Source organism: Sorex araneus, chromosome 2 (assembly GCF_027595985.1).
Source record: "Sorex araneus isolate mSorAra2 chromosome 2, mSorAra2.pri, whole genome shotgun sequence".
NCBI classification, from domain to species: domain Eukaryota; kingdom Metazoa; phylum Chordata; class Mammalia; order Eulipotyphla; family Soricidae; genus Sorex; species Sorex araneus.
Genome location: NC_073303.1, coordinates 331,815,532 through 331,937,427, shown reverse-complemented (window position 1 = coordinate 331,937,427; position 121,896 = coordinate 331,815,532). Strand labels below are relative to the sequence as shown.

Sequence of the window (121,896 nt, the reverse complement as noted above, 5' to 3'; positions counted from 1 at the left end):
GTCATGTGGGGGAAGGATGATGCAGGCCGAATATAGACTAGAGACTGAACACAATGGCCACTCAACACCTTTACTGCAAACCACAACACCTAATCAGAGAGAGAGAACAAAGGGAATACCCTGCCATAGTGGCAGTGTGGGGTGGGGGGAGACGGGACTGGGGAGGGGTGGAGGGATGTTGGGTTTACGGGTGGTGGAGAATGGGCACTGGTGAAGGGATGTGTTATCGAACTTTGTATGGGGGAAACATGAGCACAAAAATGTATAAATCTGTAACTGTACCCTCACTAATTAAAAATAAACTATTAATAAAAAAAGTTTGATTCTTTAAAGAATGAAACTGGGGCTGCAGCAATAGTACAATGGGTAGGGCGTGTGCCCTACACGAGGCCAACCTGGGTTCAATCCCCAGCAACCCATATGGTCCCCTGAGCACTTCCAGGAGTAATTCCTGAGTGCAAAGCCAGGAGTAATCCCTGTGTATCTGCTGTGTGTGACCCAAAAAGCCAAAAAAAAAAAAAAGAATAAACGGATTTTTCCACTCTTTGTGAACAGTTTGGAATGTCTGACTTAAAATGTTACTTTGGGGCTTTTTTTTTTTTTAAATAAATCTTGTTTTACAAATTGTAGATTTCTTTCATTGATTCTTCCTCTTCATTCCTTTTCTGGAACTTAGTTTACTGAACTTCTGAATCAGTCATTCATGCTTTAACTTAAAATTATCTTCTGCTCTCTTCATTTTTGGATCCCATTTGGTAGTGCTCAGGACTTAGGCCTGGCTCTAGTGTACAGGGAACCACATGTGGTGCTGGGGATCAAACTGGGGTTGGTCACGTGCAAGGAAGCAGCTTAACTGCTGTACTGGATCTTGGGTTCTATTTTGTGCTAAACTGTGGGCATATTCTTTGAGCTAATCTCACTAATTTGCTTTTTGGTGGTGTTTTTTTCTACATCTATCTAAATTGATTAAATTTTTGTTGCTGTTAATTTCTAGGGATGGAGCAATAGCACAGTGGGTAGGGCGTTTGCCTTGGCTCTCTTGGAGAGCCTGGCAAGCTACCAAGAGTATCTCACCCCCACGGCAGAGTCTGGCAAGCTACCTGTGGCACATTCGATATGCTAAAAAGTCTCACAATGGAGACATTACTGGCGCCCGCTCAAGCAAATCGAATGGGATGACAGTGCTACAGTGCTTTTCAAAAAAAAAAAAAAACCCAAACAACCCAAAAGCCAGACTGAAAGGCCAGTGAGATAACTCAAGAGTCTGGGGCATGTGTTTTGCTTACGCTGGGTACAGCTGCCCCTCACCAGCACTGCTGCATCTGAACTTGTTGGTTCTCAACACAGCAGAGCTCAAACAGCAACTTCCAGGAGTTGAGTATTGAAACTTCAAGCCCATTTGGCCAAATATAGAAGTCTTGGATATAAGACCTTAAATTTTACAACATAAAGAAGAAAATGTTATATGCTTCTTGATATCAACCTCAGAAATGTCTCTGGGGACATATCAAAGGGCGGGCAAGGGAAATATAAGCAAAAATAAGCAAATGGGATTCCCATCAAACTACAAAGCTTTGGTACATCAAAAGAAACAATAAAGAAAAAAAATCCTATCTTTTAGGAGAAACACACATCTAATACAAGAATAATATCCAAAACATATTAAAAATTTAGAAAAAAAATCTAAACCAAAAAAAAAAAACTCAGTTCAATAGCAAAAACAAGAGAAACAAACAAACAAACAAAAAACCCAAACAGCAAATAGGCAGAATATCTGAACAGGTAATTCTCCAAAGATAGATAGCCACTGGGCACATGTTCGACATTCCTATTAGGGAAATGCAAATCCACACCAGGATATCATCTCACACCTGTGATAATGGCTACTTATTATCAAAGCTTATAGGGCAAAAGAAATGATGAAGGTATGGAGAAAAAGAACCTGTATACTGTTACTGGGAACATAAACCAGTGCAACTGCTATGGAAAACATGGAAACTCTTTAAAAATGAAAACTTAGGGGCCAGATAAATATAGCAGGCAGGCCACTTGTCCTGCATATGTGACTAACCCAAATTGGATCCCTGGCACCCCATGTGGTCCTGAGCCAACCAGGAGGGATCCCTGAGCTCAGAGGCAGGAGTTAGCCCTGAGCACAGCTAGGTGTCGTCCAAACACAAATAAAAACAGACAAAAAAAAAGTAAAAATGGGTTGATGGGATGAGTGTGTACCCCAAGTTGTCAAGCACATACCTTGTTTGCATAGCCTGCAGGACTCCCATCCCAGCACTGCTGGAACAAGACCCTAGAATAGGCAGAAAAATGGTAATTCCTCAAAAATATAGTTTTATAGTATAGTTTAGTTTTTTTTGTACCTGCTGTATAGCTCCTGCCCTCTAGAGCTATTTTTCTCTTACTAGTGCCCATCTGTCTGCTCCAATTTCTTGCTTACGTCCTGTCTTGATGGCTGGGGAGGAGCAGGTGGGACATGTGACTGCACATGTATTCAGGGATTTTTCATTTTGGAAAGATGCTTTTGTGTACTTTGTTCATTTCAGGGTAATAAGGGCTAGATCCTCAGGGGAAAATGACTCCCTGGTTAAATTCTGGTTTTTGTTTTTCTTGTGATAGGACTTTTCTCCCATCATCAGTCCTTTGATTCCTTCTAAGCATCTCCCAAATAAGCTACAAACTTAATTCAGAAAATTGTTTTGTTATTAGCTTATTGCAACTTTTCCCTTTAATAATCCTAAAAATTTATGTGATAGCTGTTACTTCTGACGAGGGTGATAGTACAGTGGGTAAGGCATTTGCCTTGCACGTGGCCAACCCGGGCTCGATTCCTCCGCCCCTCTCGGAGAGCCCGGAAAGCTATCTAGAGTATCTCGCCCGCACGGCAGAGCCTGGCAAGCTACCCGTGGCGTATTCAATATGCAAAAAACAGTAACAAGTCTCACAATGCAGATGTTACTGGTGCCTGCTCGAACAAATCGATGAGCAACGGGATGACAGTGACAGTGACAGCTGTTACTTCTAGGAAAAATAGAAGAACAGGGGTAAGGCGAGCATCCAGCAACGCATTGGCTCCGTGCAGAGGCTGTTTGCAGACCACAGTGCAGAGAGGAGGCAACAGAGCCGACAGTCCTCCTGGGCTGGCAGACAAACAGGAACACTTGAGAATGGGACTCAGGTTTGAAAGAAAAGATGAGTCTCTTTTGATCCGTGCCTGAATACTCAGGCTCATGAGTAAGAGAACACAAGAGATATCCGAAAGGAACAGGCATCATAATGGTGGCTCTAACACTGGGCTGGGAATAGTACCCATTGCTGTCATCCAGAGTGAAAGGATCTGAAAATACATGGGACTTTGGGTTGAATCCTCAGCCTTTTAAATGGAGATAGATTCTTAAGTGAAAGGTTGTTTTTCAGCCTGACAGCTCTTGGAAGTAAACAAAGAAAGATTCAACTATTTCCAAAATAGGGAGCCGTGGGGCTGGAGGGAGAGTGTAGCAGTTAAGGTGCTTTGCTTTGCACATTGCTGTCCTGGATTGATCTCCAGCATCAAATGTGGCCCCCTGAATCCAGAGCCAGGGGTAAGCCCTGAACATTGCTGGGTGCTGGCTTCCCATCAAAGAATAATAAGCAATCTGATCTCCAGAAGTTGTATGGGCTTAGAAAAGTTCCCATCTGCAATAATCGAAGTAAAACATGTACATTAAATTATTAATTATTAAATTTAAAAATTCAACATTATTTAAAAGAATATTAAAAAATTCCAGCAACCCCAAACTATAACTTTGAATCCAAGTAATTTATACCAGGCATACAAAAAAGCAGAAACAAAAAGCTTACAAATAGAAGGTCAATAGAAATTAAAAAATAAACCTAATAGTCCTTATATCCAAATAGGACTTTCCAAAACATAGAGGGAACTGTTGTAATCATTATAAAAATGTTGGAAAGAGTAAAAACAAAGTAAAAGAATATGAATGAAGAATATACAGTCTATGGGATTTAAAGTAAAATAGGTGTTACAAAGGAGTCAAAGAAATGATCTCCAAATGTCTCCAGCAGGGGCAGGCCACGTCTCTGCCTGCCCTCACACTCACGCTCCCACATACTGCTGCCAGGCCAATGGCCCCACTAGCTGCCTCATGGACCAATGTCTGCAGAGAGGCCAAACTGCTGAAAATTCCATGTATGTCAGCTTCCAGGCTGAGCACTCTGGAGTTTTATCAGAGTCGGAGAGGGCAGTCTCCCTCCCCTGCCTCTAGAAGCCCTAACAGCCACGCCACATGCCACAACCACAGCCATGTAAACTCACCACCCAATTAGATATCCTGGAGTTTCAGGACCGTGCAGCCGTATTCACAGCCATGTGACACCTCCAAATTCAAACAATACTGACATCCCGGTAGGAGCACACCAGATTTAGTGGGAAATAACACAGAAGCCAACAAAGCTCAATAAAAACAATAACACAGAAGGTTCAACTAGCAATGAACAGCTTAATAAACCCTCAGACAAGGACTTAATGACCCATAGTGAGATATAATACTTTTTCACAAAACTTTTCACTGAAGAATTTTTTGATACTTCAATTAACCATTTAGTTCTATCAAGCAAGGTAAAATAAGTTATTCTGTGCCTGCTATGGGGGATGGTTGAGAAAACGGGGACAGTGGTGGGGGAAAGGTGACAATGGTGGTGGGACTGATGTTGGAATATTGAATGCCTATAACAAATGTGTCATGAAGAACTTTGTAAACCATGGCGTTTATTTTTATTTTTGGGTCATCCACAGCGATGCTCAGGGGCTACTCCTGGCTCTGTGCTCAGAAATTACTCCTGGTGGTGCTCAGGAAACCCTATGGGATACCAGGGATTGAAACCAGGTGAGCTGCAAGCAAGGCATGCACCCTACCTTCGTACTATTGCTCCAGCCCAAACCATGGTGTTTAAGTAAAGGGAAAAAAGAAATTGTCAAATGAAACAGAATTACATAGAAAATAAAAGAACAAAGCATCAGTGATACAGTATTGAATAATTCAACATAACTGAAGTTCCTAAAAAAGTGAATATAGAAAAAAACAAGCTGAAAAATGATAGACACAAATTTTCACATTTGGTGTAACCATAAGTCCATTAATTCAAGAATTTTAACGAACCTCAAGCAGAATTACCTTTAAGAAAATCATGCAAATGCAGATCATAAACAAACTGCAGAAAACAAGGAATAAGGAGACAACATTTTAAAATCCAGTAAAAAGAAAACATTTCCATAAAACGGAAATAAGTTCTGGACAACAGAAATAGTATATGATCCAGTGGCACCACTTTTGGGCTTCTCCCTGAAGAACAAAAACCCATTACATTGAAAGGATGCATGCAAACTTATATTCACCTCAACAGTGTCACAATAGCCCAGCTCTGGAAACAACTCAAATGCCCAATGACAGATGAACTGACAAAAATGGATATATATATATATATATGTATGTACGCATATACATATATACACACATTCATCTATGAATATTTGTGTATATGTATATACAATGTATACACACAAAACAGAACACCATTTGGGCATACAAAAAGCGAAATCTGCCTTTTGTTAGGACATGGATGAAGCAGAAGGGGTCATGTTAAGTGAAATAAGTGAAGGACAAATGCCAGATGTCACTCATTTGTAGTATATTGACAAACAAAAAAAATGGTCCAGTGAAAACAAACACCTCGTCCGATACTTAAAATAGAGCTGAAGGTACCAAGTGGAGTTTAGAAGCAAGGGAGGGGGAGAGATGGGGTGATCAAAAGGAACCCAATATCTGAGGTGGCACTGTTGGTACACTTGTGGTGGTGCAGTGACTTTGTACACCAAAAGCACAAACATTAACGCTATTCTAAACCATGTTGCCTCAACTAAGAATAATAAAATATTTACTATAAAAATGACCCTAACCCAGCCAATATGATACTGGTGTATTGGTATACTGTTGGTTAATAAAAAAAGAAGAGCTCTAGCATAGACCTACATACAGTCAACTGAGTTTTGAGAAAGGAAACCAACATTTACAAGAGTCTTTTTGACAAATGATGCTGAAACAATTAACAATCGTTTGAAAAAATTAACAACTGCTGATACTTTTACTTACTTTATTTGTAAAAACTCCAAAACATCTCATGCCTCAAAATGAAACATAGATCCAAATATAAGAACTAAAATTCTAAATTTAGAGAAAGCAGGAAAAAATCTTTCTGAAATGTGAGACAGATTTTCTTGGGACACAAAAAGCACGAATTATATTCTGATTGTGGAAATGGTGCGTTAGTATACTTTGAAGAAGTATGAAACTGTACCCCTAAAATCTATACAATTCTTTAATATATTTTTTTAATCACTGAGATAACCCATTACAAAGCTGCTCATGATTTTCAGTCATATAGTGTTTCAACACCCATCCCTCTACCAGTGTACATTTCCCAACACCAGTGTCCCCAGTATCCCTCCACGCCCAACTCCTCCTCCCCTTGGCTCTATGGCAGGCACTTTTTTCCTATACAATCTTATAGTGAACATTCCTCAACAAAGTTTTAAAAGCATTATGTTGTAAAAGGAGAAAAAACATAAACCTGACTTTATCAAGATTAAAACTACTTTCTTTCTGGCAGGCACCAATAAGAAAATAAAAAAAGCAAGCTTTGTACTGGGAGAAAATATTTGCAAAATATTGTTTCAACAAGGTACTGGTATATGAATAACTGAAGGAATTACAACTCAGTAAGAAAATAAGTGAGTTGATACAATGAAAGCAGGCAAAGTGAAAGTAGGCACTCTCCCAGAGAAGACAGGAATCTGAAATAAACTTAGGAAGATTCTGAACACTGTAGTTATCAAGAAAATGAGTACTAAAATCTCAACATCCACCAGAATGGCTACATTAAAGGGAAAATATGATGTTTTGGCAGGAAGGTGAAACAGCTGGAGCTCCCATACATTGCTACGGAACAGGGCAACTTCTTTGGGAAAATTTGAGTTTCTTAGACAATACATGTACTGCAGCACTCCGTAATTCTAATCCTAGGTAATTATTCCTAGAAAATTAACACCTTTGTTCCCACTAAAAGCCTGCAGTGAAAGTTCATACCAGCTTTATAGCCTCAAACTAAAAACTACCCAAATATCTATCAACTGGCAAATAAATGAACAATCAATTGTAGTTATTCATTCAAAAGTATTTCTGAGTTATCTAAAGATTCGCAAAAGTGTGACTGGAAAGACAGACAGGTGTTAAGACACTTGGCCTTGTATGCAGCCAAATACATTGCTGTAACCCTGGTTCAAATCTCCTGAACACTGCTGAAGCATCTGAGCAGAGTAGAGAACCACGTGACTCCTGAGCAACATCAGGTATGGCCCAACCTTCCCGTCTTCCCTATCAATAAGTACAACTTTTTTTCTATTGTGAACTACTTTTATGAAAAAAAAAAAAAAAAGTAAAACTTTAAAAGAATCATAAAACTATTGTGCTAAGTGGGGCTGGAGTAATAGGGCTGAGCAAGGGTGTTTGCCTTGCACGCGGCTGACCTGGGTTCAACCCCCAGTACCCTATAGGGTCTCCCACGCACCACCAGGAGTGATTCTTGAGTATTGAGCCAGGAGTAACCCTTGAGCATTGCCGGCTGTGATCAAAAAGAAAAAAAAAAAGGGGGGAAAAAAAACAAACAAACCTTGTTGTGCTAAGTGAAATAAGGCACAGATTCTAGGAACACAAGCTGATTCCATTGATAGGAAATTCTAGTAAGGTGCAACAACTTCTATGAGTGTCAGGGTTAGCAGGGGAGAACTTACCGGCTGTACAAAAGCAGGAGGACTCCTTGGAAGTGATGGGAATGTTTGTATCACGATTTGGGTGATGGTTCATGATACATATGCTGGATTCTACATAATTGTACTAAAAACATCCTTTTGTGACTTGTTTGCATTTGATGACTTCTGGCTTCAGTTTCTCAAAATTTCAGCTAGATTAATAACACCTTTTCTAATTTTCTAGCAATAGTAAACATTATATAAAAAAACAAATAATATACAACAAGAAAAAACAAAATAACAAAACAAATAAGAAACATCCAGATCTTGGAGCTCTTCAAGGGGTTTGACATACAAAAGTTCAGTGTTTAGTTTACTACCTCATTCTGCAGCATACTGTGTTGAGACCAAGGCTTTCCTTGAAAATTGTGCAGTTGTAAGAGTGGAAAAGAAACGAAAATTTTTTTTTTTGGTTTTTGTTTTTTTGCTTTTTGAGTCACATCTGGCAATGCACAGGGGTTACTCCTGGCTTTGCACTCAGGAATTACCCCTGGTCATGCTCAGGGGACCATATGGGATGCTGGGATTTGAACCCGGGTCGGCCGCGTGCAAGGCAAACACCCTACCCGCTGTGCTATCACTCCAGCCCCAGAAACGAAAATTTTTACTTTACCTTTAGAAGGAAGTGAAGCTGAATTTTCTACCCTTCTTAAAAAATTTTTTATTGAATCACCATGTGGAAAGTTACAAAGTTCTCAGGTTTATGTCTCCGTTATGTAATATTCAAACACCCATCCCTTCACCAGTGCCCATATTCCACCACCAAAATCCCCAGTATACCCCCCGCCCCCCCACCCCCAACTGTTTAACTGATGAATTTCACTTCATTTTCTCTTTACCTTGATTACGTTCCATATTTCAACACAAAACTCACTATTGTTGTTGGAGTTTCCCGCCCCCCCAAGAAAGACAGCCCTACTACCAAGGAAGCATTTGATAATTAGTTTTCCATTGCTGAGAATGAAGAGATATGTAGCCCCACTGCTCCAAGTACATAACCTTTTTTTTTTTCTTTTCCTTTTCCCCCCCCCCCCTCATCCCCCTTCCCGCGCCTCATAGTATGGTGGACGCCACGCCGCGTTTCTCCCTGAAAATGGGAAACAACCGGGAAAGAGGGATATTTCCTCTCCTCGGCCGGCATGGGGCTGTTGCTTAGTTTACAGTCCAGAGAAATGGCTGCTACTTTAATAACCTTCAATATTTCAACAAAAACTCATTGTTATTATTTGGAGTTTCCCCCCCAAGTCAGACCTGTTAAGGAACCGTTTCACATCGCTGACAATTATAGATGTTAAGTCTCGTGGACGCAGCAGCGTCCGCGCGGTTTTGGATTTCTGTATGAAGTCCAGGGAAAATTCTGCCAGAAATTGCATAGCCCAGCTCACAGTCCCAGTGCATTGCTGTCAGAAGTCTCTGGAATCAAAGTCTTTAGGCACAGAGGGTCTGTTTCACTCTCAGCAGCTCCGAATTTATCTGGGCCGAGGGTGTGCCGGTTACACCCACTTCCCATGATTCCCTAGGAGCCCCAAGTGTAAAAATCGTATACCTCTGGGTTAGGAGTCTTAGAAGATGGCTCCTGCCATGTGGATGATGCTGCTGCCGCCATTTTCCGTGCAGGGAGACAGGGTGGGGAGGAAAGATCCACCCCCAGGCAGCAAGGTGTTGTAGCCCAGTTCACAGTCCCAGTGCATTGCTATAAGAAGCTGTGCTGGATGCCTGAATGTGTTAGGTCTCTGGAATCAAAGTCTTTAGGCACAGAGGGTCTTTTCTACGCTTTTTATGTGGAAAAAATTCTGTGTACTTCCAGAAACTCTATACTACTTAACTTAATTTTCCCTCATTTACCCAATTCAGCTTCTGTATTTGTTAATTCTTTATTTCTTCATATTTAAATTGTGAAAACACTTCTCCCTTTTGTACCTTGTCAACTTTTTCAAATCCCTTCGTTCCTTTGCTTCCCAAATGCCATGATCCAGGCTGTGTAGATTTAAGGTGTAACTGTTGAGCACCCATCTTAAAATCAATTACTAGAACTCTACTTCCTAAACTGGGTGATTCCTGCTTTTGAGTCATCTTCAGTGTCATTTAGTTTCTATCATTTCATTGATTTTCTGAAATATTTTTCTTTTACTGTTACTGGGTAGTGGAGGTCGGCTGGGTCCCTTGGGGCGGGGAGGGTTCTCATCCACCCCCTTCTGGGGCCTCCTGAGTGAAAACAGCCTGGCGAGGAGTAAAACAGCAATGATAGGTCTCATTCCCCTGACCCTGAAAGAGCCTCCAATCACTGGAAATGATGAGTACAGAGGTTACTAAAATCTCAGGGCTGGGAAGAATAGAGGCGTTACTGGTGCCCGCTCAAGTAAATCGACAGTGACAGTGATTTTTCTTTTCTTCTATTTCACTCAGTGCTCCCATGCCACTGTCATTTCTACTCAGTTTTCATTCCTGAATCAAGTGATTTTTCTTTTCAGTACTAGGAAAGAACCTACCTCACACACACAAGACGTGCACTACCACTGAGCCATGTCCCTGCCCAATTCACTGATTCTTGAGTTGGAGTGCTATAATGAATCAAATTTTGTATAACATAGTTTTACCACCCATTTTATTGTTTTGAAAAACAGCAATTGAATGAAAAAACTTTAAAATTCCAGTTGTCTACATAGTTAACATTAAGCTTTATGATAATTTTACCTTTAATACATTTTGTTTCAGTTGCATCAAAATTTTTTTTTGTTTTTTTAAATAAACAGGTTTTACTAGAACCAGAGTGATAGTACAGGGTTAAGATGTTTGCCTTCCATATGGCTGAACTGGGTGGATCCCCAGAACCTCATATGGTACCTCAAAACCACCAGGAGTGATCCTGGAGCTCAGGGCCAGGCATAAGTCCTAACCACCACCAGGCGTACCACCCCCCCCAATAAAACAAAAATTGTTTTATTTTATACCATCCCGCATTCCTTCCCTTTGTTGTTGAAATAACCAGGGTTGGGGAGGGTCCATACACACTTGTTTGTGGTGCTTGCTGGGGGGGGTGATACCTGTACCCACTGCCCACAGTGCTCACTGGGGTTTGAGGTGTATGCACACAAACTTAGTTGAGACAAATGAGTTATGGTCGTGGTGCTTGCTGGGGTTTGCTGTGGTGCTCACACATGTATGCCTCAAGGGTCATACTTCCTGCTGTGGCACTCGCACATCTTTTTAATTGCAGAGATCACCAGGGGGCTGAACCCCTCTTCATGGTGTAAACAGAAATTGCAGTGCCAGGGGGCCAGGAGTAATAGTGCAGCGGGTAGGGCATTTGCCTTGCATGTGGTCGACACTGGTTTGAGCCTCAGCCTCCCATATGGTTCACTGAGCACAGCAAGTAACCCTTAGCATCTCTGGGTTGCTTCACCCCCACCCTGAGAGAGAGGGAGGAGGGAGGAGAGAGGAGAGAGGAGAGAGAGAGAGAGAGAGAGAGAGAGAGAGAGAGAGAGAGAGAGAGAGAGAGAGAGAGAGAGAGAGAGAGAGAGAGAGAGAGAGAGAGAGAGAGAGAGAGAGAGAGAGAGAGAGAGAGAGAGAGAGAGAGAGAGAGAGAGAGAGAGAGAGAGAGAGAGACACTGTGGTTGGGATCACAAGCAGCAGAGCTGTGTGGAAAACACCTAACACTCAAATCCCTGAACAACAGGGATTTGAACTTGAGACTATATGCTCATGGCCAGGCCCTCGAAGCCCCTGGGCCATTAGTTTGTAAAAAACATCACTTAAATATAATAGTGTTATTTTTAAGTTAAAAGTACAGATTTAAATGTTCTTTAAAACTGGATACATATTATTTCATAGTATAGATGTATTTTATTCATTTATTTATTTATCTGGAATTTCAAAAGACAATTTTATCCCAATTGGAACCTCTTCAACATAGCAATTAGGCCACAGTCATTAAGATGACATTCTTTGCCAAAGGTTTCCTGCTGTGCCAGGAGCAGGACCCACTCCCGTACCTGCTCCCCGAGGGTCATGCCCATGTACCCACCTCCCCCAGCCCTGTGAGGTGCTCGGGAGGCCAAGTCTGTGCCTCCCGAGGGCCTGGAAGTAGAAAATCACGTGGGCAGGCGACTCTAGGGGTTGGCCCAAGTCCTTTGGTCAGCTCAGTGCCCAGAGAAAAGGCAGCAAGAAGGTGAGTCTGTCGGGCGGACAAGTCCTCCAAGTATTTTATTCATTTATTTTAATGGCAGTGTAGCTAGTTTTTCAGCAAAAACAATGAGTTAATGTTTCACAAGATTTAAATACAGTCCTTGGCACTGTGTATCCCCCACCCTCAATCATGGAGTCAAGAGCAGTCTCTGAGCACCAGTGTGCATATCTCACCATCCCACTCCGCTACTCCCCAAACAAAACAGCATTAAATACACGTGAACTAAAGTTTTGCATTTATTTATTTCTTTTTGGGGTCACATTTGGCAATGATCAGGGTTTACTCCTGGCTCTGCACTCAGAAATTACTCCTGGTGGTGCTCAGGGGACAATCTGGGATGCTGGGAATCAAACCTGGGTCAGCCACATACAAGGCAAACACCCTACCCGCTGTGCTAACTCTCTAGCCCCAAGTTTTGCATTTATGATACACCTAAGTAGATTTCTTTGAGAAAAAAAATTATAGTTTTTTTTTTTTTTTTGCTTTTTGGGTCACATCTGGTGATGCACAGGGGTCACTCCTAGCTCTGCACTCAGGAACTACTCCTGGCGGTGCTCAGGGGACCATATGGGATATTGGGAATCAAACCTGGGTTGGCTGCGTGCAAGGCAAAAAGTCCTACCCGCTGTGCTATCGCTCCAGCTCACCAAAATTGTAGTTCTTCTTAGGGCCATTCTGGCAGTGCTGGGGGTCTAGAACCATTCCTACTGTTGTCTGTGGGCCAGCAGGACCATAATCCAGCAGTGTTGGTTGTGGGAGATAAGTTGCAGAAAGGTTGTCGTAAGGTATCTTGAGATTGAATCTAGGTTGTCAATACATGCATGTATGTGCTCTTTCTACCCCTTAAGCTACATCCCCAGCTCTTAAGCTAAGAAGATTTTTTTTTTAAAGATTTCTTGATCAAAGTTTGTTTCAGACTTTAAAAATGTTTTAAAATGTATCCACTATTTCCTTCAAATAAGGCAATGAAGACTCCCTCAGAGTATTGAAATGCCTACCAAATTTTCCAAGTGATTTCAACATTTCAAAACTAATCATATGTACCTGTATAATTTTATTTGGGAAGCTGTGATATATGAAGAATATTCAGTTTTATTTTTCCTATCAGTGATTAGTGTTTAATATGTGTATTAATAATTTTAATACATATATTGATCTGGAGACTCCGTGCCAGGCTGTTTTCACTCGGGGCGCCCCAGAGGGGGGCGGGTGAGAACCCTCCCTACCCCAAGGAACCCAGCAATGGCAGCTGACTTCCACTACCCAACCACTGCCACGCGACACATTATAAGACACTTCCTACCCATTTTCCATAATTACCACGCCATATTTGATGGAGTTCAGACAGTAGGCAACAAATCATAGAGTAATATATATGTGTATATAAGAGCCCAGCAAGCTACCGAGAGTATCCCATCTGCACGAGCAGAGCCTGGCAAGTTATCCGTGGCGTATTCGATATGCCAAAAACAGTAACGATAGGTCTCATTCCCCTGACCCTGAAAGAGCCTCCAATTGTTGGGAAAGACAAGTAAGGAGAGGTTGCTAAAATCTCAGGGCTGGGATGAATGGAGACATTACTGGTGCCCGCTTAAGTAAATCGATGAACAACGGGATGACAGTGACAGTGATTTTTCTACCAATATAGCTTTTGGCAGTATGGCAAATAGGAATTAAGAATTAAAGACCCAACAGCAAAGGACATACTAAAAGATAAATCAAGAATATTTACAAATAAGCAGGAGAGGGGAACCACAAAGATTAATGCAGGAACAATTAAGGCAGAAAAGGTAAGGTATAGGGGCTGAAGCAATAGCACAGCAGGCAGGGTGTTTGTCTTGCATGCGGCCGACCTGGGTTCGATTCCCAGCATCCCATATCGTCCCTTGAGCACCGCCAGAAGTTAATTCCTGAATGCATGAGTCAGGAGTAATCCCTGTGCATTGCCGGGTGTGACCCAAAAAGCAAAAAAAAAAAAAAAAAAAAAGAGAGAAAAGGTAAGGTATAGAGACTATGCCCAGGACTAGGAGAGGAGACCACACTGAAAGGAATTTTTAGTTGATGGACATACGCAGCCCTGCCTCACAGGAAGGGAACCGGGGGACACATTCCTCATCCTCTGAGCCAGCATGCCTGTGAGCTGCAGACCTGGCACTGCACGGATGCCTGAGCACCACCACGAGTGATCTTTGAGCCTGACACTGGGAACAGCCTGAAACTCTGGCAGATGTGCCAAAAATCAAAAAGAAAAACCCAAACACCAAAACCTAATCTTCTGCTGATAGGCAAATAACCCTTTGAATGAAATGTGGAAGTCAAACAGCTGGTCTGAATATATGCTATTTATTTTAGTTAATTCCTTTCTGTAAAATAATAGTAATAATGTTAATCAGGGCACTGAAGGTAACAGACATTCAATCTGATGTAATTTAAATGAGAAGTTAGAGGAAGGTAGGGGGAAGCTGCTATTAGGGCAATAAATGTTACCAAGGCAAACACATTCTGTTCCTCACCAGCACTCTGGTTTCTAGTTGAACAAAGTGGGAACTTGAACAATCAGATGAAAGATCATCCTCTTCTAACTCTAAAAAGTCTCGGAGAACTTTACTGAGATGTAAATGAAGATTTGTATAAATAGACTGATCTGAAAGATTGAATTCTTAACCAAAATAATGTATAATTATAACATAATCCTAAACAAAAGTCATACTTGATTCTTTTGAAAATATGAAAAATAAAGTCTAAACTTCAAGAATTTGCTGGAACACCAAGACTAAGATAGCAAAGGTAGCCTAATTTGTTATTTTGGCGCCACACCCACAGGCGCTCAGGGCTTACTCTTGGCTCTATACTCAGAGATCACTCACGATGGAGCTTGGGGGGCAATATGAGATGCCAAGGATGGAACCTGGGTCAGCACTATGTAAGGCCAATGCTCTACCCCCCAGGGCCAGGGAGAGAGCACAGGGGTTAGGAACCCACTCATTCTCTGCATGACCCCAATTTTGTCTTCAGCTCAGCATGGGCCTGTGCACTGCAGATTGTAGTCCTGGAGACCTGCAAACACTGCTGTGGTGGACCTGGTGGGCCCCAGCACTGCAGGGTCAGGGTAACACCATTTCCTCAGGCCCCAGCATGAACCTCCTGCTCAGGGGTAGGGCTCAAAGAGTAGGGCAGGAATGGCCTCTAGGCTCACCGAACACAGTTAAGGAGTCCCCCTGCCCCATATCAAATAATTAGTAATTATTATGTTCATAGAAGAAGGGAAAATTATTTGGGAAAACTGAAGTTTCTAGATATAGGAAAGACCTCAGACTAATGGGGTGAGATAACCATGGATCATCCAATAAATAGTGAGAAAATAAATTCTTTGGGGGAAAGTTATACTAAGCCTATGTTATATTTTATACCCAAATTAATTTGCAAATAAATTCAAGGGAAATGTGAAGGAGAAAAAGCATAAAATGTAACAGATGAGATGAATATTTAATTTGGGGGTGCAAAGGACTTTTTAAGCATAAAAAAGATCACATCATACAAATGTATAACTTAAATGTCAAAAAATTACATGTAAAAACCAAAGACAAACAGTAAATTAAGAAAACACTCTTATATTAAGAAACTATTATTATAATGTATAAAAATAGTTAAGGGTTTACTAGTAAATGATGTTGATTCAAATCACTTTTCAAAAATCATTATACAACCTAACTTTAAATAACAAAAGGCAACATTACCTTACTGAAAATAAATGCTTTGATCAGTCATTTTAAATTTAATTTTACTTTCACTATACCTAGAACAAAAGTATAAAACACATAAAAATAAGGTTCATATATTATTCACTTTTAGAAAATTAAATCAATATCGTCAAATGTGTATAATCTATTTTCTATCTTTCTTACAGAGTGTCTGAGTAGCATCACTCCAATCATTTAGGTTACTGTGTATAAGTCACTAAATGTAGTTGCTAGTATAATTAAAAAACAAAACTTAGAAAAATGTCACTGACTTCAAATGGAAAATTAACCACACCAAATGTTCTAAAATGTTTTGAATTTAATAAAAAGTTGACTCAATTCTGCTCTGGTTAAAATTAACCATTTATCCCTTTTTTCTTTTTTTAAACACTGGGAGAACAAATTCAGGATATAATTTGCCTTAATACAAATTTTAAAAACTGATGAAAAAGTATGAGTAGCTGCCAAAAAGATAAATAGATGCATTCAATGAGAATTTTATTTCAATTCAACAAAGCGAAATAATAATACTTATAAAAATATTAAGTTTTAGGCTATCATTATTCATTTAAGAAAGTGTTCTAGATGATTGTTTATGCCAACTTCCTTTTTTGGTAAGGACTAAGTTCCACATTTAGATATTAAAAATGAGAGCTGTTGGAAAAAATCTTCAAATGTACAAAGATGTTTATTTTTTTTGGCAATTAAAAAATACATAACCAGTTAAAATGAATACACATTAAGTTAGTGTTTTATTTCCTTATTATATAAATGATATGAGGAACTGGTCTATTCTGTTAAAACTTCATGAATACCATTAACTTTCCCTGGCTCTTTTTTCTGAACAGAATTAGAATATAAACAAAATTTTGTTATCCTTTCTAAAATGTTTAGAAAAATGGTATTATCAAAGTTCATGGAAAGCCCTTTTAAAATATGATGCCACGAGTTACAGACATTAAGGATAAAATGATAATGGCAGTCTCCTTGGGAAAATCCTCTTGGAAGAAGTCAGCTTTACATAAGCTGGTTACGTAAACATAAGAAACCACCACAATGTTTAGTACCAGACTGTTGCCAACTTGCATGAAGTTCATCTGTCACATTAAAAATTTTGAACTGCAAAATAGATACCATGACCCAGAAATTATAATCTAATGATTAAATCAGATAAATGATGGTAGTTACAAATTATATTCTTAAAATATGGGGACCTGGTACATTAATTTACTTAACGTGTGACAAGAGAAAGAGGTTTTAACATATTAATACCAGAGTTGTCAGATTCAGTTTTTTGTTGGATACAAAGTATTAACACTGCTATTCAAATTCATATTTTGAAATTTCTTAGTCATAAATTTTTTTCTCCAAAATCTTTATTTTCAAATGGGGTAAGCTACACCCTCTGTTAATTCTGAATACATCTTTCCACAAATTCCACAAATCAACTAAATTCTAAATGGAAAACAATGATGAACATTTTGTGACTTAAAAAAGTGAATGGAGAGTCAAATCTGGATTTGAAAATTGCAACGCTAAAATCGCTTTGCATAAAATGTATCACTAAAATTAGTAGGAAGTCTTATTAGAGTTTTTCTGAGATTGAGGTTTTAACACTCTTTTTAGTATTTATGTTAAAGAAAGATTAGTTTTGCGGTCATACCTTATATCTCTTAGTATTTCAGAAAATAGATAAGTGAAGAGCTTTGAGTGCCAGCAAAGCCATTTTTGTCACTTCAATATTAAACATAACATTTCATCCTTCTGTTAAACTTTCACATTTTCTTTTCTCATATTTTAAATATTTTTGTTATTCTATATTCAATATGAGCAAAAGTGCATTCAAGTCCCTGATCCAGTGGTATTTAGTATTTGTGGCACCCATCACCATAAGTACATATTAGAAATATATCACAGTACCAGTCTTTTTTAAGGACTGCTTAAATGATGGGCCTTGTAGTTTCATGCTACCTAAAAGATAAAAGATTTCCCCTTGGACTGGATGTTACAACTTTAATTACACATCACCTTTAAAAAAAAAATTAATGAAACCTTACAAAAGATCAACTTACTTTCTACTTACCTTATTTTAAACTGAGCTATTTAGAAAAGATCGAAATGAAAATTTTTTATACTTTTCTGTCCCATGAGTTTCAATTCCATTGCAGTAACCTAAGATCAAATTACATTTTAGATATTTCTTTTCTTTTTTTGATTCTAAAAACAGAGCCCATTTCCATGCAAAAGGAGGTATTTATTAAGATTGCATATTTCAACTTAGAAAAAACTTGAGAATGAATGTAAAAAGTTTTAAAAACTGGAATGGAATTGTTTGGTCCCATGAAGCGCCTTAATTTTAGATATATTCTTATTATATTATATTTTATATCCCAGGTTTTATTTATAATATTTTACTAATAATACGTCTAGATTCGAGGGGTAAAAGTGATTTATAAACAGTTGCCTTGTCTTTCTTCATTGTTTTGCTTTCACTTCCACTATCATCCACTTCATAGCTACACTTTCTTTGGACCCTGAAATAAGAAAATTAATCACGGTGCTTTAGTTTAACTATTGGGGGTGGAGGGGGGGTAGTTTTGTGCAATCAATCTGGAACTCCAGTTTACCATTAAAAACATGCAGAATGAAGATTTTCTTCTTTTGATTCCTGGATGTAAATGAAGAAGTCTACACAAGGATTTTACAGATTGGCAGATCTGTGCATAGAAAATAGGCTAGTTGGTCTATAAATTTTCTCCTGGCTGGTACTGTGGCTCTGTGGCTGTGAAGTAGTCTTCCAAGAAGGACTGGATATATTCAAATGTTGGTCTTTCATCAGGATCCTTCTTCCAGCAAAGATTCATCAATTCATGTAGGGATTCTGGACAACCTTGAGGGCAAGGCATCCTGTATCCTCGTTCTACCTGTTCCAGCACTTCACGGTTGACCATACCTAACATACAAGATTCAATGTGTTTTTTTAAATCATGCCAAACACATAACCAAAGCAGAACAAACTGCCTATATACTAAGTGAAATGAAACAGAGTAGTTCGTGAAATGAATCAAAGTAATTTTTTTTCAAATTAATTTAAATGCCAAAATATTTCCACAAGAACACTGGAAAATTCTACCAACTATATAACTTTCTAATCCCATTTAAAATCCTACTTTTAAGACAAATGCTTTCATAAGCTAATCTCACTTAATTTATGAGATTTTGTGAGATTTTAGGGTGCCATAGTCCAGCAATAGAGCAACCATGGCAAGACAGGATCTAAAAGAACTTTCTAAAATGAGTTCAGAAGAAAAGGTCCTAATCATTTCTGCCCAATACAATAGAAATGTACCTGTAGCACTTCAATTCCCTGAGTTTCCTTATCTGATACTGTTATACAGTTCCTTCTTGTAGTCTTTGGTGATGCCTGCTCCTCACCAGTGGCTCCCCCTCAGTTACCCTACTTGGGGTAGGGTAGGCTGGGGATGATGAGAGGGATGATCCAGGATATTTAAGATATTCTTATTATCTGACAGAAGATACAGATTAAAGGCTCTTTGGGAAAAGGCCTACGGTAGAAAGTGGCGGTGGCTGTGTGGCCACCACACATATATCTTCCCCATAACTTAAGGACTGTGATTCTCGTAGGCTGCTGTCCACCCAATGCAAAATTAAGAAGAGGAAAGGAAAAAGAGAAGGATGGAGAGATAGAAGAAATAAAGTACACTCCCTCACTCCTCTCACATTTTGTCTCCTATTAAATTTCAGTGAGAAAGTTACTGAGGGGTCAGTCAGGAGTTATCCAAATGCACGCTTACCTGGATATGGCACTCTGCCCTTGGTTACCAGTTCTGTCTGTAGAATTCCAAAAGACCATACATCAGACTTGATTGTAAATCGACCATACAGTGCGGCCTCAGGAGCTGTCCATTTAATTGGAAATTTTGCACCTAAAATAGCACCGACAATTTTGTACTAAGAAAACTGCTTTTAAAAAATCTATTTATGAAAAAAATAGCATTAAACTTTTGTTAATATTGCTATTGTATGTATGATGTAACATTTTTCAAAAGTGTAAGATACATGCAGAAAATTCATGCAGAAAATTCTTTATTATTTAAAATTGTGTTACAATAAATTTATTCTTCCTAAGAAGATATTCAACAACTTAGAAAATAATTGGTGAGAACAAAAGATGCTCAAGAGAATATAAGAGGGGGTGCTGGAGCAATAGTACAATGGAGAGGGCTTTTGCCTTGCACAGATGCCATATTCGACTCCTTGCAACCCATATGACCCCTCTGAGCCGCCTGGAGTGATCCCTGAGGGCAGAGTCAGGAGTCAACTCTGAGGACTGTTGGGTGTGGCCCAAAAACCAAAGAAAAAAGGAAATACAGGATGCAACTCTTATTAGCAACCAAAATGTGGTCTTTTTAAACAATCTACCCTTTTTCTTTTGCTTTTTTTGCGGGGAGTCACATTCGGCGATGCTCAGGGGTTACTCCTGGCTCTGCTCAGGAATCACTCCTGGCGGTGCTCAGGGGACCATATGGGATGCTGGGAATTGAACCCGGGTTGGCCTCGTGCAAGGCAAACGCCCTATCCACTGTGCTACCGTCCTGCCCCACACAATCTATACTTTTGAGGTGAGTATCCAACCAGAGTTTAGTGACTGTATCTGTTGATGACGGCATGTTCTGTTGTGTTCTATCTATTGGTTGGTCATACTCTTTTTTTCTATTTAATGGCATCTCTCTGGAAAATTTTATTATAACTACTGTACTTTTAAAAGCTTTGCACTATTTTATTCAAATATTAAGTATATGTATGCTTTTTTTATATATATTTTTTATTCTTTTGCTTTTTGGGTCACACCCAGCGATGCTCAGGGGTTACTCCTGGCTTTGCACTCAGGAATTACTCCTGGCGGTGCTTGGGGGACCATATGGGATGCCGGGGATCGAACCCAGGTCGGCTGCATACAAGGCGAATGACCTACCCGCTGTGCTATCGCTCCGGCCCCATATGTATGCTTTTTAATGCAGAAGATATTGTTTTTATTTTGTGTGTGTGTGCTGGGGGTAAGCCACACCTGGTGGGTCTGAGGAGTTACTCCCAGCTCTTTGTCCAGGGGTCCCTCTGATGGTGCTCAACATTATGGTGCTGGGGACTGAACCCAGACCTCCTGCATGCAAACATATGTTCAGCCAAACAACACAGCCTCTTACAGTGGGGTCCTCAGACCTAGCACTCAAGGGACTGCAATGACTGTCTGAGGTGAAGCAGGGCCCAAGAGGTAGCTGAGAGTGCAGAATGCTGAATGCCAAGGCAGCTGTACCAGCACTGCAGGGTTCAAGCCACTAGGGCTGTGGCCAATGGGACTCAGGGGGTCATACAGTATCAGGGACTGAACTGATGGTGTCAAAATTGCTGTGACACTTCAGCCATCACTCACTCCAACTTAACTGTTTTGGCAGATGTGTTGGTTCACTGTAGTTGCCATGCAGGATGGACAATCTATGAGGTGATCTGTATTAACCACTACTCAATCTGTAAAAGTTATACTTCATTCAAAGTTCTATTCTTGAACCACTGCCTCTCTGTAACACTTTGGTACTTTCCAGATACTCTTTTGTCAAAACATAATAGGCTGCTGTTTACAATTATTTATACAGTTACCTCCCTTCCCATTAAAATGTAAGTTCAACTATTTACTAGGCAACTTCTAGATAATGCCAGGCAACCCATATTAATTCAAGCTTCACAATACTCTTGAAAAGTAGAAGTAATAGTTATTAGATGTTTAGTAAGAAGACAAGTGCAATCTAAAAGAGAGCATTTGATTGATTCTCTGGTTCAATAAGGAATCAGTATTTAAAAATCTATACTTTGGGGGCTGGGAATCTAGTAGAGTACGTAGGGATTAAACCTCTGGCAGCCCATATGATTTTGATACATATTATTATTGTATTAATATATAGTATTTATTACTATATATTAATATATGAATACTACATAATATATAGTATTTATTAATAATTCCTGAGTCCAGAGCCAAAAACTAAATAACTTCTGAACAGCACTGGATGTGGCCCCAAAACCAAACCAAACAAACAAAAAAAGGGTGTGGTGCAGGGAAAGTTTACAGCCTCAGGACTAAAGTGATCATACAGTCCAGTGTTTGCCTAGCATGCTGTTGACCTAGGTTTAATCCCCAACACCTCATAAGATCCCTTGAGCTCTACTAGAAGTGATCCCTGAGCTCAGAGCCAGGTGTAAACCCTATGCACCTCTAGGTTGTACACTCCCCCCAAAATACTTACATTTTAAAAAAACCTACTTTTCCCATATGCATATACTATGTATGTGTTATCTATTAAGTGTAGAGTGAGTAAAGGCTGGAAGGATAGTGCTTTGAATATGACAACTGCTTTGCATGCAGCCATCCCAAGTTCAATACGCAGCAGCCCATATGATCCCCCAAGTCTTGCCAGGAGTGATACCTGAGTGTAGAGTCAAGAATAAGCCCTGAGTACTGCCAAGTGTGGTCAAAAAAACAAACATGAAGTGAAAGAGTTTAGAGACAAATGCCAAACAGAATCAATCTTCATTCATTTGTACAGGCTCTTTCCCCCATTTTTTTCTTTTTTTTTTTTGCTTTTTGAGTCACACCTGGTGATGCACCAGGATTACACCTGGCTCTGCACTCATGAATTACTCCTGGAGTTGCTCAGGGGACATATGGGATGCTGGGAATCAAACCCAGGTCAGCTGTGTGCAAGGCAAACGTCCTACCCACTGTGCTATCACTCCAGCCTCTACCCCCAATTTTTTACCACCTCAATTTTCCAAGTGTTTTTACTATGATTTTAGTTAGCTATTGTAGAATGTCTAAGGAATATCATAGGAATATAATATGGAATTATTATTTGGTCCTGTTCTTTAATATCTAAATATTTATAGCTATATAATGTATAAACTATACTTAGAATGGGCTGGAGTGATAGTCTTGCACATGGCCAACCCGGGTTCAATTCCTCCGCCCCTCTTGGAGAGCCCGGCAAGCTACTGAGAGTATCCCATCGCACAGCAGAGCCTGGCAAGCTACCCGTGGCGTACTCGATATGCCAAAAACAGTAACAAGTCTCACAATGGAGACGTTACTGGTGCCTGCTTGAGCAAATCGGTGACGGTGACAATAATACTTAGAACATAAAATGTATTTATTTTATATTATATGAAATATACTAGCGTTACATATACACTTTTTCTGGTACTTAGTGGAATAAAATCTTCATAGTTCTAAGTACTATGACAAATTTTTTTGAGGCATGGGATTTGTGGCCACATCTGGTGATGCTCAGAGCTTACTCCTGTCTCTAAGCTCAGGGATCACTCCTGGCAGGGTTTGGGGACATATGGAGTGTCAGGGATGAAAAACCAAGTTGGCCACATGCAAGACAAACACACTACCCATTTGTACTTTAGCTCCAGTCCCACAAACTTTTTCTGAGGGCAAGTCTTTTACTTTCTTTTTCTTGTTTTGAACTTTGGGCCACACCTGCAAGTGCTCAGGTGCTACTCCCAACTCTGCTTGGGTTCTATGGTGCCAGGGATCTAACTTGGGCCTCCTACACACAAAGCATTTACTCCTGCACAAAAAGGCTTCTGATCTTTTGTCATATAAAAAAAATTTGAGGAAGTGTGCTGCTTGCTATAATTATAGTGTAAAAATACCTAGGCAAATTCTTTGTAGGAAATATCAGAAAGCCATGGTATTTTGTATTATGCCTGTTTATTAAGAAAATCAATGTTCCTATGATTCTTTTAAGTGAGCTTAACGTTGTTTTAGTTTGTAAACCCTATATCCAAAAGAATGCTAAAGTCTATTGAACATTAGATTATTTATTTTTTAATTATATTTATTAAAAATTAATTTTACCTTGTCTTGCTGTATATTCATTGTCTTCAATTAACCTTGCCAAACCAAAATCTGCTATTTTGCACACAAGATTTTCTCCTACAAGAATATTAGCAGCTCGAAGATCTCGATGAATATAATTCATTCTTTCAATATATGCCATACCATCAGCAATCTTGGAAGGAAGAGACATAGGAAGAAGAGAATTTAGGTTAGTACTCCATCAGATCAATGAAAAATCATGCATCTTGGGCCAAGGACGAGGCCTGAGGCCCTGGGTTTGTCTGCTTACACTGTGCGACATATCTCCCTTCTCAGCAACATTGCACATGGCCCTGCCAGCTTCTAAGTACCACCAGGAAAGGCCCTGAGCAATCCAAAAAAAAAAAAAAAAAAGCGGGGGGGGGGGGAGATATATAAAATCATTGGAAAAGATAATGGTAACAAGGCACTGTCTGACAGATACAGAAAAATTAAGCATTGAAATGGAGGAGTGAGGTAATAGGGAATAAGCAAGAGAGATGTTTATGGTCCACAAAGCCACAATGTGGATCTATCCCTTTACCCAAAAAAGCAGTTTGTGAACTATTACCATGGAGTATTTAAGAGTCTTGAAGTAGGAGCATGTGCTAGGTTGGCACAGCTCCTAAAAAGTACAGTTTCTTGGTATACAGTTTTGCACAGCAAGGTTCCACAATCATCTGGCTGTTTACCAAGAAAGCAATCTTAAGACCAACACATTAACAAAAGCCAAAAAAAAAAAAAAAAAAAGTCCCTTGAATAAATAGAAACAGTACTTAGAACACATACCTAAATAGAAACTTTTAAGTTTCTCTTGATGAAAATTCAACATTTAAAAACATCTGGTCTTAAACTAAATACTGCATCTTAAATCTTATTTAAGAATATATTTAAAAATACAGCATATATTTATAATATTTTCTCTGCACGGCAATCATTCATTGTCTTATTTATCAGTACAGTGGGTAGGACACTTGCCTAGCATGCAGGTGACCCAGGCTTGATCCTTGGTATCCCATATGGTTCCCTGAGCACCGTCAGGAGTAATTCCTGAGTGCAGAGCCAGGAGTAACCCCTGAGCATTGCTGGGTGAGTGATCCAAAAACCCAAAATAAATTAATAAATAAATCTAAATCTGTATGTATTTAATACTGCTAGATGGATTGTTACTGAAATGCCATATACTAAAAATAGAGCACTGAAGTGTGCTACCCACCTGATTTTAGTATTAATAAACTATATGAACTTTAGATACCTCTGGTCTTTAAATACTAAATTATCTATAACAGGAGATTATATTATCCCTAATTTCCCTTTTAGCTCTAAAATTCATTGACTGGTAGAATATTCTATTAAGATGACGATAATTGGTTTTTGGGCCACACCTGGTGGTACTTATGGGATGCACCTAGCTTGGTACTCAGAGCTCACTCCTAGCTGTGTCTGGGGTACCATGTGGTGCCAGGGAGCGAACATGGGTCTCCTGAATGCAAACCAAGAGCTCAGCCATGGAGCTCTCTCTCCATTCCTATCTTATAATTTTAATATCCACTTTCAATTCATATTACTCTATAGTCACAGAAGTACCTGAGCAGCCATATCAACCAACTGTGGGAGCTTCAAATATTTTCCATCGCCTTCCTTCAGGAAATCTAACAAACTCCCTAAAACACAGAAGAAAACATTCATGAAAAATCAGAAAAACCTTAAAATCGTATTAAAACAAACATTCACCTACCTCCAAACATATCACTATACCACAATTCAAAACAAAACAGATTTATTATTTTTGTAGCTTTGAAGATTCTTAGAAGACTCTAATTTGAAATTTAAAAAACTTCAAGTAGCTTTTGAAAAAGGGGGAAATGAAACAATAATCTCACCAGAATATACTATTTCTTCCTTGCTTTGATCAAAATCAGTTTTGAGAAAAGATCCATCTTTTAACATTTATTTTTGGATACTGGAAGTACATCTGGCATGCTCCTGGCTATGCTCCTGGCCAGAGAGTCATCCCTGGCAATGCTTGAGGGACCGTATGTGATATCATGCATCAAACTGGGTGGTCCACACTCATAAAAATAAATTTTGATTAAAAACAAAACAGTATTTGAAGCCTGGGAAGATTAACCAACAGAGGCTGGAACACATGTTCTATGCAAGGGAGCCCCAGATTTGATCACTAGTACCAAATGTCCATCCCCAAACACCACTGGAAGCGACCTAGTATGGTCACTTACCTAGTACAGTGACCTAGCTTCTGAATAACACAGGGTGTGGCCCCTCAGAAAAAAAATCTAGCTTGATTTTTAATTTCTGGAGATTTTTTTGCCACATCCAGCAATGCTCAGGGGTTACTCCCTGCCAATGTTCAGGAGACCATCTGGGATGCCCAAGATTGAAGCCAGCCAGGTTGGCAACATGCAGGACAAGTACCCTACTGGCTATATTCCCTCCAGTCCCTAATTTCTAATTTAAATCAACCTATATCAAAAGCTCAGATAACCGGGAGTACCATGAGGTACTAGATAGCTAAATAAGTGGATCTGGAAGTGTTAGTTGAACCATCTTTTCATAATTTTAAAAGAAATTTTGTTAACTGTCATAATTTTAAAAGTATTTTATAACAAAGAACTAGCATAAAGGCAGAAAAGCTAGAAAGTAAAAGGTTAGTTGTTAAGCTAGACTACTGTAGCACTGTCATCCTGTTGCTCATTGATTTGCTTGAGCGGGCACTAGTAACATCTCCATTATGAGATTTGTTACTGTTTTTGGCATATCGAATATGCCACAGGTAACTTGCCAGGCTCTGCCAGCCGGGTGGGATACTCTCAGTAGCTTGCCAGGCTCTCCAAGAGGGATGGAGGAATCGAACCCAGGTTGGCCAAGTGCAAGGCAAATGCCCTACCCGCTGTGCTATCGCTCCAGTCCAACAAGACTATTATTCTCTATTATTTAAAACTTAGGTCCCTCAATTTAATCAAGGTAAAACAATCAAACCAGATTGACACATTTTATAAAACTGCACTCTTCACTTCAAAATAATACCATTAATACCATTAAATACTAGAGGAGGGGCAGACTACTTCACATAAGGGAAACTAAAGAGAAATGACAATGAAAAGAAATGCATGACCAAGGAGTGGCTGCGGAAACCAAAAAACTGCTATGATTAAGAACATCACTGGGGCTAGAGAGATGAGACAGGATGCGGGTAAGATACTTGCTTCGGAGGACTCCAATCCAGGTTCCAACCCAGTATGTTCCTTTAAGGCCTGCTGTAAGTGATCCTTGAGTGCAGAGTCAAGATCAACTCTGAACACTGCTAGGAATGGGGTCTCCCCAAAGAAGAAACAATGAAAAGGTATAGAGGATAGGAACTTAAATAAATCACGGTATCTTACTTAAAAAAAAATCTTGATCTTCAGGGCTAGAGATGTAACAGAGTACATGCCTTCAATGTGGCGGACTCCAGTTTGATGCCACACATCAGATGGTCCCCTGGGAGAGGTGGACTATATATACAGTCCCCATATAGTCCCCAGTACCACAGGTACCTGGGAGTATGGTGCTGCCAGCAGGTCAACCTGTACCTGTGGGGCGAGTGCATCAGCAGCCTGATGGTGCCCTCAGACTTCCAGATACTCCAAAATTGCTGCTGTGCCTTTGGCCAGACCCCAGCAACCTGGGGCCAACTTAACCAAGAAATTAAATGGTCAAAAGTTAGGTATGTGGGAGACATACCCACAAACCACCTCCACATCAGCTAATATAAGCTCAAAGCCTCCACCCCTCTCGGAGAGCCTGGCAAGCTACGGAGGATATCCTGCCTGTACGGCAGAGCCTGGCAAGCTACCCGTGACATATTCGATATGCCGAGAACAGTACAACAACTTGCTCTTCATGTTCCTGTAGCAAGCAGACTCCATTGGGCTATACTAGCATGTGACAGGGACGGATGGAGATGTTACTGGCGCCCACTTGAGCAATTGGTGAGCAACAGGATGACAGTGATACACTGATACCACAGGTACCTACAATGAAATAGGCCCGGCTGGCCATCAACCACTGGGAGTGGCTCTCAGGCCACTCTGCGACCCCTCAAAGATTTTGTTCTAGTATTAAAGTCTATACAGATCTATAAACTATAGATTACATGCAGACAGGTACTATACAGGGTGTTTGGAAAGTTACTGTAAAAACTATAGTGGAGACATAATGGTAGGGGTATTTCTATGGAGAAATCAGTCAAGGTTTTACAGAGGAAATGCATCTAAAGAAAGAATGGGAGCTAGAGAGATAAGTATAGGTATTAAAGTACTTGCATTACACTCAGATGACCCTGGTTCAATCCCTGGCACCACAAATCCACACATGCTTCCTTGAACACCAGCAGGAGTGGCCCCTAAGCACAGAGCCAGAAATAACCCAGAAGTTCACAATTTGGACACTACAGTGGGTAAGGCTCTTCCCTTCCAATGGCTAATCTAAATTCAATCCCTGGCACCATATATATGGTCCCCAAAGCACTGCCAGGGGTGATCCCTGAGCACAGAACCAAGAACAAGCCCTGGACACTGATGGTATAGCCCAAAAACCAAAAGGAAAAGTGAAGGGAAAGAAGAGGGCAGGTGGGGGATTATAGGAAGTAAAAAGGTAGTAATGCTTGAACAGCACTCTAAGTTCATGAATAATCCTCCCAATGCAATAATGCAGATGAAAATGATGAGAGAGGTAGAACAAGAGAGCCAGGAGGACATAGGAGGCACTGCATAAGGAGATGCACATAATCCTTTTCACACAGAGCTTCATGCTTAGAAGGAATATAATCCACTTTGTGTTGAAGAAGCAACTACTCCAATAGTAGTAGTAATAGTAGCAGTGTGAAAAATATACTTGGGTCAAAACTGCATATAATTGGGGCTGGAGCGATAGCACAGCGGGTAGGGCATTTGCCTTGCACTCGGTCGACCTGGGTTCGATTCCCAGCATCCCATATGGTCCCCTGAGCACCGCCAGGGGTAATTCCTGAGTGCAGAGCCGGGAGTAACCCTTGTGCATCATCAGGTGTGACCCAAAAAGAAAAACAAACAAACAAACTGCATATAAAGGACTGAAAACATAGCTCAGGGGGTAAGGCTCTTAAGTTGCATGTGACCGACTCCAGTTTGATCCCTGGTACTGCATACAGTATACTGAGCACAAAACTAGGAGCAAGCCCTGAACACATGTGACCCAAACCCCCCAAAATGTACAAAATAAGTTTTCTAAAAAAAGTTCCTACTGCATTCTAGAAACAAGAGGTTATTAAGTTAAAGCCCAGCCATGTGGAGGAAAGGCAGGAAGGGAAAAACTTCTTTTTTTTTTTTTTTTTTGCTTTTTGGGTCACACCCGGCGATGCACAGGGGTCACTCCTGGCTCATGCACTCAGGAATCACCCCTGGCGGCGCTCAGGGGACCATATGGGATGCTGGGATTCGAACCCGGGTCGGCCGCGTGCAAGGCAAACGCCCTACCCGCTGTGCTATCGCTCCAGCCCCAGGAAGGGAAAAACTTCTGAGAGAGGCAGTACGTGTCAGCCACACTTAAAGGACTTCCGTTACAGATGGGAATAGGAAAGTGACTACTACCAGACTTCATCCCCAAAGTCTTGTGTCCCTAACACATTTTCAGGTGATGCTAATAGTATAGCTGTCATCCAATGTACTGGAGACTTTCATGTATCACAGGAGTATTCACTGCAGCATTTTCTGTAGCAGTGAGGGACAAACTAAACAGTTAAATGTTCACTAGGAATGGAATGAATATGGAATACCCAAAGAGATTCTCTCTTTTTTTTTGCTTTTTGGGTCACACCCAGTGATGCTTAGGAGTTACTCCTGGCTCTTCACTTAGGAATTACTCCTGGCGGTGCTGGGGGACCATATGGGATGCCGGGGATCAAACCCGGGTTGGACGTGTGCAAGGCAAACGCTCTACCTGCTGTGCTATCGCTCCGGCCCCAAAATAGATTCTTATCTAACAGTCATAAGTATACAAACTCATCATTTACCCTCAAGAGCATAATGTTGAATAAAAATAAAATTATACTTATTAATATCAATAGGTATATACTAATAAAGTATATAATGTGAAAAAAGTATCAAGAACACCTACTTCAAAACTAAGGTCACCTCTGAAGGGCAATGGGCCCACTGAAGCAGAAGGAAGAGAAAAAAGTAGAATGGGCTCAAAAGGTGCAAAAGAAGAACCCAATTTAAATTCTTAATGTTTTGCTTCCTTAGTAAAAAGATCTGAAGCAAATATAGTAAAACATCAGTTAACCGTTAGATGGGACGAGCGTGTGTACACTATTTCTAGTAGGTCTGAAATATTTCACAACTTAACATAATATTACATGAAAATAGCTGCAATTAAACTTGAATGACAGAAAAAAATGAGTGAATGGATGAAGGAAGTGGAAACAGAAGTACTAGCTAGTCTTTCAATTTTCTACATTGTGAAAGAAAGCAAAAAGGTAGAATAGAGGGAAAAACAGATGCTGAGATGAAGGGATGGTTTATTTTAAATACAGGGGTCAAAAATGCAGATGAAAGAATTGTCTTTAAACAGAATTATACTTTGTTTTTTAAGCTTGCAGCTCTTGATATCAGTAAGATATAAGCTTACTGATATCAATAATGCCTACATGACAATGCAGAATATATAGAAATAGTGAAAGATTCTGTCCTTTGGGGATATGGAATAATCTTAGATGAGGTACCATGGTCAGTACATTAATGAGAACAATAGGTAACTGATAAAGTGCAAAAGCTGGAGTTCTGAGATAGCTTAGTAGAGAAAGAGCTTCCTTGCAAGCATGAAGTTATTTTTGTTTGGTTTGTTGGTTTTCTTTTTTTTGGGGGAAGGGGTTGAGTCACACCTAGCTTAGGGCTTACTCCTGAGTCAGTGCTCGGGGGTCATTCCTGGTGGTGCTGGAAGACCACATGTGCATCTTGGGAGTAAATCCAAGTTATTACAATAAGACAAGCACCTTACTGTACGATTTACCTAGACCCCCCAAAGCTAGGAATTTTATCCCCAGCATCACCCCACATGTGATGTGAATTACAGGATTTTCTTTTTTAAAAAACTAAACTAGTTTTAAAAACAGAACAGTCATCTATGATTGTGTATTCTAAATTTCCCACCTAAAAATAATCCTAATCCTGGGGCTGGAGTGATAGCACAATGGGTAGGGTGTTTGTCTTGCACATGGCTGACCCAGGTTCGATTCCCAGCATCCCATATGGTCCCCCAGCACTGCCAGAAGTAATTCCTGAGTGCATGAGCCAGGAGTAACCCCTGTGTATCACCGGGTGTGACCCAAAAAGCAAAAATTAAAAGTCGGGCAATATAATCCATAAATTAAAATAATAATAATAACCCAGTAATTTGACTAAAGACTTCCTCCATATTCTCCCAATGAAATAATTATTGAAATCAATATACAAAGCCAAACAAACCATTAACTTTACTTCCATTATGTTGTTATGTTATCAATATCTTGATTTACGCTTCCTTCTAGTTGTGCCTTTTCTTTTTTCTCTTTATATTTCATCTAAAACACTCTGAAAGGGATATGTGGCAATGTGTTTTAGGGAATTACTACATTTTGACCATCAATACGTAAGCTGTCAGTTATCAATTTTTGGTTGGGGGGTGGGGAATTTCCTTTAGTAAATGTTGCACTGTAGTTGGTCCTATTAACCACTAGGTGGAACTACACCGTTGGCTGCGCAGGACTACTAGAGAGAGCCATAATTATCCCTTTATCTCCAGAGGAGTGACTCACTGAGAGTTAAGAAGAGTAGATAAGGGGGCCACCCAGGATAGTTCAGCTGCAGACTGCCTGCTCTGTGGGGTGAGGCGAGTGAGTTTGATTTCTGCTACTGCCTCACATACCCAGCTTGATTGTTGCAGCTTTGCTATTTGAGATCCCCAAATACTTCAACCAAATTTACACAACTACAGTGTGCCATTCCTAGCACCACACTCAGGTGTGCAAGCACTGCAAGAGTGTGTAAACCCCCATCAATGCAGAAACAACCAATAGAAGGGAACAGAGAAAATTTGTTTTTAAGAATCCTTGTCAAAACAGTTGATGGCTCACTGGTTCCTCTTCTAAAGCAGTTTTCTCCTCTTTTCCTGCCTTTTCTCCTCTTTATCCTGGCTCTAACCAACCCTGTTACCACAAACTCCATACCCTGAGATCTGAGGTTCAGAAGAATCAAAAAATTCCAACCGATAGTAGTAGAATAAAGTTTCTAGAAGTCCTGAGTATTAACTATTTATATCAAAACGAGATTAAAGTTAATTTCCTTAAATTTACACAATCTCTTTCCTTACCAACTGTATCATCTTAATGACATCGTACAAATACTTTATTAACGGGGGGTGGGTAACTTGGGCAACACCTGGCAATGCTCACGGGTGATCTCTTGCTATGACTGTATGTGGTGCTGGGGATTAAACCAGGGTTGACTGGAAAAGCCACAAGCAAGGCAAGTGCCTAACTGCTGATGTTATCTCTCCAGCCCTGGTATTTTATTTCTCTTAGTCAATGGAATAAAGAATTATTTACTTTTTTTTTCTTTTTTTTCTTTTTGGGTCACACCCAGCGATGCACAGGGGTTACTCCTGGCTCTGCACTCAGGAATTACTCCTGGCGGTGCTTAGGGGACCATATGGGATGCTGGGATTCGAACCCGGGTTGGCCGCGTGCAAGGCAAACGCCCTACCCACTGTGCTATCACTCCAGCCCCAAGAATTATTTACTTTTAAAATTACTTAAACTTGCCCAGCCCAAGTCCCCTTTAAAATTCTGAATAATTCTTTAGAATAACTGGAATAACACTACGAGTCACTATTCCATTAAACAAAATGTCAGTTTTTCATATGTGTACAAGAAAAATCATGAATTAGAAAGCAATAAAAATCTGCATGTATAAAGTAGAAATGAAAACTTGTTTCCCCCCAAATTTATCAAGAATATGAAAAAATACACATACCTTTTGACATAAATTCAGTGACTATATAAATTGGCTCTTCAGAAACAACAGCATACAGGGGAACAAGTTTATCATGTCTTAACTTTTTCATTATCTGAGCCTCTTGAAGAAAAGCTTCTGGCATCATGGTACCTGGCTTTAGTGTTTTGATTGCTACCTTTGTGGTTCCATTCCATGTTCCTGGAGAAAGGAGAAACACATTTATTATTTTTTCAAGTTTTTATTCTGATTCAATGAGCTGAAATTACCTTAAGAATTTCAACATATTTTATCATAAACTGTGGTACATAACTTGTAACTAAATAACAGCAGCAGAAACAAAATTTAGTGTTCTTACCCATCCATACTTCACCGAAACATCCTTGTCCTAGTTTGACCTCTAGTCGCAAAGATTCTCGAGGAATTTCCCAAGCATCTTTCGCTAGACCCTGAGTCTGAGGTTTCACAGTTGGACACACAGTTGTTAACTTATGACATAAGCCATCAGCATGTTCTAGATAAAGGAATAAGTGCACTGTAAAATTACTTAAAAACTATGGTACATCTACAGACAATGAATACTATGCAGGAGTTAGGAAAAATGAAGTCATGAAATTTGCTTAAAAACGTAACAGATATGGAAAATATCATGCTGAGTAAAATGAGTGAGAAGGAAAGAAACTCATTTAGAATAAATACATTCATTTGTGGGATAAAAAAAAACAAAAAAAAACAAGCAGAAAAAAAAACACATCAATATGAGACTAATATCCAAGGACAAGAAAAAAACGGGTCAGGAGGACTGGTCAATGGTCGGGAGCTACACAAGTGTGCGGGTGGCAGAGAGCATTAGGATAGAGATGGGGCAGAGGGCAGCTAGAATAGAGAAGGGACATGACAATATCCCTTATGACAATAACAGTTAGAAATGATCACTCTGGACAAGAACTGAGTGCTGAAAACAGGTAAAGGGATATACACGGTAACCTTTCAGTGCCTGTATTGCAAATCATAATGCCCCAAAAGTGCCTGCCATGGGGGGAGGGGGGAGGTGAGAGAGCAACCATGGACACTGATGATGGGCAATGTATGCTGCTGAAGGGATGGGTACTGGAACATGATATGACTGAAATCCAACCATGAACTACTTTGTAAATGTGTATCTCACCGTGATTTAATTAAAAATAAATAAAATTTTAAAATTACTTATAAAACAAAAGGACAAGCAAATGATCTATTAATGTTTTAAAAACATATAAAGGACACAAAAACAAAACATTGTAGAAAGCAAGAAAAAAAAAAGCAAGAAAAAAGTTATCACTTTTACTCAAAAGAAGAAACCAAAAAAGGAGGGAAGAAACTTTGTATAAGAAACAAAACACACAGTAAGTGAAACGTTGCATTAATACATTTTAAAAGCTTTTTAAAATGTTCGAGCTTTTATGATAACTCAGCCCATTATCTAGTATCATACATAAATGAGTGCTAGAAAACTAAGTCAACTTTCTCAAGTCTACACAGTTAGTAAATTATGGAGATGAAACTCAGCGTGAATTGACTCTCTAGAGTCCTGCTTTGGAGGCTGGTGGTAAGTACAGGGGTTAAGGCACTGCCTTGGATGTGGCCGACCTTGGTACGAACACCACGTGTGATCCCCCAGCACACCAGGAGTGATCTCAAGCACGAAGCTAATAGTAGCCTCTGAGCACTACCAGGTGTACCTTCTTGTCACACCCTCAATAAAACTATTTTAAAAAAATATTTTACTTTTAAGCACTATGCTGCATTTCTTTCCCCAAAAAATGTTACCACTGGCCACTATTTCTAATACACACTAATATAAAAAGTGTTTAAAACAACAACAACAACAACAACAAACGAAACCCCAAATTTAAAATCACTTAACTTGTGAATCCTGCTTACATAATCTTTCTTACTGAAAACAGGACAAATTCCTTCCCATTTTTAACAAGTGACCACACTTAACATTCTAAAAAGTGCAATTACAACTGATGCTAATATCTTTACACACAGTATGATAAATCTTAAGAGATATGAAGACATAGATTCTGTGATAAAGAGTAAATAAATAAATAAATAAAAACCAAAATTTTAAATAAAGAGTAAATTACCTTCATCTTTGAAATATTCACATACCTGTGTAGTGTTTTACCAGTTTCTGCAGGGTTTCAAATTGTGCTCTGGTTGTGATATAGTATCCACCATTGTCAAGTTTCCTAATTTTGTAGTGTTTCACATTGTCACCCTTTACTTCATCCCAGTCACGAATAGAGAGGGAAAAAGCACCTGGGGAAAGGGGGATATTACGACTTTTACTGTCTAAGTCCCAAAATAGTACCCAAGGGAAATTTTAAACTTCTATCAATTAAACAGTATCAATACCTTTAGTAGTTTCACTCTCTCTCACTAAGAAAATGCCTCGTTGATTCCCGGGATTTAAAAGTAATCTTTCAGCATCTTTTCTCCCCATTTTGCCAAAATACCATCTGGGGAAAAAATGAAGAGCATTCTGAGTTAAAATTGTGTCATGAAAGTCACACATTAATATTAATAAGAATAGTGAGTGAAAGAAGATGACAAAAATAGCTATAGATTAAAAACATCATAAAATAATGAATTTGGCTTATAAAACAGGAATGCTATAAATATTACTATCAAAATATCTTTATAACAGTAGATCCACACACTGGCTACTCAACATGTCTCTTTAACTCCACCTGGCAGTCACAAAAACAAATGGAGAGAGAAAGGCAATGATGAAAGGAGTCTTTCAGCAGCACACAGCGACACTGAAACCCAAGTAGGAAGAACAGAAGGGGCAGAAGTTCTGTGGCAACAGTGTGATCATCTGTGTTCAGTAAGATGCAAATAAACTCGAGCACATTGTTGGAAACTCTAAATCAGGGTGAGTTTGACGCAACAGAGTTATCTGAATACGACTGACAGTCTTTGCTCTGGAGGAGCTGCCTGAACACTAAAGCAAGGCAGAATAAGGAAAAGCAGTAAGCGCCAAAGCAGAACAAATTACATATTATGAATAAAGGCTAACACTCACTGAACATACCTACTATGTGCTAGGCACTCTGTTAAGTGTTATGATAGAAAAATGTAGTACATATAGATCTATACCTACAGAAACTTAGAACTAACATAATGTGACTGAAGGTGAACCTTATCTTTGTAAAAGTCAAAAGAATGATATACTTCTTAAAAGAGAACACTCCTCAACAAAAGTACAGATCAAGCACCTAAATCAAGAAATTAATATTGGGGTCAGGAGCTAGGCTAAATGGCAGAACACGTGCCTCCATGTACAAGGCTCCGAGTTTAAGCCCCGGGATGGCATGGCTGCTCCAGCACCACCAGGTCGACTTGGCAGACCCTAGAACACACAGATGTGGCCTTGCTGGCCTCCAGGACTAATGGGCCCAAGCGCTGAACTAAGGTCTAAACTGCCCATAATCAAGCATCACCAAGAGTGGTCTCAGGGGACCCCAGCACTATTAGTACTGGCACCCCCCCCATGTATACATATATATACACACACACACACACACACACACACACACACACACACACACACACACACACACACACTTATATTACTATTAACTAAGAGTGAATTTCTGAAGAGAAGCTGCATAATATAAAATGTTAATAAAAATATTAAAATAGATTAGGTATAATGCAGTATTATTAATGCAGACTCGTTTCTAATCATACTATAAGTGAATATAATAGCATCTATTATTAATTTTCAAGTAACAACTATTAATACATTAGCTATATTAAGGCTGGTATGTAATAGTGTGTACATAAAAGTTGTGGTTATGTACGATGTACATCAGAATGCTTTTAAAATCAAGATCATTAATAAAATATGAAGTCGTGCCATACTCTTCAGCCTGAATGGAATCTGCAGGGGCTACATAATTGCTAGGGATATAGCCATTCTTTCCTGTGGCGATTGATCTTGCTTCCCACCAGTCTCCTTCCCTGCAACACATAAAACAACAATTACTACAGGTAGACTTCAGCTCAAGATATCATCTATTACAGTGTTATTTTGTATCTTAAGTAGTTAATAAGTTTTACTTCCATTTTTTATTTATGTATTCATATGTTCATAAATCAAAGATAATTTTTAAAATAGGTTATATCAATTAAAGTAATAAGGCTAAGCAAAAGTAATATTTCTCCTCCAAACAAAAAAATTAATTTAAATTCTAGTTATAAGGCTTTTTAAATATGTAACTGTTTCAACCTAAGGCAATAAATGATAATAAATAAAACAACCAGAGGTAAGTCTTTCAAATTATTCAGACTCAAGTGAGTATTTTTTTAAAAAACACTGAGACAATTTGCATACTCAAAACTCCTCACAATTTGCATACCCAAAACTCCTCCCATTTAAGATACACAATTTAGAGGTCAGTAAGGTGCTTGCCTTGCACGCAGCTGACCTGAGTTCAATCCTTGGAGTGGCTTCTGGTCCCCACTAAGCACCAGTAAGAGTGATCCTGAGCAGAGAGCCAGGAGTAATGCCTGAGTACTGCCAGGTGCGTTTCTGGCTTCCTTTCCTAAGCATAAAATTTTCAAAATTATGCTGCAGCATAGATCAGCAGGCCACCCAAATTGTTTTTTTTAAACTGCCAAATGCTTTTTTCTCTTTAACAGTGTATCCAGTATAGGTAGGTGGAAAGTGAATGAGAAATTGGAAGAAACTCAATGAACAATTCATATGTTTTCCTATTATGTTTGCTTTTATCTTGGTGGCAACTAGAAGCTGTTAGAGGATTTTAAAGCCAAGAAACATGTTCATCTCTTAAATTCTGGAAAAATTATAGCAAAATAAAATTAGGAAACATCACTGGCCGCTAAGAGACCATTCATTAAACACATGATGAGAAGTTACAAGTGGGTATTACACCTGCTAACAAAATTATGATTAATATCTCCAAGACAAGCACTGAATTTTTCATAGTTGGCCAATAAATGATCAAAAGTTAGAGTCTTAATGGTTGGACAGCATCCTTGGCCTTCCTGACCTGTGGGTTTCCAGGCAGGAAGGCAGCTAACTTCAGGGGTTCAGTTGGGGTCCAGTTTACAACCTTCCCTTCGAGCTGAGCCAGGCTTCACCTTCAGCCTTGTTCCTTTCTTTAAACCCTCTTCAGTGTCTTCAGAAAGGCTTCCCCAAGGATCAGATCTCTGCACATTGCTTTTGCTTTCTTCCACTCTAAAAATCACCTCCAGAAGCTTCGAGCTTCTGGAGGTGAGGGTGAGGGTGCACGTGGGCTGGTGAGGTGCGTGGCCGCACCTGTTTCTGGCCCCCCCCCCCCCCCGCCGCTTGCACTCCAGCCCTGGTTTGCCTGCATGTGCAGTTAGGGACTAACTCAAAATCCTCATTTGGTAGAGGATTCCCCCCACCCCTACAGCGTCCACATCCTAATAAGGCTCATTTAACCCCTCAAAAAATGAGGGAAAAAGCTAAAGAGTCTCATAAAAAAAAAAAAAAAAAAGCAACTTCACTTGGCCAGTTTGAGATTGCTCTTCTCTTTTTTGTTTAGGAGAAAGACAAAAGGTCTTTAAATTATCTGGTTACTTAAATAAGTAGGAAGTCAGAATTCACTTTATAATGATTCTTTTTTTAATGATGTACTTACTCGTATATATCCACTTAATATGAATTCTTTGATCTCTACATTTATTGCAGGCCCATACCAGCACAATCTGTATAATACTTAGAGCTATAGTAGAATTATGCCACATGTTTAAAGAAACCAAATGCATAACTGAACCTAGTGTGCAGAAACACATACCCACCAATCTGAACTCTGAATGCATCATCAATTAGTCCAATGGTTTCAGTACAAAGACTTGGTTTCTTCCAATATTTCCCCTTCATAAAATATCCGCAATACTTACGTATTGTTAATTATTTGAAATCTTTCACCCTTCTTGAATGAAAGGTCCTCTGTAGTTCTAGCTTCATAATCATATAAGGCCACAAATATAGTAACACCACCTATTGTAAGGGAAAAGAAGAAGAAGATAAACTGTAAATTAACAAAAGAGAAATAAATATTACCAGCAAAGTTCAGGCATAACTTTCTTCCTACTCTCCAGAATCTATTTTTAATTGTTAGCTTTGAACAGTTGGCATTTTTAAACTATTAAGATACATTAAGACCTAACACTAGGGGCCAAAGAGATTGGTGGGTAAGGTACCTGATTTCAATCCCGATATCCCAAATGGTCTTCACTAGGAGTGATCCCTGAGCTCAGAGCCAGTAGTAATGAGCACTGCTAGGTGTGGCCCCAAAATCAAACCCAAAAGAACCTTGTATTATATTCTATAAATTCTAAATTCTAGAGGTCCAGTGAAGCAAACTTAAGTTTGATTCATAGTAGGAACATCTCAGACTTGAAAAGTCAGTTCAAACCAATTCCTTGCCAGAAAAAGCATAAACTACTGGCACTGATCATCATTTTTGCACAAATAGTGAACTTTTTAATAATGGACTTTACCTTAAAATTTTACTTTATTTAAAAAAGTAACACATTTTTCTTAGAAATTAAGTGGTATGTGGGGCTGGAGCAATAGCACTGCGGGTAGGGCGTTTGCCTTGCATGTGGCCGACCCGGATTCGATTCCCAGCATCCCATATGGACCCCCGAGCACTGCCAGTAGTAACCCCTGTGCATCGCTGGGTGTGACCCAAAAAGCAAAAAAGAAAAAAGAAAAAAAAGAAATTAAGTGGTATAGCTGATATGAATTTAAGTTCCAAAAATAACTCATATATGGTATTACATCTGAAAGCTTAGGTGATTAGAACACTAAATAAACTTACCTGCAAACAAAGGAATAAAACATCCCATTTATCAAGCTTCCCCCCCGAGTTCTAGTCATTTATTTATGATCTACTTGACATCTTCATTTGAATGTCTAATTTGACACTAATTGTCTACTTTAAAACTTAGGTACAAAACAAAAGCAAAAAAAAAATAGATTTCTTTTATTCTGATAACCTGTATGACATCCAGGTCTTTCCTTTGCACATGACACTCTTAGCCAATCAAGTATTCAAGTCAAGTCTCTTACTAGTGCTCTCACCAAAATGTTATTTTTTTACATCAGTCAGCCTAATAAGTCCTTGTTTCTTAGGAATAAGAGCCTCCTAATTAACATCTTTATCTGCTTCCCTACAGCCAGATCCATTTCCCACAAAACTGCTAGAGTATAGTTTTTGTTTGTTTTGGGTCACATCCAGGGGTGCTCAGAGGCTAGCCCCAGCTCAGTGCCTGAGGATCACTCCAGGAGTGCTCAGGAGACCATGTGGTGCCAAGTATCGAATGTGTCTTTTCTGCATGCAGACCATGCGGTTGATCTGTTAAGCTAGCTTTCTGCTCCCTGGGGTTTTTTAAAAAGGAAACTCAACCACACAAATCCTATATAGCTCTTCAATAATTTACTGCTCTTGGGTCAGAGAGAAAGCGCAAGTGGCAGAACCCATGCCTGTCATGTGAAAAGTCCTGGGTCTGATTCCAGGATTTGCACCACTGAGGGCAGAACCCCCTCCCCCGCAACAATTTTAATAAGAAAACAAATAGTTTCTTTCTGGCTTTAATAAACTGAGACTTCTTAGTACAAGTCTCCCAGGTTCTGAGTATTCTGATTTCAATTTCATACCATACATAACATCTCTGCCTATACTAGACTCCTGTATAGTCATCAGTGCACCAATACCTCCAAACCTTAACATGTCTTATTTTCTTTGCTCAGAAATCTCTTTTTAGCTCTGTTCATACTTAAGTCATTCTTAATCAGACTGCAGCCCAAATCATTTCTTCTCAAGATAATTTTCCTTGATCATTTTTTTCCCCTTTTGGTATTTTTGGTCCCGCCTGGTGATAGTCAGTTTACTCCTGGCTTAGCACTCAGGAATTACTCCTGGCGGTGCTCAGGGGACCATATGGGATGCCAAGGATTGAATTCGGTTGGGCCACATGCAAGACAAATACCCTACTTGCTGTACTATCACTCTGGCCCCTTCCTTGATCATCCAAAGCAGCGTTCCTCACCTCAAAGCCATGTGGCATGTGAGTCTCCAGGATATTCCAAGGGGCCTATAGATGGAAATCAAATAAACAGGGTGCAAGGGAAGAGCACACAGCATAAGACTAGCTGGCCAGTTGGTAGGACAGGGGAGCCACAGAAGGGAAACTGGGTCAAAGGGGCAATCACTGTCACTGTCATCCCATTGCTCACCAATCTGTTCGAGCAGGCACCAGTAACATCTCTCATTGAGAGACTTATTGTTACTGTTTTTGGCATATCCAATACGCACGGGTAGCTTGCCAGGCTCTGCTGTGCGGGCTCGATACTCTCGGTAGCTTGCTGGGCTCTCCAAGAGGGGCGGAGGAATCGAACTCGGGTTGGCCGTGTGAAAGGCGAATGCCCAACCACTGTGCTCCAGCCCCAAATGAGCCATAGTCGGAAAAAAGTGATGACCTTAAGAACCTTCTTCAATCATTCTGACTAGGTTCTTCATAATATTTCAAGAGTACTATGTTAACCTGTTTGGCTGTTTATTCACTACTGTTGTCCAACCTTCATTATTATGTAACTCCACTGGGACAGTAATTAACTTTTTACCGTTCACAGTTCTATACCTGACGTACAGAAACTGCATATTTGTTAGTGAACACCCATGAACAAGTTATTTCATATAAGCAATCTGCTTTAAGTAATTAAAAATACATCTTAAAGTATGATGATTTACTTGATTTCAGATGACTATCTTGCCCAGCTACACAATCCTGAAAATAAACTTTTGTTGATGATTACAATGGCCATCTAATTTCCTATGTATTTAAGGTTAGGGGGTGGAATTAGAATTGTAATTGACTCTTTGAGGCCCATACCTCCCCAAATGAACAATCTCATAGAATGAGATTATATAATTTCTCTGGTCAGGTCATAACTACTGTAAATAAAACAAATTTTATAGTTCGTGCCTATAGAACAGATTCCTATTTGCCCCAACTTGTTTTAAGGACACATCATGTTGCCCAATATAATACTGCCAAGACTGAGGATGAAGTGGACACTACAGAGACTGCAGAATAGAAATAAAAGAAACACAAAACGAACGACTTCAAGAAACTATTACATTGGGGCCGGAGAGATAGCACAGCAGGTAGGGCAACCCCTGGAATTCCATATGGTCCCCAGTCCTGTCAGGAGTGATCCTGAAGCACAGGGCCAGGAGCAAGCCCTGAGCATCACGAGATGTGGCCCCAAACAAAAACAAATGAAAAAAAAGAAACCATTATATCAATGAATCCTAAAACAAACACTTCCAACTTTTTAATTTTTTTCATTTTTGTATTTTGAGGTATACCTGGTAGTGCTCAGAAGACCACGTGTGATACCAGGTATTCAAACCTGGGTCGGCTATATATAAAGTGCCCTACTTGGTGTACTATTTTTCTGACCTCTTCCTAATTATTTCACATTATCTACTTTTGTGTTTCTGGCCACACCCAGCTGGGTTCAGGGCTTACTCCTGGCAATGTGTTCAGGGATGACTTCTGGCAGGGTTTGGGAAACCATATGTAGTGATAATGATCAAAGCTGGGTCAGCCACATGTAGGCGAGTGCCCTACCAGTTGTACTATCTCTCATTCCTGATTACTTATTTTGTTTTGGGGTCAGAGTTAGGGCTTACTCCTCCCCTATTCTCACGGATCCCTCCTGGCACGGCTCTAAGGAGACCATACATGGTACCTGGTACCAGTGACTGAACCTGGGTTGGGCATGTGCAAGGTAAATGCCCTACCCACTATCTTTCCAGCCCCTTCCTACCTGATTATTTTAAAGCACTTCTGGCTCCACAAAAAATTGTTGACTATCACTTCTTACTGTTCTCTTAAAGAATATCATAATATAATAAAGAGGTTTCTTGAGTAGGTGACTATATAAGGTGACTAAATAAGGTCTGTCTTATTATCTGTGACTGAAAAAAACAAAACAAAATTTAGGACCAAGGATGTAGCTCAGTGGTTGAGCAAATCTGCTTCACATATGTTGGTTTGATCCTCAACAATGAAAATATAATCACTTGAACTCTGAGTCTCATAATTTTTTTTAAAAAAATCTGAAGTAGGGGCTGGAGCAACAGCACAATGGGTAGGGCGTTTGCCTTGCATGAGGCTGACCCTGGTTCATTCCCAGCATCTCATATGGTCCCCTGAGCACCACCAGGAGTAGTTCCTGAGTGCACGAGCCAGGAGTAACCCCTGTACATTGCTGAGTGTGACCCAAAGAGAAACAAACAAACAAACAAAAAAAAAAATCTGAAGTATCTGATAGTATCTGTTATATCTTTATATCCCCAGTATCTGCCAGACATTCGATATTAAAAAAATAAATTAACAAAAAATTAAGGGTGTTACCCCAGTATATGCTCATCATCATATTGCCAATTTCCTAGAGTAGTATGTGTACATAATCACTTAATTTTTATATTATAGACTTTAATTTTTATATAAAATTGTTCTTACAAGTCCCTGACACTTTTCTTACAGCAGGTAAATCTTATGTATGCAATGCCCTAAGTGATATTTACAAAATGACAGCAGAATTGAACATTTCAATCTCACCTGTTAAGCCAGTAGGATATGAACTTGGCACCACTGAGAATGAGGAAGATGCTCCTCCAAAAGGTGTCATCCCTGAGGATCCTCCAAATGGTGACATGGAAATACTGCTGAAGTTTACAGATGTTCCCTTTACTGAAGAAGACGGTGTCACTGCTGTGTGTTCTGCTCCATACTGGTTGATGCTTGGACTGACAGGTTCTGGAGTGTTTTCAGTTCTATATTTAATGGAAGGACTTTTGTTCTCTTTACTTTTTATGCAGCCCATTATCAAATCTGCAAAGGTGATAAAACAATTTTGAAAACCAGTTAATATAAGAGACACTTTCAAAAGATACAATTCAAAATTTAACTTTAAACGAGGCATAAACTGCCAGTAAGGTCTCAAACAATAGGAAGGAGGAAGAAGACTTCAGAAAATTGAAGAAATGCTAAAGAACACCAGACTTGATTAGAAAAGTTAAGTATCGAAATAATGATAATAACTTCAGAAGGTGAACAAGTAAAGACCATAGTCAAAGAAAGAATAGCTGACAACTTCCCAAATTCACTAAAGAACTAAGCAAAGGTGTCCAAGAGACTAAAAAAAAAAAAAAAAACCACCCAAATTTCTGAGTCCAAAACAAAGCTTTGGTCAAGTCTTATCACCGTTAAATTACCAGAAGTCACCGATGAAGCAGTGAGGAAGCCAGCGAGAGTTTAGAATGCTGCCTCGCCTGGACCTGCACTGGGCTGGATCTGCCGCACTGCACGTTCCCCTGAACACTGCTAGGTATAGCTCTGGGGCACGGCTGCTCCCTGCACTGAAAACAATCCCTTCGAGACTGCCTGAATTTTGCTGGGCGTGGGCTCAAGCTCTGTTTGGGAGGCCTCCGCCCAGGATTCTGTGTGGGAGACTCTCATCCCCAACACAGACAAAAGAAAGAAAAATCAGTAAATATTGAATGGCAAGACAAGGAAATGGTGTGCTTCGGGCAGGTTCAATTCTCAGCACCACGTCTCCGAGCCTCTCAGGAAACACCAGATGTGGGCCTGGAGGCTCCTGCTGGCGTGGCCCTGATCATCCCTGACACTGCAGGGTCCAAGCGGCACAGCCACATGGCATTCTCAGGCTCTTGCACTGGGCCCATTGGTACTGCTGGCTGAGAACTGCTGGTAAAACTTTTGGGGCACCACTTAGGTGTTGCCCCACTTGTGGTCAACTCCACTTTGATTCCTGGCTTCATATATGGTCCCCTGGGAAGTGCAGGGGCCTGCTCCTGAACAGAGAACTGGAAAGAGACCCCAAGCACCACAGAGTGTGGCCAAACCCCTCCACTGTACTTCCTACCCCCAAAGAAGTATCAAAGGTGGTGAGAGAAAAAAGCATCAATACATTATTTAAAATATTTTAAAAGGTGAATAAATGGGGGTGTTTTAGATTGGGTCAAAGTATTTATTATAGAATAAAAAATCATGTCAGTTTATCAAGTTATAAGATCATTAACATGACCTATGTGAGAAAGTACAAAAGCATAAACACTGCGGAATCACAGATGAAGGGCAAAGAGATATTACACAAAATAATCAGGTTTGGATGATCAGTAGGATATGGGTAAAAGTGACATGAAGAAGTTCTCTCCCTGGTATTTACTGAACTCTCACACTACACTTATTATAGATAATAAAATTTACCCAAGGAAGAGATATAAAGAAGTGTGAAGAAGTAATACAGTTTAGTTATACGGTTTTGGTGTATCCCCATAAATACAAAAACATGGTTGGAAAAGAATCCTCAACTTCAGGATAAGAAAGAATTTAAACTATGCCTTTCTGTTTAAAATATTTTTAAACATAAAAGTATATAAAAATTTTATACTTTGATATAGTTTAGGTAGAGTAGAACAGATTCATATAGTGAGCACAGAGAACACAGGTGGCATTTAAATTGATTTTAAAAGGCAAGCGAATCAGTAATAGGAACTCATGGATAACTGAGCAAGAGCATTTTATTTTTTTAGCATCATGTAGATAAAAGCTAAAAGGCAGAAAGCTGAACAATAACTTAATGACAAGGACACAAAAGAATTTCCACAGTCCAACAAAAACTCAGAATGTACTTTTATCAGGACATTTATTATTTATCTAATTCACTGAACTCTATTAGTCCTTCGCGTAGACTAATACCATTGATTACTCAATAATCATTCTCCTGTTCAGATAAAGAACCCAGATTTTGTTTACCTGCCTCAGATTTGCCACGCCCTTCATCAGTCCAACCCTAGGTAAGAAGAAGATGGGTGGGTTTATACTCTTTGTTAATTCACTGTGCATTCTATGAGCATAAGCAGTTTTTCACACTTATGAAAAACTTCACTGGTGCCTAAATCTGAAGCAAACTTCCAGAGACTAGATCAGAGTAAGCAGCACTTGGATACGAGGAGCCGAAAGACTGAGAATGGTAGGGCAGAAAGAGAAAATAAACGGGTCCTGCTGCTCCTGCGGAGGGATTAAGTCACACAACATAACTGAATCATGAGATATAGCACTAAAACTGCAATATACTTTAGTTGCAGAAATTTTATTATGTGAGAGAACAATATATCTACGGCATAAGTCAGTTTTATTTTACTTCAGTGTTACTTGCAATTGTAAGGATCATAAAAACTACTCCAGTCATGAGAATTCCTTTTCAACAGCTTAAAAAATAATACATCCAAACTTTCCCTCAAAGTGTTTCTCTAAACATAAACTATCCTTTAAACTAAAGCACATGGGCTAGGATGAAATTAAAAACCTCAGCACATTCTTCATACTGGATCTAGATACAATGCAGTCACCTAGACAGGTTTTTTTTTCTTTTTCTTTTTTTTTTTTAACATTTTATTCTATCTATAAAGTTTGACAACTCAAAAGGTAATTGACAATATAAAACAAATACAAAATGAATTTGTTGTCCATACTTCAACATTAGAACTTGCGATTAATTACTAATTTCTTATTCGTTGATAGAAATAATGGTGAGAACCTACGTTTCTAACCATTACCACCATTCAATTTGCCAGAAGCTAGAAAAAGCATTTCAACCACAGTTATCTTCTTAGGTCCAATATTATTTCTATAGCAATCGTTATTTTCAATACCAGTTTAAGTAAAACTGCAGAGATACTAATAATTATCTCATATTAACACTTTAATAATTGTCTCATATCTGTAATACTTCAACCGGCCAGTTTCCTAATCTATTAAAATTCTACTATAAAGTAAAGCAATACATCTCACCCAGACAGAGTAGCAAATTGAAAAAGGAAATGTTTTGGGACATTGGGAGTTTGGGTCACACGTGGCAGTACTTATGGGCTACTCCTTACTCTGTGTTTGGTTGTTACAGTTTCATTAGTGTGTGAACAAATAAAAATGTATTCATACCAACTTGATGGTACAGTCACCTACAAAACTAGATTATACAGCATAGCATACTGAGATCACCACTGTGTATGCAGTATGATGCTAACTGAAACAAGTGATGATGACTCTAAGGACAAAAGAGCATCTATAGAGAAAACTTCTTATATAGCAGGAGGATCCCTTAAAAAATCTGCATAGTTACAACAGAAACTGCAGATTTAGAAGAGAGAAGCATGCCATAATCGAAAGTGCTGTAAGGGGGAAATTCTATACCTGATGAGCTTATCATTCAAAGAGTTGTCCAAACAGAGGTGAATGAAGATTGAAGCATCCTTATAAGAAATTTAAAGAAATTTTCTAAACTAAAAAAAGAAATAGCATTAACAAGAAAGACATACTGAAAAACATTTGTAAAGGCAATAAATCAACTACAAAGAGCAAGCATGAAGATTAAAAGACAAAAGGTGTAGTCAAGGGAAACATCAAATACAGACAGGGGCCAGAGCAGTACAGCAGTAGGGTGTTTGCTTTCCATGCGGCCGACCCGACTTCAATCCCTAGCATCCCATATAGTCCCCCAAGCACCGCCAGAAATAATTCCTGAGTACACAGCCAGGAGCAACTACTGAGGATCACAGGGTGTGACCCTAAAAGTTTAAATATATATATAATAAGACAAAGAATTAAATAAAAAAATATAAATCTGGGGAAATAAAAAACAAAAGTTTTGGTTGTTCTCATATCGTACTCAACACAGGCTGTCAGATCTTTAGATGTATAGTGCTACTGCAGTTTTAATATAGACTTCCCCAATGAATAAGCATCTCAACTAATCACAAATGTGTGGGCCTATTTCTATACTTCTTAATTCTACTATTCTTTGTCTATGTTTATGTCAATTATCACACTATCTTCATTACTATCACTTTATAGCAAGTCTGGAAATAAGATCATATAATTCCTTCAGATTTTTCATCTTTTTCAAAATTGCTCTGAGATACTCAGGATAGTAGTCAACAAATACCTGCAGAGGCAGAGAGTAATAAACATAGGTAAGGTGCTTGCTTACAATGCAGCACATCTGGTTTGAACACCAGGACTTTTGACTATGGTCCCCAGAGCAATGCCAGGAATAATCCGTGAGCATAGAGCCAGGAGCAGGCTCTGAGCATCATTGGGTGTGTTCGTGTATGTGTGTCTGTGTGTGTGTCTCCTCCAATTCATTAATGTAATATTTCATTTATTTCAATCAGATATTTTTCTCAGTAATGTTTAATAATTTTTAGTATATTGCTCTTATCCAATATTCCTTAAGTCCAGATATTTCATATCACTTTACTATTATATCACTTGTATCAATACTTGTATAAATACTATTACAAATGGCAACACTTTATTTCTAAGTCTTCATTATTTTACTAAATATTAAGAGCAATAAGTTGAATGTAATAGCTAAGTATGTATAAATCCACATAAAAATTAAAGTTTTTTATTGCTGTAGTCGAAACTGATCTCAGGTGTCATATTTGCAAGTAAGTGCTCTACTGTTGAGCCGTGTCCTTAGCCCCACTTGTATATTATACATACACACAGAGCCATACTTGAAACCTATGTATTAATCAGCTTAAAGATGTCTAGTGAACCTGCCAAACACATGCCATAGTGACTTTTTTGTAGGTTCCAGATTTTTTAAATTCAAGGTCATATGCACAAATAGTTTTACTCCTGGTTTCTGGGCCACGCCTGGCCATACTTCTGGTAGTACCATTTAATGTCAAGGTTCAATCTGGGGTCATAAGCACAGAAGGCAAGTGCCTTAACCCCTGTGCTATCTCTGTAGCTCCTGATCTTTTTTATATGACTGGAATGTGCTTGTGCTCTTGAAGATCAAACCCATGGCTTTGTACATACAAAGCACACACTTTACCATTGAATTCCATACCCTGGCCATTGTTCTGATCTTAAGAATGAGAGAATTTAAGTTACTATCATTAAATATGTCAGCTGTGAGATTTTTTTTTGTGGCCAACTGTCACACTGAAAAAGTCTTCTAATTGTTTGCTGAAGTTTTTTTTTTAATCATGAATGCATATTAGATTTTTGTAAAATACTTTCATATTTTCTTAGATGATCATAAGAACTTTCTCCTTTATTTAACTGACACACTTTGCTAAATGGGTTTTTGGTTGATGTTGTACACTTGTTTTTGTTTTGGGGCCACACCAGGTGGGGCTCAGGGCTTACTGCTGGCTCTGCACTCAGGAATCACTCGTGGCAGTGCTCAAGGGACCATGTGGAATGCTGGGGATCGAACCCAGGATGGCCTGTGCAGGGCAAGTGCTGTGCCCTACCCTCTCCAGCCCCTCAATATTGAGTGTTAATGTCAACCTAGGCATTGTTTGAATAAAATCCATCTGATCATCATGTTAATTTGTAAAAAGTGCAACATTAAGTTTTTCACTTTTTACTTTAAAAAGGAACCGTTTCACATTGCTGGCAATTACAGATGTTAAGTCTCGTGGACGCAGCAGTGTCCGCGCGGTTTTGGATTTCTGTATAAAGTCCAGGGAAAATTCTGCCAGGATATTTTCTGATTAAAATATCTGTGCCATTTTCCTTTTAGTTTCAAGAAGAAAGCATCATTACAATTCTTTACATTTCCTAGGAAGGTCTAAAATTTATACTCGGCTTAGTGGCAAATTTTTTTAGACTCGAGGTGTTTCTTTTTTTTTTTTTTGGTTACTTTATTTTTTATTTTATTTTAAAAAAATTTTTATTGAATCACCATGTGGAAAGTTACAAAGTTCTCAGGTTTATGTCTCAGTTATACAATATTCAAACACCCATCCCTTCACCAGTGCCCATATTCCACCACCAAAACCCCAGTATACCCCCGCCCCCTACCCCCAACTGTATAACTGATGAATTTCACTTCATTTTCTCTTTACCTTGATTACGTTCCATATTTCAACACAAAACTCACTATTGTTGTTGGAGTTTCCCCCCCCCCCCAAGAAAGACAGCCCTACTACCAAGGAAGCATTTGATAATTAGTTTACCACTGCTGAGAATGAAGAGATATGTAGCCCCACTGCTCCAAGTACATAACTCTTTTTTTTTTAATTTTTCCTTTTCCTTTTTTTCCCCCCTCATCCCCTTTCCCGAGCCTCATAGTATGGTGGACGCCACGCCGCGTTTCTCCCTGAAAATGGGAAACAACCGGGAAAGAGGGATATTTCCTCTCCTCGGCCGGCATGGGGCTGTTGCTTAGTTCACAGTCCAGAGAAATGGCTGCTACTTTAATAACCTTCAATATTTCAACAAAAACTCACTGTTATTATTTGGAGTTTCCCCCCCAAGTCAGACCTGTTAAAAAGGAACCGTTTCACATTGCTGACAATTATAGATGTTAAGTCTCGTGGACGCAGCAGTGTCCGCGTGGTTTTGGATTTCTGTATGAAGTCCAGGGAAAATTCTGCCAGAAATTGCATAGCCCAGCTCACAATCCCAGTGCACTGCTGTAAGAAGTCTCTGGAATCAAAGTCTTTAGGCGCAGAGGGTCTGTTTCACTCTCAGCAGCTCCGAATTTATCTGGGCCAAGGGTGTGCCGGTTACACCCACTTCCCATGATTCCCTAGGAGCCCCAAGTGTAAAAATCGTATACCTCTGGGTTAGGAGTCTTAGAAGATGGCTCCTGCCATATGGATGTTGCTGCCACCGCCACTTTCTGTGCAGGAAGACAGGGTGGGGAGGAAAGATCCACCCCCAGGCAGCACGGAGTTGTAGCCCAGTTCAGTCCCAGTGCATTGCTATAAGAAGCTGTGCTGGATGCCTGAATGTGTAAGGTCTCTGGATTCAAAGTCTTTAGGAGCAGAGGGTCCTCGAGGTGTTTATTCTTTAGATAAAAATGGAAGGTTCAGATAATACAGTGGGTAGGTAGATCGCCTTGCATGCAGCCAACAGGGGTTCAAACTCTGGCACACCACATGGTCCCCAAATCCACAATGAGAGATTCTTGAGCAGAGTCAGGAGTAAGCCTTGAGCACAGCCAAGTATGGTCTCAAAACAACAACAAAATGGTAATTGAGGATCCTAGAGGCTAATACAGAGGTTAAGGTACTTGCCTTGCATGTGGCAGACCCTGGCTGATTCCTGGAACCTCACATGGTTCCAGGCACTGCCAGGAGTGATCCATGAGACTTAGAGCCAGAACCCCCAAGCCCCACATCCAAAAAACAGTTTAGGAGTTTATTATAAAGACTAAAATGCTAGTAAAGAGGCAAGAATCTCCTAAATATCAGTAATTATAGAATAATCTGATCTCCCACAGCCACTGCCTTATTCTTTTTTAATTTATTTATTTTTAATTAGAGAATCACCGTGAGGGTACAGTTACAGATTTATACACTTTTGTGCTTATACTTCCCTCATACAAAGTTTGGGAACCCATCCCTTCACCAGTGCCCATTCTCCACCACCCGTAAACCCAGTGTCCCTCCCACCCTCCCCAATCCCATCTCCCCCCCACCCCACCCTCCCACTGTGGCAAGGCATTCCCTTCTGTTTTCTCTCTCTAATTAGCTGTTGTGGTTTGCAATAAAGGTGTTGAGTGGCCGCTGTGCTCAGTCTCTAGCCCTCATTCAGCCCGCAACTCCCTTCCCCCACATGGCCTTCGACTACAATGTAGTTGGTGATCGCTTCTCTGAGTTGACCTTTCCCCGGAACGTGAGGCCAGCCTCGAAGCCATGGAGTCAACCTCCTGGTACTTATTTCTACAGTTCTTGGGTGTTAGTCTCCCACTCTGTTATTCTATATACCATAGATGAGTGCAATCTTTCTATGTCTGTCTCTCTCTTTCTGACTCATTTCACTCAGCATGAAACTTTTCATGCCCATCCACTTGACTACAAAATTCTTGACCTCCTTTTTTCTAACAGCTGCATAGTATTCCATTGTATAGATGTACCAAAGTTTCCTCAACCAGTCATCCGTTCTGGGGCATTCGGGTTTTTTCCAGATTCTGGCTATTGTAAACAGTGCTGCGATGAACATACATGTGCAGATGTTGTTTCGATTGTACTTTTTTGCCTCTCTGGGATATATTCCCAGCAGTGGTATTGCTGGGTCAAATGGGAATTCAATATCTAATTTTTTGAGAGTCGTCCAAATTGTTTTCCAGAAGGGCTGAACCAGTCGGCATTCCCACCAGCAGTGAAGAAGGGTCCCTTTCTCCCCACATCCTCTCCAACAGCGGTTGCTTTTGTTCTTTTGGATGTGTGCTAGTCTCTGTGGTGTGAGGTGGTATCTCAAAGTTGTTTTGATCTGCATCTCTCTGATGATTAGTGATGCAGAGCACTTTTTCATATGCCTTTTGGCCATTCGTATTTCTTCCTTGGTAAAGTTTCTGTTCATTTCTTCGCCCCATTTTTTGATGGGGTTGGATGTTTTCTTCTTGTAGAGTTCAACCAGTGCTTTATATACCATTGATATCAACCCCTTATCTGATGGGTATTGTGTAAATATCCTTTCCCATTCTGTGGATAGTCTTTGGATTCTGGTCACTGTATCTCTTGCGGTGCAGAAGCTTTTTAGTTTAATGTAGTCCCATTTGTTGATCTCTGTTTTTACTAGATTGCTTAGTTCCGTGTCACCTTTGAAGATACCTTTATCTTCAATATCGTGGAGGGTTTCGCCGACCTTGTCTTCAATGTACCTTATGGTTTGTGGTCTAATGTTGAGGTCTTTAATCCATTTTGATCTGACTTTTGTGCATGGTGTCAGGTCAAGGTCTAAACCCATTTTTTTGCATGTGGTTGTCCAGTTGTTATTCACCTATTTTTGAGTTTGAGCTGGCCTGACAATACAAGTCAAGGAACATAAAATGCTAATTGCCCTAATCAGCCGTTTAGTTTTTCAGGCAGTGCTCTACCCCCACACTCCTAAGAGACTTTTGGCCTAGAAGGTACCTTGCTGACTGGTCTATTTACTATTTATCTGGGGGCAGGGGTTGGGCCACACCTTGAGGTACTCAGGGCTTACTCCTGGCTCTGCGCTGGGTTGGGGATCACTCCTTCAGGTACTTACCCAAGGGAGTACTCAGGGTCCTGGGGATGGAGTCCACATAGGCAGGGTGCAAGACAAGTGGAGCACTGGCTGTTACTCTCTCTCCAGCCCCTTAAAAGTTGTTACTTTATTATTTTTATTTATTTATTTATTTATTTATTTATTTTTCCACCACTGCCACTCAATTTCTTTCCCTCCCATTCTTATAATCTGGGGCCAGGGGTGATCTAGTCATTCCCCCCTTCAACCATTGCATTTCCTTATCCAGTTATTCTAAATACCACATATAGATGACATTATCCTGTGTTTGTCTGTTTTCTGGCTTATTTATTTTTTTATTTTTTTTTAATTTTTTTTTTGTGGAAAGTTACAAAGTTACAAAGTTTTCAGGTTTAAATCTCAGTTATACAATGCTCGAATACCCATCCCTTCACCAGTGCTCATATTCCACCACCAAGAATCCCAGTATAGCTCCACCCCGCCTCCTCACACCCTAACCCCCCCACGCCCCTAGCCTCCCCACCCTAAGCCCCCCCCCTGTGTAACTAATAAATTTCAAAAAGTTGTTACTTTAGTAGCCAGTAATAGCTACATATCTTAGCAAAATGTACTAAAAGAGCAAACCTTCCAAAATGAAACAAATTTTTACACTAGACTTTTTTCTGCCTACTACAGATAAGAGACTCACAAGATTAATGGAATGCTTGGCCTCAGAGAGTCACCTGCAGATACTAGAACAGTTAGGTAGAATGTAATGTTTACCTTGCCCCACATCACGTCTGAATTACTTTCTCATCTTCCCTAGCTCTTGCTTCATCTTTTAAATATTTACTCAACATTCCTACTAATAAATCTGAAGATATGTAAAATTTAACATTCGTAGAATTCCTCCAAATCAGCTCTTTAGTTTTCCTCATCTCAGTTACGTTACACCAGCTCAAGCCAAAAACTGTGACGTCATTGTAATTTCACACTCTATATCCAAATCTCAGCAAACTTTGGTTCTATTTTCAAAATGTATCTAGCTTCTGAACACTTCTCTCCATCTTCCTTACTATCCTAGTCTAAATCATAGTCTTTCACAAATTCACAAATAGTATGGAATTACAGTAATAGCCTAAATCAGATGTTCCCAAACAGATTTAACCTGCCATTCCCCTTTCAGAAAGTGTCTCCCCAGACCTCAACCACACTGAAGCCTGGCTACAGAGTTTCAGCACCTCTCAGAGGGGGCCAAAATGATCTTTTTATTCCTACCTTTCTATTCCTTATAGGCTTTTCTGAGGTATTGGAGCAAACTTCTTATGACATATTTGCTAGAATCTTCAAAAACTTCTAAGCTGCACTTAGACTAAAATAAAATTCTTGCACAGACACACACATCTTACTCTGTAGTTCTCTCTACTTCTCTAACTCAGCTCCTATTACTGTGCCTCCATTTACCCTACTTCTCCGCATGACCCTCATGCTATCAGGCCAGGCACACTTCCAGTCTTGGGGCAATGCACTTTCTTCTCTCGGCTTATAAAACTCTCTACTGGATACCTACATGGTTCACCCATCTCAGCTCCTTTAAAATGCTTTGTTATTACTACCTTCTCTTTTTCAGGGGAGGTCTTCCAAGCAATACTTAGGGGACCCGGAGGAGGGCCCCTCCCAGTGATTCTTGGCCAGCCAGACTGGTGATTCAGTTCAAGGGCTTGCTGCTCAGAGCCTGAAGTACAAGCGAATTACCTAAACCACCCTGGAAGTTCTTGGAAGCCTCAGCGTCCCCCAGCAATGCTTATGTGGAGCCAGGGTCTGTGGCATGCAAGTTATGTGCCTTAACCCTCAAAATCTCTCTTGCCACCTTCTTGATGAGACCATCCTTAATCACCCTATTTAAAGCAGTAATTCTCCTTTAGCCTGCATTATTCTTCTTGAGACTTTTTATCATTATATAAAATAGGGCTGAGAGTAGAGACTCTCAAGTTTACGTGTTTATTGGATATAAAGCATATCGGCTCATAATTTCCTTAAAGAGAGTACATCTCAGTTCAAAGTCTATCACTAAGTGGCTATGCGGGCTTCAGCAAGTCACTCAACCTTTCTGTACCTGTGAAAATGGGGATAGTACAAGCGTCAGAGTTGTTGTGAACACTGAGTATGATGTACCAAAAAACAGTGTTTGACATATTTATCACCATTACTGCTATGACTATGATTTTGACTATGAATGATGGTCTTCCTCTATAGAATACTAAGGAAGGGCAATTTTAAAAAGTCACTGAAGAGTAAGGGACATAGCTTTGTGGTCATGCCTTGTGTGCACAGGGACCAGATCTGATTCCTGGCACATGGTGCTTCAAGCACTAACAAGTATAGCATGGGTACCCCCAAGCACCACTGGGTCTGAGCAGCACCATATTAGAGAGCACTAGAACTAAAACATTTGCCCCAGTAGTACAAGTATTTTTTTATTCAAGTGGCCCTCAAGCCCCCTGTGTAAGAGAAGCCCTATCCCCCCAAAGGACATTCATAGACAAGCAGCACAAGAAATGTGCATCCCAATGAATCAGCACAAGTACCAACATTCTCACCACCCAGATTAGAGACCTTTGCTGCTAGCTACCAATTCTGCTGGAAAGATACCTTGAGGCAGGTTTCTGAATCAGTTTTCTATGGAGGCTGTCAACTCCTATTAGCACAAAATGAGAATTACCATCCCTTCACATTTTCAATATGTGGCATTTTCAGTCTTTTAAATTCATCTTTTCTAGTGGATGTGCAGCAAGCATTCTTTCATTATGACTTTCTTTTCAAAATTACTATCCAAATGCTTTCACATATGTATATTGGTGAATCTCTTTTGTGAACTGTTCAAGACTCTTGTTCACCTTTCCAGAGGATTATCCACCTTTTTTTGTTTTTTTACTAATCTCTAAGATATCTCTAAATTTTCCAAATATCAGAAGCAGGATATTTTTTGTTGGGGGGAAACGTCTGGTAGCAATCAAGGGGCTACTCCTGGTGGTGCTTGGGGGATCATGTGGTGCCTCCTGAATACAATGCCTGCAACTTAGCCCAATAAACTCTCTCTGATTTAGAACTAGGACTCTTACCCCCTTCAATCCCATACCTCCAGAACCTAGAACCATTTATAACATAAGCATAATTTAAAAATAAATGCCTATTCCCTTTTCCAATTTTAATAATCTGTTTCTACTATATATATACGTATATATATCTGCTTTATAGCAATTTATTCTGTTAATCAACTTTTGATCCAATCAAAAGAGATCCTAGTATGCTGAATGACACAATCTTATAAAGTAGAACTCTACTTGCAGCACTCTCCAGGAAAACCTTTCAACACCTTCTCTACCTCCACAAAATAAATCCCAACTTCTTAATCTACTATATCAGGTTAACTTCCCAAACTTACTTTCTCATCTCGTTTTCTCAATCACCTGTTAATCTTCCAAAACACATGCTTGAAGCTGAGGAAGATAAAAAATCAATTAGACACTGACTGGAAAATGTCTTTTAAGTAGAACTAGTAGAATATGAAAAAGCTCTCGGACTACTGTAGTCTTTTTATGTTGAAGTACAACATAAAAGAGTAAGAAAAGGAAGAATGAGGATAAAGAGCAAGGAATCAGTGGTAGAACACCTGCCTGGCATGTGTGGGGTTCTGGGTTTGATCCCTAGCAAGAGAGGAGGGGGTAAAATAACAGACAGCAAAAGAATAATGTCCATTCCACAAAGATCTTCTATTTCCTTCTACTTAGCTATCTTTGCTAAGTAACTATAGTAGCTTTAGCTATATTTGCACCCATTTAACATTTACTGAAAGAAACCACTGTGTTGTAACTTGATTCTGGTTAATTCTATCCAACAATATACCTAATATATGTTTCTCCCACAGGGCAAAAAATAGCAATCAGGGCCAGAGAAATACTATAGCAGGTAGGGCATTTGCCTTACATGCAGTTGGTCTGGGTTCAATCTCCTTTGTGAACTGTTCTCCTTGTGAACCTTTTTCTTATTAATCTATAAGGTATTCTTTTAATTTTCCAAATAGCAGAGAAGTAACACATATGGTCCCCTGCGCACCGCCAGGAGTGATTCCTGAACAGTCAGGTATTGGCTCAAACATCGCCCCCCAGCTCACCACCGCCCCCCCCCACATTCTTCCCAGAAATACTTGAAGGTTTTCAACCATTTCCTAAGTTATCAATTCCATAAATCAGATAAAAGCTTTCAACTATATTTCAAGTGCTCAAGTATCAAGATCTATATTGTTTCAGAATAGCCTTCTAACAGAATGTTTAGTAAAATAAATGTGAAATATTTTTTTATGCATCTGCCTCAGTCATTAGCAGCTAACACTTCAGTTGGACCACTGTTTTTACTCTTTTGACTGTGCATTACATTCCCAATTTTTTACTATTTAATCTGACTATTTAATCTATTACTAATAATCAGGGCAGCAGTTTCATGGAGAGGGGTGGGATATTGTTTTCAGAGCTGGTTTATTTGGTGGAGTGTTATAAGTGGAACTGTGAAGTTGACTGCCTGTTTGTGATATTTGTGATATTGGCTCTTTTCTTGGCAAGATACTAGTACCCATAACAACCCTAATATCTTGCCAAGAAAAGAGCCAATATCACAAATACTCTATCTAAAAAATCCGAGGTGACAAGGTTGTGACTTGCTCACCGAGATGAGGCTGCAAGTGGCATAGCTACAGATTCTGAGCTGAGCCCTGGGCTGCATTCTTTCTATTACCCATGCAGTCCAGTCTCCAGGGAAGCTCTGTGCTTAACGCTTTCTTTTCTTGGATAAACTACCAAATATTATTCCTTTAAAAATGTTACAAACATGCTAACACAGTCAGCTTCATAGTTCCACCTACAACACTCCACCAAATAAACCAGCTCTGAAAACAATATCCCACCCCTCTCCATGAAGCTGTTGCCCTATTACTAGTAATAGTGATTTAAAATTCTCAGATGACTTAACATAATTTTGAACTCTTAAAAAAATACATTTAAATGCACATTATTTCTATAAATACACCCTAGATATTAAACAACTATGACATTGCATGCTGTATCCAGCAAGAGGGTGTAGTGTAGCCACAAATGGGCGATTTGCCCAGATAGCTCCAGTTCACCACTAACTATTCTCAATGTTCCAGACTTAACTCTTTTAGATATAAAATAATCAGTATCCACAGGTCATGGTGTTCAACAGGCCATACACAGAGTCCATAATTTTTCTCTTTTGTTTTTAATCCCTGTCCCTTACCATGAAACACAAAAGGCAGGGAAGGCATAAAAAAAGAGACAAGAGAGAGAGGAGAAACGAGCAGCCTACTGAAGGCTAACACTCTGTCACATAAATACACACAAAGAAGGGAATTTTCCAAGAGTTAGAAAGAGAAAACGTGAGCACTGTGACAATGCTCACAGGTACCAATTTTTCACCATCTTCTTTTCAACAACTTAGATCTATAACTAACCTGTCCATGATTCTAGGAGGCTGGCTCACTAAGGTTTCTGGGAGGAAAACCATGCACAAGAGCAGCCAGAGCAGCTAATTTGAGGAATATGTAGACAATTAGCACTGTAGCATTGTCCTCCTGTTGCTCATCGATTTGCTCGAGTGGGCACCAGTAATGTCTCCATTGTGAGACTTATTATTACTATTTAAGAAGCCTAAGATTTATTAAGTATCTTTTGCTAAGATTTATTAGCAATACTTACAAATGAAAACCACCAAATCCAAATACATCTTAAATTCAACACAGAACACAAAGGAATTACGATAATTTCAGATAATTACCCTAGACCATTTTAGTCAACTATGGTTGAAAGGCACTTATAAAATATAAAATATTTATTTATTAGATTTCTACAAATCCAGTAACTTATTTTCACTGTTATCCCATTCTTCATCGATTTACTTGAGCGGGCGCCAGTAACGTCTCCATTTGTTCCAGCCCTGAGATTTAGCAGACTCTCCTTACTTGTTTTTCCCAATGATTGGAGGCTCTTTTCAGGGTCGGGAATGAGACCTGTTATTGTTACTGTATTTGGCATCTCAAATACGCCATGGGGATCTTGACAGCCTCTTCCACTCGGGGCAAGATACTCTTAAGTTTACTCTACTTTGGTTTTGGGGACACACCCAGTGATGCTCAGGACTGCATGGTGGGCGTGGAGGACCATATAAGGTGCCGGGTATCAAACCCTGGTTGACTGAGTGCACTGCAAGCATCTTACCTACATTACTATTGCCCTAGCCCCTAAAATTAGTTAATTTTATACTAGTATTAGATTATTCTACTGGAAGAAAACACTGTTTTACTGGAAAAAATCTTATAAAATATCAAAATCCACTTACAACTACCTACAGGCGTTCTATTACAGAAGCATACAGGATAAAGACAGAAAAGCTATACTTGTCTTATCAAAATATCTAGTCTAGGAACTCACTTTGGTTTGGTTTTGTTTTTGTTTTGAAGTTACACCCAGCAATGCTCAGGGCTTACTCCTGGCTGAGAACCTGAGAACTCAGGGATCACTCCTTTAGGGTGGGGCAGGGAATGGGGGGTGGGGGAGGAGGAGGGCTATACTGGATGTTGGGAGTCAAACCTGGTTTGATTTCATGCAAAGCAAGTACTCTACCCACTGTACTATTGTAACGTGCAATTCAAAATTTACTTTTATACTATATTAACTGCAAAACCACAAGACCCCCTGGTTTCCAGGAAACAACTTTGCCCAACTTCCTTGGATGTAACCATGATTGTAATTCCTATCTTATGGTATCCTTTTTGTACTGTAACCCCAATGTCATTTCTGTACTTGATGCCAATGATTATATTGTCTCGTGCTGGATTAAAAATTCACATGCCCTGCAGATGCTTTATATAAATGCTCCTGGAACTCCGATCCCCAGAAAATAGCTTTGGTGCTTTGCCTACCTACGGTCACCAGCCTACCAGCTGTTGTTGAAAAAAAAAAAAAAAAGTCTTCCTTGTTTTCCTGCCAGATTAAGCAAACTTTTGGTCATAACACTTTCTCTTTGGCCCTGGAACCCACTCTTTTCATTGGGATAGCTATTAATGATACCATCTACTGGATCATTGAATTGGACATCTACTGAAAATCTATTTTACCACATCAAAAAAGGGACCTATCATTTTCCCCATCAATAGTCACTCCTTCTGGGGACAGGGTGACAATACAGAAGACAGGTTGTTTGACTTGAACCTGGACAACCTGGGTTTGATCCCTGGCACTCCATATGGTGCCCCCAAGCTTGCCAGGAGTGATTCCTCAACACACAGCCAGGAGTAAGTCCTGAGCACCATGAAGTGTGCTCCCCCCTGCATCCACCCCCCAAAAAAAAAACACTCCTGAAGAAAATCCTCCCCCATCCTCCTCTCCACTGTTGATGTTAAAGCTATTATGATGGTTGGGGGTCACACACATTCCAGTTGTGTTCACTGGGGATGGCTGGGGTGCTAACCAGGGGCCACACTTCCTGGCCCAGGTGCCTACACATCTCTCCAGTCACTGAGCTCATCAGTGCTCAGCAACAGAGACGCCCCTTCGCTGTGGTGCTCCACACACCTATGTTGCAGCTGGAAAGTGCACAGGCACTGGGAATCATAGAAAGCAGAGATCCTACTTGTCATGTGTGGCAACGCCAGCGACTAAACTCACGACCTTATGCTTAGAAGGCAGGCATTCTAAACCACAGAACTATTCAGCTAAGCTCTCAAAATTTTAATCCTTTTCTTCATTATTTAACCAAATCTTCTTTATTTTTACTGAATCACTGTGATCACAAAGTTACAAAGTTATTCATGATTGAGTTTCAGACATACATATTCCAACACCATTCCCTTCACCAGTGTCCACTTCCCTCCACCAATGTCCCCAGTTTCCTTCCTGCCCCCAGCCTGCCTCTATGGTCAGCACTTTCTTCTTCCCTCTCTCCTTCCCTTCTTCCCCTCTTCCTCTTCTTCCTCTTGGCACTGTGATTTGGTTACTGATAGGGCATGCTGCATATCACTTTACCTTCATTCAGCATCCCATCCTCCTCTGGAGTGACCAGATCCTTCCATCACTGTCACAGTATTCCCTTCCCTGGCTTATTCCCGGTCCCTGCCCAACACACACACAAACCTCACACCCAGCGACAAGTTTTCTACTGAAGATCAGTTCTCATGCTCTTCCTTTCTACTGCCTTGAGGCATGTTAGTCACCTACTCTGTTACTTTATACCCTGTATATGAGAGATCTTTCTAACTCACTCTTGACCCAGGGAGATAACTCAAATAGTTAGATCACATGCTTTGCATGCTGGAACTCCACACAGCTGGGAGCTCCTCCTGAGTACAGAACCAGTTTAGGAGTAGCCCCCAAACACTTCAAGGTGTGGCCCCAAACAGGAAAAGAAAAACAATCTTTGTCCCTGTCTTAGTGAACAGTAAGAACACTGCTGGGCTGCTTTAGAAACCTTCAAGTCATTCATTCAATGCCTCATATCCTTCTCAAGGCTGGGCCAGTCCCCAAGCTCTGACTACCCTGTTATCGCCAAAATTCACCCACTTCTCCCTCAACTAATTACTATTCCACAGGCTACTTATCATTTTACTGTCTGAATTATTGTAAAAATTCACTTAAGTGACTTCCATGCTTTGTGACAATTTCTCCAGGATTTAGTATGAAGAATGTTTGTTTCTAAACAGAAAATATGATTAAGAGCTTCAATGGCTCAAGTTCCCTCTTGCTCCCAAAAATAAGGTCTAAATTTCTTAATATGAAGTAAAAGGCTTCTGTGATTTGCCTTATATACCTCTCCTGACTCATCTCTCATTTATCCTTGCATTCTATGTTACCCAAAGTGAATTTCATTTTGTATCTTTTCCATCTATCCCCATAATAAATTTCTTTTAGATCCTGAAATGCACCATGTTCATTTATATATCTGGGAACCACCTACCTTTTTCGTATGCATCATTTAGTCATATGACTACTGAACCTCTGGGACTTAGTTTACATGGTCAAAGAATCCTGACCTCTGGTGCTTTCCGACAGTACATTTTATTCCCTCCCCAAGGCATTTACTAAACATAATTGTTACAATCTGTTTCTTTCTCTGTAAACTCTGTGAAGTACAAACTTCAGGAAACCTTTTTTTTGGGGGGGTCTATGCTATACTTTGGTTTAGTGTCTAGCTACACAGTATTTTCCCAAAGGGGAGATATGGCACCTTGGTGCTCTGAACAGTTCAGAGAGCAGTACGAGCCATAGTTACAACTGGGAACTTTCTGTTTGGTCACTGGAAGAAGGTAGATTTCCAGGGACACTGGACGGACTAAGCCATTTTCTTTCTGAAAATGGAGTAGTAAGCCCAGTAAGTTTAAAAACCTTGGGGCTGGAGATCGTACAGCAGGTAGGGAGTCTGCCTTGAATATGGCCCAGCAGCATCTTACAGAGTTCACTGAGCACCGCCAGTAGTAATTCCTGAGGGAAGAGCCATGAGTAACCCCTGATCACTGCCAGGTGACGCCCTCCCCCGACTCCCAATACACACACACACACACAGGTTTGAGAACCTCTGGTCTAGCATATAGTAGTTATCTAGTATTTTAAAAGTGGGTAAATTACAACTATGGAGTTTGACCTTTCAATACTAGCTCTATCATTTATTATTTATTAACTGTGATCTTTGATCGATACAATTACAAGTCTCCCGTAGGTGTTCATATTTGGGAGAAGGAATAATAACATATGTTGCAAGGTTGTGAGAATTGTGATGATGTAATAAAACGACTAACATAACCTAACAGAGGAACTTTGCTTTAAGACTCTTCTGAATTAAAAGAGCTTAAACAAAAGAAAATTTTTAAAAGTTTACAGTGTCTCACAAAAAGTCCAGGACATAAGAAAACAAAAAAACATAAATCATAGAAACTTAGTTTGTTAATTTTTCTTCTGGTCCTTTTCATTATATTTTCTTGTTCCTCTCTTTCCCATCTCTTCCTCTACCCTCAACTTAAAATATCTGAATAGGGGCTACACCCAGCAGAGCTCAGCCCAGGGCAGTGCTTGAGACTACCTAGCAATGTTAGGGGGTGCAGAAGGGTTGAGGAGGGTGGGCATGATAACCATATAGCTGTTATCGTTTTTCCACATTATGACAAATTCCATATTTGCAAAGTAGTTTGCTCAGATTTCTAAATTAGCAATCCTCCGATCACTGTTCATGGCACTATTGCAGACATTTGTGGAGACAAAAAGCTACAAAAAATTAAACAAGTTGTCAGATTAGTGTGGCCTCAGTTCAGGCCAAACAAGATTTTTACACTATAAACAAGCTTCTTTTCCATATTTAGTGTTATGTTTCAAACCTCGAATTTTTGTGCTCTTAGCTGGTGTTCTCACTGTTTGAAATTGTCCCTAGGTGAACCATACCATGTGTAATGGACAAAGGTAGTAGTACTGAAGACTCAAACAGGAATAATCACCTATATAAAAGAATTCAAAAAGAAAATGTTGAGGATGTTAAATGAGCTCAAAGAAACAATGGAACAGCCAACCAATCAACCAATAAAACACAAGAGGCTATGAAAGCAGAAATGAGAAAACTATAAGCAGAAATGTCAAAACTAAAAAAGAAAAGCAGGTAAAATGCAAAACTCACTAGAAGGCCTAAGCAGCAGAGTAACTACAGCTAAGGACAAAATCAGTGGGATCCAAGATAATATGCAAAAAACCGCCAGACTAGAGCAGAAGATGGAAAAAAGTTTCAAAATAAATAAGCAGCAGTCAAGAGAACTTTGGGATGAGTTTAAGAGGAACATAAAAATCCTTTGAGCCCCAGAAGGCCAGTATGGCACCCAAATAAAAAAGTAACAGTCAAAGATATCATTGGTGAGAAGACTCAGAGCTGACAAGAGCAAGCACCCAGATCTACGAGGCCTAAAGGCCACCAGCTAAGAGAGCCAAATAAAAACAATCCAAGACACATCCTAATCAAAATGATGAGAGCCACAGATATAGAATAGTGTAATCAGCAAAATCAAAGGATAGAGATAGAATGCTGAAAGCAGCAAGATCAAAGAAAGAAATTACACACAAAGGTGTGTCCTTAAGATTCACAACTGACTTATCAAACTAGACCTTTCATCCTGATGAAAATGGAGGAGATATAGTTTAAAAAACAAAAACATTAAAATTAATACCTTACCAGGAATATTTCACCTAGCTAGACTCTCATTCAGATTTGAAGGAACAATATACAAGTTCACAGACAAACAATAACTCAGGAACTTCATATACTTGAAACAAATTTTACAAGAAGAACTGAAAGACTTCTTGTAAAGTCTTTAAAACAAGACAAGCCTCACAACCATACCAAACTTCTACAGAATCATGGTACAATACTCCATGATAATAATTTCTCTCAATGTCAACAGTCTAAATGCACCAGTAGAGAAACAGACTGGAATGATGGATTAGAAAATTGAATCCAACACTCTGCTGCTTGCAAGAAACACACTTGAAGAGACAGAAAAAAGAAAAGTGCCTGCATAGAGGTAGGTGAGGAAGAGAGGTGGCAGGAGGGAAAGTGGTGGTGGTGGAACATTTTATAACTGAAACCAATCATGAACAACCACTTTGTAACTGTGTTTATCATGGTGATTCAATAAAAAATTAATTACATTAATTTTTAAAATAACAAGTTTTTAAAATAGGAAACAATAACAATTAAAAAGTGAAACAAAGTAATAAAAATATATTTAAATACGGAAACATATTTGAATATTCAGGGCAAACACAGACTAAAAGTCAAAGGTTGGAAGACAATTTTCAAGCAAACTACTCCCTCAAAAAGGCCGGGTGACCATCCTAGTATCAAACAACATAGACTTCAGGCTCAAAAAAATGTTAAGAGACAGAGTTACTTCTTTAGAATCAAGGGATATGTATATCAGGAAGTACTCACACTCCTAAGCATACATGCACCTAATGAGGGACCAGCAAAATACTCAAAAACGACTATTAACAGAATTCAGGGAGCACACTGATAGTAACACAATAGTAGTTGGAGGCTTTAACACTACCCTGTCATGGCTCTCCATAGTCAACCAGACTAAAGGTCAACAAGGAAATGCTAGCTTTAAAAGAAGAAATAGAAGATAGGAAGACACACACACACACACACACACACACACACACACACACACACACACAGAGCTTTTCACCTCTCAAAAGCTGAACATACGTTCTTCTCAATGCACAGAGGACAATCTCCACAACAGACCACCTGTGGGGCCCCAAAACATACCTCCATAAAATCAAGATAGAAACTGTATCAAGTATTGTCTCAAACCATGATGCACTGGAAATAGAAGTTAACCACAAACAGAAACAGAGAAATAACTAATATGCCTGGAAATTAAACAGCTCACTACTGAACAGCCTGTGGGTCAGAGAGAAAAATCAAAGAGGAAACAAAAAAAATTCCTGGAAACAAACGAGAATGAAGACACTACCTACCAGAACTTGTGGAACACAGCAAAAGCAGTGTTAAGAGGAAAGTTTATAGCTTTACCAGCATTGATAGGAAAGAATAAAAGGCCCACGAATAAATAACTTCACTGCACAGCTTAAGAAACTGGAAAATGACCAACAAAAAGCCTGAAACAGGTAGGAGGAAGAAAATAATAAAACTTGGAGCAGAAATCAATGACTTGGGAAAAAAAAAGGAAAACTAATGAAACCAAGAGTTGGTTCGATGAGAAAAATTACAATTGATAAATCACTAGTCAGATTCACACAGAGTGTTCTTGGATTCCTATCATTTCCCAAGGCTGAATGAAAAAGACAAAAACATCGAACAGACCCACCACTATCAAAGAAAACGAAATGGCAATCAAAAGTCTCCCCCAAAGAAAAGCCCAGGTCCAAAGATATTCACTAGAGATTTCCTTCAAATCTTTTTTTTTTTTTCCTTTTGGGTCACACCTGGCGATGCACAGGGGTTACTCCTGGCTCTGCACTCAGGAATGACTCCTGGCGGTGCTCAGGGGACCATATGGGATGCTGGGAATCAAAGCCGGGTCGGCCGCGTGCAAGGCAAACGCCCTACCCGCTGTGCTATTGCTCCAGCCCCTCCTTCAAATCTTTACAGAAGACCTACTTATAGGCCACTTTCAGGTTCTCTCAGAAAATCAAAGAAACATAAACACTCCCAGCTTCTATGAAGCAAGTATTACCTTCATAGCAAAAACAGATGGACACACCACACACACAAAAGAATTACAGACAATATCCCTGATGAACATAAATGTAAATATTCCCTACAAAATTCTAGCAACTAGAATCAAACAACTCATCAAAAAGATCATATACCATGACCAACAGGGATTCATCCTGGGAATGCAAGGATGATTTAATATACATGTCAATCAATGTAACACTATCAAAATGAAAAAAAATCATATGATCATATCACAAAAAGATCCAGACAAGATCCAGAACCCATTCATGATGGGAAAAAAAACTTTCGATAGAAAGGGAATTGAAGGGATTGAAGGGACTTCAACACAAAGTCATTTACCAAAAGTCCAATGCAAATATTATACTAAGGGGAGAAAAATGGAAAGCCTTCCCTCTAAGATAAGGCACAAGACAAGGTTGCCCACTTTCACCATTTCTATTTAAAATAGTACTGGAAGTATTTGCAATGGCAATTAGGTAAGAAAAAGATATTAAGGCTATCCAAACAGGAAAGGAAGACGTCAAGCTCTCATTATTTGCTGATTACATGGTATTATATTTAGAAAAAGCTAAAAACTCTACCAAAAAAAAGCTCTTCGAAACAATAGATTTGGATAGTAGAGTGGTAGGTTACAAAATTAACATGTGAAAGACCATGGCTTTCCCACATGGGGGGGGGGGGGAAGAGAAAGAAACAAAACACAAACCTTAGACCTCTTCCTGAGGCCATGAACAAGTCAAATCAAAATGAATTAAAGGCCTTGATATCAGATCTGAACCCATACACAGAGGACAACTTAAGCAAAACTCTCCATGACATTGAAACTAGAGGCATCTTTAAGAATAAAATGCCACTTACCAAGCAAGTGGAAGCAAACATGAACAAATGGGATTACATTATAAAAGCTTCAGCACCTCAAAGAAATAGAGACAGCTCACTGACTGGGAAAAACTATTTGCCCACCATTTATCCAATAATGTGCTATTATCCAAGATACATAAAGCACTGGTAGAACTTAACACAGAAAAAAATACAACTCCATCAAAAAATGGGGAGATGAGATAAACAGAAACTTCCTCAAAGAAGAAATCCAAATGATCAAAAGTCACATTAAAAAATGTTCGATATTACTAATCACCAGGAAAATGCAAATTAAAACAAAGAAATACCACCTCATTCGTACCACAGAGACTGGCATTCATCACAAAGAACAACAACAATCACTACTGGCATGGATGTTGGAAAAAAGGGACTCTAATTCACTGCTGGTGTGACTGCCAACTGGTCCTGTCTTTTTGGAAAGCAACATAAACACTCCTCAAAAAACTAGGAACTGAGCTTCTATACAACCCAGCAATTTTGTTCCTAGGAATATACCCTAGGGCCCCCAAAGCACAATGCAAAAGAGAGATCTGCACTCCTTTGTTCATTGCAGAACTATTTACAACAGCCAAATACCCAAGTGCCCCCAAACAAAAAAGCTATGGTACATTGATATAAGGAAATACTACACAGCAGTTAGAAAAAATAAAGTCATGAAATTTGATGATATATGGATGGACACAGAGTAACACGCTGAGTGAAATAAGTCAGAGGGAGAGGGACATACATAAAATGATCACAGTCATTTGAGGGATATAAAGAAACAAAGTAAGATAATAATACCCTAAAGCAACAAAAAAATAAGGTCAAGAGGCCTGGTCCTTAGTAGGAAGTTTGCCACAAAGAGAGGAGGGCAGTTAGGACAGAGAGGGGACCACTATGACAAAGATCATGGGAAGTGACCATGGACATGAAAGGTGTGGAGAGGAGGTAAAGTGATATACATGATCTTTTCCAGTAACAGTACTGCAAACCAGAGTGCCTAAAAGGGAAAAAAAAGTGTCTGCCAGAAAATCAGGCTGGGGGGGGGGGAATTGGGGAGGCAGGAGGAAAACTGGGGACATTGGTGGAGGAAAATAGACACACACAAATACTATGAAAAATGAAATGAAAAACTTTGTGTAACTTTGTATCTCAAAGTAATTCAATAAAATTTTCTTTTAAAAACCAAATATAAAAAAAAGTCCCCAAGTATTTGTTAGCGCTGAGGTGCTGTTCAGTGCACCTGAGTACAAGGCAGCTATGATATAGCTTACAACCATATGGAAGAAGTACCCTTCAGGGACAAGATACAGTTCAGAAGAGTGCTTGCCTTGCATACGTGTGAAGCCACCGGTTGAATCCCAGGAAACACTAAATAAACAAACCCTATTTAGGCATAGGTAATGGTGCTGTTTGTGAATTCCCTGTTGACAAATCAATAATAAATACCAAAGAAAGTGTCTACATGGAAGTATACATAAACCAAGAATATGTATTAATTAGCTGAAAGAAACTCACAGGATCTAACCTGCTTCCTCTAGAAGGAATGATTTAGTACCCACTGATTCTGTGTTCCTGGTGACTTCCCAGAACTAACTATAGCAAATAATGATTAACTGTTTATGATATTCCAGTTAAAAAAGATGTCTATGATCAGTTATGGCTTTTGAAATCTGTGATATATACTGCCAAATTTTCTTCCAATAATGGATTTGTTTAAAAGAAAAAAATTTGTTTAAAAGAAAAATATTGAAATTTATCAGCTACGCAGGAGGGGATGGGGGTGGGGGGGTGGGAGGTATACTGGGGTTTTTGGTGGTGGAATATGGGCACTGGTGAAGGGACGGGTGTTCGAGCATTGTATAACTGAGACATAGCCTGACAACTTTGTAACTTTCCACATGGTGATTCAATAAAATAATTTAAAAAAATCGAAAAGCTATACTTCTGAAAAATATAAATATGGGGGGAGGTGGGAGGGGGAGTTGGCCACTTTCAGGCTATGCTGGGGTTCTCTCCCAAATGGTGTTCAAGGGAACTATGTAGTGCTGGGGATCAAGGGAAGGCAACTGCCCTAACCCCTGTAGTAGCTCACTGGCCTGAGAAACTTTTAGATGTATCCTTTTCTTCTAAAGTTAACTAACTCTTTAACTGATGTAAGTCCCCCACCCTCAACAACTGCTATGCAACTTTTACAATTTTAAAATTAAAGTTTATTCAAATATATTGCATTCGAATGAAAAATCTATTTGTTCTCCTTTACACATTTGATAATATACACTGTTTTTTCCCCCAAAAGAAAGGTATCAAATTTGCTAACCATGTGCTTGGTTATCAATTGTCAACACAAAAAGCAATTATTTGTTGAAGATAAAGTGATAGTAGAAAGGGTAGAGCAATAACCTTGCACACAGCCATTCTGGTTTGACCCCCGTACTCCATATGTTCCCCTAAACCCCATCAGGATCCCTGAACACATAGGCAGAAGTAAGCCCTGAGTACCACTGGGGTGTACACCTCACCAAAAAAAGCAATTAATGTGGAAAAAAAGGGCAATTATGTGAGCAAACTAAGAAGTAGAGTACAATATTACACATATGTGTGCAATAAATTAATGAGTAAAGGAAGTATAAAACACAAGATAATTCACCAAGCATTATCTTATTTATGAGTAAAAATGCATTTTTCTTGATTAGATGACAATGGTAACTACATACCAACTAATATTCAACAATCAATCTTAAGCTACTGTGTTTACAAAGTTATAAAAAAAAACACTTCATTTAATTCTCAAAATACCCTAGACAATTGTTACTTTTCTCATTTACAAATGCACAATTGATAAGAGTTCGCTGTCCCATATGAGGCAAGATTTCAAACGAGCGTCTATTTACCACTGTGTCACACTTTCAAGATGTATAAATGTGTCTCTACTCTCAAATACTCCTGCCATATAGGAGTCTGATACGTTTATCTTATTTTTTTTTTTTGCTTTTTTTTTGGGTCACACCCAGCGATGCTCAGGGATTACTCCTGGCTTTGCACTCAGGAATTACTCCTGGCAGTGCTTGGGGGACCATATGGGATGCCGGGGATTGAACCCGGGTCGGTCGCGTGCAAGGCAAATGCCCTACCCGTTGTGCTATTGATCCGGCCCCATGATACGTTTATCTTAAAGCGAAGATTTCTAGGGCTGAGACAGTGCACAGGGTTGGGGTGCAGTGCACAGGACTGGAGTGTATGCTCCGGATATGGTGTTCCCAGGTTAGATTCCTGGCACATGATCCCATAGCAGCACTACTGGAAGGAACTTGAGTCTCAAGCACTGCACCAATAGAAGCCCCTAAGCCCCTACTAGTATAGCCCCCAAACAAAAAGTGAACATTTCTGGCTCAGTCCAGGTTTGCTGAATTCAGAATCTCTGGAGGTAGAATGTAGGAGAAAACATTTAAAATAAGTAGGTACTGCGATGTTTGAGTCACCACTTTAATATGCTTGTTTTAGTTTGGGGCCATACTCAGCAGTACTCAGAAGTTTTTCCTGGTGCACTGCTCAGGAGTTGCTTTTGGTGATGCTGGGAACCAAGAGGTACTGGAGATCCAGTCTGAATGCAGGGCTTCATGTAGAAGCACACACTCCAGCTCTTCTAGCCAAGGCCCAGTCCATTAAGTATACCACTAGCCCATAGTCCTTTGCTTAAAAACACTTAGTTAGGGAGCCAGAGCAATAGCACAGCGGGTAGGGCGTTTGCCTTGCATGTGGCCCACCTGGCTTCGATTCCCAGCATTCCATATGGTCCCCCAAGCACTGCCAGGAGTAATTCCTGAGTGCAGAGCCAGGAGGAACCCCTGAGCATCACTGAATGTGACTCAAAAAAAGCAAAAAAAACAAAACAAAACAAAAAAAAAAAACAACAACCCTTACTCCGACTGGTGAGATAGTACAGCAGACAGGGCACTTGCTTTTCACGTGGCTGGCCCAGGTTTTATCAAATGTCAGCACAAAGTGGGTGACATTATTTTTCCAACCCTGTTTTACCAATTCAAAGTGGCAACAATTGATATCATTTTCTGTATTATTTAATAGACTGAAAATATTAAATTAATTAAAAAAAATTCTTCATGGGGGCCTGAGGCAAGTTCAGTGCCAAAAGTAGCTGCCGTGAGAGCCTGAAGCTCTGAGTTTGACCCTCCATGCTCCAACCATGATCCCAGAGGCACTGCCATATATGGGCCCTTGAACCCCAACAGTGACAAAGTCGATTTCTGACACACTGCAGTCAAGCGTATGCAAGCACCAGACAGAAAGCAGATAAGCATCTGCAGCCAAGTGTGCAACCCCAGTGAGCATTACAACTCAAACCAAGCAGAGGTACCACAATGAAAGAGCAAGGTCAGTCAGCAAGTGCAGAAAATTAGCCAAGAAAGTAAGCACCTCCATCAAGTGCAACCCCTGGCGAGCACCAAAGCCAAGTGAGTGAGACCTCTGTTGAGCGCAACAACAAAGGAAGGGCAAAGAGAAGTTTTTAAAAACCATCAAAAAGCACAAGTAAATCACATGACATAAGTTAGTCAATATGCTCTTTAATCTCTTCCAAGACATATGGGGAAAGGCTTACTCATTTTCTGCTGAAAGCTAAATTCTGAAAGAGCTTGTTCATTATCTCTAAGCCAAGAAGTTGGGGGAGCAAACGGAAGGGAAGATGTAGTGAAGTATTTAGTGAGTCAGGTAATCTTTCTTCCTACCTTCAAAAATTATTTCTTCGACTGCTAGCAAATAAGTTTTACTCAGTCACTAGTTAAGTAAGAGTTTCCCCAGGAGAAGTGGAGCATGCCAGTTTCCCACCTTATCCAAGCCCCATCTGCCACACTCACACCCCAACAGCTGCCATCATGCCTCCAGCTGGGCTGCCAATTAAATATTCTGGATTTTCTGCAGCAAGCAGCTACATTTGCAGCCACACAACATCTGCAAACTCTACAGTGCTGGCATCTCAGTAGGGACACACCAGACTGGATGGGAATGTAATGCAGAAGTCAAAGCCAACTAATCCCAACTAACAAGGGCAGTAACACAGGAGGCTTAATTTGCAACAAAAGCTTAGTAAACTCAGACAAGACTTAATGTTCCCATAGTGAGATACAACAATTTTCATAAATTTTCTTTTACTGAAATATTTTTTATCATTCCATTAGCCATTAAGTGGTAACAAACAATATAAAATAAATTATTGTGGCCTGCTACAGGGACCAGCTTGAGGGATGATTGGGAAAATGGAGACACTGGTGGAAGGAACGTGACAGTGGTGGTGGGACTGGTGTTAAAATAATGAATGCCTGTAACAAATCATCATCAACAACTTTGTAAACTATGGTGTTTAAGAAAAGTGGGGAAATTTTTTTTTTTAATTTTTATAAGAGTTTCCCTAGAGTAGCAACCTTTACATTACAAATTCTCAGTATACGGTAACTAGCATTGACAAGCAGTACTATCATATCCTTACTCAGCAAGAGATATTACTAACCGAAGAACTATAAGGTCATTTGTTTCAGAGTTAAGAGAATTTTTGTTGAGTCTAAAGATATCTACAAATGTAATGCAAATGACAAATGGCTACTTTTCCACTTTTAAATAAAATCTCAAAATATTTCTTTTGATTTCTCTATCATTTTGGGGAGAAAAAAAATTTATTTTATTATTTTTAAAATTTTTAACCTTTTTTTTTTTTTGGCTTTTTGGGTTACACCCAGTAATGCTCAGGGGTTACTCCTGGCTCTGCACTCAGGAATTACTCCTGGTGGTACTTGGGGGAACATATGGGATGCAGGGATTGAACCCGGGTTGGCCGCATGCAAGGTAAAAGCCCTACGCACTGTACTATTGCTCCGACCCCAATTTTTAAATTTTTTTAAATTTTATTTTTATAGTCGTTCACAATAATTTATTACATTCATTATTACAATACCAATCCCACCACTATTGCACCTTTCCACCACCATTATTTTGAATATTGCCACCACCTCCAAAGCCTGTCCCTAAATAATTTACTTTGTATTGCTTATTATGAATAATCCACTAAAAATAATCCAAAAAAGGTTCCTTAGAGGAAAGTGTGTGAAGACTGTTGTATCTCACCCTGGAGCCATTAAGCCTTTGTACAAGATATTACTAGTATGTTGTTACAGGTTGAGCCTGTGTGCAAAAAAATATATATATATATATATATATATTTGATTGAGATTGGCTGCCTTCTACTTTATACCCAATCAAACAACCGCGTACCTACAAGATGGTCGAACTTTGTCAAGACCCTGAATGAACAGTTTGATGTTCTTCGTGTTCCTGGAGATAGCAGACACCAATGGGCTACACTAGCTCGAGACAGGGACAAATAGAGATGTTACTGGCACCTGCTCAAGCAAACAGATGAGCAACGGGACAACAGGTGATACAGGTAAATAACAAACATGCATACAGCAAGAGGGTGGGGGAGAACTAGATAGATTCTAGACATTTAAAATTACACACAATTCTATTTCTTAAGACAGGGTGGCAAAGTAGAATAAGTTGTCTATATAAACTCTTGGTACATCAGCACTGTAGAGTATGAGATGTCACTCCATGAATTCTAAAATTTTAAATAGGGTGATACAGCTAAAATTAAATTTTTTTTTTTTTTTTTTTGCTTTTTGGGTCACACCCAGCAATGCTCAGGGGTTACTCCTGGCTTTGCACTCAGGAATTACTCCTGGCAGTGCTTGGGGGACCATATGGGATGCCGGGGATCGAACCCAGGTCGGCCTCGTGCAAGGCAAACGCCCTACCCGCTGTGCTATCGCTCCAGCCCCTAGAATTAAATTTTTAACTGTTCATTTCATCGCCTCATTTTCTAATGGGGTTGGAAATCTGAATGGCTAAAAGGCACATGAGAAAATGCTCCACATCACTAATCATCAGGGAGATGCAGATCAAAACAACAATGAATTTATTTATTAAATAAATTTATTTAGGATTTATTGGTAGTATATGTGTGATTTATAAGCGTTTTATATTACAAAACTATCAGTGGTAGGACACCAATCTTGATTTCAGAGACTTTCCTGGGAAATACGAGACCCACTTGTTTGGTCTGGATTTGTTTGATCTAATGGGTACCAAATCGGATTCTGTTTCTCTATTGGATAGAGCCATTAACTAATGTCACTTGCATACTTAAGAGTGTACCAGAATGCACTTAGTGGATGCATCATGCTTTCAAACTTGAGGTCTGCTTTAATTCTCAAGACTACACACTATACACCACAGGTCTTTCCAATTAGGGTAATTAAACTTTTCCTTTGATGACTGCTCACTCCCACTACAAAAGCAGATATTCCTAGGTTAAGGTTACCATGGGCTGGAGTGATAGCACAGCGGGTAAGGCATTTGCCTTGCACGTGGCTAACCCATGTTTGATTCCTCCATCCCTCTAAGAGAGCCTGGCAAGCTACCGAGAGTATCCAGCTTGCACAGCAGAGCCTGGCAAGCTCCCCATGGTGTATTCAATATGCCAAAAACAGTAACAACAAGTCTCACAACAGAGATGTTACTGGTGCCCGCTCAAGCAAATCGATGAACAATGGGAAGACAGTGCTACAGTGCTATATGTGTGATTTATACACCTAATTTTATTTACCTGGTTTGCATGTGGCTGACCCTGTTTTGATCCTCAGCACCATATACTGTTCCCCAAGTCCCACAAGGAGTGATCCCTGAGCACAGCTAGGTATGGCCTCAAAACCAAAAATGAAAAATACATTTTGGGCCTTGGTCCTAGAGCCAAGTCTTCGAACTTACAAACAAAGGGGGAAAGAACACCTTTCATTATTCATAACAAATACCTATAGGCCACATTAGACCCCCTTTCCTACCAGAATGCTTTCTAAACTAAGAAGCTGCAGTATCTGTAGACTTCTTTCCTTTAGATGGTATACTGTTCATTAGCATCAGGCCATAGACCTTCTGCCCTCTGCTCTGCCATTCCAGATGAGGCCCGCCTCCAGCTGATATCCAGGGGACTAATTCCGAAGGGGGAACAGAGTCCTCCTCATTCCCAGCAGAAACACTAAAAAATCAATGGAGAAAACACGCAGAAACTCACAAGCTTGAAGAGTAAAAACATTATCACTGAAGACATAAACACCACCAGTAAATCCTCAGACAATGTCTGTAGTGACACTATGATTAGGATGTTCAATAGTTCTAAGAAATAATAGTACATACAGGTAGTCAGCAAAGCACAAGAAAGTGTATGAACTGGATTGAAAACAAAACTACTACGATCAGAAATGACAAAAAATGAAGAATTTAACAGGTGACATAAAGTCAACAGGAGCTCTGAACAGCAGAATAACAGAAACTGAGCAAAAGAGCAAGGAGCTCCAAGATGAGAAGGAAACCGCTAAGCAGCAGCAAATGGTGAAGATAGTCTGCAAGAAACGAACAGCATACCAGAGAACTATGGTTTGAGTACAAGTGCAGTATAAGAATCACTGGAGTCCCTGAAGAACAGTAAATCAAATGTGATTTTAAAAAAATAGTTAAGGAAACCATCAATAAGAATTTCTTAGAGCTAAGGATTACAGGAACCAAGACACAAGAGGCTCCAAAGATTCCAGCAAAAGTAAACTCAACCAGGAAAATGCCAAGACACACTGTACTCAAAATGACAAAATCCAAAGATAGAGACAGAATACTGAAAGTAGCCAATCGATACAAAAGGAACTTACATACAAAGGAAAGCCCATAGATATACAGCATACCTATCAAATGAACTCTACAAGCCAGAAGAGTATGGAAGAATAGTCTAAAAGAATATAGTACAAAAATTCTACAAAATACCCTATCCAGTTAGATGATCATTCAGAATTGAAGAACAATACAGAGAGAGCTTCATGAACAAGAAACAGCTTAGGAAATCCAGTGCCTTGAAACCAGTTTTGCAAGGTGTTAAAAGAACTTCTCTAGAAATGGCAGGGCAAACTTCCCAACATGTGGTATTTAATATGGCACTCAATAACGATGCATATAGCTGCCCTCTATAAATTAAGAAAAGTGTATTTGCTTCTAGCTAGCTAAGGGATTTTATATATGTTCAATCATGAATTAACTTCACATTAATATTGGTTTAAAATCACTTAGCAATCAATCATTACAAATTAATTTATTGATTTATTTTCTGAAAATTCCCTTTGCCATTGTTTTAAGTTTTGTTGAAGCAAGTTAATATGAAATAAATTTGTTATATGCCTTCCAAGGGGGCAGGCTAGGAGGACAAAGGGAACCTGGGAACATTGGTGGAGGGAGGGGAACACTCGTAGTGGGATTGGCATTGAAACACTGTATGCCTGAAATAACTCTATTATGAAGAACGTTGTAAATCACAGTGTCTTAATGAAATTTAAAGAAAAAAAATCAAGCCATAGACTCTTACTAGTTTACCAAAATGTGTCCTAAGTATATATACAGCTTAAGTTCAAGATTACTTTTCCTGTTACTTTTAATATAAGCACAAGACAAAAAGGGTTTTGTCTAAAGGCTCTTTCTAGAATTTGCTCTCTCCTATTTTCTTCTTTTGGTCCTATTAAATACTAAATAACAAAAATGTGCTTGTCCTATGGCACAATGAGTACAGGCTTTCCATGTGTGAGGCCCCAGTTCAATTTCCAACACACACACACACACACACACACACACACACACACACACACACACACCCCACCCCCACCAAAGTGGGGGAGAAAACGCACAAAATAGCAAGTATCTTTACAGCTTCCTTTAACATCCAAAGCACAACATCAACTTTTCTGAGTGCAGAGCTAGAGCAATAGTACAGCAAGTAGGGCACTTGCCTTGCATATGGTCAACCCAGGCTTAATCCCCAGCACCGCTTACCGTCTACCTATACTGCCAGGATTCCTGAATGCAGAAGCAGGAGTAACCCTGAGCACCATAAAACAAAATTTCCAAGTGCTTTGCATCAAAAACAAATTTCCTGAAGGGTTAGAATATTTGAGTTTCCATTCCAACTAGCTGGCTTCAGCATAGTTACCTAAGAGGATGGCATCCGGAACCAGAGCAAGAGTACAGCAGCACCCAACGGTGCTCAGGGGTGATTCCATTTGTCTGTGTTCAGGGGACTATATGGAGTGTTTGGAATTGAGCTGGGATCAATAATATCTGATATACCATCTCTCCAGTCCTTTGATACATGCCAGGAATTGTTTTTTTAGTTGAATCATCATGAATTACTAAATTACAAAGATTTCTGATCGAGTTTTGAGCATATGTTGTTTCAACACCAATCTCTTCGTCAGTGCCCACTATTCTCCACCGACGTGTCAGAGTTTTTAAGAAGAATCAAGCTTTACAGATAGATTTAGAAACGGGATGGAGAAATATTTCTGGTATTCCTGTGGACCAGAATCCTGTTAGCAGTGATTCCTAAGTGCAGAGTCAGGAGGAAGCCCTGAGCATAGCCAGGTGTGGCCCAAAAACTAGTATCTAAAAAGGAAATAATGCACTGGCTGGAGAGATAGTATAGTGGATAGACTACTTGCCTTGTACACAGTCAAGCTAGATTTGACCCCCAGCACCCATATATACTCCCTGAGCACAGAGCCAGGAGCAAGCCCTGAGCATTGGCAGGTATGCCTCCCCATCAAAATAAAAGACACACCGTATAAAGAAAGAAACCTCTCCAAAATAAATGGATAACTATCCTTGGGGATAGTTATGTTTCTTACTGCTCTCTAACATCTGCATATCATGGGGCTGGAAAGATAGTACAGTGGGTAAGGCATTTGCAACCGACCCAGGTCCAATCCCTGGCATCTCATATGGTCCCATGAGAACCACCAGGAGTTATTCCTGAATGCAGAGTCAGGGAGTAACCCCTGAGTATCACTAGATGTAGTCCAACCCCCCTCCAGTTCCCCCCCAAAAATAAATCATTAAGGCCAGAGCAATGGTACAGTGGGTATGGTATTTACATTACACGTGGCCGACCCAGATTTGATCCCTGGCACCCATATGGTCTCCAGCACTGCCAGGAGTAACTCCTGAGTGCAGAGCCAGGAGTAACCTGGAACACCACCGAGTATAACCCAAAAAGCAGAAAAAAAAAAGTTACTACAAAATTAGACCTCAATTTTTTCATCAGATTCAAAACAAATTTTACATATATATAAAAATTTTATATACATATAATAAAATGGTCGGATGAGTTTTTGATGAGGAGTTTATTTGTTGGCATTTAGGCTCCCATGCCCAAGCTAGACAAAACTTCCAGGAGATGTTGCACTTTCCTACATGTCCAAATACTTTCAAAGTCCTGCTATGTGCTATTCTATGTCTAAAATAACTTCAGTAAATAAAACAAAGATCCCCTTATGACACTTGCCATAACCATGCCACCAGACCCTGTGCCAGGCTGTCTCACTCAGGGCACCCCAGAAGGGGGCGGGTGAGACCCCTCCCTACCCCAAGGGACCCAGCCCCAGCAGCGACAAACTCCAGAACCCAGCTGCCACCATGCTCAAGGTGGCTCTCCACATGCTCGGGCAGAGAAACACCCACCAATGAATCTATTCCTGGCCCGCGCAGCCACAGATACTTCAAACCACACACCCTACCCATACCCCAAAATTACGGCACCACATCTGATAGAGTTCAAAGTAGGAGGCAACCAATCTTAGACGGAAAATATACTTTTTCTTATTTTTTAGACACATATATAAAAGGACTAGAGCCATAGCACAGCGGGTAGGGCATTTGCCTTGCACGCGACAAACCAGGATTCAATTCCTCCGACCCTCTTGGAGAGCCTGCCAATCTACTGAGAGTATCCCGCCGGCACGGCAGAGCCTGGCCAGCTACCTGTGACAATTTTGATATGCCAGAAATAGTAACAAGTCTCACAATGGAGACGTTACTGGTGCCCACTTGAGCAAACTGATGAACAACAGGACAACAGTGCTACATATATAAAAAGCACACAAGGCTCAATCTTTAGCAACATGTTGGTGATCTCTTATAGAAGGGCTTAATGGTCCCTGGGTGAAATACAACAATCTTCATGGTCTTTCCTCTAAGGATACTTTTTTGTAGCATTTTCACGGTTTTCCATAACAAACAATATAAAACATAGTATTTCAGTTCTGCTTTGGGGCAGGGATTGGGGTTTGGGATGGAAACACCCGAAATATGGTGTGATGGGAAGGTGTAATGGTGTAATGGTTTGAATATTATATGTAATCAATATTGTGAACTACTTTATTAAAAATAAATTTTAATTAAAAAAACAACAAAGATCCCTATTTTTAGAACTTTACATTATAGTAACATTCATTCTAATCATTTAGAATTGGCATAACAGTTTAACATCTGTCAACATTATGTTGACTTAAACATGGCAATGATGGAACTGTGTAGTGATATGTGATGGAGTTGTACTATAGATATTCTATGTAGGATAATAATGCTGCTATATTCCCATTAGAAAACAATACTCCATCTTACTAGAGGAGACAAAGTATAATTCTTCAATATCACTGAAGAAATTAAAGGAAGCCAAACAAAAGACCTCAAAGGTGAAGGAAATCACTGTCAATGGAAGAACTTGACACAATGGCAAAAGAATAGCTATTAAATTTCCATTTGGAGTTTCATATGGGAGTCCACTCAGTGTGAGGAACTCATGTAACAATAACAATAAGATTTATAAGGCACAGCTAGTGTGGAAGAACCCTGCAGTTTCCTCCAGAAGGAAGTGAGTTTTTGACTGGTTATGGGTAAGTACCAATATGGGGAGCAAGCATCCCACCATAGGCCAAATTACAAAGCAAAAGCGTGTTTTCTTTATATAGATAACTCAGAAGACTCAAGATATAGAGATATGTATCTGCAAAGATGTTCACAGAGAACTTTATATGTACAGATCACACAGTTTGCAAGCCAAAGTTACAAATGTGTAGGATAACATTGGTTTGTCCTTCCTCCCTTTCCACAGGGAGCTTAGGTTTAAGTACTCTGGAGACACTCCCTTCCTCTGTTTACTTGTAAACTCTTCTCTGTCCTCTCCTCCCCAACCAGTTAATCACCTTTCCCCCAATCAGATTCTGTTAATTTGTAAAATCAGACCCTTCTAAGACACTGAACTTGTATTGTAAGTTAAATATTGCTTTTCTCTGTCTTTTGCATAGCTTACTTTAAAGCAATGTCCTTTCTGTATGGACACAGGAAGACAGTTAATGCTATGCTCTTGTAACTTGGGAGTTGACTGACTCCGAATAATATTTACTCCTGGGCATCTAGGAACAATTGCCCTTAGTTCCTAGCACCTCAAAAGCAGGGTCCCGACGGAGGACTGAATGGACCCAGGGCAAGCTGTGAGCTACCCTGGCATCGAAATGGGCCAGGCCAAAGCGCCACAATACTCAACTATAAGTTGAGGGCATGAACATGAACAAATGCTGACATGATCCAAAAGTAACAGATGATTAGGACCCTGCTGGGGTTAGGAAGATCATAGTGAGGTGTCCTTAGGCAGAACCAAACTTTAGGTTTACATCTCTTACTGTGCTCATACAGAAGACATTGCTAGAAATATCTGAAGTAGATTTACTACAACTATTTAAGTGGATTACTAGCTGAGGAAAGAAGAAAGCGACACACCCTTATTGGAATCCCACCCTTGGGCAGATTTCCTAGTAATCTGAAGTAATCTCCTTAGATGAGATTTTGTTAATCTCCTGGAAGAGTGGTCTTACCCTTCTTTGTTGATCTGTTAATGTTCAACCCACCTTTATGTCACCACCCTATGTGACTGCTATATAAACTAAGACTGTAAGAGAAGTAGGGGAGAAGACACAGAAGCAGAGCACAAGGCAAAAGGGAATCAGGGAGTCATCGGAGTCAGAAGCAGGGGAAAGAAAGAACACAAAGAGAGTTAGGGTCAGAGTCAGAAGTAAGTGAGACTACTTTTAGTACCAGCAACTGCTTGCAGCAATGTCTCTAGACTGAACTAAGCCATAGCCCCTTGCCGGCCAAGGTGGGGAAAGGTCCTTCTTCCTCATCTTTTTTTCCCTTTTCAGGGAAAAGTGGAGTGGCGTCCACCATATCATGAGGACCCTTAAGGAGGTACAGAGTCAGAAGTAAGAGACAGAGTCAGAAGTGAGAGCGAGAGGGGTTCCGGAGAGAGAGAAGCAGAAGGGAAATGGAGATTGGAATAAACTGCAATTGATACCAACCACCCTGGCCCTGGTTCCTTCCTTTGCCTACCTATCACCATTGACCTCCCCAGGGTGGGGGAAGCAGCATGAGACTACAGAATGTGGGTGGCAGGAGAGATAGAGCGCCCGCTGCCCCTTTTGTGTTTACACACAAATGGACAGCATTTGTTACAGCTTAATTAGTGTAATAAATCATCTGGCACTTTTTTATTAAGTAAGATTAAAAATAACACTGGATTAGAAATTTAAACACTATTAATTTGAGCTGAACCTTTATTTTATAAAAAGATAAACGTTTTGGAATTAGTACCACTTTTTGAAACAATAAAAGGAAACATTCTCTACAGTTTATTGTAATAATTCAATTTTTTCACCTTTCATAATTAATGACTTATTATGAAATACGTTCCCTAAAAACTCCTTCCATAACAAGTATTAAGTAGATGATAATTTTGAGGCCAAATTTATTAATTTTTTTTTTTTGCTTTTGGGTCACACCCAGCGTTGCTCAGGGGTTACTCCTGGCTCTGCATTCAGGAATTACTCCTGGCGGTGCTTGGGGGACCACATGTGATGCTGGCGATTGAACCCAGGTCAGCCACGTACAAGGCAAACGCCCTACCCACTGTGCTATCACTCCGCCCTCAAGGCCCAATTTAATTTATAGTTTACGTGTAAAGAAAAAGGTAAGAAATTCCCCCTTTCCATCATTTCAGTATTGTTCCTCATCCCTTGAGAGCACAGACTTGTTGTCAGTCCTAAACTCACACGCAGTTATACCCATTAATAGTCGTGTGTTATCAAGTTACATATACTTCCTGATCCTGTGTTTTCACCTATAATCAATACCTATCTCATCCATGGTTTTTAATGTGTATCTTTGAAAGGCATTTAAAAATTTCAAGTTAGATACGAAAATGCTGTGTAATATAGTGGATAAGGCTCTTTCTCCACCCACAGCCAACACGGGTTCTATCCCTGGCACCACACACAGTCCTGAATATAGAGCCATGAGTAAGCCCTGAGTAGTGCCAGGGTTAGCCCCAAAACAATAACAACAAAATGATAATGCATATGAAAGTATAGCACATGTTACAAGTCACAAAACAAGTTTTTTTTGGGGGGTGCTGTCACACCCAGAGATGCTCAGGGGTTAATCCTGCCTCTGCACTCAGGAATTACTCCTGGTGGTCCTCAAGGCACCATATGGACGGCTGGGGATCAAACCTGGATCGGCTGCATGCAAGGCAAATGCCCTACCTATTGTACTATTGCTCTGGCCCAAAACAGATTTTCTTTTTTACCCAACAGAAAGGAGAGAGTGAATGGGAAATTATTTTTAAAGACATGAAAGGGAAAATTATAAATTCTATATGACATCCATTATCTTAAGCTCTTGTCTTATTTTTATTTTTCATCCACAATCTTTTGATGCTTTTCCATTCTTTATACTGTCCCACAGTGCTACAATAGGAGGCAGGTTTCAAGGTGTTTGGTCACAGGTGGGAAAAATGAAGGAAACTTCTGTAATTAAAGCAAGGGGGAGTGAATTGTAGCATTCTAATATGGAACTCCTAAGAGTGATTGTGTATGTGTGTGTGTGTATGGAACGCCTAAGAGTGATTGTGTGTGTGTGTGTACATGTGTATGGAACTCCTACGGGAGAGAGAGAGAGAGAGAGAGAGAGAGAGAGAGAGAGAGAGAGAGAGAGAGCGCGAGAGAAGGGAGGCTTTACCTGACAGTGTTCAAGAATCACTCCTGGTGGTTTTCAGGAAATCATATGCAGGGCAGGGAATTAAGTGATTTTTCAAAGAGAAGAAACAAAAGGGGCAACGGACTGACAAAGCTATAGGTTCATCCACTATATAAATAGAGCATTTAGTAAGGCATTTAGTAAGGCAAAAAATATTTTTAACTCAGAGTCCAACAGATTCAAAACAAAACAAACCTGAAAATCAATTAAATACATTAAACCTCTAAAATACTGTTGTGCTTGCTTGTTAGGTTTTCACAGGTAAACTGTCTAGACTAAAAAAGTAAACTGTCTAGACAGGTAAATTATCTAGAAATCTAAGCCAAAAGGCTATTTAGAAAATAATTTTTCTGAGGAAAGACTCAGATTTTCTTTCTTTTATTTCAGTTTTGGAGTCACAGTGGCTGTGCTTACTCCTGGCACTGCACTCAGAGGTCATTCCTGGCATTCTCAGAAGACCATACGGATGACAGGGATTGGCCACATGCAAGGCAAGCACCTTACACTGTACCATCTCTTTGGCACAGTGATTCTGACTTTCAAAGAACCAAATGACAAGCTTTGAAAAGATATACAACTCAAAAGTTTAGTGGTCTCTAAAAAACTAACCATGTTTCATTGCACATGCTTATTTATCTTTAATAATTACACGTTAAATAAAAATATATAAAGCAATAATTCTGAGCTTTTATCTATTTTAAAATACTAAACATAAGTATTTTTATCTAAATACTTATTTTATCTATTTTAAAATACTAAAAATAAGTACTTTTATCTAAATACTAAAAATAAATATTCAGTGTTAGTTATTTTCCTGTTACAATGTAGAAAAGGTTTCTCCAAATAGTCCATTACCTGTTAGCTAACACAACCAGATTCCTTCAATTAATCATTGTTGTGACTTTCCTAATTTTACTGCAAAATTAATCTGAAACATTTCTTTAAAACTTTGTTTTCAAACGTATCTTCTAATAAAATTTCTACAAGTGTTGTGAAAATTGTGAGTCACAAATATATGCAATGAACTAATGACAAGAAAAAGAACCATGATCAGGTATTCTTGCCTGGAGAGCTACAAAAGTTCATTTGGGTCTAAATCCACTGGGTATAAAGGGATTTATTAAAGTCTCAGAGATATCAAACATTAATGTCATTTAAAAAACAGGGGTATTGCAATTGATTATAAAACCAAAAAGATCTACCAATCTGCAAAATTTATCGTAATCATAGTAAGTTCCGCCCAACCGTGAATTCTCAGAGGCAGCAGTAGTCATGCTGCAAGTCATGTTTATGGCACCAAACAGTATAAGGAACAGGGATGTACCTCAGCGACAGAGCACTTGCCTTGCATGTGTGAGGACCTCAGAATACTTTTCTCTATGAAATTGGGCTCAGTCTATTACAGAATTACCTGCATCTTCGCTTATAGGGTGAGGAAATTCTCTTCTTTTACTCTGAAGTTCTCCCACTCCCCTTTCTCAGTAATAAAGGAGATATTACTGGCACCTTGGTGGTGGATGTGGTCACATCCACAATACATGCCTAAAATAAGTATTAACACTACTGTAATCCATGTTACAATTTTATAAAAGATACATAAAAAATACTACACAAGTAGGAGCTATAGACATGGGTTCAATCCATAATACCCCATATGGTTCCCCAAGCACTGCCAGGACTGATTCCTGAGCACAGAGCCAGGCCCTAAGTACCACTGGGTGTGGCACAAAAACCAAAAGAAAAGAAGAAAGAAGAAAATAATATACTGCCTATCTGGGAGATCCTAAATGATCATAACAAAAATTAGAAATAAAAAAACTCTCAAGAAATTTCTGCAGAAAAAGTCACCAACTTTCTCCACCTGTTCCTATTTCTATTTAACGCTAACAAATCAAAAGTTACATTAAAAAAGTTTTAGAAGTGACTGAAAGATAGGTTGAGTGAAGTAAGCCAGAAGAAGAAAGACAAACAGAACGGTCTCACTTATCTGTGGAATATAGAATACTGACTGAGGAAATATATGGTAGTAAAAGGGCTGCTTAGATCATCCTCCATCCCAGTGTTTAGAGAACAGACAGACAGAGAAGGAAAGAAACCAAGGAAGGGGAGAAGAGAACAAGAAGTAATGGGTTAACAAGCAGTGGTATGAGTGCTTTGAGTGAGGGTATAGCCAGATACCCAAAACACAGATTCAACAGAACTGAAAACACAAGATGTAAGTGGCAACCACTGAAACTCTGTAATGTGCTTGTCAAGTTGACAGATGGGGATAAAGTGGGGGTTGGGATGGGGAAGGGAATCTGGGAACACTGGTGAAGGGAAGTTGACACTAGTGGAGGGATTGGTGTTGCCCTATTGTATGTCTAAAACACAACTACCAGTAACTGTAAATTATGGCTCATGGCTCTTTAATAAAAATTTCTAAATTAAATAAAATTCAGAAATCTTAAAAAAAATTTAGAACTGTAGCACTGTATCATTGTCGTCCCATTGTTAATCGATTCACTTGAGTAGGCACCAGTAACGTCTCCACTGTGAGACTTGTTACTGTTTTTGGCATATCGAATACGCCACGGGAAGCTTGCCAGGCTCTGCCGTGTAGGTGGGATACTCTTGGTAGCTTGAAGGGCTCTACGAGAGGGGTGGAGGAATCGAACCCGGGTTGGCTGTGTGCAAGGCGAACGCCCTACCTGTTGTGCTATTGCTCCAGTCCAGAAGTAACTAACCTTCATAATTATTTTAGAAAATCTAGTATCCACAATGCTAGAACAGAGGCTGAAATCTTTATGTTACAGTGGTCAGCCCTTTCCTGTAGTACTTTTTTTTTTTCTTTTTGGGTCATACCTGGCGATATATAAATAAGAGTTACTCCTGGCTCTGCACTCAGGAATTACTCCTGGCGGTGCTCAGGGGACCATATGGGATGCTGGGAATCGAACCAGAGTTGGCCACTGTGCAAGGCAAACGCCCTACCTGCTGTGCTACTACTCCAGCCCCTCCTCTAGTACTTCTTGTCTCTGACCCTCACCCACAATAAGCCAGCAAACATATACTATGGCCCCTGCATTCTTTCACACACATCACACAAAGAATGTCAAGACCTTTATCTTTTTGTCCTGATGAGGGTATGATCACTACTAAGTCCTTATATTAACTGACACTACTAACATGTTACCAAATATTATTAACAATATACTTTTTTTTGGCTTTTTTGGGTCACACCTGGTGGTGCTCAGAGGATCATATGGGATGCCAGGGATCAAACTCAGGTCAGCTGCGTGCAAGGCAAACACCCAATCCACTGTACTATGGCTCCAGCCCAACACAATCCTTTAAAACAAAATAAAACAAAACAAAACAAAAACAAAAAACACCTTACCAAGGTCTGGTTTTAGTTCAACTACAAAGTCTTTCCAGTTTATCTTATAAATATCAAAATGGGAGCCCAGGATATGAAGGTATATAGTACAACACATACTTCCAAGTACCTGAGGCCCTGAGTGTGATCCCTAGCACCATCCCGTGCCAGATGCCATTTTAGTTGCACAGCTGTTTGTGATCCTGAGTGCCACCACAAATATTTGATGTTGATGCACCAGGACTAAATGTGTGCAAGCAACCCCTTAAAAGCACCAACAATAAGTATGCAAGCACAAACTGTTATCTCCAGTAAGCAGCCATCAAGGATCCAACTACTGGTCATCACAACAACACAGGTAGAAAAAGTAAACCTTAAAAAACAAAGTAGCAGCAAAATAGCCTTAAACTCACACTTGCAGGTGTTAAGCTTTAAATTCACATGTGTTTCATAAAATCATTTTCTGGAACAAAACTTTGAGAAAAAAACTCTGAGGAATGTGTTTTGTAACAATGGGGTATCATCACACACCAATAAGGATGGTATATATCAATGAAGCTGGACAGCAGTTTGAAAACTCTTAAAAAAAAAAAAAGGAACAGAACAAAAATGTTCATTTGAAAGGAAATATGCACACCTGTGTTCATATGCACACCTATGACATATATTCATCGCATAACTTCAACAGTCAAGATACGGAAACAACCCAAATGCCCAATTAAAGATTAATGGATCAAGGAGCTGTGGTATATATACACAATGGAATACAACAAAGATCTAAGAAAGGACAACATGGATGGAACTAGAGGGCATCAGAGTGAAGTCAGAAAAAAAGCAATATAGAATGCTCTCTCTCATAGGTGGGACTTAAGTTACACAGTGAGGTAGCAATAGAGGGCCCAAAGGCAACAGAATGGGAGAGTTGGTCCACAGAACTGAGTCTGCATAAAGTGGCAGGGTAGATTGAGAGGGAGAGATAGAGAAAACTACAGTAGAGAGGCAGGGATTCGGGTGGTGGGTATGGAGTTAAATGATGTATGCATAAAATCATAATTAACAGTATTAGAGATAACAGTATCTCAATCAATAAAGATTTTTAAAAAGATTTTAACTTTAGCCTATGAAAAAGGAGCTAATTAAAAAACTTTAATAGATGTGTATCATAAAAATGTACTGCATATGGATAAAGTCTACATATATAATCATATAAACATACATAGAATCATGTCCTTGTACACATTCAAATTTTATTAAATATTTTTCCTACAAGAGACTGTTCTCAAAGTTTCATATAAAACAGTTCTTTGCCATAATAAGCAACACATCAAGTACGCCATGGTTATGAAAAAAGTCACAATGCAAGGAGAAATATGCTTCGATACCAGAGTTTTGTAGAAGCACAAAGAGGTCAGTCAACACAGCAAGGTTTTGCTCTAAATATGTGCTACAATAACAGTGTGTAATGTTACTGTTCAAGAGTACAGTCTTCTGAACGTCCTCTTCATCTTTCAATTCAAATCTAAGCACTGCTGAACCTCCTCTTCATCATTCAAATCTAAGCACTTCCTCTCCTACTACTCTATCCCCCCCATTTGAGATCATTCAAATACTGAGCCACCACATTCAAAAACCAGGATTAGTATAAGGAATTCTCTGTAAATTTTTCAACAATAAGAGAGGACAAAATGCAACCAACACCTTGCCTCACATTTATAAACTGAACATTTCAGAGGTAACAAAATATGCCTGGTGGTACCATTCAGTCGGGGAATTATCGTGAATAGCTGGTATTATTTTTCTCTGTTGTTGTCCATCTTCTCATACTCCAGGAATTAAAAAAAAAGGTGGGGGAGGAGGGGAGAACAAATCAACATACCTACTCGCAAAGCAAAGGCTGCCACAGAACGCTCTGAGCAGCTAGTTCTAGAAATAATGTTCCCTGAGATAAAGTAGAGACTCCACAGTACTACACAACAGTCCTGCCATTCCCCCAACACCTCACCCCCCCCAACACACACAAAGCTTAAGCATTTCTAAGAACACAGATTTAGAGAGCCTACAGTCACATGTGTACACTCAAACAAGAGGAAATAGAAAAGCATCCCTGGTGGGAAAGAAACTGAAGTGTAACTCCCTCTGTGCAAGTATCTATTTGGTACACTATCCTGTACTTCAAAGGAGAGGAGTCTCTTTCCTAGAACGAGCTTCAAGATCTTCAAACAGTAACATGAGGTAGACCAAATCCAAACCAGGACATGTTGCCATCAAGTCTGCTAGTTCCAAGACAACAGTAGTGCTGCTGCAGCCAGTGATTCCTTGGCGTACAGACATATTAAAATGATATTGGCAGCAGCACCGGCTCTTCTCTTTCACCCTCTGCTGTTACTATAGCTCCTTTTGCTAAATCTGCCTCAGAGTTTAGACAGGAGCTGGATGGTTCATAATCACCCCAGCAGCTGCAGCTGAGCAATCCTCAGCCTAATTGTGGCACTGGAGCAGCTGAGAGGAAGAAAGGAGATAATACAACCCCTACCATAGCCTCACACAAATTGCTACACATACAGCCAATAAGATACCAAGGTATTTTAATAGGATATTTTATTTCCTTTGAAAAAAAGCAGTTGAACCTCAGAAGGGGAGCTTGTTGTTTGTATTATAGAACTTACATGTGAACTGAAGGTGACCTAAGCCATGTAGGATTCAGAACAATGGAAGAGCTTAAGTAAAACTTCCTGTAAATATTCACACAACAAACCACTACCACAAACATCACCTTCATAAAACCTGACTGATAGTTCCTGCAGTGTAAGAATCAGGAATAAATGAGGGTCTCTTCTTCAACTCAACATCACAACAATGCAAAACTATTAAAATAGTACATAAAACAATTAAAAGGGCATAATGCAAAGAGTCTCATCATCTTTGACTCCACACCAGACCATTATTTGCTTATCTTTAGAAACAAAACATCACTCTTACTTTCTTTAGGTTCTATTGATCCATCTTCATAAAGCATAAATAAATAAAAACATTTTATGCTGAGAATTTCATTACATCTTTAAGAACACAAAACAGAACGAAATCACAGATCTGAAAACAGATGAAATCATTATTACCTTTATGCAATATTTAAGTTCTGAATTTTAACTGGTTGTTACATAATTTTCTGAAAAATAGTGTATTTTATACTTGATGACAGAACAGTACCCATTAGTTTAATAAATGCTTTGATTTCAACTATTTGCCACAAGTAGAAGCTGACAATTAAAACCTCATCTATTCTTTCAAGATATTAGCAAAATAGAACTGCAGTTTATATGGCAAAGATTTATGAGAATTATATTTAATAAGTCTAATCCTGTTTGCAAAGACAGCCCAAGTAGTCACTAAATATTGAGTTCTTTATCCAAGTATCTCACAAAGTATTAGACACAGTTTTCTTAAAAAAAACACAAGGTTTTACATAAACTGAAAGAGAAATACTGAAAGGCACACAAGACAAATGTATGATTAATGAATTACACTAAGGCCAACACCTTTACAACCACCGCCACCAGACTGAAAGAACTTTGTCACCACTTTAGAGGCCCAACCCAATCACAACTTCCTGCCTCCTTCCAGATCCTTAGTTTTTTGAAGCAAAATACTTCTGAAAGAAATTTAGATATGGGGGAGGGAAGGAGGATGGGAGGAGAAACAGAGACAGAGAGATACACAGAGAAGGAGGAAGTTGAGGGGGGAGAGGGAACAAGAGAGAGAGAGAAATGTTCAAGAGAGATCATGAGCTAGAGAGAGGAATACAGTCTAGAACCTTATTTTTATAGAAATTGCTTTCTGGCAAGTTTTTAAATATAGTTTTTATTCATTGATATTTCTAAACATGAGAGCTTAGCGCTGCTTTTCTTAAGCTTTGGATTAAAAAATAAATGAAAATTTTGATACAACAAATTCATTTTTAAAAAATAAATTAAAAAATTGAATGCTAATAGGAATTAATGAAGTTTTCACTGAAAGACTCAGTAGATTAAGTAAAATATACAATATGTAAAGAACAATTACAATAACAAATTATTGCCTAAAAAGACGCAAAATTGTATAAAAGAATTTTACACCCGCATTGGTACACTGGGTCATTAATATTCAATATTCTTTTAACATTACATAGCATTAAGAAAGTTTATTTGCACAGAAATTGATTATTCAGCTTAAGAATTTCCTTTAGGTTAAAATAAAAACTTAAACCAAGTATTAACATTATACTTCAAGCCATAAGACAAATTCCACCTATCCCAGGAAGATAGGCCAAAGCTATAATTTCACTTTCAGTTGAACAGAAAGGAGTCAATTTTGTGGTTTATGAAGTCAGCAAAAACATAGTGCAAAATTAAAGCTACTATAACATCATGGTGGTTGCAGCAAAGCACGCTATTTTAAAAGACCTTTTATCTTTTATTCTGGAAACATGGATATGAACTATCTTGCATGCAGATTTAAAGATAATTTTTTTTTCAAAATTAGGACCTTATGAACTGTCAGCCAGCATTTAAAATCTCTACCGAAGGCTTATGAATGTCACAAACTTAAAATACTTCAGCTTCCTTTCCTTAAACATCAACTATGCAAGGGTCATATATTCATTTTATATATAGTTTGACTAAACATATATGTATGTGGGATTCAGTGAAATAACACTTTCTTCGGGGCAATGTATGAAGATAACATATCACGGATATAAGATCCTTGGCATCCAAGACTGTTCATTCAAAATGCCCTATCCACTGTGTGCCTAGCACCGCGCTCCTTAAATCTTAGATTTATCACATACTTTTACCTTGAAAGCCTACATTAGGTAAACACTTGGTTATTATTTTCCTTAGTGTGTAATTTACTTTAGAAACTTAACAGATTGGTCAAATACACTTAGAACTGTCAAGGTTTGGGCACTGTGATCCTCCAGTGAGGACACAAGGAAAAAAAAAAATCACACACACGCATACGTGAATCATCTATTAGAAAACATACACCAGCAAATAAAGGCACAAACAAAACTGACTCCACCAGAATCAACTTTTCGTTATTTCAATCATCTCTCGATCGTGAGACCATGTGTTATTTATTCCAAGCCTGTTTCAATTAATTACGCGGACGATAATGCAACTAACACTATAAACCAAAAATTAAAGCCGTTCCTACACCAGACTCTATTTTCGAAAAGAGTAAAGCAATGCTGCCCTATGCCCAATTAAGAAAAGGGGGGGGGGGGTGACTGGAAGCAATCATCAAGAGGAAACAACACTTGAAATTGTTCATTCGAACCAACTGGGAGGCGAGTCGAGTGGCAGGAGACAGTCCAAGTGGATCCCAAGCCGCGGATTTCCCAACCCCCAACCCAAAACAAAGGAAAACTTTCGCGTGTTGCGGTTTTCAATCAAACCTCGACCGGCGAGAGGCTCGCGCACTGGCCCCCCAAAGCCTCGTCGGCGACCCCGAGCCGAGGGCACCCGCGGCACCAACCTGGGCACAGGGCGCGGGGCCGCCTCCTTCGCCCCTCCCGTCGGCCCGGGGAGCTTAAGCAGATCTGGCCCCGAGACCCCCCAGAGATGCGGCGGGAGAGACCCCCGGGGTTCCGAGGACCTGGAGCGGACCGGGGCGGAGACCGGGGCGCGGCGGCGGGGCGGGCACGGCGCGGGGCGCCAGCAGGTAGCAGCGGGAAGGAGACACGCCCGCGCCGCGCCGCGCCGGGGGAGGGGAGAAGTTTGAAGCCAACTTCCCGACTCCGGCCGGCGGCGCTCCGAGGCGCCCGGGCCTAGGGCCGGCCGCTGCCCCGCGGGGTCCTTACCTGCCCCGCAGCCGCGCTCGCAGGAGTCGCCGCCGCGGCCCCTGGGGGTGGCGGAGCGGGCCGGAGGCGAGGCCCACGGGGCCCTCTCCGTCCTCCACCTCCACGGCCCGGGCGCCCGGCGGCAGCGACGACGGCACGGCCGGGCCCGGACGCCGCACTCCGGGAGGAGGGAATTCCCGGGCTCCCCCACCCCGCGGCCGCCCTCGCGCGCGGCTCCGCCCCTCGGCTCGCGCCGGGGGCTGCGGCTACCTGCGCGCGCGCCCCCGCGCCCCGCCTCGCCGCCCCCCGCGCGCCCCCGCCTCCGGGAGCAGCGCGCGCCCGCGGGCTCGGGGCCGGCCTGGCCGAGGGGCCTCGTCTAGTCCGAGTCACTTCTTCCGACCAACATGGCGGCGGGGCCGCGCAGACCGAGGGGGCGTGAGGAGGCGGGGGAGGCGCCTCGGCGGCGCCCCCTCCTCAGCCGCCGCCCCGGGTTGGCTGCGCGGGGGAGAGAGGGCGTCGGGGGCGCTCGGGGCTCCGTGGAGGGCGGGCCGGGGCGTGGGGTGAGTTTGCCGGGGGGTCGGTGGCTGCTCACTTCTCCGTCCCGCGCCCTTTGTGGTGGCGACTGAGACTGCCCGCTCCCTCGCGCCCTGGCGACCGCCGGCCCCGGCGCTGCCGTCTGGCCGCCTTCCGAGGCCGGGCTCCTGTCCCAGCCCCCGGAGCTTCCTGTTGACTGCAGGTCGGGCCCGAGGGCCGAGGGGAGTGCGCTTGGCCCGGCTCCCGGGAGTGGGAGCTTCGGCTCCCCGGGACGGCGCTGGAGACGCCCGCGCGGCCACGGCCCGCCGGGAAACTGGCGCGACGGCTCCTCTCCCGCTCGACAGCTGTGGAAACTGAGGCACACGGCCAGATCGCGGGCCCGCGAGTTCTGCAAAACCGGCTCTTCACAACCTACGCACCTCCCCGCTCTGCCTTTGGGGCCGAGGTCGGAGGAAGAGGGGAGCGAAGCCCAAAGAATGGGGGGCGGGGGCCGAAGCGGCGGGCGCGTCCCCGTCAGTCGGAACGGGGACTCCTGAGACTCCTGGAGACTGGAAAGCGCCCGCAGACGCTTAGATTCCACTTGGCGTTTCCTCTTCGATAGTTATCAGAACTGCGATTGAGGGATTGTTGGTTTCCTTTGTGGGTGGTTGGTTTTTTTTTTTTTTGGTTTGGTGTGGTTTGGTTTTTTGGGGTTTTTTGCGAAATTTAGGGTCGTTTGTAAATGAACACCAAAGAGCACGGTCACACGGGTCAGTGTGCTGGTATTCTAGGAACTTGGGAAATGCCTGTAAGGATTTGACCCTTTCTCCCCACCCCACCCCCCACTCCCCAGCTCAATGAAAGAACGAAAGGTGTAGTGACTGCGGTCAAGTTCACAGGAAGGTACACAAAACTTTCACTTAGTGCTTTCTTGATTTGATTTAGCAACTAAAACTTCTTTTGCCACGAAGAGCCTTGGGCGGCAGTTTTCATGTAAACTGGTATTAATGGTTTTGTTTAAACTAGAAAATAGATTCCTTGAGCAGTTTTCTAAATGAAATAGATCTTTTTGTTGTCTGAAGCTTTCAGCCTCGAACAGTAAGATGATAGATATATGGCTCAGTGGTAGAACATATACTTTTCATGTATGAGCCCCTGAGCTGAAACCCTGTCCTAAACAAATCAACAAAATAATAACTGGGGCCCGAGAGATAATACAGTAGATAAGATGCTTGCCTTTCCCAGGACTATCCCAGTTTGATCTTGGGCACCTGATAGGGTCCCCTAAGCCCTGCTTGGAGTAAGCCCTGAGTATTGTTGAGTGTGGCCCAAAAACAAACCCTCAAAATTAATACTAACTTAAATACCCACACCCCCAGCTTTAGTGGTCAGGCAGTTTCTAAGAGGCTCTGTTGGGTTTTAATGGTGAGTGAGGATGTCAAAACTCCTATATGTTTCACTGTCACTGTCACTGTCATCCCGTTGCTCATCTATTTGCTCAAGCAGGTACCAGTAACGTCTCCATTGTGAGACTTGTTACTGTTTTTGGCATATCAAATACACCAGTGGTAGCTTGCCATGCTCTGCCGTCTGGGCGAGATACTCTCGGTAGTTTGCCGGGCTCTCTGAAAGGGGTGGAGGAATCGAACCCGGGTCAGCTGTGTGCAAGGCAAACACCCTACCCACTGTGCTATGGCTCTAGCCCCTTACATGTTTAGGTTAAATTAATTTACTGAGTTTTCTTCTCTTGGTCTTCATTTGAACCTTTTTGTTCCTTAATTACCTGTTTTCTTTTTTGAGGGATATTTATCAATCTACTTCCAGGAATATCTAAAGTTTATACAACACACACACACACACACACACACACACACACACACAGACGAAGAGAGAATGAATCTACTGAATCTCTTACTGAACTTGGTACAATAGAACTTGCTTTTAAGTGAAAATCTATTCATTTGAAAAATGGACAAAGGAAGCAACTAATTTTCTCTGTCGCACCCAGACTGGATGGTCTGGCTTGATTATGTGTGCAAAGAGTGATAAGGGACTTCAATCTTGGAGAGTCTGGGAGGGTCTGCAAAAGCAAAGTGAATGAAATGTTAGGTCCTTGTAAAAGTCAAGTGTATTTAAGTTGATTAATGCTTACAACTATTTGAGATTACAAATATTACATATATGAGAAATTAGGAGTTTTGCTATGGAGCACTTACTATCCCCCTGGAACATATGGGTTTGCCAGGAAATGTTTATGTGTTCAGGATAACCTCTCCTACCTGCTGTTCATAATCTGCTGTGGCTTCCGTCTTTGAGGTTATGATTTTGCTTTTCCTGTTATTTAGAAATCCTGCATGGAGTAAAGGCATTGGTTTCTGCTTTTTTCAGAATCATCTGCTAACTACCAACCCCCTTAAAATGCGGCCCATCCAATGGTGCTAACTACTCCCAGGCCTGGATCTTTTCAGATCGGCTCAGAGCCTATAGTTGTTTGCATCATTTTAGTCTTAACCTTTTCTACTGGGTCAAAGCAACTCCTTATCTCTAGAAAATATCCAAACTCCTCCAAGCAAAGATATGAAATATCAGAATAACGTATTCATTCTGCAATATTAAGCCCACTGTGCTGAGCTTAGTGAGTGGAGAGGTGCAGTAAAATATCAACTCAATTTCTGAATGTCCCTGAATCTTTCCCTGCCTTTAGGACTGGAATTCTGCATTATAGTTCCAACCCCTCAACTGGGCATGGGTGGTCTAAAATCTAGCTTCTAATACAGGGTTGTGACCCATTGGAGTCTATAAGTGTGAGGGTCACAAAACATTTAACATAAACTTAGGATTTTCTATAGTTCCAGCCCCTCAACTGGGCATGGGTAGTCTAAAATCTAGCTTCTAATACAGGGTTGTGACCCATTGGAGTCTATAAGTGTGAGGGTCACAAAACATTTAACATAAACTTAGGATTTTCTAGAAAAGTTTGATTTGTATACCTCTTTCACACGCCCAGAGTCATGTAAACATTTCTCAGGCTAAAGGGGTTGTGAGTGAAAAAACAGAAGCCACTTTCTCCATTCATAGCCCCTTACCACCCAAGAAATGCAATATGGACAGACACTGCCAGAAACACTTTAGATTCCTTAGGTGTTTGATTTTGAATTAATTTTCAGTTGTGGGTTCAGAATTCTTTTACTGTTGCCAAACTTTCCAAAACCCTATATTAAGAAGTCTAAGAAAACTAATTCAACTGGCTATTTAAGAACACAAGTACAACAGATAAATGTAACTAATGACAATCTTCTGTGAACTTCAGCAAATTTAGCCCAACTTTCTGCCATACTGTTGATTTCCCCAGTTTTTCACATCTTAGAATCTTAGAATTCTACTCTGTGCTTGTTACTGCCTCCTCAGTTCCAGATTTGTTTTCTTTTCTTTTTTTTCTGGTTTTTGCTGTTGGAATCTACTTAATAATCATGTCTAACTTCAGTTTTTTCTGGTTTTCTCAAAATTTAATTCCAGTTCTGTCATAATTTAAAATCCTCTAGGTTCTGCTCCAGCACCTCCAGGTACCCACTCTACTTATTTGTAGGAAGTCTTGCCCATCCCTTCAAACTTTCATCCTCTCCACTTAGTTCCTCACTCTGTTCTGTGACAACGTTTTATGAGCTGGAGGGTTTGTTATCATCCATGCTCATTGAGTAGAGGACACCTTTGAGGCTGTTAACCCAAGCTCCGCTATCCCAAGGTCCTCTGAGGACCCATCCTCTACCAATAGCTGTAGTGTAGCCCTGTGACCTGAGTATCTCTACTCCCTGAGACGAGTTTGGAATATTGAATGTGGGGGGAATGACACGAAGGGGATTCAAAGATTATTCCTGGTGACTGTGTGAGTAGAGTGCCCAGGAGTAAGGAAGTCTGGTAGTAGTCAGAATGTCCAGGGTTGAGTGTGCCTACAACCTAAGTAGGCCATCACGTTTTCCCTCACATTTCTTGGTTTCTTTTTGTTTATTATTTACTTATTTATTTACTTACTTATTTTAGCTTTTTTGGGGTCCAGCCAGTGATGCTCAGGGGTTACTCCTGGCTCTGTACTCAGGAATTACTCCTGGAGGTGCTTGGAGAACCATATGGGGCACCAGGGATCGAACTCTGGTGGGCCACGTGCAAGGCAAACGCCCTACATGCTGTACTATAACTCCAGTCCCACATTTCTTGGTTTCTGCCTGAGCCTGCAGAATTCTCTTCCTGTCCATTCTCTGAAATTCTTCCATTAAATTATCTCTCTGCCTAGGTAGAGAGTTTCCCTGTTCTTTACACATAAGAACTACTAGTCTATACTACTGACCTGGACTGACTCAGACATGAGGGCTGCCTCAGCAGAGTGGAAGTGCAGGGTAGATATGGGATCGGATGGAAACGGAGGGAGAGCAAGTTTTCAGAAAGAACATGAAGCAGATAGACAGGGAGAAGCAGGAATGGAGAATACAGCCTCCCAGCATTAAGCATTTGTCCTCACACAGATGTAAGACCCCAAAACTAGAACAGAACTGGCAAATGAGTCCCTGCCTTCTGCCAGTCCAGGATGGGTATTGCTTTAGAGAGCAGCAAAGCACGTTCTTTTCCAGAGCACTAACTATATTCTTGGATGTTTTTCCCAGTACAATGATGATTCAAGCCTTTACCACCTGATATTAGTTTTAGATGTTGAAACACATACCTCATCATTGCCCTATAAGCTTGTAATTTCCTCCATAAAAAAATCTATATTTGCAATTCCTGTAGCCATTACCAAATGTTTGGTCTTTACTTTTCTGATATATTATGCTGATATGTGGTCATAATATATCAGTGTCCTTGGTTTTGAGTTTAAATACCATTAAAATTGCTACCAGAATGCTACTTCCTGGAAATCATTACAAATAGTTTATGAAAAATAGAACATAACTTTGCTTTAAAGCAAAAAGTTAATGTTAGAATGTTTACCTACACCAAAGGTTTAGAAAAAAAAGGGACAAACAAGGCACATTCTTTTAAGTTACCAACTTCAGATAATTTAATAATTTAGCTCGATATGAAGGAGATTTTTATTATTAGTCGTGCTGTAGTTAGTATTGTCAATGGGGCTTTTTTAAATTTGTTCAGAATACATATGCCTTTGAAAACCTGTTTTTATATTTTGAGGCATAACTTTTTATATTTTTAGTACCATGGTTATTTTAAAATTTGCGTTTAAGCACATTAAAATCTCATCAAATATTATTGTGTGCATTTAAGCCTTTTGACTCACATGAGAATATATGATTACTTGAAATAACTGCTTAGTTTTTCTTCTTTCTCAGAGGATAGCACATAGCAAATATCACATAAGATATATACTTTTGCTAAATATTTAAGTCACAAATGAAATAATTAGATTGGTAATGCAGATGCTTTAGATTGGTAATGCAGATGCTTAAGATATCTTGTCTTCAGTTCTCACTTTGCATGATGCTTTAACTATCTGATTTATTGACTTATAATTACCCTGGAAGTTGGTAATATTGCAGGCAGATAGGTATGGAGGTAATGTACTTTTGGAAAGTAATAAAACTTAAGAAGAGATTGCCTAGCCCTGCAATAGCTCAAAGTCCTGAAGACCATATCCCTTTGGGGAAACAGCATAAAGGGTGATGCATATATCTTACACATGAAAGGTCCCAAGTTCGATCCCTGGTACTTAATGATTCCCTAAGTACCTATGAGGTGATCCTATTGGCCCTCAGCACTGCCAGATGAAGCAACATTTCATCACTCAGCCCAGTGCCTGTCCAGGCCCAGAACAGCTAATTAACTCAATGTTTATATTTTATTATTTTTAATTTAAAAAATTTATTGACTACTGTAGTAGTATTATGGAATTTCAGAGTTTAGTTTCATTGAATTTACATTGTAATCCATCAAGTGTGGAAGTCTTTCAATAAGAACCATAACTCAGTAATTGGATTAAGTAAATTATTAAGGATTGGAACAGGAGAGATAATATAGTGGATAAGGTGTTTGCCTTTCATGAGGCCAACCTGAGTTCTATCCCCAGTACCCCATTGGTCCAACTAACTTGCCAGGAGCAGCCCCTGAGCACAGAGACAGGAGTAAGCCTCGAGCTCCACCAGGTGTGACCCCCAAATAAAAAACCAAAAAAATAATAACTCAATATTAGGTAGAGTTTTAAATTTTGTTGGTCCCTTGGTATTTTAAAAGTATCATGGTAAGTGAAATGAGTCAAAAAGAGAGAGACAGACATAGAAAGATTGCACTCATCTGTGGAATATAAAGTAACAGAATGGGAGACTAGCACCCAAGAGTAGTAGAGATAAGTACCAGAAGGTTGGCTCCATGGCTTGGAAGCTGGCCTCACATGTTGAAGGAAAAGGCAGCTCAGATAGATAAGGGAACACCAGGTAAAGTGTGGTTAGAGGACCAGCTTGGAATGGGAGATGCGCACTGAAAATAGACTATAGATCAAACACATGCCCACTCAATATCTCTATTGCAAACCACAACACCCAAAAGGAGAGAGAATAAAAGGGAATGCCCCCTCATAGAGGACGGGGGACAAGTTGGGGGGGTGGGAGGGATACTGGGATCATCGGTGGTAGAAAATGGGCACTAGTGAAGGGATGGGTACTCGAGCATTGTATGACTGAAACACAAGCACGAAAGTTTGTAGGTCTGTAACTGTACCTCACGGTGATTCACTAATAAAAAAAAATCACTGCAAAAAAAAAGATTATTCATTAATTTGTAAAACATTTGTAGAATATCTACTGGTAATTTCTATGTAGTTTTATCTGGTATTAACTTTAACTTTATTAACTTGGAGAATGGAAGTCAGTGGCATGAAATATTCTTTGTATAGAAATTTAAGGAATGTAAACACTAACTGTTTTATTTTGTTGGAGATTTTTTGTTTGATTTGGGGTTTTTGTTGTTGTTTTTGTTTTTTGCCATATTCAGCAGTACTTAGGGTTACTCTTTTCTCTGATCTCAGAAATTACTATGGGTGGTGCTCAAGGGGACCATATGGGATGCCGGGATCGAACTCAGGTAGACCATGTGCAAGACAAACGCCCTATCCACTATACAATTATTCTAGCCCCAGATTTTCAAAAGTCTTGTAGAGATCTTTTTCAACAAAAAAGGAATTTAAAACCTATCAATGTTATTTGTTTCAGGCAGTTTAGTGGTTCCATCTGGTTATAAGGAGATGGTCTGGCTTGAAAGATATAGCCTAGGACACCAAGCAATGAGCATCTTAAATGGGGACTTTTTTTCTCTTATATTAGTTCAGTAAGATAATTTGGGTTATTACTTTTGTAAAATTCTGACAAGGAGGAATAATAGTAGTTCCTCAGTCTTGTGTTATTGTTTTTATTTGTTTGTTCTGGTATTGGGAACATACCCAACAGTGCTACAGGCTTATTCCAGGGCACTCAGGGATCACTCTTAGAGAGCTTAAGGTACCATCTGGGATGCCCGGGACTGAACCTGGGTCAGCCATGTGTAAGGCATATCTTCTTGTGTTCTATATTAGATTTCGATCTTTCATGTTGAAAAAACTTTGATGATGACATTATATGTGATAGTGATAATTTTATTGAGGCAACTGCCTTGGAACTTACTTTAATTTTTTCTTATTATCAAATTCTATTTTAAACAAGTATCCTTTAAGTCCAAATGAATACCAGTATGCTTTAAAAATTATTATAGAACACGTTCTTTGTTTGGTCTATATTGAAAATAGTTTGCATAAGTTAGTCACAGTTACCATATAAGATATTTTTAAATGTTGTTTTCTTAAAAGATTTTTGCTTTTTTGCCTCAGAGATGTGGCTTAGTGATAGAATGCTGCTTTGCATTTATCAGTCCTTGAGTTTGATCTCTGGTACCATCTGGCTCCCCACCAGGCACTAAAGGGGATAGTCCTGATGGCCCCACAATTTAAAATTTTTTATTTAATTCTACTTTTGTAATTTTATCAGAACAAAATATATTGTATTAAATTTTTATTTTAATTATATTAGATTACATTTTAAGATTTCATTTTAATATTATTTTAAAAAGTTACCAATTGAAGAATGTTTAAACACACTTTTGGTTTTGATTTTGGTTTGGGGGCCACACCCAGTGGTGTCCAGGGCTTACACCTGGTTCTGCACTCAGAAATCACTCCTGGTGGTGGTTGGGGGACCATAAGGGATGCCGGAGATCAAATGGGTATAAGTGCCCTACTGCTGTACTATCTCTCCAACCCTAAAACACATTGTTCTGCTGAAAGAATTAACCACTACTTAAAAAAATTATCTCTTAGTTCTATTATCATTACTGTTATTTTCAGTTCCTATTAGTACACCAATCTATAAATATATCCAGTTATTTCAGCTCAGAGCTATGGTCATTAATTTGTATGGGTCTGTGTGCTCATGAATACTTGAAATCATGTTTACAAAAGAATCAACAACCATGACTAAAGAATGAAAGTGTATACAGTGACTCACACAGAGGTTGCTATTTAAATAATACAAATAGGAGTAACCTTAAAGTTGTTAAGAAACCTTGTAATTTTGGCATAGAAAATAGAAAATTGGCATTCATGCTCATTTTACATAAAATTAAGTCCAACAAATTAAAATAGAAACATGCCAAATAATAGATTTGTTGAGGATCACAGACTAGAACATTTGAATTATGGTATAATACTTTAAAAAATTATTTGAATTGCTTATTCAAGGAAATGTTTAGATTTACCATACATTCTTAAAAACCTAATGTTTGGGGCTGGAGTGCTAGCACAGTGGGTAGGGCATTTGCCTTGCATGTGGCCAACCCGGGTTCGATTCCCAGCATCCCATGTGTTCCCCTGAGCACAGAATTACCGCCAGGAGTAATTCCAAGTGCATGAGCCAGTAGTAACCCCTGTGCATCGCTAGGTGTGATCCGAAAAGAAAAAAAAATCCAAAAACCAACCAACCAAACAAAAATCTTCCAAAGAAAACCCTAATGTCTAGCTGTGGATCTTATTTGAAAAACTTGAAATAGAAAAAAAAATTCTTTTTGTAAAAGTCTCTAGAATCAATAATGTGTTAAAGCTTTACTCCAAAGTCTTACTTCTTTGCAATAAAAATTGTCTGTATAATTTCCTTTGAGATAATAAGCTATATAGCCAAATAACAGCATTTCTTCATCTGTTTAGAGTGGGTTTTTTGTTATTGTTTGTTTGGGGGGCTACACAGGCCTTACTTCTGGCTCTGCACACAGGGATCACTATAGGTGGGCCTGGGTAACCATAAGGGTACTAGGGATCAAACCCTGGGTCTGCCACACGCAAGCAAGAGACTTCATGGTACTATTTCTCCAGCTCCTGTTTATTATTTTTTTTATTGAATCACAATAAGATACAGTTACAAAGCTTTTATGTTTGAGTTTCAGTCATATAGTGATCGAACACCTATCCCTGTACCAGTGTACATTTTCCAACACCAATGTCCCCAGTATCTCTTCCCCTTCTCCCCTTCCCATCCTCCCCCTACTTCTATGGCAAACAATTTCCGCCATTCTCTCTCTCTCTCTCTCTCTCTCTCTCTCTCTCTCTCTCTCTCTCTCTCTCTCTTTCTCTCTCTCTCTCTCTCCTTTTGAGCATTATGGTTTGCAATATAGTTACTGAGAAACTATCACATTTGCATCCCAAACGATTCCTCCAATCATCATTGCCTTAGTGATCCCTTCTCTATTCCAGCTGCCTTCTCCCCCAGCTCATGAGAGAGGCTTCCAACTATGGAGCAATATTCCTGGCCCTTGTGTCTGCTGTCCTTGGGTGCCAGTCTCATATTATGTTATATATATATATATATATTTTGCTTTTTGGGTCACACCCAGTGATGCTCAGGGGTTACTCCTGGCTTTGCACTCAGGAATTACTCCTGGCAGTGCTTGGGGGACCATATGGGATGCTGGGAATCAAACCCGGGTCGGCCGCGTGCAAGGCAAACGCCCTACCCGCTGTGCTATCGCTCCGGCCCCTCATATTATGTTATTTTATATTCCGCAAATGAGTACAGTCATCCTATGTCTGTCCCTCTGTTTCTGACTCATTTTACTTAGCACGATACTTTCCAGGACTGTCCACTTCTAAGCAAATTTCATGACTTCATCTTTCCTAACAGCTGCATAGTATTCCACTGTGTAGATGTACCAAAGTTTCTTTAACCAATCGTCTGTCTTCGTCCAGCCCCTTTTTAGAGTATTTCTAAGAGTTTGAAATTATTAAGACTCAGATAAACATTTAAGACATTTAAAAAACATATATAAAATTCTGGGCTGGAGTGACAGCACAGCGGTAGGGCATTTGCCTTTCACGAAGCCGACCCGTGTTCGATTCCTCCTCCCCTCATGGAGAGCCCAGCAAGCTACCAAGAGTATCGAGCCCACATGGCAGAGCCTGGCAAACTACCCGTGGTGTATTCAATATGCCAAAAACAGTAACAAGTCTCACAAAGAGAGATGTTACTGGTGCCCGCTCAAACAAATCGATAAGCAAAAGGATGACAGTGACAGTGATATAAAATTCTGAGACGGTTAACAAGACAGGATAATGCAAAGACTTAGAAAGTTTTTGATAAATTTTGTTACTTTAAAGCTTTTCTTTAAGAGAATCAGTTTGAAAATCCATATGAAGAGCTATGAAAGTAGAAAGAACTTTGGCCTTGAATAAATTATTAATTCTGGTCCCATCACTAGTGATCTTGGGGCTTTTGGGGCTGTGATGTTTGTGCTGCTTTATTTATATGCTAAAACCTACTAAACTATACACTTTTAAAGATTTTATGACATAGAAATTATATCTTGATAAAAAGAAAATTCTGACTCCAGAATTTTATGCTCTTAAGGAGTTACATAATCTTTTCTCTCCCTACTTTTATTGAGGTATAATTTATACATAACAGCATATACATTTATGGTATACAAATTGTGATTACTTATATAGTGAAATGCTTGCCACAATAAGGTTAACTAATACATCCTTCACCTAATTGCAATTATTCTTTGTGTGTTGAGAACACTTATGATCTATGTGCTTAGCAACTGTTAAGTATATAATTCACATATTATTCACTATATGCACCATGCTGAGTACTAGACCCTTGGAATTTACTCATGATAGAAGTTTATACTCTTTGATCAACACTTACGCTTTAGCCTACCTTCCAACTCCTGGTAATCACCATCCTATTCTCTTATTATAAGTTTGACTTATTGAGATTCCATATATGAGACCAGAGCAATAGTACAGTGGTTAGGCCACTCACTTTGCATGCAGCTGATCCAGGTTTAATCTCCAGAGTCCCATATGGTCCCTGAACCTGCCAGGAGTGATCTCTGAGCACAGAGCCAGCAGTCACCTCTGAGCACCTCCAAGTGTGGCCAAAAATAAAATTAAAAATTATTCCAATTAATTTCCAAGGAAACCAAATATTAATAAGATCATGAGAAATGTGGAACAAAATTCAGATGAATGACTGAAGCCAGTGCAATCAAAATAATAAATGCCAAATTTTGTCTTTCTCTTTTCCTTTTAGTAATAATGGTATGTTTGGCCTACATACACACTCAGTCTTCTACTAATTCAACAGATACAACAGATACAACAGATTTTCCTTGGGCCAGAGCAGAGCGATAGTACAGTGGGTAGAGCGTTTGCCTTGCACTCGGCCAACCGGAGTTCTAATCCCTGGCATCCCATATGGTCCCCCAAGCACCACCAGGAGTAATTTCTGAGTGCAGAGCCAGGAGGAATCTCTGTGTATGGCTGGGTGTGACCCAAGAAAGCAATATATATCTACATATATATTTTTTATGTTTTCCATTGCTGTGGCTACTGGAAAAATATATTTTTCTAGGCTATATATCTACATTTCACTGTTAAAGAACATTTAAATTTTATCTAAACATACATAGGGATGTATGTATTTTTATTTCTGTATCTTTGGTTAAACCTGAACCTTGAAAATTTTCCCTATATTTTAATAGGCACATGTACATTTTTCACATTTTCTTTATAAAGTTCCACTGTGAATTGTTAAGTTTAAATCCTGCTCCTAATGCCAACAAGGTGATTTAGATAAAATTTAGCAAATTCATTATGGCACTTAAGGAGGAATGACAATCCCTGGCTGAGGTGGTTTTTTTTTTAAATTTTATTGAATCACCATGAGATAGTTACAAGCTTTCTTGTTTGGGTTACAATCACACAACGATCAAACACCCATCCCTCCACCAGTGCACATTCCCCACCACCAATATCCCCGGCATATCCCCCCCCCTTTCCCACCCTCCCCCTGCCTCCATGGCAGACAATATTCTGAGGTGGGCTTTTTAAGTGATAATAATAATGTAAATTAGATGATAACCTTTCAGTACTTGTATTGAAAACCATAATGCCCAGGGAAGGAGAGACAGACAGACAGACAGAAGAATATTGCCTGCCACAGGCATGTTGGGGGTGGGGGGTGCTGGTGGGGGGGAAACTGGACATTGGTGGTAGAAAATGTATACTGGTAAAGGGATGGGTGTTGGAATATTGTATGACTGAAAGCTACTCATGAACAGTTTTGTAACTCTCATATGGTGATTTAGTAAGAAATTAATTAAAAATAAAATAAAGTTATACCTAAATTAGACCTCCCAAAATATAGAACTATTGTGAAAAACAGTGTGATTAGCCACATATAAGATTTCTGGTACTTTATTTCTACAGTATTTCACAATTACTAAATATCAGACAAATTACTAATGCTTATATCATCATAACTTATTTAATGTCTCACAACAATCTTACATTCATCTTTGCAAAGTTAAAATCTCCTGGGTATAAGAAATATTATATTTGAATGTGTTTTAAACCAAATATATAGGATATAATTCTTTTTTTGGGGGGGAGGGCACACCTGGCAATGCATAGAGGTTCCTCCTGGCTCTGCACTCAGGAATTACTCTTGGTGGTACTCAGGGGGCATATAGGATGCTGGGAATCGAACCTGGGTCAGCCACATACAAGGCAAATGCCCTACCCACTGTGCTATCACTCCAATCCTTATAGAATACAATTCTAAGTTAAAATTTCAAGATGAAATTAACTTAGCAATGATAATTTGTTTGTGCAATTTCATGAATAGCATTACTCTTTTAACTTGAGTCTTGTTCATAATCTATGGCCTCTATAAATTAGAAACTTGTATCACTTGTTGTATCACTTGTATCACTGTTGATCTTCAATTTGCTCGAGCGGGCACCAGTAACATTCCATTTGTGCCTGTCTCGTGCTAGTGTAGCCCAATGATATCTGCTTGCACCAGGAACAGGAAGAACCTCAAATCATTCACTCAGGGTTTTGATGAAGAAGTCTGACCATCTTGTTGGTGGACGGCCACGAGGTCTTTTGACATCCCGTGGAATCCAGTCAGTAACAGCTCTAGTCAAGCAGTCATCTCTGAATCACATTACATGTCTGGCCCATCTGATTTTTTTTTTCTTTTTGGGTCACACTCGGCAGTGCACAGGGGTCATTCCTGGCTCATGCACTCAGGAATTACCCCTGGCGGTGCTCAGGGGACAATATGGGATGCTGGGATTCGAACCTGGGTCAGCCGAGTGCAAGGCAAACGCCCTACCCGCTGTGCTATCACTCCAGCCCCCCATCTGATTTTTGATGCCTTGGCAAACGAGACAGCATCCCTGATTCTTTTTTTTTTTAATTTTTAAAATTTTTTAAAAAATTTATTTATTTTTAATTTGTGAATCACCGTGAGGGTACAGTTACAGATTTATACATTTTTGTGCTCATGTTTCCCTCATACAAAGTTCGAGAACCCATCCCTTCACCACTGTGGCAGGGTATTCCCTTCTGTCCTCTCTCTAATTAGGTGTTGTGGTTTGCAATAAAGGTGTCGAGTGGCCACTGTGTTCAGTCTCTAGCCCACATTCAGCCCGCATCACCCTTCCCCCACATGGCCTCTGATCACATTATACTTGGTGATCCTTTTTTTTTTTTTTTGCTTTTTGGGTCACACCCAGCAATGCTCAGGGGTTACTCCTGGCTTTGCACTCAGGAATTACTCCTGGCAGTGCTTGGGGGACCATATGGGATGCCGGGGATCGAACCCGGGTCGGCCGCGTGCAAGGCAAACGCCCTACCCGCTGTGCTATCGCTCCGGCCCCCGGTGATCCCTTTTCTAAGTTGCCCTCTCCCCAGAATGTGAGGCCAGCCTCCAAACCATGGAGTCAACCTCCTGGTACTTATTTCTACTATTCTTGGGTGTTAGTCTCCTACTCTGTTAGTCTATATTCCACAGATGAGTGCAATCTTTCTATGTCTGTCTCTCTCTGACTCATTTCACTTAGCATGATACTTTCCATGCCGATCCACTTATATGCAAAATTCATGATCTCCTTTTTTCTAACTGCTGCATAGTATTCCATTGTATAGATGTACCAAAGGTTTTTCAACCAGTCATCTGTTCTAGGGCACTCGGGTTTTTTCCAGATTCTGGCTATTGTAAACAGTGCTGCGATGAATATATAAGTGCAGATGTCATTTCAACTATACGTTTTTGCTTCTCTGGGATATATTCCCAGCAGTGGTATTGCTGGGTCAAATGGGAGCTCAATTTCTAATTTTTTGAGAATCATCCATATTGTTTTCCAAAAGGGCTGAACCAGTCAGCATTCCCACCAGCAGTGTAGAAGGGTCCCTTTCTCCCCACATCCTCTCCAACAGCGGTTGCTTTTGTTCTTTTGGATGTGTGCTAGTCTCTGTAGTGTGAGGTGGTATCTCATGGTTGTTTTGATCTGCGTCTCCCTGATGATTAGTGATGTAGAGCACTTTTTCATGTGCCTTTTGGCCATTCATATCTCTTCCTTGGTAAAGTTTCTGTTCATTTCTTCGCCCCATTTTCTGATGGGGTTGGATGTTTTCTTCTTGTAGAGTTCAACCAGTGCTTTATATACCATTGATATCAACCCCTTATCTGATGGGTATTGGGTGACTATCCTTTCCCATTCTGTAAATAGTCTTTGTATTCTGGTCACTGTATCTTTTGCGGTGCAGAAGCTTCTTAGTTTAATGTAGTCCCATTTGTTGATCTCTGTTTCCTCTTGGTTGGTCAGTTACATGTCATCTTTGAAGATACCTTTATCTTCAATATCGTGGAGGGTTTTGCCGACCTTGTCTTCAATGTACCTTATGGTTTGTGGTCTGATGTTGAGGTCTTTAATCCATTTTGATCTGACTTTTGTGCATGGTGTCAGGTCGAAGTCTAAGCCCATTATTTTGCATGTGGTTGTCCAGTTGTGCCAGCACCATTTGTTAAAGAGGCTTTCCTTGCTCCACTTCACATCTCTTGCTCCCTTATCAAAGATTAGATGATCATACATTTGGGGTTGTGTGTAGGGATATTTATCCTCAATGGGGAAAAACTAAGGGCCTTTCCTCTAAGATCAGGCACAAGACAAGGATGCCCACTCTCACCACTTTTCTTCAATATAGTACTGGAAGTACTGGAAGTACTTGCGATGGCCATTAGACAAGAAAAAGGGATTAAGGGCATCCAGATAAGAAAGGAAGAAATCACACTCTCACTATTTGCAGATGATGTGATACTATACCTAGAGAAGCCTAAAGCCTCTATTAAGAAACTCTTAGAAACAATAGACTTATACAGTAAAGTTGCAGGCTACAAAATCAATACCCAAAAATCCATGGGCTTCCTATACACAAAGAGGCAGAGGAAAGGGACATGAAAAAAGCAATCCCATTCACAATTGTGCCCCAGAAAATCAAGTACCTCGGAATCAGCTTAACCAAGGAAGTAAAAGACCTCTACAAAGAAAACTATAAAATGCTACTCCATGAAATAAAAGAGGACATGAGGAAATGGAAACATATCCCCTGCTCATGGATAGGGAGAATCAATATTGTCAAAATGGCAATACTCCCCGAAGCATTATACAGATTCAACGAGATCCCTATTCAACGCGAACCCATGACATTCTTCAAAGAAACGGATCAAACAATCCTAAATTTCCATATTGAATAACAAATGCCCACGGATAGCTAAAGCAATTCTTAGGAAAAAGACGATGGGAGGCATCACCCTCCCCAACCTCAAACTTTATTACAAAGCAGTAACAATTAGAACAGCATGGTACTGGAACAAAGGCAGAACCGCAGACTAATGGAATAGGGTGGAATATCCCTACACACATCCCTGATTCTTGATCATCGATGGAGATCAGAACTCCGGATTCCTTCTCTCACTTGAGTGAAACATGATACTCCGAACATGGCTCTTTCTATTCCTCTTTGGGATACCCAAATAGCGTTCTCATCTTGTTTGCGTAGGGCCCACGTCTCTGAGGCATATGTTAGTGCAGGAAGAATGGTGGAGTTGAAAAGATGTGCCTGGAGCCGGAGGTTCTTTGTCCTCTTAACCACATCTTCGACACTCTTGAAGGTGTTCCACACTGCTTTCTTCCTCCTATGCAGTTCTGGCGCAAAGTCGTTCCTCATGTTGAGTTCTCCACCCAGGTACACATAGCTGCTGCATTCAGAGATGTTCGTTCCATTGAGAGCAAATGGAACGTCAGGGACTAGTTCGTTTTTCATGAACATCATTTTGCTGAGATTCAGCTGCAGTCCGACCTTTCCACACTCGAGGTTGAAGCCGGCCAGCATTTGTGCCGCTTGGTTAATGTTTGGTGTTATGAGAATGATGTCATCAGCGAAGTGGAGGTGGAGTAGCTGCTGACCATCTATCTTCACTCCCATTCCTTTCCATTCCAGTCATTGCATGATGTTCTCGAGGGTGACACTGAAGAGTTTCGTTGAAATGAAACTCTTCTATCACCCTGCCGAGCCCCTCTCTTTACATCAATGATCACTTCCTTGTAGAATGGTGAGATCCTGGTGGTGAATTCGTAATACAGCTCACAGAGGATCTTGATGTACTGAGTTTGAACACCCTGTTTGGCTAGGGCTTTGATGACTGCTTTAGTCTCAGTAGAATCGAAGGCCTTCTTTAAATTGATGATTGTTAGACAGAGCGGCATCTTGAACTCTCTTGAAACTTTGATGAGCTTGGTCACTGTGTGGATATGGTCGATCATGCTGAATCCTTTTGGGAACCCAGCTTGCTCACATGGTTTTCCTTCGTCTAATGTTCTGCCTATTTTATTCAGGATGAGTCGCATGAACAACTTGTAGACAATGGACAACAGGCAGATTGGGAGATAGTTATCGATGTTGTGGATGTTTCCCTTCTTGTACAACAGAACGGTCCTGCTGGTTTTCCACTGGGGCGGAACCTTCCATTCAGACAGGTAGTATATGAAGAGTCGAGCCAGTGTATTGATGAGCACTGGCAGCAGATTCTTCAGGTGTTCGGGTCTGACCTTGTCTGGACCGGGTGCTATACGAGTCCTTACTGGTGAAATGGCGTGTTGGATTTCGGAAGGGAGGACTTGGGAACGACATATCCATCCTGCGGAATTTGGCATGTGGGCAGGTGGACGTGGCTGTTGAAGAGATCCGAGTAGAAGTCATGAATAATCCTCTCCATTGCCCTTCTGGAAGATGTGATAGATCCATCAGGACATCGGAGGGCAGTCATCTTGGTCTTGTAGTTGGCGAAGGACAGGCGAGCGTTGCAAATACTTTTCCCAGCTTCTATTGCATCAGCCAACATTGCTGCTCTTCTCTCTTTGAGGTCTTCCTTTATCGCTTCTCTGCACAGTTTTGGCTCATGCCAAACCACATTGGCGAATGAGCTCTAGAGCTTAAATTAGAAAGGTCTTTGCAACTCTGTACTAATTTTTGAGGGCCTCATTTTTTAATTTATTTTGTTTATTTGGGATTTTGAGCTATAACCATGACACTGAGTGGCTATTCCTGGTTCTATGCTTAGGGGTGATCCCCAGTGGTACTTGACAAATCATATGTGGTACCAGGGATTTGAACTGCAGGTTGCAAGTAAAGTCCCTTATTTTTTGGAACAGTTCAGAGGGTTCAGTTCTTTAAGATCAGTAAATTTTAACTTTAATTTGAATATGGGGGTCAGGGAGATAGCATAGTGGATAAGGCATTTGCATCTCATATGGTTGCCCAAGCCAACCAGACGTGATTCCAGAGCACAGAGCCAGGAGTAAGCTCTGAGCATTACTGAGTTTAGGCAAAAAATAACAATTATAATAGCACTGCACTGTAGCACTGTCATCCCATTGTTCATCAATTTGCTCGAGCAGACACCAGTAATGTCTCCATTGTGAGACTTGTTGTTACTATATTTGGCATGTCAAATACACCTCGGGTAGCTTGCCAGGCTCTGCCGTGTGGGCGGGATACTCTTGGTAGCTTGTCAGGCTCTCCGAGAGGTATGGAGGAATCAAACCCGGGTCTGCTTCGTGCAAGGCAAACGCCCTACCCTCTGTGCTATCACTCCATCCCAACAATTATAATAATAACAACTATTAATTAAGTAAAATTGTATGTGACAAGCGTTTTTCAAACACTAGAACACATTAGACTTGAAATGTTATAGATTAGAATCATTATATAAGGGAGTGCTTTTGGATATTTGTCATGAAATAAAAGTATTTAATTTCAGTAAGAAATGCTAATTCCTTATTTTATAATGGCTTTAAAATTATTTTATTTGTAACTTTCTTAGTCATTTTTTTCCCAGCTGGGAAAGCAAAACTATTTTGCTTAACATTTCCATCATGTCCAAGGACATAACTCAGTGATAAGGCACATGCTTCACATATGTAAGGCCCTAGGTCTAATCCTCAGCACAAAAACCATAACAAAAATAAAATAAAATTTCCATTAACAATGTTTTCTCAATTGTGTGACTTAAAAAAATTAAAACAATGAAATTAAATTATTTATCCACTTCTCTTGGGTGACTCAGCAGTAGAAATCATGAGTTTATTTCGTTTTGTTTTGCTTTATTGCAATGCCAGAGATCTTACATAGAGGTATGTACTCCACCACTGAATCACATTCTTGGCCTCCAAATCATAACTGTTACTCAAGGAATTCCTACTGTCCTGGATTAAACAAAGAAATATATAAAAATATATATATAAATAAATCATGCTTTTAAAACTTAAGAACTACAATATTTCAAAGGTGAAGAATAGTTCATGTATAATATCTATCATTGAATAATATAGAAAATAAAATATTTGGGAATTAAAATATTTTTAAATTTATTGAATCACCATGAATTACAAAGTTATTCATGATTGAGTTTTAGGTGTACAATGTTCCAACATCAATATATTCATCAAAGTTTACTTCCCTCCATTTGGGGGAATTTGTTTTGTTTTGTTTTGTTTTCTTGTGCCACATTTGGTGATGTTACGGGGTTACTCCTAGCTCTGTAGTCAGGAATTACTCATGGAAGTGCTTGGGAACCATGTGGAATTCCAGGGATTGAATTCTAGTTGGCTGTGTGCAAGGCAAATGACCTATCTGCTGTATTATTGCTTCAGTCCATCATCTTTGGGACTTTGGAGCAGAGGAAGATCTTAGCAGACACAGGCATTTGAAAAGAATTTTGAAAGGCTACTAAGTGAAACATAGTCAAACACAATTCCTTAAAGGGATTCCTCAAAGGAAAGATGACAAAGGCAGGGTTTCAAAGTCCCAAATACACTTGAAGATATCCACTTTGCCAGAGTGAAAAGCCGTTCTGGTGACAAGGTGTTCCACATAGCTTTATTCCAACATTCACCAAGATATTTCAGAATGTGGCTGGCACTGCACAAGAAAAAGCAATTGTCATCCAAGAGGGAGGAGTAAGACTGTATTTTATTATCAGGTTTTATTGTTACAACTGTCTTAAAGAGTGGGTAGGTAGATATCACCATCCCCATTTTTCCTGAAGAAACAGGAATAAAAGGTTCAGACTAATATGACAACGACTATGTATCAAATTAATAACTGAACTACACATTTAACTTATTATACTTTTCTTTTTGGAGGGGAGGTGTGGTCACACTGGGAAGTGTTCAGGGCTTCTGACTGTGCTTAGGCATTACTCCAGGGAACTATATGTGCTACTGGGAGTGGAATTTGGGTTAACTACGTGCAAGACAAGTTCTGTACCCACCAAATGATCTCTCCGGTCCTAAAATATTTTCAAATACAACAACAAATCTTACTGATTAAATTCTCCAAACCAAAGTGGAGAGGTTTCATTAAGGCTGTCGGTTAACAAGGACTTTTTTTTTTTTTAAGCATGTGTGATTATTAGGCAGCATTTAACCCATGTTATTCTAGAGTTTTATATTATAGGAATATAAAGTGAGCTTCCTGGGAGCTATAGAGATGGTATAGAAGGAAAGACACTTATGTTGCAGGCATCTGGCTTAAAGTCCAATCCCTGGTATCATATATGGCCCCTGAGCACTCCCACGTACGATCCCTGAGTACAGAACTGAATGTGCCTCCAAACAAAACAAGCAAAGAAAAATAAAGTGGACCTTGTCTATAACATATCAATTCCAGGAGAAGATAATCACAAACTGATTCATATTCATATTCATTTTTGTTTTATTCTGGGGACACACCCAGCAATGCTCAGGGGTTACTCCTGACTCTGCATTCAGGAATCACTCCTGGTGGAGCTCAGGGAAACCATATGGGATACTGGGGATCAAACCCAAGCCGGCCACATGCAAGGCAAGTACCCTATCCACTGTACTATCTCTCCAGCCCCTCATTGTTCTATTTTTAATTCTGTTTACTCATTTACTTTATAGGAGTCACCCCCAGCGGTGATGGCAGGGCAGTAGTCACATCCTGGATGTATGGGCCTGACATTTCAGTGTTTGGCTTAGTGCTCGGTACAGGGACTTGTAATGATGGGGATCAAACCCAGGGCCCTGAGCATGCTAGCTTTGTGCTCTATGACATACATGAGTTATTTCCTTGGTTTATTTTTCTGTTTGTTTGTCTGGGGCTTCACCTGGTGGTGCTCAGGACTTACTGTGCTCAGGAATCACTACTGTCACTGCTTGGGGGATCATATGGGGTGCTGGGATCAAAGCTAGGTCAGTCACGTGCACAGCAAGTACCTTACTCACTGTGCTTTCTCTCTCTCCAGCCTCTTGGAACTATTCTTGAGCATGATTTAGAGTGACTTTCTTTGCAAAATAACATTGAATCTGTCATATAATAGCGTTTTCTCATACTAAAATCAATCTTGGATTTAACATAACTGCCTTTCTATATAACTGTAGCATATTTCCCTTAAGTGCATTTAAAAATATTTTAAAACAGGACTTAAACAGGATTGTTGTAAAAGAGAACAGTTTTTGTAGTTTGTGTGGCATTTATTTCTTTAACCCAATTAACTTTTTAAAATTGAAGTCATAATCCTGATAAGATGATAAAATTATTAGAATTACCCTCTCTGCCACTTTGATGGTGTAATTATTTTTTGTATCACTGTCTTATTCTCCTATTTCATCTCCTTTAAAGGTGAATATGTCATATTTGGTTTCTAAAAGTCCCCTATGGAGGCAGAAGCTATAGTACTTATATTAGGGCATTTGCAACACTTGTGGCTAACCCGGGTTTGATCCCTAGCATCACCTATGCTCCAAGAGTAGTAAGCCATGAGCACTGCCAGGTGTGGCCCCAAAAACAAACAAAAGAAGTCTTTCACTTCTTTTATTCCTCTCTTACAATACCCAGAACGGGGTCAGGCAGGTAAAAGATGTTTAAAACGTTCCTGAACCCTGGAACTCTAAGAGTAGTTGTTTTGGAGGAGATCTGGGGAAGTCTGGTATAGAAGGAGAGTACCCTCTGTGTTAGAAGTGAACATGAAAACATCTCAACATTGTCATCAAAAGCGACCCTCTTGAAAGCAGTGGGTTCGAGGCAGGATATGAGGGGAGACCAGCCTGGAAGTGCACACAGGCAGTGTGGGGAAATGAAGGCAGACGCTGACAATAAGGCTGAAGACAAGGGGGAGCGCGGGAAGGGAATGATGTCATCACAGCAGCAACAGAGGAAGACAGTTTGGCAGCAGCTTTTGAATAGACTTTGAAGAAAAAAATTAGAGAGAGGGGAAAAAGGAAATAGGAAAGGGAAGTCTGCTCCAAACTCAGCCTGACATTTGCTGCCGGTGGGGAGCTTCCTGTCACAGCTTGATGTCTGAAACATCTGGTCACCTTTTATAATAACAAGCCCTTACAAACCTCAGCTTTCTCAAATGACCAGGTTAGACTATATATGGATTCCATGGTTTAAGATTCATTGCTGGTAGATAGAGTTATCTGAAGAAACAAAAGAATACAGAGGCTGCAAACAAAGTCTTCTCTCTCACTGAGAACACGCACAACAGTCTTCTGATGGAGGGACTTAGATTTGGATATGCATATGCTACAGTGTTTTAGAAATTGTTTTTCATTAAAAAAACGAGAAAGACGTGTCATTTTTTTAAAATTCAGTGATGGCAAATGGTGAAAGGGAGCTAAGTGCATTGCAAAGAAAGCAATTTTTCTAAAGCTAATAATTTTACTATCCATTGTGTTTCCTGTTGCATTGTTTAAATTTTGTAAGATTCCCTTATCTTGCTTCATTTACAAAATAGGCCCAAGTTTTCCACTACACAATTGTGCCCTCTAGTGTTTCTCAGTATTTAATGAAGGTTATGAAGTTTTATTTTGTTTTGTTTTGTTGTTGGGGGTGGGGTGGGGATGTCACAACTAGTGGTGCTCACTAATAGTAACCACTAATAGTGGCTACTCCTAGTTCTGTGTTTGGGGTCCCTCTTTCCCTCTTGTGACCAAACCCAGGTGTCCCAGTACTACCAGAAGTGATTACTGAGTATGGAACCAGGAAAAGTCCCTGAGTACAGAGCAGGAGTAAGCCCTGAGGATAGCCTAGGTTTGGTCACAAAATAAAAGCAAAACAAAAGGTAGAACTCTTTTTTATGGGCACCAAAGCTAAAGTGATTTTCTTTACTGTCTCTAGGTTACCTGCTGTATTAGACAGTGTAAGAACAGTTCTGTTATGGTATGCATAAAAGCCCAGAGTTTAGCATCTTAAAAAACATGTTAATTTTGGCCAGAGAGGTAGTACAACGGGTAAGGCTTTTGCCTTGCACGTGGCCTACCCAGACTTAATCCCTGGCATCCCACATGGTCCCAGAGCACTGCCACTGCCAGGAGCAATTTCTGAGTGCAGAGCCAAGAGTAAATCCTCAGCACCAAAGTGTGTTACCAAAACACACGCGCACACACACACACACACACACACACACACACACACAAGTTCATTTCTCACAGAAGGTTCAGTGCAAACCTTTCGTGAGAAACTGACATTGTCTACAAAAGATATTGTCTACAATATCTTGGGGGATCCAGGCTTCCTGCATCTTGTGTTCTCAATCACCTTCTCCCTTGCAAAGTCTTCAGGACAGGAAACTAGAGAGACAGTGGTCCTCTGGCCTTTAATGCGTCAGCCTGGAAGTGATGCATCCCCCTGCTATTTTCTAGTGGCCAGAACTGGCACCTCTGGGCACTGAGGCAAGCCACATTGGGAGACACGAAGCATCTGGATGCTTTGGGCAGTGAAGTCTTCACAGGAGCGGGGCAAATATATTGGCTATTCTAGTCTTACTACTGTGTGTGTGTGTGTGTGTGTGTGTGTGTGTGTGTGTGTGAATTTTTTGATGTCATGCCTGGCATAGAACCTAGGTCTTATTTTTGCAAGGCATGTGTTTTACCATCTACCACTGAGCTTCATCCTTAGTCTCTTGGGAAATAATTTGATTTGAAATTTCCAATATGACACTCAATAAAAAGGAAACAGCAATTTACATGAACAATCCTTCATTTTCAATATGAAATGCAAACTTAAATATCCCATTTGTCTAATGGCAGCAGTGTAGTAGAGATTGTAATATTGGGATTTCTGTTCTGATTGGCTTTTGTGTATGTGCTTTATTTCCCTCTTCTTTGAGGAACTATTCTCTTCCTCCTGTATCTATTCTTTCAAATAAATAATAATTTTATTTGCTTTTTTGGGGAGAGGGATGAGGGATTGGGCCACACCCTGTGACATTTAGGGACTATTCCTGGCTTTGTGCTGGGGACAATCTACAGTGCCAGGATCAAACAGGGGTTGATTGTGTACAAGGAAAATGCCTTAACTATCTCTTTGGCCTATTTTAAAAGTTTTATTTTATTTATTGTTTTAATTTTGGGTCCACATCTCTTGGTGCTCAAGACTTGGCTCTGCCCTCCTGGATCACTCCTGTAGGGGATTTGGGGAATCATATGTGATGCCGGGGATCAAACCCAGGTCAGACACTTGCGAGGCAAGCACCCTCCCTGCTGTTCTATCACTTCAGCCCCTCATTTTCAGCATTTTATTTTATTATTATTTTTTATTCTATATAAAGGTGCTCAGGACTTGCTTCTGGCTCTGTGCTCAAGGATCATTCTTGGTGAGGCTCAGGAAGCCGTATGTGGTGCTTGGGATCAAGTCTGGGTTGGCCATCACTGTATCACTATATCACTGTCATCCCGTTGTTCATCGATTCACTTGAGTGGGAGTCAGTAACATCTTCATTTGTCCCTGTCGTGTGCTAGTTAGCCCAATGGCATCGCTTGCTCCAGGAACACGAAGAGCACGTTGTTGTTACTGTTTTTGGCATCTTAAATACATCAGGGGTAGCTTGCCAGGCTCTGCCGTATGGGGGAGAAAAATCACTATATCACTGTATCACTGTCATCCCGTTGATTGTTGATTTTCTCGAGTGGCTGCCAGTAATGTCTCCATTCATCCTAGCCCTGGGGTTTATGGCTGCATTTGTGGCTGCTCAACATCTCATATGTTACATTACTGATATACCAGGAGTAGCACACCACATTTGGATGGGATGTAAAGTAGAAGGTAGTCAATCTTGATTAAGAAAATATTAACACATGAGGCTTAAATTTGTAGCAACATGTTAGCAATCTCTTTTATAAGGGCTTAATAGTTCTAGGGTAAGATACAACAATCTTCACACACTTCTTCTAAAGAAATCTTTTTTGATCATTTTTAGCAAATTAATCATAACAAGCAATACAAAATAACTCCTTTAGGGTCTGCTATTGGGGCAGGCTTGAATGGTGTTGGGAAAACTGGAAATAATGGTGGTGGAATTGGTGTTGGAATATTGAATCTAATAAACCATTGCAAACAACTTTATAAAAATAAAATTAAAAAAGAAAGAACTACTAAGCACCATCCTAAATATTTGGTGCATGCAATAAATGATATTAGTTTCTGAAATGCAAAATACAGGAGCAAAAAAAAAAAGAGTTGACAGGAAAAAATGGTAACTGGACATTTTTGAATCTGGACATATTGGCTTTGAGAGACCAGGAAAAATGGAAGTCTTGTGAAAGATGGTAAGAAAAGTGAATTCAAGTCTGAAATCAGGAGGACTGGCAGCAGTGGAGGCAGACTGGAAATGAATGAATGAGTGGGTGGTATGAGCTGTGGCCTGGGAATGAAGGAGATTCTAAGAGAGAGAATAGGTCAAAGTCATCCCTGAACTCAGCCTGAGGGCTAGTAAGAACGAACTAGGCAAAATGGCTGGAAGAGACCCTGGGATGGAGAAACATCGATGACACGGAGCCTGTGTGGTCCCTGGTTAGATGCGCATTCCACCCTCTGCCTGCCCCCACCTGCTCTATTCCACATTTCCAAGAATTTGACCTTTAAATGGATCATATGAAGTTTGAATTGTGCATGTTTATCTTTTGTGTCTGGCTAATTAGGGGCCGAGATTCCTACCCTGGGCAGTGCATTCAACTGACTCAAGTTGCTCTGAAAGACCCAGAAAGGCAGGACAGAGAATCAATATGTGGTTGGCCTGTTCATTAGCCTTCTGACCTGGGAGCTGGGAAGAAAATGGGCATGGGTAAATATTGTTCCCAACAAGACTTTATTCTTTATGCAGAGCATAAAGGGGGAAAGCCGTGGTTCTCATCTTGTGGGGAATCTTGCTTTGAGTTTCAGCGAGCAGTCAGCACCCCATGCCCTGCCTCCACCAGCAAATCCATCCTGGCACTCATGAACTGTGTGCCTGCCCAGTGTGGAATGCATGCCCTCATGTGGGCTACATGTTTCATCAGCAGGTTAAATCTCCAGCTGGGTGTGAATTTTAGATTTAAAATGAGCGGAAGAGTTACTGAGGTTGGCACCAAGGAGTATTTTGGTAAAAGCTATAGCATCTTGTCCTTCACCCCATACCCAGACACACGCATTTTTCAGAAATATTCAGGTGTACATGCGGGTAGGGTGTTTGCTTTGCATGAAGCCGACCCGGGTTCCATTCCTCTGTCCCTCTGGGAGAGCCCGGCAAGCTACCGAGAGTATCCCGCCCGCATGGCAGAGCCTGGCAAGCTACCTGTGGTGTATTTGATATGCCAAAAACAATAACAATAAGTCTCATAATGGAGACGTTACTGGTGCCTGCTCGAGCAACTCAATAAACAATGGGAAGACAGTGCTACAGTGCTACATAGTTACAGATTTTTCCCTTTGAAGTTTCTGTACTGGGTTAGGATGATACATCTCCTCCTGGCCTTCCTTATAAGCAGGGTCTGAGACCCAGGCTCCTCTAGGAGCCTCCAATTCTTCCTCGTACCTCCAAGTCTGGAGTGAAAAATCCCAAGTGAGTACCTGTGTGCAGTGGAAGATCAGAGCAAGAGGCAATCACTGCGTTTGGCGAATAAGTCATTGTTATTTTTGTTTTTGTTTGCAGTGAGCGGCTAGAACCCAGGGCCTCAAGGACTGTATACTGTGGAACCACAGGCACAACCCACAAGAGTGGTTTCACCAGCAGTATCGATAGAGCCATTTCAATAAAGAGGATGAAGGATAAAGGAAGAATAGTGGAGCAAGTTCTCAGGAACAATGAGAAACAGCAACCAAATTGTGGATATAAAGGGACAGATGCAGATACATTAGTAAGAAAAAATGGATGGGAGTAGAGGGACCCATGTTCAGTGTTTGAAGCAAGGCTGTGGGCATGCACCAGAGGCCACAGTGCTAGGGAGTCAGAGTCTAGGTTTGGTGCTCTATTGTTTAGGCTTCAATTCTACTTCTGCTACTTCCTTGTCCTGTGCCTCGGATTTTGGCAGTAAAATGAGATTATTTTCCCCAAAAAATGTTTATTTGAGACACTGTAATTTAGAGAGTTGTTCTTAATGAGTCGTTTCAGGCATGAAACATTCCAGCACCAGTCCCACCGCCAGTATCCCCAGGTTCCCTCCCACTCCCAAACCTACGCCCTTGGCAGGTATATAGCACATTTTATTTCATATTACTTGGTCCAATAAAACATAGTTCTCTGGTATGCTGTTCATTTGTCTTCAGGCTATTTCACGCCTTCTGCCGTTTGCCAGTGGTTTCCTTCTTTCAACTTGGAGCTCCTTGATCTTTTGCTCAGCTTCTGTTAGTCTGCTATTCAGACTTTTGACATTTTTTTTTTAATATCACCTACTTGTTCTTCATTTCTGCCATTTATGACTGTAGCAGTTTTTTCACTTCAATTCTCTTTTTCTGTTTGTTTATCTTGGGGGGAGAGGGCGTGTCACACCCGGCAATGCTTAGAGGCCACTCCTGGCTCTGCACTCAGGATCACTCCTGGCAGTGCTCAGGGAAGCATATGAAATACCATGGATAGAAACTGGTTGGTTGCGTGCAAGTACCCTACCCACTGTACTATCTCTCTGGCCCCACCAACTATCATGCTTGTGCTTTGCTGACTACCTGTGCTGTTGTTTCTTTGAACATTCTCATTATGGTATCCCTAAGACACTGTTTAGGTCTTCGGTGATAGTGTTTTTTGCTCATTGGTGTTGGTGGGCTTCTGCATGTTCCCCCATTGGTTTTCTAATGTTCTTGTGCTAGGGGTGAGTCTTAGTAGTTACCCCCTTGAAAGACACTAAGGGATTAACTGGAGATTTCTCTCTGTCTTCTCTGCCCATCCTCATGGAATGACAGGAAGAACAACGGTGAACAGCATGGGATTTGTTGAGAGGAGCAGTTGTGGGCTGCCTCTGCTTCCGCAGCCTCGTGTGTCAGGAGCTGTGGCACAGGCCCTCAACACGGTTCAGGTGGGCTGTGGGGGCTGCTGAGGCCACCTGGTAGGGAAGGGCTCTGCCTCCTGCGCCAGAGTCGGCCCAGTGATGTCTGCCAGAGGCGAGCCTCCCCCGGGGTGGAGGACAGCAAGCACAGGTCCTAAAGTGAGGATGTTTTTCAATGCTAATTTTGGGCCTAGAGATGTGACTTAGTGGTAAAGCACTTGTCTGCATGTGAGAAGTCCCTGGGTTTAATTTCCCAGGCCCACTGAGTACCGAGCTGGGAGTATGGCCCTAAGTATGACCCTAACTATGGCCCTAAGTATGGCCACTAGGTATGGTATCCAAATTAATCAATTAATCAATCCCACTTTTTTTTTCATGCTCATATAATTGAGTTCACATAATGTTCTGTGGGCAGCACCTGGCTTGCAGTAAAGACTCTGCTTCTCCAGCCACAGAGCCAAGGGTGGGCTTGGCAAGTGGGCTGGCTCGGAGGGAAGTGGAAAAAGAAGCCAGTTAGAGCCAAAAGGGTTGCTAGGCAGTATCTGTGGCAGAGCCAAAGCGTTGCTGAACCTATTATGTCATCCTTTGACTTCCTTGGCAGAATTCAGCAGAGGGAGCATCCGAGAAGGAGGGCCGGAAGGCTTAGCGGGAGGACTCTGCGGACTCCGGCCAAGCACTTATTTGAGGGGTGTGGGGCAGGGGGGGAGGTGAACGGGGAGAGCAGGAAGGAGCTGGTGTCTGAATTCTGTTGAGTTCAAGCGGAGGTTTAATGGCCAGAAACCACTTTAGGACCAATGCTCCTCCACCTACACTGCCCACCCCCCCTACTGCTTTTTGTTATTGTTTTGGGGCCACCCTGGTGATGCTCAGGGTCTACTCTAACTGTGCCCAGAGATCACTCCTGGCAGGCCTCGGGAACATGGTCCCCTTATTTGAATC

The 121,896-nt window shown here is 40.3% G+C and overlaps 1 protein-coding gene across 4 annotated transcripts; it reads right to left on the bottom strand.

Annotated features, from left to right (window-relative positions):
* Window positions 1-16,532: 16,532 nt before the first annotated feature.
* YES1 (YES proto-oncogene 1, Src family tyrosine kinase) lies at window positions 16,533-92,956 on the bottom strand. Of its 4 annotated transcripts, XM_055127729.1 has the most exons (13): window positions 92,275-92,392; window positions 56,325-56,379; window positions 43,454-43,726; window positions 38,714-38,813; window positions 36,686-36,784; window positions 35,171-35,274; window positions 34,925-35,074; window positions 33,126-33,281; window positions 32,789-32,968; window positions 25,326-25,402; window positions 23,739-23,892; window positions 19,615-19,746; window positions 16,533-18,752 (listed from the first exon to the last, which is right to left on the bottom strand). In XM_055127729.1, the coding sequence occupies exons 3-13, from the start codon at window positions 43,716-43,718 to the stop codon at window positions 18,544-18,546; spliced, it is 1,626 nt and encodes a 541-aa protein (XP_054983704.1). In that variant the 5' UTR covers window positions 43,719-43,726; window positions 56,325-56,379; window positions 92,275-92,392; the 3' UTR covers window positions 16,533-18,543. The 4 variants fall into 4 exon arrangements, with proteins under 4 accessions (XP_054983704.1, XP_054983705.1, XP_054983706.1 ...); XM_055127730.1 differs by lacking the exons at window positions 56,325-56,379; window positions 92,275-92,392 and adding an exon at window positions 92,524-92,956; XM_055127731.1 differs by lacking the exon at window positions 56,325-56,379 and having other exon boundaries at window positions 92,275-92,488.
* Between the last annotated feature and the right edge of the window lie 28,940 nt (window positions 92,957-121,896).

Coding starts and splice junctions, on each gene's coding strand:
- YES1 (XM_055127730.1), bottom strand. CDS start 43,718: ATGGGCTGCATAAAAAGTAAAGAGAACAAAAGTCCTTCCATTAAATAT. Junction 35,075..35,170: donor AGAGAGTGAAACTACTAAAG/GTATTGATACTG, acceptor CCCTTTCCCCAG/GTGCTTTTTCCCTCTCTATT. Junction 25,403..32,788: donor CACTGAATTTATGTCAAAAG/GTATGTGTATTT, acceptor TCTGTGTTTTAG/GGAGTTTGTTAGATTTCCTG.